The sequence below is a fragment of the Mauremys mutica genome, unplaced genomic scaffold (genome assembly GCF_020497125.1).
Source record: "Mauremys mutica isolate MM-2020 ecotype Southern unplaced genomic scaffold, ASM2049712v1 Super-Scaffold_100070, whole genome shotgun sequence".
NCBI lineage: Eukaryota > Metazoa > Chordata > Testudines > Geoemydidae > Mauremys > Mauremys mutica.
The window spans coordinates 1-130,802 of NW_025423259.1; the positions used below are offsets into that span (position 1 = coordinate 1).

At 51.9% G+C, this 130,802-nt stretch overlaps 3 non-coding genes and 1 pseudogene across 3 annotated transcripts; 2 read left to right on the forward strand and 2 right to left on the reverse strand.

The window, feature by feature from the left end:
• Positions 1 to 29,285: 29,285 nt before the first annotated feature.
• Positions 29,286 to 29,367, forward strand: TRNAS-GCU. The gene has a single exon. It is a non-coding gene; the product is annotated as a tRNA-Ser (tRNA).
• A 13,554-nt stretch (positions 29,368 to 42,921) lies between these two features.
• LOC123358481 lies at positions 42,922 to 87,054 on the reverse strand (annotated as a pseudogene).
• Positions 87,055 to 101,674: 14,620 nt separating this feature from the next.
• TRNAC-GCA lies at positions 101,675 to 101,746 on the reverse strand. Its single transcript has one exon. It is a non-coding gene; the product is annotated as a tRNA-Cys (tRNA).
• Positions 101,747 to 103,697: 1,951 nt separating this feature from the next.
• On the forward strand, positions 103,698 to 103,779 carry TRNAS-AGA. The gene has a single exon. It is a non-coding gene; the product is annotated as a tRNA-Ser (tRNA).
• The last annotated feature ends 27,023 nt before the right edge of the window (positions 103,780 to 130,802 follow it).

Genomic DNA, 130,802 nt, shown 5'->3' on the forward strand with positions numbered 1-130,802 from the left:
GATATAAAATCCCTTTGATTTTCCACTTTCCTCTCTATTATTTGCAAAAATAGAGCCAAAATCTCTCAGATTTCCCCCCTTTCTCTTTCACTTCTACTTTGATTATCAAATATCAATTAAAAATCCCATCATGTTGGGGGCTGTTCCCCCTGTCTCTCAATCCCAGCAACTTCTCCTTTCTTGGAGGAAACCTGTTGCCCAATCCCGAATCATTCTCACATCCTGGAGGTTGTCAGGGGGTTACAATTTCTCAGTGTTTATCTTTCCCCTCTCCTTTGAGTAGCCATTTCTTCCCCCCTTTATCTGTGTTAAAATGTTTGCTGATGAAAGAGACCAGCCACATCTTTAATACACATCAAAAGCCAGAGGCCTCCCCCTGTTTGGTGATCAGTGGTTCCCAGCTGGTAACGGGAGAGTTGGCTGGACCCTTTTTTCTTTTCTCCAGCTGGCATGGGATGAGGATGGCACTCTGAGTGCAGTGTGGGTCCAGTAAGTATCCCAAACCCCTCACATAAGCAAATGGCCTCTGTGAGGGGTTGATTCCCCCTGTGCTAAGATGCAGCCACTTCTGGGGTGGATCCATGGTGGCCAATAATTGCTAGTGCCAGGCCATGGACAGTTCCTTAGTCCCTTTCTTGCGCCTCCAGGCCTTCCATTCTCCAGTTCAAGATCATCCCCCAGGGCTCCCCTCTGCCTTTGTGACTGGCAAGAAGGGGGCGGTGGTGACACATCGCTATCCACTTAGCAGGACACCTCTGAGGTAGACAGTGTTGTGCGGGGTGGGTGGAGGTGTCTGTGGGGGGAGATTGCAGGGGGTACCCTAGTGAGGTTGGTGGGTTCTGTGAGATTTGGGGTTTCAGGGGGGTGTTGTGATGTGCCCAGCCCTGAGGCTGTGGGTCCTGTGGTGGGTATCGCTGGGACCCTGTTGGCTGCAGAACCAGCCGGGGTGGGCGTCTCTTGGGAGGGGCAGGACAAGGGGGTTAGAGGGAGCCTTGTGCAGTGCCAGGGGCTCTGTCTGGGAATTACCCGGCTGGCACCTGGCATCGCTGCCGCTGCCCAGTGGACACCAACTGGGGGAGGGGGTCCCAGGCACTAGGATCAGGGGATGCCAGGGAAGCAGAGTGAGGGGTCCTCGACTGGAAACAAGCATCATGGGTGTCCCGCTGGGTGGAGGAGGGGGTCCCAGGCAAAAGGCAGCAGGGCAGATCCTGCCTGGTGGTGGTGTGCGGGGCGGGTCCCCTAGCAGCAGTGAGGAACTGAGTTCCCAGTAGGTCGAGTCTCTGGCTGCTGGGGGCTCTTGTGGGGGGAACCCCATGGGAATTTCCCAAACCTGACAAGTCAATGGGTCTGGTGGGGATTCCCTGGCCGGTGGGGCTTTGAGGTGGTTATCTGGGGTCCCTGGCTGGGGACTCTGGGGGCTGCGTCCCAGGGAATATCTGGTGGGACCCTGGCTAAGGGGTGTCTGTTGCCCCCCCTGGCTGTGGGGTCTGGGCTCTGGGTACTCGGGGTAGTGTCTGGGGGCTAGCTACTTAACCATGATCCTTCTCTCTGATCAACTCGTGCCCGAGTCCTGGCTCCAAGCACTGCCCGCCCGGCCATTCCCCAGTCAACCGGCCCTGTCACTGTGATAACTTTCTGTCCACATATATCAGTCACTGTGGAGAGTGTGAAATCACAGATTTTGCTTTTCCTTCCTCTTTTGAAAACTGCAAGGAACATTTGGTTCAGTTTAGAAAATTTGTGCCACCCCCAGTCCTGAAGGAAACAGCTAGAGGGCATCACGGTGAGAGAACAAAGAGGGACCTCCTTGATCTCTCCCAGCAGAACCCATCACACACACTACTAGCCAGAGGCATGATACAGCCCCATGGAGTGGGAACCCAACACACCTCTCCCACTGCCTAGCAGTCTGATGTGAGGGGCTGGGACAATCTATCCCTACACCTCCCCCTGCTGGGTGCCCCCTTTCTCATGTCAACAACACCAGCCCCTGGATTCAGCACTGGGAGTCCTGGTCAGTTTTCCCCGCCACTGGCCCAGGGGGTTGGTTTTTCATCTATTATCCGTGTTTCACAAATTAGGGAATTTTCTCCCTACCAATCACCCAAGTGTGTGTTACAAGGATCTAGGCCCATGTTGAGACAAGTCCCAGCAGGTTTGTTCACAGCTCTTGTCCCCTCTCGCCTTTATCCTCACCCCAGGTATTCCCTGCCCCCCTCCAGCCCCTAACCTCCCCAGAAGATTGCCACCTTCTTCAGTATTATCCTGCCCCTCCCCCTCCAGCAGAAACCCACCTGCCAACCCCCCAATAAACCCCTAACCTGAGCTGGGCTTCCACTTCCAGCCGGAGAAGCCCTCTCCCCGGCCGGAGCACAGAGGGGTTAATTGCCTTCCTGTGCCCATGCAATCCTCCCCCGCTCCCAGCCACAGCCCCCCTTCTCCTGTGCCCTGCAGTCCGCTACACACCACCCACCACCCCGCTCCCAGCCCGCTCCAAGACCCTCCTCTGTGCCCCGCAACAACCCCCACCCCCCCCGGGCTGCAAGCGCTCCGCCAAGGCGGCTGCAGCCAGCTGGGATCCAGCCCTGGGACACCCAATGCAGGGGGCTGGGGAGGGGGAGCCTGCTAACACTAGCCCCATGCACCCCGCTTTTCCTCCTGGGACCCCGGTCCCCTCTCCTGCCACCCCCATCGCGCTGGTCTGTATGGCGGGTTCCCCCACGTGTCCCAACCCCCCTGCGTGGGGCCCGGGGGCGGGGCCAGAGCCTGGGGAGGAGCCGCCCCTTCCCATCCCCGCCACCCCCACCCGGCCCCCTGCCCCCGCCCCCTTGTGTGGCAGCGGGGCCATGGCTGGGGGGAGAAGCGCAGCACGGGGGCTCCTGCAGCGCGGTGGGGCCGGGGGCAGCGTGGGGCGGAACACGCTCCTGCCGGGGGCGGGGTCAGGGCTGGGGGTTGGGCGGGGTGTGCGGTTATTACCTGGGTCACAAGCCCCCCCCCCCCTCTGCCGCTCCCCGGGAAAAGGCGGGGGGGGGGTCTGAGAGGCACCGGCTGGAGAGGGGGCGGGGCCGGGGGAAAGGATGAGCGGTGGGGGGAGGGTCAGGCTGGCCCCGGGGACCTCCCTTCCCGGGGCTGGAGAGGGCGGAAGCGCCCCGGGGCAGGCTGGGAGATGTAGTTCCTGACTCTCCCGGAACGGAAGTGACATTGGGTGGAGAGACCAAGCCGAGCTGCAAACGCGCGCAGGGCCCCTGCGGCTCTGCCTGGCTCGCGCGGGGCCGTTGAGCCTCTCCCGGCCGGAGAAGGGTTGGTGCCGTTGGAGCTCTGTACATGCGCAGATCGCGGTGGGAGAGCCCTTCATTAACCCCCCCCCGTGCCCGGCCCGGGCCCTGCCCCGCTGGAGCCGCCCTGGGGCCGCCCCGGGCTCCGCCCGCCCCGCTGCGAGCTGCAGCCTCCAGGTCCCGGAGCGAGCCCCGGGGGCGGGGCCGGGCGGTGACTCTGCCCCAGTGCCCGGGGGGGACCCGGCATCTCGCAGCGCCGGGATCTGCTCCCGGGGGGGGGGGCAGCGCCCACGGAGGGCTCGGAGCTGCTGCCCACGCAGGAGCCCAGCGCCCCCCCGGGCCCGGCCAGGCTCTGCCCTGGGGCTCCGCGGGGGGTGCCGGGGGGAGGGGCCTGGCCCCACTGGGCTCCCTGCGTGGGGCGGTGGGGGGGTGAGACCGGGCTGGGGGGGGAGGGGCAGGGGGGAAATGTCTGTGCAGCCCGGACATGGCCGGGGGGGGGCAGGTGACCCCCCGAGGAGCGGGGAGAGAAAGGGGGGGGCTGAGATCCCCTCGGATTTACCGCTGCCCCCTCCCGTGGGGACCCCCCTCCTCCCCCGTCCTGCCCCCTTTCTCCCCAGAGAGCCACGAGCAGCGCCCAGGGTGACCCCCCTCCCCCCACCCCTGAGAAGTTCCCTGTCCCCCCCCCCCGATTGTGCCCCATTTTCTCTCCCCTTCGCCAGTGTCCAGTTCAGGTCTCAGGTTTGGGGGGTTTCCCCCATTTCCACCTGCAGAGATTTGTCCTTGTGCGGGTGGGAAATGGTTCCCCCGAGTGATTCCTGAGCTGGGCAGAGGGGTGAATGGGCAGAGGCTGGGGGGGCCCTGAGACAGGGACACCGCTGGGCTGGGCTGGGGGGGCCACTCTCTGCTGGTAACGGGGCCTGGGAAGGGCCAGGAAGGGGAGGGAGGAGCAAGTGGTCCCCCATGGAGACGGCCCAGCCCCGAGGTTTCCCAGTCCCAGCTACTTCCCCCTCCCCCACCCTGCCCAACCCAGCAGCCCCCCGTCAACCCACCAACTGCTAGTCCAGGGGTAGCCAACCTATGGCGCACGAGCTGATTTTCAGTGGCACTCACACTGCCTGGTCCTGGCCACTCGGTCCGAGGGAGGATCTGCATTTTAATTTAATTTTAAATGAAGTTTCCTTAAACATTTAAAAAAAACCTTATTTACTTTACATGCAACAGTAATTTAGTTCTATAATTATAGACTTACACAAAGAGACAGTCTAAAAACATTAAAATGTATTTCTGGTACACAAAACCTTAAATTAGAGTGAATAAATGAAGATTTGGCACAGCACTTCTGAAAGGTTGCTGACCCCTGTACTAGTCACATTCCCAGACCCCACTGCCAGCCCCTCCACATAGCCAGTGACCTCACTCCAGCCCCACTCCACTTCCTTGTGAAAGCCACATCACCCAGGATCCCTGCCGGCCATGTGAATGTGAGGCGAGAAGAATCCATCCCATTCTGTTGTTGATTTAATATCGCTGTATAATCCCTTCAAATTTCCCCTCTTTCCTCTTGAGTGGTTGAATGGTGACATAAAATCTCCCCACATGATGCTTGTCCCTTATATTGGCAAATATTTAGTTTGTGCCCCATTTTCTCCTCAGTTCTGAAATACTGATATCTAATCCTCAAAAATCTTCCCACTTTTCTCTCCAGGTGTGTGACTGAGATCAGGGCTCTTATCGTACTGAGCGTGGGCCTGTTCTGACAGCTGCTGCAGAGACCCCAACTGAGATCTGGGCCCTGTTCTGCCAGGCGCTGAAGAGACCCCAGGTGAGATCAGACTCCACTGTTGTGCCAGGTAAAACTGAGACCTGGACCGAGATCATGGCCCCCCCCTTGTGCCAGGCAGCGCATGACTGTGACCCAAACCGCTGCCTCCATTGTGCTGGGCATTTCAGAGACCTCGACTGAGATCTGTGTCCCCGTTGTGTCTGGCCCTGCACTGACCCCGACCCAGATCATGCCCCACCACTGTACTGGGCACTGCACAGACCCTGACAGAGATCCTGCCCCCACAATTTGCCAGATGCTGCAGGGACCCCAAACAAAATCATAGTTCCTGCAATGCTGGGAGTTGCAGAGTCCCCGACTGAGATCAGGCCCCTGTTCTGCAGGGCTTTGCATAGACACTGAGCAAGATCAGGGTCCCCATTGTGACAGGTGCTGAACAGACACCAAGGGTATCTCTACCCTGCCACTAAAACCCCCCATCTGGCCCAGGCTCACGGGCTCAGGTGAAGGCGCTGTTTAATTGCAATGTAGATGTCTGGGCTCGGCCTGGAGCCAGGCTGTAGGACCCTGCGAGGTGGGAGGGTGCCAGACCTTGGGCTGCAGCCCCAGTCAGAACATCGACAACCACAATTAAACAGCCCCACAGCCTGAGCCGTGTGAGCCCAAGTCAGCGGGCACGGGCCAGCCGCCGGTGTCTGACTGCAGTGTGGACATGCCCACAGGGACAGAGAGGCCTTGCCACAAAAAGCTGAAAGGCTAAATAGGCCAATGGTGGGAGGCGACTCTCCATTTTACAGGTGGGGAAACAGAAGCTCAGAGAGCTGAAGTAATTTGCTCAAGTTTGCATGGAGAATTTGGGTCAAAACTGGATCTGAACCCAGATTGTTTGAATTCTTGCCTCTCCCCTTAACCCCAAGCCCAGCATGTGTGTGTACAGCGTTGTTTTGGTCAGTGTTTGCCTTGCATTGGCTTCCAAGGGAGGCTGTGGAATTTCCTTCATTGGAGGTCTTTAAGATGTGTTAGTTTGCATCGTGTTTTCTTTTCCTCTGTATTGTCATTTTATGCTGTGGCTTTTGTTGTTTCTTTTTTCCTTTTTTTTTTGAGTTTCCAGACATTATGTTGTGGTGGGTTTTACTCTGGATGTTGTGTTTTATACGTATATATTTCATGGCATCCTAGAAACGTAGGGCTAGATAGGACCTCAAGATGTCATCAAGTCCAGCTCTTCTGCTGAGGCAGGACCAAGTATATGTAGATTATCTCCGACAGAGCTTTGTCCTACTTGTTCTTAAAAACTTCCAGGGAAAGAGATTCCCCAGCCCCCCTTATAAGACTATTCCAGAGCTGAAACTGCCTTAGCTCTGGGGACACCCACACAGATTGTAGTGGTGAGCAGCTCTGGAGAGAGAGGAGAACCCCAGTGAGTGGCAGCTGGGTAAAGAGACTGAAGTTGGGAGGAGAAACATTGACGTGTGCAAGGTCACCCAGGCTGTCTGTGACCGAGCTAGAACTAGATCCCAGTGCTAGTGCGACCGTACTGCTGTTTTGGGCACTGAAGGTCTCTGCCACCCTGGTGTTTTAGGCGCTGGTGCAAACCCTTAGTACAGACAGAATTTACACTAGTGCACTCTGATTGGTACTGGTGCACCATGTCCCTGTTTGAAGGCTTGCAGGGGATGGGGGCGGGTGGGGCAGTGACCTAACTGAGGCCTGGGGCTGGCTGAACAGTACAGCTGGTAAGTGGGGGAAGCAGCAGTGAGTGCTGGAGGTATGAGCCAGGAACACAGCCCCACAGGACTGGACACTGACTTCTCCTGACCCATGACCCACACACCCAGCCGTGTGCAGGGACTGCAGCTGAGCTGCCTGCCAAGACAGCCTGTGCATCCATGGACAAACCACCTCTTCCTGCAGCCTAATACAGTGGGATCTTTCCAAGCTGCGGGTGACGGGGCTCTGGCGTTAACGGGGTCTGTTCCTGACTCTGTCCCTGACCTGCTTGGTGACCTTGGAGAAGTCACAACCCCTCTCTGTTTTCCTCCTACCCATTGTCTACTTGGATTGTGATCTCTTTGGGGCAAGGACTGTCCCTCTCTGTCTGTGCAGAGCCCAGCAGAATGAGGGTGCTGATCTCAGTCAGGTTCTCTGCCATGTGCTGCACGATGGGGCCCTGATCTCCATCAGTTGTCTGTGCAACACAAGGCACAGCTTATAGACTCACAGACTTTAAGGGCAGAAGGTAGAGGTGTATTTCAGATGAGGTCTCATCGGTGCCTTTTATAACAGTACTAACCCTTTCATGTATAGCTCAGTGGTTTGAGCATTGGCCTGCTAAACCCAGGGTTGTGAGTTCAATCCTTGAGGGGGCCATTTAGGGATCTGGGGCAAAAATCTGTCAGGGGATTGGTCCTGCTTTGAGCAGGGGGTTGGACTAGATGATCTACTGAGGTCCCTTCCAACCCTAATAATCTATGATTCTATGTGTCTGCTGGAAATACCTCACCTGATGTATCCTAGGACTGCATTAACCTATTTCACGGCTGCATCACATTGGCAGCTCATAATTATCCTGTGATCAACCAGTCTCCTCCTCTGTCACTTCCAATTGACAAACCCCCAGCTTATCGCAAAATTATGCACTTGGGGACTAACAAGTCAAATTTGTGCACTATTGATTTTCATCCCATTTCAATTACTCCAGCTTTCAAGGACATGCAGCTTTTCTTGTATGATGTTCCTGTCCTCCTCCGTATTGGCAATCCCTCCCGGCTCTGTGTCCCACTCCCACTTCTTGTGCCAAGATCACTAATAAAGGTGTTGAGTAAGATTGGTCCCAAGACTGATCTGAGGAACTGCACTAGTAACTCCCTCCAGCCTGACAACTCACCCTTCAATATGACCCCCTTGTAGACTCCCCTTTAACCAATTCTTTATTGACCTTTGGGTTCTCATATTAATCCCCATCATCTCCAATTTAACGAATAGTTTCCCATGTGGAACTGTATCAAAAGCCTTACTGACATCCAGATCAGGTTTCTGTGGCACGATCTACCTTTTGTAACACCATGTTTTATTTATTTATAGTGCTGAAGGCTGGGAGGAAGTGTTAGCAGTAGGCTGAGGGTACGTCTACACTACGGGACTATTCCGAATTTGCATAAACCGGTTTTGTAAAACAGATTTTATAAAATCGAGTGCGCGCGGCCACACTAAGCACATTAATTCGGTGGTGTGCGTCCGCGGTCCGAGGCTAGCGTCGGTTTCTGGAGCGTTGCACTGTGGGTAGCTATTCCCTAGCTATCCCATAGTTCCCGCAGCCTCCCCCGCCCCTTGGAACTTCCGGGTTGAGATCCCAGTGCCTGATGGGGCAGAAATCATTGTCGCGGGTGGTTCTGGGTAAATGTCGTCAGTCACTCCTTCCTCTGGGAAAGCAACGGCAGACAAGCATTTTGCGCCTTTTTCCCCTGGATTGCCCTGGCAGATGCCATAGCATGGCAATCATGGAGATTGTTTTGCCTTTTGTGACTCTCACCATATGTGTACTAGATGCCGCTCACAGAGGCGATTCAGCAGCGCTACACAGAAGCATGCTTTTGCTTTTGCATGACAGCAGAGATGGTTACTAGCCATATTGTACCATCTACCATACCATAAATTGGTACTAAGATGATCATGGATACCAGTCCTTTTGTACCATTTGCTGCTGTCATAAGTGCCCCTGGCCAATCAGCCAGGGGTGCAAAAGCCAAAATTGGGAATGACTCCCTGAGTCAATTTCTCCTTTTTGGTATCTAAACATTGAATCAGTCCTGCCTAGAATATAGGCAAGTGTACTAGAGAACCACTGTATCATAGAACCAGAGAGCACAGCTGCTCTGTGTCAGATCCTGCAGAAATTATGATCTGTATGCTATTCACAGGGGGTGCTCCTGCAACAACCCCACCTGTTGATTCCATTCTTCCCCCAGCCTTTCTGGGCTACCGTAGCATTGTCCCCCCACTTGTGTGATGAAGTAATAAAGAATGCAGGAATAAGACATGGTGACCTGTTAGTGAGAAATAAGTGGAAGGCAGCCTCCAGCTGCTATGATAGTCCAGACAGGACATTAAGCAGGGTGTAGGAGAGAAGCCCAGCATCCCACTGCTAGTCCAGGGGCAACTGAATCTTTTCTTTACACATGAAGGGTGGGGGCTAATGGAGCTCAGCCCCCTGTTGCTATGATGAAGATGGTTACCAGCCATATTGCACCATCTACCAGAAAAAATTAGGGCCAGGCGCCCTTGATCGACCTGACCGATGCTAGTCAGCATGGTTACTGCCTCATGTGCCAATAGGCTGATGACGAGGACGGTTACTAGTCCTTTTGTACCATCAGTCACCCATAGCAGGGGGAGTGCCAATAGGCTGATGATGAGGACGGTTACCAGTCCTTTTGCACCATCAACCCCCCATGGCAGGGGGAGTGCCAATAGGCTGATGATGAGGACGGGTACCACTCCTTTTGCACCATCAGCCACCCATGGCGGCGGGGGAGTGAGGATGTTGGTGTTGACGGCTGCAGCATCGCATCTATCTGCAGCATTCAGTAAAGATAGGGTGACATGTAAAAGAGTCAGAGGATTGTTTTCCCTTTCGCTGGTGGGGGGGGGTGAGTAGATTGCCAAGCTATGCCCTGACCCACCGCGGACACTGTGTTTGACCCTAGAAGCATTTGGAGCTCAGCCAAGAATGCAAATACTTTTCGGAGGCTGCAGGAACTGTGGGATAGCTTGAGTCCTCCAGTCCATGAGCGTCCATTTGATTCTTTGGCTTTCCGTTACGCTTGTCACGCAGCAGTGCGCTGAGTCCCTGCTATGGCGTCTGTCTGGAGAATTTTTAAAAATGATTCTGAATTTCATCTTCTATAACGGAGCGCTGATAGAACGGATTTGCCTGCCCTTACAGCGATCACGTCCGCATGGTCCATGCTGGAGCTCTTTTTTTATTTTGATTTCGGACTGCATCGCCACCCGTGCTGATCGGAGCTCCACGCTAGGCAAACAGGAAATATTCAAAAGTTCGCAGGGCTTTTCCTGTCTACCTGACCACTGCATCTGAGTTCAGATTGCGGTCCAGAGCGGTCAGTGGTGCACTGTGGGATAGCTCCCGGAGGCCAATACCGTCGATCAGCGGCCACACTAACCCTAATCCGATATGTTAATACCGATATTGGCGCTACTCTTCTCGTTAGGGAGGAGTACAGAAACCGGTTTAAAGAGCCCTTTATATCGATATTAAGGGCCTCTTGGTGTGGACGGGTTGGGCGTTAAATCGGTTTTACGCTCCTAAAACCGATTTAAATGCCTAGTGTAGACCAGGCCTGAGAATGGCCATGTGGAGGTGGGGGAGGGGATGGCAGACAGTGGGGAGGCAGGAGGATGCGGCATTGGAGGTGTATCTGGGATTGTGTTTTGTAGGAGTCCATGTCTCTGCTCCCTGTGGCCGTGGCACGTTCCGTACCAAAGCAGCATGTCAGCAGAGCAGACGCACACACCGTAGCTCTGCCTGGAACACGCAGCGTTCACTGCCAGACGGGCTGGGTGATTTTTCAGGGACCCAGCTTGATATGCCTGGCTGGGGTGGGTTCAGTTGGGTGGGGGTCTGGGGCTCTGATAGTTTGCGATGTTCCTTTTTGCATAGTCAGTTCTTTCCATTTATTGTTTTACCCCCACCGATGCCAGATGCCGCTCCCTTCTTAACTTGCTTTGGTTATTTCACTTCCAGTTTTTAAATGGGATCTAAGAATTGCAAAGCTGAATGAAAGATAAACAAACAGAACCATTTGAATGTTGGCCCAGAGCTGGTAGAACGGTACCTAGTGCGGTCGGCTGTAATGACCGGGTTTCCTACAGCGTTTTCTGGTGGGGCGGATAAAGCAACGTCAAAGAGCCAAATGCGCGTTTGAGGGCGAAAGGGCTTGTCAGGTGTTTGCTCTCTAAGGAACATGTCACTGGCCAAGGCCTGCAGTCTGTCAGGAGAGGTGCGCTGGGGTGTATTTAGGAATCTGAAAATAAAAGGTGAAGACGGCTGGGTCACAATATCCAATGAAATCTTGCAAACAATTATACAAATGGACCCTACTGCTGTTAAAACAACATGGTATTAATACTGATTCAAACCTGAAATTAAAATTAGGAGAGAAACGCATGAGAAAGGAACTGACACCTACTTACCATTTCTTACTGCCTAAAATTTTGACACTCCCTCACAGCATCTTTTTTTAAAAGCGATGCACAGCACACAGTCAAGTTAATGAATGAAAGCACACCCATTATTGACTGCTTTGTGCTGCATGAGCATCTGATTAAGCACCTAATTACAACTGTACCACTGTAAGTGGAAATGTATCAACCCAACTTAGCTCCAAGGTGTTTAGATGTGAATGAAAAGTTTCTAAATTAAATACATACACTGAAATGCCTCTACCCAGTCCTGTTGACTTCTTCTCCGAAACCCCCCATGAGTTCTGGCCTCTTGGTCAACTCAGCTCCCAGACCCCCATCAGCTGTGCCCTCTCCCAACTTAACCCATTTCTACTGCAATTCTTCACCCTCCTCATTCAGGCAGGGGGCTGGCGCTGCAGCCCCTAAGGTACCTGCGTTAATCACTGTCTCTCATACTAGGGCTATTTAGATTTCAGGGAACGATTCAGAATTACTGACTCTGGGAGGTGGGAGAGAGGAGAGGCTGAGAGAGCGTTTGCTCTTACGGCCACGTTCAACTCTGGTAGCCTCCATGTTACCTCACCCTCCACCCTCCCCCATGTGTCTCTGCTCATGTCAGTGTCACCTGATCATAATGCCACTGGCTTCAGCAGAGCTCCCAGACAGGAGCTACATCACGAGAGGGTTACAGTACTGAGAGTAAAATACATCACAGGGAGGGTGTAATTATCCTGAAGTGAAACATTCCAGTCTAGGAAGTGAAAGACTTCAAGTACTTCATTACTCAAAATTATGCTTGAAAAGGATTGGATTTTTATGAATAAATTGCAGTAAATGTTAATTTCACTGTACACACACACACAGAGATGAAAAAATATGTATATAGGTAATATACAGAAATGCTTCTGGAGAAAGGAGTTTGATTTAAGGCTATTTACACTGTATATTTTGCCTGTGACATTGACAATTTCTCTTTGAACAGTTATATGATTTGGCTTTTGGAATCTCAACAGTTACTGTTATTAAATAATTGTTGTCTGACGACCCCCGTAACTTCCCACAGCTCTGAACATTGAAATTGTAAACATTGAAAAAAGGGCTTAAAAATAAATATCGCTCTCTATTGAAATTAAAAGAAAGAAATAGACACAATGAATTTTGTCAAACCCACTTAACAGCAATTGCAATATGCTAGGGGATGGAAATTCACAACTAAGGCACCAACCTTAATTCTGCCCTGTAGTGACACCAGGCTATTGCCGTAGGGCTACGAATTAGGCATTTTAGTGTATATCGTTCCAGCTTACAAATCGGTATGATCTAAAGACACATGAGATCTTTTCCTCAGGATATCACCGTCACTGGGTTGTTTCTCTTAGTGATAATTCCCAGAAGTGAACAGATTAATAACATTTTATCAGCTATGAAGTGGCCATTTCAGATTTTTGGGGAGTGTCTGTTATTTTGCACTAGGGGCCAGGTCCTTGGAGAGACGGAACCTTGGTTTCATTTTAACTTCTCCATGCTCAGCAGCTTCTGGAATTTGGTTCAAAGTATTTACATGTTTCCCTGCCCTGTTCTTAAAAGTGCTGCTTTAGAAAGTGGGGACGGGCTGGAACTGACTGCAGGATCAGTAGCTGAGTCCCTTTAGATATTTATAGCTCATCGGAAGGAGGACGGGGTTTGGTGGGTGTCTGGGGATTTAATAATAAACACACAAATATCATTGTTCTTAGTGAATTTTCATCTTCTAATTCCCATAACCCACTAATTATCCCTAGCTGCCCCCGGCAGTGTGGGGAGGGAGAACTAGTCGACTCCTGTGGCCAGTGTGGAACCTAGACAAATTAGAGGATTGGGCCAAAAGAAATATGATGAGGTTCAACAAGGACAAGTGCAGAGTCCTGCATTTAGGACGGAAGAATCCCATGCACTGCTATAGACTAGGGACCGAATGGCTGGGCAGCAGTTCTGCAGAAAAGGACCTAGGGGTTACGGTGGACGAAAAGCTGAATATGAGTCAACAGTGTGCCCTTGTTGTCAAGAAGGCTAATGGCATTTTGGGTTGTATAAGTAGGGGCATTTCCAGCAGATCGAGGGATGTGATCATTCCCCTCTACTCAGCACTGGTGAGGCCTCATTTGGAGTACTGTGTCCAGTTTTGGGCCCCACACTACAAGAAGGATGTGGAGAAATTGGAGAGAGTCCAGCGGAGGGCAACAAAAATGATTAGGGGGCTGGAGCACATGACTTATGAGGAGAGGCTGAGGGAACTGAGATTGTTTAGCCTGCAGAAGAGAAGAATGAGGGGGGATTTGATAGCTGCTTTCAACTACCTGAAAGGGGGTTCCAAAGAGGATGGATCTAGACTGTTCTCAGTGGTTGAAGATGACAGAACAAGGAGTAATGGTCTCAAGTTGCAGAGGTGGAGGTTTAGGTTGGACGTTAGGAAAAACTTTTTCACTAGTAGGGTGGTGAAGAACTGGAATGGGTTACCTAGGGAGGTGGTGGAATTTCCTTCCTTAGAGGTTTTTAAGGTCAGGCTTGACAAAGCCCTGGCTGGGATGATTTAGTTGGGTTTGGTCCTGCTTTGAGCAGGGGGTTGGACTAGATCCCTCCTGAGGTCCCTTCCAACCCTGAGATTCTATGATTCTATGAACTGAAGGCACAAGGATCTTTCAGTGACTGACTCAAAGTCACCCAGAGTGAAATTCACTTCACTGGATAAATCCCTAGTTGCTGAGCTCTGCAGAGGGGTGGGGAGGTGAATTTCCATCCCCCATTCTTGGGCATAGAGCCCCCTCCAATTCTCACCCTGATCTCAGACACTACCTCACCTTCCCCTGCAGTGATGGACCCACTTGATGCTGCCAGAGCCATCTGCCATGGGACCTGGAGAGGACAGAGGCCCAGCTCCAGAACTGCTCCCCTGTTGCAGCGCAGGCGTGCGTGGACAAAGCTCAACAATCAATTTGATTTGAAGCAGAGTCATTTATTTCTCTCCAGCATACATCTTTATACTCTTAAAGCAGGCAAGCAAGCAATTGCTAATTGGTTAACAAAATACACACAAGCACTGCTATAACTTCATAGGGTAACATCATCCTAGACAGCCTTCTAATTTATTATCCTATTATTGCCTGCTAGAGAGAAGTTAGCCAAGGCCAACTTCTCATAACAAAACTCACAGCCTAATTAACCCAACCTAAAAACCTAAACATCTCAAACTTCCCACACTCTCATGCACAACAATCCCACACCTCCCCACTTTTCTCATAATAAAAAAGGGAAGGCACAGCAAAACATTCCCAGCTCATAGCATCACATTACTACAATCTATTACACAGCAAAACTAAAAGCAAATTTAAACACCAGCTGCCTAACTAAACCGTAACAATATCTTCCGCAGTGCCCTGCTCTCACCTATCACATCCCCCCTCCAGGTGATGCAAGTGGCCCAAGGGGCCAGGAGGGTTCTGCCAATGTGCAAACAGCCACAAAGCAGATTTCCAATAAGGGCTTCCACTGCAGCAACATGGGGCAAGCAAAAGGCCGTAGTATTTATGGCACTCTGTGCCAAAATCAGCCAAGGCCGGACCCACTACGCCGGAATCCACCTTGCTTACTAAATTCCCATTTCCCATGCAACTTATCTGATCCCAGTTAGGCCACCTGGCATTTGCCTCGCTCTGGCAGTTCCCTACTTTCTCATAACAACTTTATCTCATCCCTCTGTTCTTGTGACCACGCTGCTGTAATTTTCCACCAAGGCAGCATAGGGAAGATGCAACCGGACATCTCCCCCCTATTCTTAAACACAAAAAAATTAAAAACATCCAATAAACTACACCAAACTTATAACAAAAGGCATACAAACAAAACAAAAAAATTAATATATCTTATGCTACAAGGCTCACCTATAACCATGCAATTCATAACATACAACACCAACAACATCAAACAAAACAAAACATAAAACATCAAAATACAACAACAACAAAAAATAATATAAATTCTGCAGGATTCCCCCATACTCTATTGCACACCAAATTGTGACAAATTTCTATTACCAATTCATCCCTCATATGTCAGGTGATCAAACTGACACTGAGGGAGGGGGGGTCCTAAAAAAAAAAACACAACATAAACCACATAAAAATCTTAACAACACAACAATAATTCTGGCCAGAAACAAACATAAAACATAAAACATAAATTTAAACTCCATAATAAATGCATGGTCCTTATTAAATACTATGCAGCTAACACCAATTTTCTTTAATATCTAAAAAACAAAAACAAAACTACCCCTACTGGGCAAGCAATCATTACATACAATATACAAATACCCTTATTACTATCAGGCAAAAAAAAAAATTACATCATCCATTAAATCATTTACAATAATACAATTGCATCCTGATTTACTTCTAAATTCAAAGCTATTCACAGCTTAAGGGTTCTCACTATTAACTTCTACTTTTTAACACTAAAAAAAAAAACATCACCACTTATATGCCCTTAGCCTAATACAATTACAATTACATAGCACAATATACAATCTTCAACTAATGCAACAAAATATTTATGGCCAAACAATTGCAAACTAATTTCTTTGCCTAAATTTATTTACAAACATTTCAAAAATACCAAAAACTTTACTCTTTAGCATCTTTACAAAATTCAACTGCTATTCCCTCCAGCAACCACAGAGTTAACTTTTTACTCTGCCTAACATTACTCACTTGTAGTTAATTACCTTTTCTATCAACTACACCCTCAAGGTTATCAACCAATTTTCCAAGCTTGTTGTCTGTTGCCCGCCGCCTGGGCCCGATCCTTTTTTCCTCTTCAGCTTCTCTGTCTGTTGCCCGCCGCCTGGCCGCTTGGGCCCGATCCTTTTTTCCTTTTGCTAAACCGTTCCTATCATAAACACTAACTTATCCCACTATCAATTTAGCTAGGAGGGTGTACTTCTTAACTAGCCCCCACCCTTCTAGTCTCTACAACAAGCAATTATCTATACTTTCCCACCGTGGGGGCTACATTTTCATGCATAACTTTAAGTACAAACATCTGCAATCAGCCTATCTATTTTAAATATAGGCTACATCTAGTATCAAGCAATCTACAACAACCAATAATCAGCACATAACACAAAATTAACAAAAATCTAACAAGGCTAACAAAAGCACTTTACATAAAGGTACTTTGGATCACATAAATTCAAAGCCATTCTCCCAAATTACCTAAATTTATGCCTAAATAACCCACAATTCCCCCCTTGAGAATACTCAACAAACCCTTTGGCTGAGTTTTCCCAAACTTAAAAAACAACAAACAAGTAAACTCTAAAAAGCTGGGGTAATTAGTTCCACAATCATCCTCCCCATGAACCCGGCAGGGGTTCGGTATGTGAGAGCCCTCCCCCCAACCCAACCGGTCCACATGCCAGGGATAGTAATGGGGGGGGGGGGTAATATCATTTACAATCCAATCGGGGGGGGCAATACATGCTAAAATTTTTATCCAAAACACAGGGCGCAGCCTGTAGAATAAATCCCAAAATCCAATTAATACCACATTTTTCAGCAGGAGTCCCAAATTTCTTCCTGCCTGTGTACAATTCTTCGTTTCTTCACCAGGGTCAGTTCTCAATGTCCTTGACCGGGGCCAGAAAAGAATGAGCTGTCTCCAATCAGCTCATTCTGGTTCCTTTTCTTTCCCTGCTTGGCTTCTTTTAATCTGTAAATCCTGTGTCAGAACACCCAGCTGTTGCTGCTCATACCGGAGAAGCACAACGGTTTTCCCGGCACTGTCCCAGGCTCAGACCTCCCGTCCAGGGCTCGCTTGCAGCGGAGCACCTCCTCACGTGCCTCTGCCTGCTCACGAGCCTCTGCCTGTGCCATGCACTCCAAAGCTTTCTCGTCCAGGGCTCGCTTCCAGCGGAGCACCTCCTCACGAGCCTCTGCCTGCTCCCCCTCTTTCCACAATGATCCAGCTGGAAAACCTTGCATTTGATTTAACTTATTATAAATGGCCTGCAGCTGTTGACCCTGGCGCTCCATTTTCTTATAAAAGACATTAAACTGGGTAAACTGAATAGGCGTAGTCAAATTGGGATAGACCTGTGATGGCACGTGTCTCACCCGAGCCTCCTTTATTTCCCCACATTCGTGACACCCCCAGGTCCCGTGGACACGGCATGGCTCGGGAGGGGGTGCATACGGCAAAGCTGTTTTCATAGGCTCGGGCGTGCTGGAGGGTAGTGGAACCATAACAGGGGCAACATTATCCAGGTCAGAAGTCAAAGGTATCACCGTGTCCTTGCCACCGAAAAACTCCCTGGCTCCAACCGACAACACAGAAGGCATTTCGGGCGTTGGGCGGAAAAGCTTAAAAAGGGCCGCCTGCACTCCTGCCTCGGCCACGAGAGTTTTTACTATCTTCTTTGTCTTATTCCATACTGGACTCAGGGAAAAGGCTTCCTTATCGCCCTGAGCCACCGACTTCCAAAGCTTGGAGCCTAGCCGCTCCCACACAGTTTTATTAAAAATTGTACTCGGCTTAACAAAAGGTTCCCTTCTCTGTCCCCACTGCAGCAGGCGGGATAACATATCAAAGGGGAGCCTTTCTCCCTGCCGCTTCATAATGTGCAATAAAGGCTTCTGTGTTAACTTTTCTTCAGCTGATACACCGGTACTCACGTTAGCTGCTCTGCCGTTCTCCACCACGGCTTATAGCCGCTCTCCTCAGGGCTCAGGTGCGCCTCTCTTTTCGGACGCCCGGGGGCTTCTCCAGCACTCCCCGTCGCGGCTCCCAGCCGCCCGCCTCTGGGCTCAGGCTCCTGGCCGTTCGCCTCTGGGCTCAGGCTTCCGACACTATCATCATTCGATACGAATCACGTCGGAATCCGGGGGCTTCTCAAGCACTCCCCGCCGCGGCTCCCAGCCGCCCGCCTCTGGGCTCAGGCTCCTGGCCGTTCGCCTCTGGGCTCAAGCTCCCGACACTATCATCAATCGATATGAATCACGTCGGAATCCGGGGCTTCTCAAGCACTCCCCGCCGCGGCTCCCAGCCGCCCGCCTCTGGGCTCAGGCTCCTGGCCGTTCGCCTCTGGGCTCAAGCTCCCGACACTATCATCATTCGATACGAATCACGTCGGAATCCGGGGGCTTCTCAAGCACTCCCCGCCGCGGCTCCCAGCCGCCCGCCTCTGGGCTCAGGCTCCTGGCCGTTCGCCTCTGGGCTCAGGCTCCCGACACTATCATCACTCGATACGAGTCACGTCGGATAAGCACTCCCCGCCTCTGGGCTCAGGCTCCTGGCCGTTCGCCTCTGGGCTCAGGGCTTCTCCGCCTGGGTCAGGCCACCGACACTTTCATTCAATACGAATCACGTCGGGGTCACCATTTGTTGCAGCGCAGGCGTGCGTGGACAAAGCTCAACAATCAATTTGATTTGAAGCAGAGTCATTTATTTCTCTCCAGCATACATCTTTATACTCTTAAAGCAGGCAAGCAAGCAATTGCTAATTGGTTAACAAAATACACACAAGCACTGCTATAACTTCATAGGGTAACATCATCCTAGACAGCCTTCTAATTTATTATCCTATTATTGCCTGCTAGAGAGAAGTTAGCCAAGGCCAACTTCTCATAACAAAACTCACAGCCTAATTAACCCAACCTAAAAACCTAAACATCTCAAACTTCCCACACTCTCATGCACAACAATCCCACACTCCCCCTGCCCACAGCCCCCAAGCTGTGCTAGAGTTGCCCTGACTTTCCAATCTACAGATCAGTCCGGGTGTCCCCAGCCCGTGCACCCACCACACACAATCTTTGTGACAACAAACATCCCAGGATTGGGAAAGACCATCTGGGGCTGGCTGCAGTCTCCCGTTGCTGCTGTGAGGGTAATGGGGTGGTCCCTCATAGAGGATACAAACATACCCAGGGGCAGAAGGGAAATGTAGTTTCTTCCAGGGGGTTGAAATGTTTGGTTTAGAGTCCTGAGCTCTGTCTTCCTGTTTGTCTCCTCCTGCCACTTTCAGATCTCTTGGAGAGACAAGGTGGGTGAGGTAATTTTTTTTAGAACCAATTAAAAATAGAATCATAGAATCTCAGGGTTGGAAGGGACTAAGGACCGGAAACAATCCCCACAGTCGCAGGAGTCTCTGTTGGCCAACCGCCTCTCCCTGGTCGTGTAGATGGCCATTTTAGCCAGGGCGAGGAGGAGGTTGACCAGGAGGTCCCGCGACTTTTTGGGGCCACGGATAGGGAGTGCATGGAGAAGGGGGTAGGGGGAAAAGTGCAGCCAGAAATGCAATAGGATATTGGTGAGGAGCCGGTATAAGGGCTGCAGCCTGGCGCACTCTAAATAAACGTGCGCCAGGGTCTCCACTTTGTTGGGTGTAGTGGGCGGTCCCCTGCTCCTGCCCTGCGGGGCTTGAAGCAGCCCAGGAGAGGGCTGGGGCTGGGGCAAGGAGCCTGGGCTGATTGGGGGAAGCAGGCTCAGCTGTGGCCATGCCCCAGTCAGGCCCAGCTGGCCCCTAGAAGAGGCTGTGAGCCAGGAGCCCAGTCAGTCTCCCTCTGTTTGTAGCGAGAGAAAGGCCTGGCTGCAGAGACCTAAGCAAGACACCTAGATTGGGAGCAGGGCTGGGGAAGGGCCAGAAGAGCTGGGAGCTCTGGCCTGGAAAGCCCCAGGCTGCAGGCCTGACTATAGGCTGAATAGGTGCAGGGCTGCAATGGGGGCAGCCCAGGGGAAGCAGAGGCGGCAGGTCCAAACCCCTTTGCCTGTGATGAGTGGCTCATACTGCAGTCTGCCCCAGTGAACGGGGGCTGGATGGAGACTGGGCAGTAGCCAAGACTGACGTGAAGTGGGGATAGTGGGTCCGGTTCCCCTGGGAGGGGGAGACCCAGAACTGTGGGGGTACTGCCAGGGTAAAAGGGGCACTGGGGTCCTGGGAGGGACAGGGGCCCAGCTGCGGTAAGGCAGATCACCGGCCTGCAGAGTGTGCTCTGACGGCTGGAGAGCTAATTCCCAAGACGACCAGCAGGAGGTGCCGCTGGGTGAGTCTGCCCCTGCTTACATTGGGGAAGAATGAACATGTTTTTTGTAAAGGAAAATCATGCCTCACGAATCTACTATAATTCTTTGAGGGAGTCAACAAGCATGTGGATAAAGGTGATCCCGTGGATATAGTATACTTAGATTTTCAGAAAACCTTTGACAAGGTCTCTCCCCAAAGGCTCTGAAGCAAAATGGGATAAGATGGAAGGTCCTCTCTGGGTTAGGTAACTGGTTCAAAGACAAGAACGAAAGGGTCTGATTTTCAGAATGGAGAGAGGTAAATAGTGGTGTCCCCCTGGGGTCTGTACTGGGACCAGCACTGTTCAACATAGTCCTAAGTGATCTGGAAAAAGGGGTAAACAGTGAGGTGGCAACATTTGCAGATGATACAAACCAACTCAAGTTAGTTACGTCCAAAAGAGAGTGCAAAGTGTGACAAAGGGATCTCACCAAACGGAGTGACTGGGCAGCAAAAAGGCAGATGAAATTCAATGTGGATCAATGCAAAGTAATGCACATGGGAAAACATGATCCCAATTCTACATCTAAACTGATGGGGTCTAAATTAGCTCTTACAACTTAAGAAAGAGATCTTGGAGTCGCTGTGGATACTTCTCTGAAAACATCTACTCAATGTGCATTGGCAGTCAAAAAAGCCAACACAATGTTGGGAAGTCCTTAGGAAAGGGATGGCTAGTGAGACAGAAATATAATATTGCCTGTCTATGAATCTGTGGTCTGCCCACATCTTGAATACTGGAGCTGGTCCCCCATCTCAAAAAGATATATCGGAATTGGGAAAGGCACAGAAAAGGGCAACCAAAATGATTGGGGTATGGAACAGCTTCCATGTGAGGTGAGATTAGTAAGACTGAGGGGAGTTTTCAGCTTGGAAAAGAGATAACTAAGGGGGGGCTAGGATAGAGGTCTATAAAATGATGATGGGTTTGGAGAAAGTAAATAAGGAAGTATCAGAGGGGTAGCTGTGTTAGTCTGGATCTGTAAGGAAGTGCTATTTACTCCTCATAACCCAAGAACTGGGGTCACCCGATGAAATGAATAGGCAGCAGGTTTAAAATAAACCAAAGGAAGTATTTCTTCACCCAACACACAGTCAACCTGGGGAAACATTGCCAGAGGATGCTGTGAGGGCCAAGACTAACAGGGTCCACCAAAGAACTAGATAAGTTGATGGAGGATGGGCCCATCATTGGCTATTAGCCAGGATGGGCAGGGATACAAAACCATGCTCTTGAGGTGTCCCCAGCCTCTGTTTGCCAGAAGCTGGGAATGGGCGACAGGGGATGGGTTGCTTGATGATTCCCTGTTCTGTCTATTCCCTCGCGGGCACCTGGCATTGGCCACTGTGGGAGGACAGGATTCTGGGCTGGCTGGACCATTGGTCTGATCCAGTATGGCCGTTCTTATGACCAATAGAGGCCAGTCCCCACCAGCAATATTTATATTTGGTGCACTGAAAGGGCCAACTTTCCAAAGCTGACCCAAATGATTAGTGAAAGTGTTTTGGAGAAAAACACTAAACAGAAGAATGTAAATGAAAATTGGGAGCTATTGTTTAAGGAGCTTGTTAGATGGGGCATAAGCCACGTTGCCTAATTAGCTGAGCTTGCAATGGCCTTCCACTCAACTCGCTGACATTTCTCCGTCTGCAAATGTGGTAACTTTTTAAAAACCTAGATCCAATCAATTACAACATGTCAGGGAAGATTCTAGGCATCAATGATCTGATCATTGGGTTGATGGCGGTAAACAAGAGATTCCCATAAGACTCCCTCCCTCCCTCTTCCCAAGAGCCACCCTCATCCTCTCTCCCCTTTCTGCTCCCGCATCCTCTGCAAATTTTCGAAGACAGATGCCTCGTGATGGCCTTCGCTCTTGGGGAAATTGCCTAGTGGTCAGGATTTCGGTCCTTCGGGGTGGAAGGACGCAGCAGATGGCGGGGGAGCCCAGGGCCACTCTGAGGACCACACTTCCTGATGCCTCACTATTGTCCAAAGTTTGCAGTTTATCACTGGAAGCTCTGAACGGTGTCAGCTCACTGCTTGGCACCTCTTTGCAGCCAGGTATGGCAAGGCAACTCTCTCCTTCTTGGGATGGCAGCTGTGTCTGTTACGCTGACAGATCCGGGTCAGTGACTTGTCGGTGGGTGGGATCGAACTGGGAACTCAGGAGCTTAGTGCGTGGGCCTCCACAGCATGAACTAAAAGCCACCTGGCTGCTGGCTAAGACTGTAGAAAAGACTCATTTTATCTCTCCCTCTAAGTGATCCCGGTGCCACTAGCTGGGACGCTCCACCACACCCTGGAGGTGTGTGGGTTACATACTTCCCCTAGCTGAGGAAGCGCATCCTGAGCTTCGGAGAGTTCCCTGCTGTAATTCCAGATGACCCCTGTAACAATACAGCCTCTGGCGGGACACTGCTGAGAGTATCAATTCAGGACAAATTGCTTGGAGCAGGGCAGTCACAGCCCAAGGCTGGGTGCCCTTTACTATTAAAGCACGTCACAGCAGCCATGCAGAGAGGACTTTGGTTTTACCCCACTGGCTAATTGGACATCATAGAATCAATTCCCTCAGCTATTCCAGTTCCCTTCTATCACCACCAGCCCCGCTCCTTATGGGGATGAATGGTTATGAAAACCAATACCCCAGAAAAAGAAAATGGGTTCTCTCAAAGGACCCCAAAGGACCAAGCCCCAGATGCAGGTGAATAGATGAGTCAGATCTTACCCACAAATCACGCTCTTGCAAATCCTTCAGCATGTAAAATCTAAAGGTTTATTCATAAAAAGTAAGAAATATGGCTGAGAGTTAAAATTGTTAAAGGAATCAGTTACATGCAGTAATGTCAAAGTTCTTGTTCAGGCTTGTAGCAGTGATGGAATAAACTGCAGGTTCAAATCAAGTCTCTGGAGTCCATCCACAGCTGGGATGGGTCATTCAGTCCTTTGTATAGAGCTTCAGTTTGTAGCAAAGTCCTCCAGTGGTAGAAGCAGGACTGGAGATGAGGCATCAGCCTTTTATAGTCTCTTGCCATGTGGTCTTTGCTTTCTTTGTCCCAAGGACACTCTATCCAGCACGTGGCACAGAAAAACCTTCGAGTTCTGTCCATAGGCAGGTCCCTGCAGACCTTGCTGAGTCACAGAGTGTATCTGCCTTCTCTCAGTGGGTCGATTGTAGATGGTCCTTAGTGGGCCATCAAGGAGGCGAGGCAGAACTGACACCAACTTGTCTGGGGAGTTTCCCGGAAGCAGAGCACAAGTTTGAAATATGGGCAGCATACAGCCAATATTCATAACGTCAACTACAAAAAATGATAGACATCTAGAGATAGCATAATTATAATCAGTCAATCAGAACCTCCACATAGACCCCTTACACAACAACCTTTCTATAATATTGGCTGCAAATAGAGAACAGTGGTCACAACGGTGATCTGTACAGTTACAAATTATGTCAGTAACATCACAAGAGGTGATACTGCATCAGTGAGACTGGGGATTTGGCTACTCTTTCAGGTGTACAGCGCTGGGAGTTAAAGCTGTCTTCGTATAGCTGTGTAGGGAAAGCGCTGCAGTGTGGCCACATTTGCAGCATTTGCAGTGGTGTTGGGAGTGGTGAATTATGGGCAGCTATCCCACAGAGCACCTCTTCCCATTCTGGTGCCGTGGGTTGTGGGAAGGGTACGGAGGGTGTGGATCATTCTGGTTCCTCTCCCAATGCCCTGTGATGCATCGCTTCACATCCGAGCAATCCCTGTTTTTCCGTCCATGTTTGGCACCATCTTGCATCTTTCAACGTTTTCTGTGCAGCGCAATTCTGTGTTCCGTTTCGGTCTGCGGAAAGTGGAGCCCGAACTGCTGAGGAGTATGCTGACGAGTCTCGCCAGCACATCACGTTTGGCAGTTGAGCTATTCCTTAAGATCCAAAGTGACAGTGAGGAGTCCAACAATGATAGCGAGTCGCATAACGCGTACGACACGAAATTGCTTGTGACATTCACAGACGTGCTTAGCACCTTGGAACGCTGCTTTTGGGCTCGGGAAACAAGCACTGAGTGGTGGGATCACATTGTCATGGAAGTCTGGGATGACGAGCAGTGGCTGCAGAACTTTCTGATGAGAAAAGCCACTTTCATGGGACTGTGTGCTGAGCTTGCCCCCACCCTGCGTCTCAAGGACATGAGATTGAGATCTGCCCTGCCGGTGGAGAAGCGGGTGGCTACTGCAATTTGGAAGCTGGCAACTCCAGACAGCTACCAATCGGTCGCAAACCAGTCTGAAGTGGGAAAGTCGACCGTTGGAATCGTGTTGATGCAAGTTTGCAGGGCCATTAATCGCATCCTACTAAGAAGAACTGTGACTCTAGGGAAATGTGCAAGACATTGTGGATGGCTTTGCACAAATGGGCTTCCCTAACTGTGGAGGGGCGATAGATGGGACCCATATTCCTATTTTGGCACCACCCCACCTAGCATCCGGGTACGTTAATCAGAAGGGGTATTTCTCTATGGTTCTCCAGGCGCTTGTGGATCACCATGGGCATTTCTTTGACATTAATGCAGGCTGGCCCGTAAAGGTGCATGATGCACGCATCTTTCGGAACACTGGCCTGTTCAGTAAGCTGCAGGCCGGGACTTTTTTCCCGGACCGGAGGATCACAGTAGGGGACGTCAAAATGCCCATTGTGATCCTTGGAGACCCCGCTTACCCGTTAATGCCGTGGCTCATGAAACCGAACACAGGGTGCCTTGACAGTAGCAAGGAAGAGTTCAACTACAAGCTGAGCCAGTGCCGAATGACTGTGGAGTATGCTTTTGGCCATTTAAAGGGGCACTGGCGATCTCTGTATGGGAATCTGGACTTGGGGGAAAGCAGCATCCCTGCGGTTATATCCGTGTGCTGTACCCTTCATAATATTTGTGAAGGGAAGGGTGAAAGATTCAGTCAGGCATGGACCTCCGAGGTTCAAGTCCTGGAGACTGAATTTGCACAGCCAGAGAGCAGGGCTACTAGAGAGGCCCAGCACAGGGCTGCAAGGATTAGGGATGCCTTGAGGGAGGAATTTGAGGCTGAAAACCAACAGTAATGTTTGGTGCCTTGCACGGGAGTGAAGTGCAGTGGTTACAATGTTAGTGGGAATCTATGTTTGCTAAGCTGATTTGCAGTGCCTGTGTCTTTCCTGGGCTAAGGTATCTTTGACTTTATGCAATAATAAAGACTGTTTTCAAAGCCAAGAATTCATTTATTGAAAAGAAAATTACTTTATTGAAAGACACACAACTTTTTGAAAATCTCAAAAGGCAGGGGGGTGGGGTGGGGAACTGTGCAGTCACAGGTTTGAATATGTCCTGTCTGGAGTGCTGTGCAATGACTGCTGCACTTCAAGATGGCTATACTGCATGGTGATGAGGGTTGAGTGCAGAGGGTAAGGGTCGTAGTTCTCAGGGCTGGTTGGTGAACGTACATTGGTGGTGATCCACAGGGAGTAGCTCAAACCTGCAAAGTGCCTGGCCAGGGGCAGGACATTAGCCCAGCAAGGGAGGGGTGTGGCAGTGACATCACAAAGGCCTTTTGCAGGACCTCAGACTATTGGTCAAAGGCGGTGGGGAGGTGGTGACCTCACAGAGAGATGCTGACATCAGCCAGGCAGGACAGGGGGAAGGGGCCAGGGAAACCTCAGAGACCCCTGTGGCTTTGCTTCAGCAAGTCTCCTTCTCCAGGTCTCTCTTTGAGGACTGAGAGAGTATTTGGGTTCACGGACGTGAGCGTCAGGAGGAACCTCTTTCGAGTTTTCTCCTTCCCTTTTAGTGATTTTTACTAGAAAACAGCCGTCCCAGTTTAGAAGGTAAGAGCCTCCTGGAGGTTTGAAACCTGTTCAGTCTGATCCATCTGTTGCAGGGGAGTGCTCTGCAGTTCCCACTCTGGGAGGTCCACCCAAAAATGTGGAGCTAAAATAGTGCTCGGGCAGTGATCCCCACCAGTGACCTGGGCCATCCTTTCGGTTCTCTGGTCAGAACCCTCAGCCTCCCATCCTCAGTCTCTACCCTGATTGGCTGAGCAGGGGGTTATTGACAGGGAGGAGACTCAGATCCTTGTTGGTCTCTTTTAAGACCAAGGAAATAAGTCAGAACCAGTTCTATGTTTGATGAATTTTGCTGTTCTCTGCATTAATTGTCTCTGAGCAGTTCATGATTCTCTCTAACATTGCAGTTCTCCTCAAATACTTGCTGAATAATTACTGTCACTGTTGTTGGTCTGGAGCTCATCACAGAGCACTTTATTCAGGTCATTCAGTGTCTGAAATTCAAGATCTGATGGTTAGTTTGTAAAAGCAGCAAAGAGTCCTGTGGCACCTTATAGACTAGCAGATGTTTTGGAGCATGAGCTTTCGTGGGTGAATACCCACTTCGTCGGATGCATGCAGTGGAAATTTCCAGGGGCAGGTATATTGAAAATCAGGGCTCTTGGGTCCTATTCCCAACTCTGCCAGTGACTGGCTGTGTGACCTCAGACAAGTCAATTCTCCTTTCTCAGCCTTAGCTTCTCCCTCTTTCGAGTAGGGATAATAATGATCCGCTCTTGCCTACCTCACGGTGGGTGGAGGCAGGGCTGGCTCTAGGTTTTTTGCTGCCCCAAGGAAAAAAAAATTTGGCTGCCCCCACCCCAGCCCTGGGCTCCCCTCCATAACTCTTGCTGCCCGAGCCCTGGACTCCGCCCCCCCCTGCCGCCCCAGGTCTGGGCCCCTCCCCACCCGCACCCCCTGCCGCCCAAGCCCTGGGCTCTGCCCCCCCCCGACCTGCACCCCCCTGCCGCCCCAGCCCTGGGCTCTCCTCCATACACACCCCATGCTGCCCCAGCTCTGGGCTCCCCCTTCCCCACCAGTGATCCCCCACCCACACACCCTCTGCTGTCCCAGCCCTGGGCTCCCCCCCACACCTGCACCCTCCTTCTGCCCCAGCCCTGGGTCACTGGTAACTTGCTCCCAGGGCGGGTCATTCAGCAGGAATTTTGGATGTGCACAGAACACAGACAGCACTGGTTCCCGCATGGTTACAGAACTGCAGTAAAGTGGAACAATTTTCAGCTTGTGTGACTGGAGGAGATCTGGATGCATATTATCAGACTGTCCTCCATAAATGAGGAAAAGTTGAGGTGCCTTTATTATTCTTTGTTTCTATGGGGAATTTGCCAGTGCAATATCACTGTCTTCCTTTTAAACAAACAAAACTAGGAAAAAAATGGCAATGGCTGTTGAAAATAGCAATTCCAGTCCTAAAAACCACGGGGAAGCATTTCTTGCTCAATTTTATCTAGTAGGATGCCCCTGGAACAATGGGAGAGAGAAACCTGCATCGCTGAAAGTGCAGCCATGGAGACACCACACAGCAGCCTTCCCTAGCAGGGGCAGGGGGGCGAGAAGGGACATCATCCGAGCTCCCTGCATCCAGGTCACTTTCCTCAGCCGGGCTGCGTCAGGGGAGAGCAGAGAGCAGCAGCTTCTGATGCTCCCCTCACAGCCCAGCCCAGGTGGGGAAAGTGACCAGGACGCATGGAGCACATAGCGTTGCTCCTCGCTCCCCCCAGCCTCTATGGGGCCACGGAGGAGCACTGGGGCAGGGGAGAGCAGTGAGCGCCTTTGCACGGCCACACGGTGCCCTTTGACCCCCTGGAGCCCTGGGCGGCTGCCAGGGGCCCCACCCCTAAGGCCAGCCGGGCTCCCCAGCACGAACAGCAGAGACACAGGGAGACTGGCCACCCACTGAGCAGAGGTAGCCTGGGCGGCTCGTAATGGAGGCTCGGGGGGGCTCAGCCTCCCCAAACCTTGCGTTGCCAAGGGGACAGTGGGGCCCATGACTAGGGGCCCAGGCCAAATTAGGCCCCCCTGGAAAAATCTCCCCCATGTCAGCCCCAGGGCTGGAGGGGCTCCCACTCCCTGCTACGGGCCGGGGGCTGCAGCAGGGGCACAGAGCTTCTCTGGTCTCGGGGCCACAGCGGGGCAGGGGTAAAGGAGTGACAGGGTGGGACCAGTGGGGGAAGGGGTGGAACAGAGGTGACAGTGGTTGGGGCCGTGGGTGGAAGGTGTGGAAGGGGGCGGAGCCACACTCAGAAGTGGGGGGGGCATGGTTCCAGTGCTGGGGCCCCCGCACTTGTTCTCCCTTTCCCTGGGCTTTGGCATCACTAGCCCCTGCTTAGCGAGTAGGGGTCAGTGGTCCCCAAAATGTGGGGCACGACTCCTAGGGGGACACAGAGGAAGATTGATGGGGGCACCTCAGGGCCTGAGCCAGCCCCCATGGAGGGCAGGGAGGGAGCCCCACTCAGCCCCACTCTGTCCCAGCTCTTCCCCAACCCCACCCTCAGCCTGGGCCCTTGGCTCCCAGCCCGGCCTCGACCCCCTGACCCCTGTCCGCACCCCTCTCCCCAGCAAGCAACGGCCCCACTCCCAGCCCCGGTTCTCGACCGCGGCTTCCGAGGGGCCACAGCCATGGATACGAGGGCGCAGTGTGAAATGTTTGGGGACCACTGGGTTAGGGTGACGTCCTCAATCACTTCTCTGCAGTCCACTGAAAGCGATTCCTCACCCACCCACCCCTCCGTCAGGACGGCCTAGGTACGTTCTGCTGCCCTTCACTCGTACAGGAAGGAGAATAACATTTCATTCCACTCAATGCTAAAGTGATTTGCAACCCACCACCATCCCAAACTGGTCATTTTGGGGAAGTGGCCCCATCATGCTGCATAGCTAGGCAAAGTAGGGGTGTCTGTGCAAACACGGCCTGTTCCTGAAGTCTTCCCCCAGCTCCTCACTAGATGTGAGGGGGGAGCTCATTCAGCCCCTGCTTACGCTTAGTATTGGGAAACTCCTTAGTGGCCCTATCTCTGCCGGCCTTAGATTTCTCCTCCTGTCCGCTTCTTGATAGGTCAGATGAGGTGGCCGAGTGGTTAAGGTGCTGGACTGCTAATCCACTGTGCTCAGCATGCATGGGTTTGAATCCCATCCTCATCGGATGCATTTAGTCTTCACCCTCCTTTATAGACAACCATCTCCCCCTTTGGTACGATGACAGACCCAGCAACGTTGCTTCTGTTACCCAAAATAGGGCCAGCTAGTAAGTGTAAGGAGGACTAATGACCCCCCAGAGTTTGGCAGAAAGCAGCATGTTTATTATACTGACAGCTAAGCTCAAAAGAAGGGATGGGGGGGTGTCATACTCACGCTCCCAGGATAGACCTGGCACTGGAGATGTCAGGATCCTTTAAGGTAAGTGTCCCCCAGCGCCGCGATGGATGGTGCGATGAAGTTAAGTCTTCCTGAGGCACGATGAACTGCAATGCAGTGAACCACTGGCCAGGCGGTCGGGGCGAAGGGCATTCACTGGAGGTACAAGCTTGTGAATGACTCCTGAGCACAGGGCCCCTTCCCCTTTTAAGGACCTGCTTCTCATGGCCTGCAACTGGAGATGACTTGGCTGCATCTGGTGGGTCACACTCCACCTCAGCCAGTGTCCATGCAGGGTCCATGCTCTGGGTGTGTGAGTGCTGCCTAATGAGAGTCCCAGACACCTTGTCTGCCTGGGAGCTCTTCTGCTCTTCCAGCTGTTCAACCAGCCCATTCATCCCACAAGCATTGCAGGAGGGGGGGAGGGGGAAAGCCACTTCACAGGCATCCAGAGAGGGAGAGGAGACAAGCGGGGGATCGGGGGGGGGGAGTGTAACAGACCTTTTGGGCATACAGGTGATACGCAGCACACAGATCACTGCTGCTCCTACAACAGGGTAAGTTCTCAAGCAGCATGTTTCTTACTTTGCCCATCTGCCAATTTTGATGATTATTAATGGAAATATTTTGCCATTGGGTTCTGCGTTTACACAGAAATTTATATTTACCAACAAATACGTAATTCTTCCAGTCCTGCCTAGTCTGCAGTGGGTGGGTTTAGAGGGACACATTCACTCTCCCCAGTCCCCATGCCAGGCCTGTGCTCTCAACTTCCCACACTGCTGGGATCCTTCCCTGGTCTCCCTTCAGACCTCTGCCCCCCACCCCCACTTCTGGGATCCCCTCCCCACACTGTCTAACCCCCCTGCTGGCAGGATCCCTTCCTGTTCCTTTTATTTCCTGTCTCCACTCTGGGCGAAAGCTCTGCACTGTTCCCACACCAGAAGTTGAACCCAGGCCCCCTCGGTGAAAACCAGGAATCCTGACCACTAGCCCATATGGGACTATTGATGTATCTGACGAAGTGGGGATTTACCCACGAACGCTCCTGCTCCAATACGTCTGTTAGTCTATAAAGTGCCACAGGACTCTTTGCTGCTGTTATTACTACAACTCTCTAAGACAACCCCTCGTGAGCGCAGCAGGGACTAGCGTGACTGGATGTCCTGATTTTGGGGTCTTTTTCTTATCTAGGCTCCTATTACCCCCACTCCCTGTCCCGATTGTTCACATTTGCTGTCAGGTCACCCTAGCAGGGGTTGCACACAGGGCTGCATTAACCCTTCAGGTGCTGAGGTTTCCCTTTCTCCATCCCCAGTGCCTGTGATCAGGAAACAGACATCAGGGCTCCCAGGTGCTGCACAGACCATGACTGAGATTGGGACCCCATATTGCGCTAGGTGCTGTACAATCCCTGGCCAACACTGGCAGGGCCGGCCTTAAGCCGATTTGCCCGATTCCCCCGAATTGGGCCCCGCCCCTGAGAGGGCCCCGCGGTGCAGCGTCTCTCCCGGAAGCAAAGCTCTGCGTCTCCCGGAAGCAGCAGCTGTTGCTAGGCAACTAGAGACGCTGGCCGGCTGAGGCAGAGGCGGCCCCTGGCTGTACTTGCAGGTCGGGAGGGGGGAGAAGGCACATGTGCTTTTCAGCCTTACTTCCCCTCCCCCTCCCTCCCCCACCCCCAGCACTCACCTGGAGGAGACCAGGAGGGAGCTTCTGGCCCGGTGGGAGACAGGAAACTCTGCAGTGCACCTCACTCACCTGAGCAGCTGCTGGGGCTTCCAGCGGTGAGTGTTTGCCCTGTGATTCCCCGGAGGTTTGTAATATTGGGTTGGTTTTGTGGTTTATGTGGTGTTGCTGTTTGAGGGTGAGCTTGTGCCTGCCTGTGTCTGTTTCAAAACTAAAGTTGGGATCATGTAACCCAGGAAAAAAGCCCCGAGCCGGTACTTAGTGCTGTGAACTCCAGGTGAGAGAGAGGGAGGTTTGGAGGAGGAAATCAAATACATCAAGAGGGGAGAATGCAAAAGGTCTGCAACACGGCAGGCTGAGACTTTTAACTCCCTTTCCCCCCTTCCCCCGCAGGAGGGGAAACTGAGGCACTGAGTGATCAGATTCCCCTCTCCAAATTATTTGCAAAGGAGGAGGACGGGGGCTCCTATCCAAACCAGTTCCCTTCCCATCAACTCTGCTTTCCCTGCTGCAAGACCGCTGTAGGGGCTGAATATTTCCATTAAACCATGGCTCCTTCATTTGCCCTGCAACAATGAAATAGATCAGCTTGGGGTGGAATAGCCCCCCCCCCAAAGCTTTGTGGATATTAAGGTTTGGGGGGGGGGCATGATAATATTCTAGATCAATCAAATGCCCAGCTCAGCTTTCTAGCCATCCAGCAGCTTTAGGGCAGGGAAGGTAGGTGCTCTTGGTGCAGAGTGGTCGCAAAACAGGGGTGAATTTAGCAGGGGGTTGAGGGGTCTGCTTGAAATCCCACCCGATGCAGCCACACAGAATCATTGGCAGCGCTGGGAGAGGCCAGGAGTGGAAGCAGGTGGCCTGGGGGTGAGGGGACATTTGCCCTCAGTCCTGGGCTCTGGGATGGACTAGGCTGGGTGGTGGGTTCAGTCTAGTCTTCCAGCCTGTTGCTCTCACTGGGGTTTGTGGTTTTCATCTAGCTCCACCGAAAAGATCAAACAAGCCCAGTAGAAAAGGGGAGTGAGAGAGGTGGGAAGGAGTTTGTAAGGGGTTTAAGTGACCCATCGGTGAAAGAGTAAAACCAGAGTTTGACTGGGTTTCCCCCCAGCCACTACTCCTGCAAACACTGGGAAAGGGGCAGCTCCATCCCCCACTGAGGCTATGGTGAGGGACAACAGGGGAGGAAGGAAGCTACATGGCAGTCCGCTCCCCCGAACACCACCCTCCAGCCCCCAAACTCTGTCCCAAAGCCTGCACCCACCCCTCCGCATGCCCTCCCAGAGCCTGCACCCCTCCACCCTTCCTGCACCCCAGTCCGGAGCCTGCACCCAGCACCCAAACTCCGTCCCACTCAGCCCTGGGCAAAGCTCCTTGGTCTGGCTCCCAGCCCCTCTCCAAGGATTGCAGCTGTCTGGAGGTGCTGCCTTCCTCAGTCCCACCTCATTCACTCCACAGGGCGACTGATTACCAAGGGGGGAGGAAGATCTTATTCTACTTCTAGCAAAAAGACATTTTTCTTTTACCTTAATTATACTACCTTAGGGTCCTGCTATAACATATTACTAAGGTTCAATACAAAGTCATGTAAAAGTTATACAAAAATGCATAATGCAGAGATTTATCTACAACTGCATTGATTGACTGCTGTGTGCGGTAATATAGTGACCCCTGGGTCTGTGAATAAGGCTATATACTGGGGGGGGTGCAGCGGCGAGTCGGGGGTGAGTGGGTGGGCAAGTGGCAGGTGGGCACAGAGGTGAGCAGTGAGCCAGCAGAGGGTTTAGGGGCGGGTATGGAGGTTTCTGGCAGGGGAGGAAGAAAGTGAAAGGAGGCGATTGGTGGGTGGGGGACGGACTAGGAGGGACGCAGCAAGTCAGTGGGGGACTAAGGGGTGAGGAGGGGTGTGATGGTGGGGCCGAGCTGGGAGGGGGCGGGTCCTATTTTACTGCTGTGATCTGGTCACCCTATGTGTGCCAGGTTTCAGAGTAGCAGCCGTGTTAGTCTGTATCCGCAAAAAGAACAGGAGTAATTGTGGCACCTTTCACCTGAAAAATTTATTTCAGCATGAGCTTTCATGGGCTACAGCCTACTTCTTCGGATGCATAGAATGGAATACTTCTTTTTGCCTATGTGTGCCGTTTCTCCCACCTCCCCCTCAAACCTTCCTCTTTGGCCCACAGCTGTTTTGATGGGGTGGCGCTGAGGAAGGAGGGTTTTTTCTGCGAGGTGAGCGGCGCTGGTGGGGGCAGTGTTTCCATGGGGCCGGGCGGTGCTGGGGGGAAGAAGGGGGCATAAAATAAACATTATTGAAGAAAATCAGTTGTACAACTATCAAAACATAAATTATTTTCCTAATATGAAAGTGAAAATCTATAATTAATATTCTTTTAGAATGTGGTGACTTCTATCAATATGGGCAAGAGATCAAGAGATATTTGTAGAAAGTACCCAAGTGGGAGTAAGAAAAGAGCCATATACAATATTATGTAATGTATGTAATATATAATTTTGTTATTATGTATCTAGTCATGGAAAGTAAATAATACATGTAAATAATACATGTAAGAAATGAAAGGTGGTTTTTTTTAAGGTTTTTTTTTTTTTTTAAGTCATCCCTGCCGGGGCCCCGTCAAAACTGTTCGAATTGGGCCTCGCACTTCCTAAAGCCGGCCCTGCCCTCAGAGCCTCACCAGCCAGAGAACCCCCACCAGACCGTCACTGCCAGGTTGGGAATCCCAAAGGATTTTCCCCCTCACCCCAAGAGACACAAAAAGCCAGAGACCCCCCAAAAGGGACCCCCACTGGGAACTCAGTCCCTCACTGCCTGCCTAGGATCCCCCCCACCGCCCGCCCTCCAGCAGGATATGCCCTGCCCTTTGCCTGGCACCCCCTCCTCCCCCCTGCAGGATCCCCTGGTGCTTTACAGGGGCACCCCCTGGCCTAGCGCCGGGGATTCTCCCACAGACACTCTGTGCACTGGGCAGGGCAGCGATCCCAGGAGTCTGCGGGAGAAGCCCAGACAGAGCCCCTGGCACAGCACCAGGCTCCCTCTAACCCCCTGTCCTGCCTCCCCAAGAGACGCCCACCCCGGCTGTTCTGCAGCCACCAGGCCCCCAGCGATACCCACCTCCAGGACCCACAGCCTCAGGGCTGAGCACATCACAACCACCCCCTGAAACCCCAAATCTCCAGAACCCACCAACCTCACTAGGGTACCCCCTGCCCAGCCACCCAGAGGCCTCCCCCTACCACAATCCCCCTTCAGCTGCTATCTCCCCACCCAGCCCCACCCCCACCCAGCAACACTGTTACCTCACAGTGCCTGAGAAGTGGATAGAAAGTGACCACCGCCCCCTGCTGGCCAGTCACACAGGCAGAGGGAGCCCTGGGGGATGCCTCTTGAACTGGAGTATGGAAGGCCTGGAGGGACAAAATAGATAAGAAATGTCCATGGCCTGTCACTACCAAATAATGGCCACCATGGATCCACCCCATAGGTGGCTGCATCTTAGCACTGCGGGAAGCAACCCCTCACCAAGGCCATTTGCCATGGGGTTTGGGATACTTCTCAACTCACACTGCACTCAGAGTGACCTCATCATCCCGTGCCAGCTGGAGAAAAGGGTCCAGCCAACTCTTCTGTAACTGGTTGGGAACCACTGACCCCCCAAACAGGGGGAGGCCTCTGGCTTTGATGTGTATTAAATATCTGGCTGGTCTCTTTCTTTGGCAAACATTTTAACAGAGGTAAAGGAGGGACCAAATGATTCACAAAGGAGACAGGAAAGATGATCTCTGGGCAATTTAACCCCCTACAACATCCAGGATGGAGAAGAACTCAGGGCAACAGGTTCCCTCGAAGGAAGAAGTTGCTGGGATTTAGAAACACGGGGAACAACCCCAAACCCGAGAGGATTTTTAATTGACGTTTGATAATGACATAGAAAGAGGCAAAACCTGAGCTTTGAGAGCAACGTTCAGAAATGAAAGAGAAAGGGTGGAAATCTGAGAGATTTTGGATCCATTTTGCAAATTATAGAGAGACAAGTGGAAAATCAGAGGGATTTTATATCAGTTGTTGATAGGAGGTAAAATCTGAGTGTTTCACATCAATATTTGATAAATGAATAAAGAGGAAAAGGGCAACATTTGCAAACATTTTATATCCATGTTCAAGAATCTGAGAAAAGGTGTAAATCTGAGATTTTCTTAGTATTTTATAATTAGAGAGACAGGGAAAAAATCTCAGGGCATATTCAATTAGAAATAGACAACTAGAGAGCAGTGGGGCAAATGTTTAGGGTATTTTATATGAATCTTTGAGATTTGCAAAGAAAATGTGTCACAAACTGTGTATTTGATAACATGAGAGAAAAACACCAAGATTTGAGGGGATTTTATATTGCTGTTAATGAACTAGTGGAAAAGGGGGACTGTTGGACTGGATTTTATACGACTGTCCAATACATAAACACAAAGTAATGGTTCCCCCACCCCCACCATTCCCATGGGCAGTAGGGAGCCCTTTGAGGAGCTGATTAAAAGGGCAAGGGAGGGGGAGGGGGAGCTGAAAAGTCCCTGGATAAAGGAAGGGGGCAGCAGTGGGGGACGGACAGGTGACTGGCAACTGATGGTTGGGGGTAACTGTGTTGGTAGTTAGGGGGCAGCAACTGGGATTGGGAAACGGGGGTCTGGGCAGCCCCCATGGGGGACACGTGCGCCTCCCTTCCCTGCCCTGGCAGAGACCCGGCATCTCATAGAATATCAGGGCTGGAAGGGACCTCAGGAGGTGTCTAGTCCAACCCCCTGCTCAAAGCAGGACCAATCCCCAACAAAATCCCCAAATGGCCCCCGCAAGGAGTCAGCTCCCAGCCCTGGGTTTAGCAGGCCAGTGCTCCAACCACTGAGCCATCCCACCCCCACTCCAGGGGCAGCCATGTGCTGGGGAATGACTCAGGGCGACAATTTCCCACCTAAACAAGGACAAATCGCTGCAGATTAAATTGGGTGGGAAAATGCCCCTCACTAGAGAAGATTTTAAACTGACGTTTGAGACTCATGGGGAGAACGGGGGAAATCGGGGGGGGATGGGAGAGCTGATCATTGGAGGGGAAAGGGGGGAAATCGCCCCAGATTTTATAGCCCCGTGTGAGATACTGAGAGAGAAAAGGGGCAGAACTAGAGAGAATTTGTATGGGGGGTGAGAGGCAAGTGGCACAAACAGGGACAGGATGCAATTAACCCCCCTCCCCCCTTCCCTCGCCCGCCACTCTCCCCCCCGCCAGGAATTTCCTGGCTGCCCAGAGACAGTTCAACACCCCCCCCCCGCGTCCCACTGACCTCCCCCTCCCTACAACTCCAGCTTCTCCCCTCCCTGCCTGACACCCCCCATCTCCTCCCACACCACAGGGGATCCCCCCGCCAGGCCCCAGTCTCTGCCCCCCAAATCCCACTGGGGCTGAGGCAGCTCTGAGGCTTCTCCCAGGTTCCCTGGGGCAGAGTCACTTTCCTGCCCAGCCCTAGTGCCCCCCCCTGGGGTCTCTCACTCCCCGGGGGGGGGGCTCCGTGGGAGGCTGGACACCAGGGATGCAGGACGGCAGGAATGGGGGTGACAGGCCTCCTGTGCCTCAGTCTCACGGCGGGACCGAGGGGGCTCGTCACTCTCCGGCTCGGGAGCGCTGGGAAGACCCGACCGTGGAGGGGCCGTCGCTGGGGGGGGACGGCCCCGCGCAGGCGCTGAGCACGTCCTTATATCACTTCTGTGGCGGGAAAAGTGCTGAGGAGATGGAACGCTGAGGGCTGGTTTTGGCGGGAAAAACCGGTTTGGACTGGTTTGAGCCTGTCCCCTGATGGTAAACAAGTCCCCTCTCAGAGATGGAGTCCAGGGGTCAATAGTTCATATGCTCCAGATTGGATCTTATTTTAAAGCCAGTGATTTACTTCATAAACATCTTATTAACCAACTAATTGAACATATTGAACAGTTTATACTTCTTACACCTAACAATGAGATAAAAAAAAAACAACACAGACAAACCTTATCGGTAACAGCTAATGTCCTAACTGGGAAATCAGCAGCAGTTTGTAGCGGGGGGAGCGCACAGTCTGAATGTGTATGACCCGACCCCAGCCTCCAGCCCCACATAGCAGTGGGGTTTGGCACTCTCTGTGCATTGGTGTGGTGGCTGAGTGGTTAACCAAGCAGTGACAATCCAAGGAGGTTCCCTGAGTCAGTCTCACTCCTGAGGAGATTCTGCACCAAAAAAATTCTGTGCACAATATTTTAAAATTCTGCAAATTTTATTTGTCAATAAATAAATGTGGAGGCTCCAGCATTGCAGGGGGGAGCACAGGCTGCTGGATGCACAGAGTTGGGAGATCACCCTGCAGCCCCCACTCTCCTCCAGTGAAACAGACTTGGTGGTGGGGCTGCACCTCTCTGCTGCCTACTTCAGGAGCCCCAAAAAGACTCCCCAGAACTGCTCATGAGGAGCACATGTGCCTTCCCTTTGCTTCCCCATCAGGAAGTCAGAAAGCCTGAGCAGCTGGCCCCGTGCGATATGAAAACGCCTGGGGGCTCCTGCCACCACTACCGGCAGCACAGCGGGACTAAAGTGGATTCCTGCCCACCCTGGCTCCGCACGGCGCACCACTCCCAGAAGCATCTGGCACATCCCTGTGGCCCCCGTAGGGTGTGTCTCTCGCACGCTGCCCCCACCCCAAGTGCCCACTCTGCCATTGGAACTGCGGCAATGGGAGCTGCAGGGGTGGTGCCAGCGGGCAGTGGTGCCAGGAGACCCACGCCCCCCCTGGACTCCTCCATATAGGAGTTGCTGCCAGATGGGGGTGTGGGTCACTTTCGGGAGCTGCCCAAGATAGGTGCCACACCCCAACCCTCTGCCACAGCCCAGATCCCACACCCCGCCCACACCCAAACTCCCTCCCACAGCCCACCACTACCCCCCAACTCCCTGCCCCAGCCCAGAGCCCACATCCGAACTCCCTCCCAGGGTCCACCCCCCGCCTCCCCTGCACCCCAACCCCCTGCCCAGCCCAGAGCCTGCACCTCATGTACCCAAACTCCCTCCCACAGCGCTTTGGGGGCGGGGGGGAAGGACGGACAAGACTTGGACCGTTCTGGGCATCACCAAAAGTTATATAAACCTGGTGACGCTGAGCTGGAGCCCTAATCACTGCACATCTCTCTCCTTACACAGGGGGACTCCGTGAGGCAGGGCGCTGCTGGGGGTTTATTCCTTCCTTTAATGGCTGTGGAAGGGGGAACAGGGAGAGAATTTGCTCCTCTGTTCTCTGCGGAACACTTGCAGGCAGCGGGATTATCTCCAGGGCTGTAACAAAACACAAGCTAGCAGAGGCGGGGAAGGGATTTCCTGCAGGATCTATTCCCAGTGCAGCTCCCAAGCTGTGCCCTGGCGAGCTGTGCCCAGGGGATTTAGATGCTTTATGTAAGGGGACTGTTGCCCCCTTACTAACATTCAGTGGGGGTGTTTGGTTGCTAGCTCCCAGCACTAAAAAGGGAGGGGTCGATGGGAAATCAGGAGCCTGAGACTGACAGTCCCCAGGAACAATGTGGAGAGACCAATGCTCCAGGTCAGCCTGATTGACAGGGCGGGCAGGCTATTCAAGGAGTCAGGAGGCCAGGGGGGTCCCGTCCTCCCTGTGAGCTGGAATTGTCTGAGTCACATGGAGTGGGGCCGAGCTAAGGAGAGAGCAGGGGGCCCAAGCTTTGCTGATGGTAGCAGAGCTGCAGCCCCAGAGCCAGAGCACAGCCCAGAGAGAACAGACCTGCCCTGGGAGCAGAGCTGTAACAACTGGAGCCAGAGAGGCCAGACAAGCAGCACAGGGAGCTGAAGGCAGAGCAGCAGCAGCAGCCGTGCTGAGGCAGAGCGGAGCTGGAGCAGTCCGGAGCTGGGTGCGGTGAGCAGCTGGGGAGAGCGAGGGGGACCCTGGGCAGTGGGCCCAGCACAGGGAGACGGCTCAGCCGAGAGGCCCTGCAGGCCAGACTTGGAGGGGGATCGTAACCCTGACAGGGCGGGGGTGATGCTGGGGAGAAGGGTCCTGCCACCCAGAGCCTGAGAGTATGTGGCCACCGCCAGAGCAAGTGTCCAACCTCCAGCGTCCCTGCAGCACAGCCAGGGCCTGAGGAGGCGGCCTGGGACCAACAAGGAACAGACTGTGAAGTGCCCTGATGTCCAGAGACACTTTTTGTGATGGTCCCTGCCACAGAGCGGGGTGATGTGTTTTCCTTTAACCTTTCCCATTTTTTCTTATTTTTTAAATTTTACTGTTAATTAAATAACTTGTATTTGCTTTAAATTGTATGATGTGATCAGTGGGTCAGGGAGGTGCGCAGTGCAAAGAGAGGGACACCCTAGCCCCTGCCCTGGGTGATCACAGCAGGGTTGGGGGTTGAGCCCCCCAGGAATCCTGGGCCCAGCCTTGTTGGGGTTATGAGGACTCTGCCAGACAGGAGAGTGGAAGGGGAGTCCTCAAGGGCAGGGAGGCCTCTGGGTAAAGGAAGTGGGAGCGAGGACTCAGTTCCTTTTGCCAGCCCACTTCACCGGGGTAGTGCAGAAGCCAGGAAAGTTCCCCACAATAGCAGGACCATTCCCCCACTTACATCTAGATACAGTACCAGGCACGTAGGAGGATTTCCCCTTCTGAGTCATGGAAGCAGAAATTGACTTTTCCTTTCCAAATTTAGCTAATGTTCAGAAAGAGAATCTAGCACCTGCCTTCCAGACTTGAACACCTCAAAATTCAGGAGTGCTCAAGCTCAGTTTGGGCAGCTGTTACTTCATTTCTCCCAAATCAAAAATACTGATCCACTGTCATTTGCTGTAGAAAAAGTAGGATAAAATTGAGCAAGAAATGCTTCCCAGGGGTTATTAGGACTGGAATTGCTATTTTCAACAGCCATTCCCATTTTTTCTAGTTTTGTTTGTTTGAAAGGAAAACAGTGATATTGGATTGGCAAATTCCCCATAGAAACAAAGAATAATAAAGGCACCTCAACTTTTCCTCATTTATGGAGGACAGTCTTATAATATGCATCCAGGTATCCTCCAATCACACAAGCTGAAAATTGTTCCATTTTACTGCAGTTCTGTAACCATATGGGAACCAATCCTGTCTGTGCTCTGTGCACATCCAAAATTCCTGCTAAATGACCCACCCTGGGAGCGAGTTACCAGTGACCCAGGGCTGGGGTGGAAGGAGGGTGCAGTTCGGGGGGAGCACCCAGGCCTGGGGCGGCAGGGGGTGTGTGGGTTGGGAAGCATTGGTGGGGGGGAAGGGGAGAGCCCAGATCTGGGGCAGCACAGGATGTGTGTGGGGGAGCCCAGGGCTGGAATGGCAGGGGGTGTGGGTTCGGGGGAGGGGGAAGAGCCCAGGGGTGGGGTGGCAGGGGGATGCAGGTGTGGGGAGGCCCAGAGCTGCGGCGGCAGCGGGTGCAGGTTGGGGGGAGTCCAGGGCTCGGGCAGCAGGAGGGTGTGAGGGGGAGCCCAGGGCTGGGATAGGGGCAGCCAAATTTTTTTTTGCTTAGGGCGGCAAAAAACCTAGAGCCGACCCTGCCTCCACGCACTGTGAAGTAGGTAGGAGCGGATCATTATTATCCCTACTTGAAAGAGGGAGAAGCTGAGGCTGAGAAAGGATAATTGAGTTGTCTGAGCTCACACAGCCAGTCAGTGGCAGAGTTGGGAATAGGACCCAAGAGCCCTGATTTTCAAACTAACCATCGGATCTTGAATTTCAGACACTGAATGACCTGAATAAAATGCTCTCAGATGAGCTCCAGACCAACACCAGTGCACATGAATTATTCAGCAAGTATTTGAGGAGAACTGCAAGGTTAGAGAGAATCATGAACTGCTCAGAGACAATTAATGTAGAGAAGCAGCAAAATTCATCAAACATAGAACTGGTTCTGACTTATTTCCTTGGTCTTAAAAGAGAACAACAAGGACCTGAGTCTCCTCCCTGTCAATAACCCCCTGCTGAGCCAATCAGGGTAGAGACTGAGGACGGGAGGCTGAGGGTTCTCACCAGAGAGCCCAAAGGATGGCCCAGGTCATTGGTGGGGATCACTGTCCGAGCTCTATTTCAGCCCCACATTTTTGGGTGGACCTCCCACAGTGGGAGCTGTGATATGCAGGGGGTCAGATTAGATGCTCTAATGGTCTCTTCTGGCCATAAAGTCGACTCATTTCTGAAAAACTGAGTGTAGCATTGGGAGCAGCGTCTGATGTTTTCCTGTCTAGCCGGCTTGCTGCCTAGAACGAACACTCCTTGAGTGGGGTGACCACAGGGAGTAGCTCAAACCTCCAAAGTGCCTAGGCAGGGGCAGGACATTGGCACAGCAAGGGAGGGGTGTGGCAGTGACATCACAAAGGCCTTTTGCAGGACCTCAGACTATTGGTCCAAGGTGGTGGGGAGGTGGTGACCTCACAGAGAGATGCTGACATCAGCCAGGCAGGACGGGGCGAGGGGCCAGGGAAACCTCAGAGACCCCTGTGGCTTTGCTTCAGCAAGTCTCCTTCTCCAGGTCTCTCTTTGAGGACTGAGAGAGTATTCGGGTTCACGGACGTGAGCGCCAGGAGGAACCTCTTTCGAGTTTTCTCCTTCCCTTTTAGTGATTTTACTAGAAAACAGCCGTCCCTGTTTAGAAAGTAAGAGTCTCCTGGAGGTTTGAAAGCTGTTCAGTCTGATCCATGTGGTGACAATTGAATTCTAGGCATGGAAGACACGAGCTTAAGGAGGCAGAACTTTATTCTGCACCTGTGATTTTGTCCTTTAGAATCACTGGGGACATTGGGGTTTGTTCTTTTTTGCTTCCCCTCTTCCTCCCTCCTCTTTTTCTCTTGCTTCCTTTGTCCTTTTACCTGTTCCCCTCCCAACACCAGGAGGGTGTGTGTGTGTGAGCGTTGCGGGGCAGTGCTCTGCAGCTCCCACTGTGGGAGCTCCACTCAAAAGTGTGGGGCTGAACTAGTGCTTGGGCAGTGATCCCATCAGTGACCTGGGCCATCCTTTGGGCTCGCTGGTGAGAACCCTCAGCCTCCCATCCTCAGTCTCTATCCCTGATTGGCTGAGCAGGTTAATGGTCTCTGAGCAGTTCACGATTCTCTCTAACGTTGCAGTTCTCCTCAAATACTTGCTGAATAATTACTATCACTGTTGTTGGTCTGGAGCTCATCAGAGCACTTTATTCAGGTCATTCACTGTCTGAAATTCAAGATCCGATGGTTAGTTTGAAAAATCAGGGTTCTTGGGTCCTATTCCCAACTCTGCCACTGACTGGCTGTGTGACCTAAGACAAGTCAATTCTCCTTTCTCAGCCTTAGCTTCTCACTCTTTAAAGTAGGGATAATAATGATCCGCTCATACCTACCTCACGGTGCGTGGAAGCAGGGCCGGCTCTAGGTTTTTTGCCGTTCCAAGCAAAAAATATTTTGGCTGCCCCCACCTCAGCCCTGGGGTCCCCCGCCAGAGGCGCCTGCTAACCGAGCCCTGGGCTTCCCCCCACCCCCACAGCCCCCTGCCACCCCAGCCCTGGGCTCTCCCACCCCCCACACCGACACCCTGTGCCAACAACATAGGTTTGTTCTCCCCAGTCCGCCCAGGCTGAGGTGCTCCCGTTTATACTCCGTCTCCAGTCGGAGCATGCCCAGAGAGGGTGAGGGGGTGTGGCCTCTTCAGCCCACATGGCGCAGTTAACCCTAGCAGTGCCAGTGCAGGGTGGATGCACCTCATCACAGACAGCATTTCCCAAATGTTGGGATTAGCTAGGACATCTCTTCAGGAGTAACCTCCTGTAGGGACTGGGTCACAAATACCTTGGGAACCAAATACCTGGGCGTTTTCCTAGTTCTGAATCACTTGCTGTGGAATTCTATCCCTGGATCATCTGAGACAATATTGACTTAAACAACTGAACTACCCTGTGACCATGTGCACTTACTTCGGTCAGTTGCATCCATTTGGGGTCTGCTGCTGTTCACCTTTTCAGAGTGGAGATTTAAACATACGACTGTTTCTTTGATAATATGTCCAACAGCTTGGAGTATTCTCTCCTGTTGACTGAACTGCATTTGAATTTTATCCATGTCATCATGCAAGAATAGGGGGGAAAACAAACCTGAAGTAAAAAAATGGTAATTTGTCTGAAATTTCCCAAAAAATCTGAGCTACATTCTGTCAAACAAAACTAACATGCAGTTATATGACCAAGGAGCCTTCATGAAAGATAGAGAACCCATATCACAGAGAGGTAGAAGACACTTTCATTTTAATTTAAAGTGAAATTCCAGACTAGGTTACATCTGATGTCTCAGAATCAGGATGAGAGATTCTCTCATGATCCACTGAAACCTGCTTCACCCAGCGCTTTCTCATGCATCCGATGAAGTGGGTATTCACCCACAAAAGCTCATGCTCCAAAAGTCTGATAGTCTATAAGGTGTCACAGGATTCTTTGCTGCTTTTACAGATCCAGACTAACACGGCTACCCCTCTGATACCTTTCTCATTAGTGTTATTTACAGGAGTTTTAGCACCTTCATAACGGGAGAAAAAACAGCCGACCTTCCCAGAAGCGGCTTTGCCATTGAGGGAAAAGGGGATTTGAACGGTGCTTGGGATCCATTTGAAATCCCCTTCCAAGTCTGACACTTTCATCGCCTGCCAGACTGACTCTGATTTAGGATCAAAGACGTACAAGCACCATTCCCAAGCATGGAAAGCCAAGAACATGACCCCACCAGACATGTTGGGAAGCGAAGGAATACGAAGGGGTGAACTGTGCATGGCTCAGGCACAAGGTAACAGTTCTGGGGTGATGGGGAAGGATGGAATGTCTGAGTCGCCCCATCTCCTTCCAGTGTCACAGAGCCTAAAATGACCCTTATTTCCCTGACACTGCTCCAGCTCTTCATCATATTTAAATATATTTTAAATGAGAAAAAAAAGTCAACAAAATAACTGCTGTTCTGCACAATCCAGGGTAATGTGAGAACAACTGGGAATGAGGAAATCTGTCCTCAAAGAGGAACTTGACGTCTCTAACAATAACTTTGCACTGGGAGGAGGAGTACAAATGTGAATCTCCAGGTTTGTTTAGACAAGGAAATGTGACGGTGATTAGGTCAGATCAGGAGGAAATATGCTAGATAACCCCACTGACTATCCATAGCCCATGTCTTTAGTGCAAGAATAGTTCTCTTTTTACATCAGGAAAGTGAACTCAAGCTAGCTAACTCCGCGGCAACCACAGTGATGAGACCCAGGTAGATTTTATCTCAACGTAGCTGGTTGAAGACACCCACCATCTCCCCCACCTGGGGTGATGACATTCCTGGTAGAAAGGACACAGGCTCCCATGACTTGCAGGACAATGGAGTTGATACAAAGGACCACAGGATCCACCCCAAAGACGGGCGAGCTTCAAAAGTGGGCAACTCATGTGTGGGAGCTGAGGGACTACAGTGTGCAAAAGATGCAAACAGCCTTAACACTCACTACCTGGGAACTGTCAAAAGAATTAAAGAAAAAAATCTTCTGACAGCTCTAGAGAGGGTTTTTATGAAGTTTATCTCCTTTACGGATTCTCTGATGTTTAGAAAGGCCTGAGCTATGAGTGAAGCTTTTCCCGCACTCACTGCATTCATAGGGTTTCTCTCCGGTGTGGACTCTGTAATGTGTGACAAGGGTTGAGCTCCGAGAGAAGCTTTTCCCGCACTCACTGCATTCATAGGGTTTCTCTCCCGTGTGGACTCTCTGGTGAGAGATAAGAGAGAAGAGGTGAGTGAAACTTTTCCCGCACTCACTGCATTCATAGGGTCTCTCTCCTGTGTGGATCCTCTGGTGCATAGTAAGGTTTGAGCTCCGAGAGAAGCTTTTTCCACACTCGCAACATTCGTAGGGTCTCTCTCCCGTGTGGACTCTCTGGTGAGAGATAAGGGAGGAGAAGTGACTGAAACTTTTCCCGCACTCACGGCATTCATAAGGTCTCTCTCCTGTGTGGATCCTCTGATGCCTAGTAAGGTTTGAGCTTCGGGTGAAGTTTTTCCCGCACTCATAGCATTCATTAGGTCGCTCTCCTGTGTGCGTTGTCTGATGAGAGATAAGGACTGATCTCTGAGTGAAGCTTTTCCCGCACTTGCAGCATTCGTAGGGTCGCTCTTCTGTGTGGATTCTCTGATAAGAGTTAAGGGTATATCTCTGAGTGAAGCTTTTCCCGCACTCACAGCATTCATAGGGTTTGTCTCCTCTGTGTATTCGCTGATGCCTACTAAGGGCTGAGGTACGACTGAAGCTTTTCCCACACTCACAACATTTGTAGGGTGTCTCTTTCGTGTGGATTATCTCATGTCGAATAAGGGCTGAGCGGTAATGGAAGTTTTTCCCACACTCACTACATGTATTCTCTCGCTTTTCCGTGAGGATTTTCTCCTGGGACGTAGTTTCCTTGAGGTCCCTGTGAGCTCCCTGACAATCAATGGGTTCATCCACTCTCTCCTCTGAGTGGTTTCCCTGCTCTCTCTCTGGTCTGGGGTAATTTTCACCAGCTTTTCCCTGCTCATGGGGGCTGGACACACTCCCTTTGGCTCTTCGCAGTAATTCCCCATGCGCTTCGGCGAGCTCAGCATCTTCCTGGTGAGGATTCTGCTCCTCGCTCTCCCTCACCACCCCATCACCTGCTAGAAGAGAGGAGAAATCTCAGAATTGGGGATGGAAAGGCAGAGAACAAACCCAAGTAAGTGCTGGAGAGGCAGAAAATAAAAATCGGGGACTGAATTCCCCCAAACTCTTCCCCACAGGGGACAGTGGAGGGGATCAATTCTGCTCCCCACCCAGAACTGGCCTTTAGGGGGGGCCGTACGGGTGCCCCACCCAAGGGGGTGCCGGGCGCAGGGTTTGGATTCCCACCTGACCTGCTGCCGAGAGGCTCGCTGGGCTGATGAAAGCAGCACAGGGAGGCAGATAAGCAGCTGCGTGGGGGAGTGGGATAGACCCGAGCTGCAGGGGTAAATTGGACGACCAGCCATCAGAGCCAGGTGACTGCTCCGGAGCAGAGGGGCCCCTCCACGGCCCTGCTCCACGTGTGCAGCTGCTGCTGTTCCTGTCCCTCCACCCCCCGTTCACCCCGGGAATCGCCCCGTCCACCCCCGACTGGGAGCATCCTCCTGACTGCTCTGCAGGGGGGAGGTGCTGATTGATGGCGGGGTGATCCCCTCCCCCCAACCCAGGTACCCGATTTCCACTGAGCTGGGGTGACGGGACAGGGGGAATCTGCGTGTGCTGCTGCCTCTCTGGGGCCGGAGCTGCCGGCAGCTGCTTCTGTCTGAACAAGCCTAGTTCAGGCTCCTGACCCTGAGAACTTTCTTAAAGAGACAGCGCGCTCACTCAGGCACATACTACCTTCACACACACACACACACACACACACACACACACACACACACACACACACACACACACACACACAGAGTCCTTCACACACTCCCTTCAACATACACACACTCTTTAATATCCTCCCCTCAACACACACACACACACACCAGGGCTCCCTGCATCCAGGTCACTTCCCCACCTGGGCGGTGCTGAGACATCAGGAGCAGCTGCTCTCCTGCCCTCCCCTTACACAGCCTGCAGGGAAAGTGACCTGGGTGCAGGAAGCCCTGACATTGCTCCTTGCTCCCCTCTCCCAGCCCCCCAGGGCTGTGTGGGGCGGGGGAGCAGCAGTCCAGTGGGGGAGCGAGCAGCAATGCCAGCTGCTTTGTGCATCCAGGTCAGGTTCCCCACTTGGGTGCAGGGGGGGATGCCGGGGTTAGAGGCAAAGGGGGCACAGTGCAGGGGTTGAGGGCACAGGAGAGTGGTGCAGGGGGTAGCAGTGAAGGGCTGCATAGAACCATAAAATATCAGGGTTGGAAGGGACCTCAGGATGTATCTAGTCCACCCTCCTGCTCAAAGTAGGACCAATTCCCAACTAAATCATCCCAGCCAGGACTTTGTCATGCCGGGCCTTAAAAACCTCTAAGGAAGGAGACTCCACCTCCCTAGGGAACCCATTCCAGTACTTCACCACCCTCCTAGTGAAATAGTTTTTCCTAGTATCCAACCTAGACCTCCCCCACTGCAACTTAAGGTCATTACTCCTTGTTCTGTCATCTGCTACCACTGAGAACAGTCTAGATCGATCCTCTTTGGAACCCTCCTTCAGGCAGTTGAAAGCAGCGATCAAATCCCCCCTCAGTCTTCTCTTCTGCAGACTAAACAATCCCAGTTCCCTCAGCCTCTCCTCATAAGTCATGTGCTCCAGCCCACTAATCATTTTTTGTTGCCCTCTGCTGGACTCTTTCCAATTTTTCTACATCCTTCTTGTAGTGTGGGGCCCAAAACTGGACACAGTACTCCAGATGAGGCCTCACCAATGTCGAATAGAGGGGAATGATCACGTCTCTCGATCTGCTGGCAATGCCCCTATTTATACAGCCCAAAATGCCGTTAGCCTTCTTGGCAACAAGGGCAACTGCTGACTCATATCCAGCTTCTCATCCACTGTAACCCCTAGGTCCTTTTCTGCAGAACTGCTTCCTAGCCATTCAGTCACTAGTCTGTAACAGTGAATGGGATTCTTCTGCCCTAAGTGCTGGACTCTGCACTTGTCCTTGTTGAACCTCATCAGGTTTCTTTTGGCCCAATCCTCTAATTTGTCTAGGTCCCTCTGTATCCTATCCCTACCCTCTAGCATATCAACCACTCCTCCCAGTTTAGTGTCATCTGCAAACTTGCTGAGAGTGCAGTCCACGCCATCCTCCAGATCATTAATGATTGCGGCACAGGAGTGGAGTGCAAGGGCTGGGGTGAAGGGGGCACAGTGCAGGGGTTAGGGGCTCAGGAGGGGGCAGGTGTTGGGGTGCACGCGGGGGGGCAGAGGTTAGGAATGAAGGGGTGTAGGGATTAGGGGTGCAGGAGGGGGAGCTGGCATTTGGGGCAAAGGGACACAGTGCAGAGGTTGGGGGGAAGGGAACGTGGGTTGCCTAGGGAGCCCATGGGAGCCAGGGGCACCAAAATGCAAGTTTGCCCAGGGTGCCACTTCCCCAAGGCCGGCCCTGCCCACATCCCATCCAAACACTCAGTAGGAAGGGAGGGAGCTCCAGCCAAGGTGTCAATCATCATCTGTAGGAAGCCAGGAGTGAGATCTGCTGGGGACTGTCCTGAGCTCACAGAGTCTGTGTGGGGAATCCCAGCAGGTTCTCTCAGGCACTTACAGTTTCTGGGTTGGTTTAATGTTTCCTCACCTGTGCAGGGACTTCCCAGGATCTCGCTTTCCACTGAACCAGGGAGATCCAGGACCCACGGCTCTTCCCCTCTTTCCAGCTGGAAGATCACAGAGGGTTGGGAAACTGGAAACCCTGCTCAAGGGAAAGAAAACAAAGGAGATCAGGGGAATTCATAGGCTATTTATCATCATAAAAAACATTCTATTAGTTTAACCCCAGTCCACTTTAAACAATAAAATCACAGGGCCACCTCCCCAGGTGCTCAAAGGTGCAGAACACTCTGCTTAGGAGGGATTTAACTATCCCCATCTTTGCTGGGAACACACACAGCCAGACACTCATTATCAAAGTGGCTCCTAAAAAAGAGACTGGAACTGCATTTCCCAGAAAGTGAAGACTCCAGACAGAGGGCAAGTGTCCCTGGCACTGCTTCTTGCTGACAGACAGGTCCAGAGCCAAAGAGAGAGTCCCGGGGAAGCTGGGAACAGGAAGCATGGGCTGGGGGGGTTCAGTGGAGTAAGGACCTGGAAGGGCAGGGATATCACTGAAGGCAGGATCTCAGCAGCATTAGATGTCAGGAAAGCACATCCTGCGGCATTAGGGAACCTAGCGAGTCAGGTATAAAGGGAGGGAGCATAAAAAACACTGTGTGTGGAGGAAGCTGGCAAATTAGATGGTGTAGTTCAAGAGCCACAGACCAATTCTTCTGCCAAAGGAGAATGTGAAAAATAAGAATCAGGCCATGTGACTTCAGGAGGGACAAATTCGAAGATCCAAAGAACATGCAGAGAAGAGAGACGGCGGCTCTTGCAGGTGGGGATGGAAAAGGAAGAGTCTCCGTGGCTCATGGAGCCAATTAGTTCGTTTTATCATTCATTGATCATTGTTATGGTGATCTCATATGTTATTTCAGATGTAGTCACTGTGTACGCAATAGATTTAAGTTGTAGGTATAGACAGAAGTAAGACAGGTAGAGCCCTGCATGGATACAAAATTTATATCCGCATCCGATCTGCGATCCGCAAAAAGGGTCCATGGAGATCTGCAGATTTTCAGGGCTCTAGGCACAAAGTTTGGACCTGCAGCCGATCCACAAAGGAGGTCCGAATTCTCCACCAGGAGACATGATCAAAGCAAAGGGCTAAGGCAATGAATCCTAAAATCTTCTAATATAGGCTGGAAGGGACCTCAAGAAGTCATCTACTCCATTCCCATCGCCCTGCGGCAGGAGCAGGTGTAAATATGCCAGAAATTTGCCTGACCTGTTCTTAAAACCCTCCTGGGACAAGAATTTCACAACCTCTCTTTGTAATCCATTCCAGCACTTCCCTATCCTTATCGCTGGAAAGGTTTTTGTATTACCCACCCTCAACCTCCCTTGCAGCAGATCAAGCCAATTACTTCTCCTCCTACCTTCAGCGGACGTGTGATGAACAATTAATCACTGCTCCCTTATAACAACCTTTGACATATTTGAAGACTGTTCTCAGTTCCCCACTCACTCTTTTCTCAAAATTAAACATGCCCAGTTCTTTCAACCTTCCCTCCTAAGTCATGTTCGAGGACCAGGAGGGCGCTTTTTCCTTCTGAATGGAGATGCGCAAGGTGAGGTCAGAGAAAAGGATGTTGGAGTAACCGAGACAGGAGAGGATGACTAAGAGCTCTAGCTGCGCGGATGGATAGGAAAGGCCAATTGTTAAGGATGTTACGCAAAAAGAAAATGCCAGGTGTAGGCACAGCCTGGATAGGAAGCCCCAGAGAGAGCTCCGTGACAAAGGTATTGCACAGTTATGGGCCTGAGTGACAGGCAGCACAATGGTGCTGTCTGCAGCGGTAGAGAAAGAAGGTGGGGGGAGGGCTTGGGGGAAATATTAAGAGCTTTGCTTCAGCTGTTGATCTTTAGCTGATGGCTGGACATCAGTGAGGAGATGAGAGAGAGGGGCTGAGATTTCAGTTGCGACAGAAGGAGACAGGCCAGGAGCAGAGAGGCAGAACTGGGAGTTAGGAGCACAGGGATGGTAGCTGAATGTGTGTGTTCAGATGAGATTCCCAGAAATAAGGTGCAGACGAAGAAAAGAAGAGGACCAAGGACAGAGCCCCGTGGAACCCAAACAGAAGGCTGGAACGGGGGTCAGCCGGCTCATTCTAAAGACACTCTAATGCAGTGACTGGAGGAGGAGAAGGATGTGACTCATCATGGACCTCTTGATGCCACCTGGCAGAGGGCACAGGGTGCCTAATATTTTACTGGGATCCCACAGACCAGGTACACGCATATTCGTTCACCCAAAGGTGGCGTGTCAGGTGTCTGCGAGGAACTAGTTAGGTAGGTCTTAGGTAGCTCTTAAAAGCTTTGCCAGTCCAGCTCTATTGTTTAAGGCTGGGAAAAAGTGCCCACACGCATGCGCACACACGCACCATCCAACATGGCTCTGCTGGCCAAAGCTCAATCACAGACACAGCTACAGCGGCAAAAGCATCCATTTTTTAAAACAGGAAACTAAATGCTCATAAGCTACATTAATGCAGAGTTAAGGTTGCCCAGTGCTGTCTCCTGCCTTGCACCATACGGACGGTGAGTAAACTTAAACCACTGCAGACCAGGAAATGAAAAGTTAATGTAAACTTTCCCCCAACCCTTAACCCTGTAGCTGGCCAGACCCAGTGAGAATGGTTCTGCGTGGGCCGTGCAAAGGTTAACCAACTGCCACAGGGACTCAGGTATTCAGCTCAATGCAGCAGTAACGGGATGAATTCTATGGTCTGTGGTATAAAGGACGTCAGAGTAGATGACCTAATAGTCACATCTGGCCTTCAAATCTATGAACCTATAATTGATCCGAGGAAAGACTGAGACTAAGACATTGTCTGTGCTGTGCTCACAGGTGGGAATCCCAGCACCTATCCGCATGCCTCCGGCTGTGTGCACTGGGCCAGCTGTAGCTGTGACTGGCTGATGGAGGGATGGGTTGCAGCAGCTGGGCAGAGCTGTGCCTGTGCTATGCAGAGAGGTGCATGTGAAACTTGGGGGGCAATTCTGCCTCATTTCCGTGCTGAGTGTTGTAGGCTTGGTCAGCAAAGGTGCCCAAGGGCGTGTTCTTGCCATGGGGGTTGTCAGCACCCTGGTGGCGTATGTTCGAGTGACCTGTGGGGCTTAGTGAGGGGTAAGTGAAGGCAGTGACTCACAAGGAAAACTCAGGTTGAGGGCAAGGGGGTAGTAACACTGTCTCCTGCTCGTTCTAATCACAGCAATACCAATCACAGAGGGAAACTGAGGTGTGTATTGACATCATACAAGTATCACCAAAAGTCCCACCTCTATCTCACACACACACACACTGCTCACAGCCCCCGGAGAGAAAGCAAAGCACAGGAACTGGACGTTAGTCCAGTGAACACAGTGGAGGACAAACTGCAATCCTCACACCCTGGTCAAAAAGGAGAGGCAGGTGGGTCCCTGCCCATAGAGAGGGGCTGGCTGGAGGCCTGATACCTGAGGGGCCATTCCTTGAGCAGACCATGGAGGCAGGTGAAAGGCTTCGCTACCCCAGATCTGTGACATCGCAAAAGCACATTTTGGGGAATTAGGAAATCTAGTGACTCAGGTGTAACGGGAGGGAAAATTAAACTCCCCCAGTGTGAGGAGAAGGCTGGGGAATTACACACTAACATTCAGGAGCAACAGCCTCTAATTCTTCCGGAAAAGGAGAAGGTCAGAAACAAGAACAGGGCCATGCAGCCTCAGGAGGGACCGGCTCAGAGATCCAAGGAGCCGGGAGGGAAGACAGCTTGTGGCTGCTGCAGATGGGGAGAGGGGGGGCAAGACTCTCTCCAAACTCTCACTCTTCTTGACCCCGACCTGATTTTACGATCTATGACCCAGTCTCACGTCTTGTGGGCAATTTCATACTCGCTAGAGGTAAGATGTCATTTTCAGAGAATTGCTTATTAGCTTGGACCATGTGTGGAGGGGCAAGGAGGTGAACATAAAGAAATGGGTTATTCAGCTTGCTACAGTTAAGGGCTTCTATTAGGTGGAGGCTTTGTGGGAGAAGTTCTGCTGAAGTCTGGGATTTACCTGACCAGGCCTAAGGAGAGAATCCCAGGTCAGATATTTTGCACCCTCATTTTTACAGACTAAGGAGTAACTACAAACAGGTGCAATACGCCACAGGATTCTGAAAGAAGGACGTTTGGGGTGGGCTTTAGCAATTAGGTTGCTATGCAGCATCTCAGCAGTTGGACACATTTATATATTGGGATTATTAATAACTAAGTGATGTAAATCATGAGTATTAAGGATTGATGCTAAATTATGGACTTCCCAAAGGTCACATATGGGTTGGGGCAGCTATTGACATTGTAATCAGAGCAAAGCAGCAGATGCAGTATATCGCCATCCTATTACCATAAGGAAGTGGATAAATTACCTCCCCTAGTGACCAGTTTTTCATTTTGTCAGGTCCCCGAGACAGTGTAAACTGAAGCAGGGCCTCCCTTCTGATGGGTCCCTTGCCCCTCGATCTTTGTTTCCATTGGTGTCAAAACTTGTACGTCCGCACAGTGCAAGCCCCTCTTTACTATACTGCTCTTAGTCTAACTGTTACGTGGATTGATCCTTGCCTGTGATTTCAGTTATAACTGTCTGTATTTAATCAAGTTTCTGTGTGTTTCACCAAATTCCATCTTCTCAATTAACTTTGAGTAGCCATGTACAAGGGCGAGCTGTGCCCCAACACGTCATCTTATCGGTGTAAACACTGTACAGGCTACACCACCACCCTGTGACATCATCAACAAAGTGCCCATTTGTGCCTGGGTAGGGGCCCTGCTCTGGGAGGGAGGATGCAGCGAGGACTCAGGGTCGGTGGCCGGGGTCGCTGTGCACAGAGATGGGGAGGTTATGTGAGGAGGGGGGTAATGAGAGGGAGGTCAAGAGTTAAAATAATATTTGGGGGAGGAAATGTATAATGAAGTGAAACTGAACAGAAATAAAACTGGAGTGTGGGCTCTAGAACAACAAGGCTTGGGCAGGGATTTGGGGTTAAAGGTCTGGGATCCCCCACAGCTCCAGATCCCCAAACCTCTCCTCCCTCCCACTGACCCACCCAGCCCACTTCCTGGGTGCCCTTCCCCCACACTCCCCTCTCCTTCTTCCCATTACTCTCAGCCAGCACCACCTCCCGGCGCCTTGGGAGATTCTTGTGTTCCCTCCTCGTCTCTCACAACCTCCTCCCTCCCTGCTGCTTCTTAGCTCTAACCCTGCACACACCCTCCCCATGTCCTGGCACCCCAGAATTATCTACTCCCCCCTTCTCCTCCCCTCCCACGGCTCTGTTCTCCCTTCACCCATGGGGTCCTGAATGGCAACATTATTCGCTCTCCTATCAAAAGATGAGCTCATCTGACTGTCACACAAGCCAGGCATCAGTCACACACCTATTTTTATTAATTAAATTATTTATTTTTTAATAATTTTTAAAATATTTTTATTTTTTTATAATTTTATTAATTAATTTTTAAAAACAGTTGCTAATGTAGCCAATAAGGACACATTAAATGCAATTTCAAAATGACTGATGACAAATGTCTAAAAATTATTCTAGTGGGTGGGAGATAAGGCAAAAAAGGGGGGCAAGGAAACTTGTCAAAACTTGTATGATGAATAAAGGTATCAAGTTATTACTACTCAGGTTCTTTAGAGACCCCACAGCTTCTAATAACCCAGGGGACAGGACTCCTTACCCAGCGAGGTCACCGTCTCATAGTTCTCCTGCATGACATCCCTGCAGAGGGCTCTCTGAGCGGGGTCCAGCAGAGCCCCCTCTCCCCTGGTGAAATACACAGCCACCTCCTCGAAGGTCACCGGCCCCTGAAAGAGCAAGAGTCCAACACTCAGGACCTGCTGCCCCACTCACACTTTCAATCAAATGTAAGCTCTGGTGGATAATAGTCAACAGAGTCCCACCCCACCCCGCTCAGAGCAGCCAGGAAACGCCAGGGGGAGGGGACAAAGCGAGAGCCCCTTGTCTCTCCCAGCAGATCCATCCCCCCCCACTAGCCACAGACGGACACAGGAGATGGAGGCCCTGGCAGGTGCAGGGAGAGCTCGCTGGCAGGGAGCCCAGCGCTGTTCTCATTGTGAAGAGCTGGACGGGGCCAGACTTAGTGGGGGGCAGATGACATGACGGTCCAGGGGGGCCTTGCTGAGGGGGTTCCTCCAGCCGGGGTGTCCTGTCTCTCCTCCCCCCACTTCTCTTCAGCTGTCTGCCCCTGCAGCTGTTCCTGCAGCCCTGCCCCCTCCCCCCACTTGGAGCTGCCTCCGGCCAAGCTGCTCCCAGGAGCCTCCTGTTCTGTGCGGGGGGGGGGGGGTGGCCCCACCCTCCTGCCTCTGTGCCCAGTCTCTGCTGAGCTGAGGTGGGGGGACAAGATTCTGTGCTGCTGCCTCTGGGTCAGGAGTGGGGGCTGCTGGCCCCTGCTGCCGTGTGAACGAGCCTTCGGACTAGTGAGTGCCGCTGGGCCGGAAGTGACAGCGGGTGTGTCTCACCCTCCCCCACCACACAGACACACACACCCCACCACAGACACGTCAGTTACTGTTGTTACTTCCTGTCAAAATGCACAAAGTACATGTAGTCTCTGTAATTTTATTCTCTCACATTCGGTCAGGATGACAGTGCTGGTAGTTTAGTTTTTTAACTGGTCTGTGCATTTCATCATTTTATTTCTGTCTTATGCTTAAAGACAGTTCTCTGAGTAACGAGTTCTAAAACACCTCACCTGGCCTGGCTGGCGTAATTATCATTATTACCGTTAGTAACATATTGTGCTTTATTGTGTGGTGTTATAAATAACTAACACGTTATGTCATATAGAATCACTGTGTGCTAAATAGAGAATCGATTGATCGGTCTGTAGCGAGAATAATCATGTATTAAGTATCTACGTAAATAGGGTTGAAACACAAGGCCTGTAGGCTGAGACCTGCAAGATTTTAGCTTCGCTATTTTAGGCCTTGGAGCTAAGAAATCCTGACAGAAGTAAATGGCCGAGGAATAACCCGATGCCCTAAGATGAGGTAAAGAGGTACCAAGTGGGAACAGGGTGGAAAAATTAGCCAGAAGATTAATTTTAAATAAAAAAATTCTGGAAAGGCACCTCTGTTTCCAAATGTGCCTTAACCACACGATACAGGTTGTGTGTCAATGCTAATGAGGTATAATCAGATTCACGTTATATAAAGGGGGTGCCCAGAGCAGGAAAATTGAGCTCCTTATGGGAAATTCCAGCAGGAACCATCCCTCTACTGATGATCAATCCATGAAAGACACATCAGACCCTAATACTATTGTCAGGATGTGAGTAGAACTAGAGTTGTAACTTTTGCACAGGTCTTTATAGAATGTCTGTGCGCTTGGGTCGTCATAACCTTAACTGTAACTTTAATAAAACTTGTAAAACCGACTAGAACTTGTGCTTGTGAGTGTCTGTGTGGTCACTTCCCTTGGTCATTGTGTGTTCTTAGAGACTGTACATTTGAAGCAAGTAGCAGAGGCGACTTTCACTCTGTTAAGCTTGAAACTGTCGCCACCAGAGCTGACCCCGCGGTGGTGTAATGCCACATAAACTGCACTTTACATAAAATAAAAGGCGGCACAATACACCACACACCAGGCCACCCTCACTTCTGCGCTGCTGCTGGCGGTGGCATGGCCTTCAGAGCCGGGCGCTCGGCCAGCAGCCACTGCTGTGAGGCCGCCCTGCCAGTGCTGAATTTGTGCCAGGGCTGAGCACTGGCGCCTCTTTCAATACAAACTAAGCCCTAGAGGGAGGCATCAGGGTCTGGACATGATGGTGGGGAGCCTGTGAGGGCCAGGGGGGTGGGGAACACCAAAATACAAGTTCACCAAAGGTGCCATTTTCTCTAAGGCCAGCCCTGGAGCTGGGTATGGGGGAGGGGCACATCCCCTAAGGCTGTGGTTCTCAGCTAGGGGTCCCTGGACCTCTGGGGGGCTGCGAGCAGGTTTCAGGGGGTCCAGGGCAGAAAGCGCAAATCTCACTGCCTGGGGCCATGAGCCCTGCCACCAGGGGGTGAAGCCAAAGCTTGAGCAATTAGCTTTGCGGGGGGGCCTGTCACATGGGGCCCCAGGCAATTGCCCTGGTTGCCGCCCCCTAACGCCAGCCCTGGCTTTTATATGCAGAGAACCAGGCACATGCAGGGCCGTGGAATTTTTATAGCATGTTGGGGGCCTTAGAAAGAAAAAGGTTAAGAACCCCCCCTAAGCCTCCCTGGTGGGTGCCCCTCACATCTCACAGCAGCTGCTGGTTAATCAGGTCGGGCTCCAGCCCAGGGAGTCTGGCCCATTTTCCTAGCCCCACCTAGGGGGGTTGTTTCCTGTTCCACAAATTAGAGCATTTCCACCTTCCAACCCCGTGGGTCTGTTCCTAGAATGGAAGCCGCATATTGAACAAGTCCCAACAGGTTTGCTACACCCTGGCCTCCTCCCATTCTCCCCCCTGGGAATTTTCTGCCCCGCTCCAACCTCCAAACCAGACTGCCCAAGCCTCCCACCTCCAGTGTATTTGCTGTCCCTCCCCTCCAGCAGGAACCCACCAGGACACCCCCCCCCATAACCCCTACCTGAACTGGCTCCTCTGCAGCCATTTCCCTTCCCTGTCCCATGGGAGGATGGGATGAGCTGGAGCGAAACATGGACGACATCCTGCAGCCTGGCAGGGCAAGAAGGGCAGTTGCGGAGGTTTCAGAACAGGCTTTAGTTCATGTCACATCACAATTCCCCCAGGATCTTTCCCTGCAGAGACACAGCCTAGGCTCTGCCATGCTGGGAACATGCTCCAGCTCTTTATTGCAGGGGAGACCTGGCCCCTCCTGCCAGGCTAAGCCCACAGGGAGATTTTTCAGCCTTCCCAGTAATAAAGTCTCAGAACAAAATGCTGGAAAGGAGCAGAACCAAAGGGGCTGGGCCGGCTCCATAGGGACACTGGCTCCTCCCTTCCCCTCCTGTGCGGCCATGTCCTGTCGCTGGCAGAGATCGGCCCCCCCCATCTCCCCCCCAGAGGCAGCCGTGTCTGCGGGCTCCCCCAGCCAGCACCTACTAACCACCACCCACGGTGGGGGAGTGACACAGGACAGCAAATTCCCACCTACCCAAGGACAAATTGCTGCAGATCAAACGGGCTGGGTTCACATCCCAAAGCTGAGGAGAATTTAAGAATTATGGAGAAAATAGGGAAAATGAGAGACTAGAGGGTCAATAATTTTAGGGAAAACGAGGGAATCTCCTTGGGTTTTCTAGCCACATGTGGGGAGGGGAGAGAGAAGGGGAAGAACCAGGGAGAATTGTTATCAGGTTTTGAGATGGAAAAAAAAGACACAAACAGGAAAAGGATGCGAGTAGCTCACCCCTGTGACCATAGGCGTGTGTGGCACATTTCATTAGGGTGTGCACCCAGGGAGCCCCGCCCTAGCCCCACCCCATCCACTGCCTCCCACTTCCTGCCCCCCTCAGAATCCCCAACCCCCCCTGCTCCTTGTCCCCTGACTGCCCTCTCCTGAGACCCCCCCACTGTAACTGCCTCCCTAGGACCCTACCCGTCCCCCTGACCCTTTATCCACACCCCCGCCCCCAGACAGACCCCTGGGACTCCCACGCCCCATCCAACTGCTCCCCACCCCCTGACAGGACCCCCAGAACTCCCGACCCATCCAACTCCCTCTGCTCCCTGCCTGCCCCGACCCCCCACCACCCTCCACTAGGCACCCCCCGAACCCTCAACCCATCCAACCCCCCCCGTTCCTTCTCCCCTGACCACTCCCTCCAGAGACCCCCCCAACCCCTAATCACCCCCAACCCCCCTCCCCACCTCCTGGCAGCTCTGTCTAGTGCCTGCTCCCACCCACACACTCAAAGTGGCAGAGAAGGTTCCCTCTCCTTCGGTGGGAAGGTGGCCTAGTGGTTAAGGCACAGGGCTCAGGCTCAGGTGTTCTGGGTTTGAGTCTCTGCTCTGCCACAGACTCCCTGCTTAGCCTTGGGAAAGTCACTTCACCACGTTGTGCCCTAGATCCCACCTGCCCAAGGGGCCAACACTGACCCTGCCTCCTGGGCTAAATCCATTCATGGCTGGGTGATGGGGGGGGGGCGGGGAATGGAGATACCAACATGGGGAGATTTGGGCTGAATTTCTCCACAGCCGGAGAGTGAGAGCCAGCTCCACAGGGGGGATGGGAGAGAGAGGGGCTCAGGCCAGCTCCACACAGAGAGGGGTCAGGGCTTCAGCCCTGCAACTTCTGCCACTAAGGTGGCTGGTGCTCCCGAGCCGGGGACTTCAGCCCCACGTCTTCTGCCACGGTCCGGGGTTCTCCTGCCTGCCCCAGGGTGGCTCCTTGCCCCCTCCATCGCCCCCCCCACTGCAGCTCCTGCAGGGGCCCGGGGCTTCTCCTCCCCCCCCGCCAGCTCGGCTCCTCTCCCCCCCGCGGCTTCTGCCGGCATCTGGAGCTTCTCCTCCCCCCAACCTCCCCCAGCCCCAGCCCAGCTGGGCTCCCCGGGGCACCCGCCGCTGCTGTGGCCGGAGCCGAGCCTGGCGGGCAGGGAGCAGCGACTCACGCGGGGGCCCTGGCAGAGCCCCCAGCCCGAGCGGGACGGGGCAGCCCCAGGGGAGCGGGGGGGCTCTGCTGTTGCTGGCCCCGCCCCCCCCACCGACCCCTGGGGCTGTTTGGGGGGGGCTCACTCAGCCCCCCAGGAGCGGGGGGGGGAGCAGCGGAGCCTCCCCCGCCCCCGGAGCCCCCACGGGAGGGGGGGAGCAGCCTCCCCAGCCGGGGCTCAGGGCATTGGGGTGCCAGGGCTCCCCCCATGCGCACGCCTGGGCCCGGGACACTCACACACACACTCTGCCCCGGGGCTCCCCTGGTGCCCAGAGACCGATCAACCCCCCGCCTGCCCCCCCGCCCTTCCCCGCCTGCAGCTCCGGCCTCTCCCGCCCCGCCAGCCGCACCCAGGGGAACCCCGAGCCCCAGGCTCTGTCCCCACCTGGAGCCCAGCGGGGCCGGGGGCAGCTCCTGCTGCAGCTGAGAACAGCGGCTCTGCTCTGGCCCGGGCGGCTCCAGCGCCCCGCCCCCAGGAGCTGCCCCGCCCCCGGCCTGTGCCAGAGCCCCGCCCCCAGGAGCGGCCCCGCCCCCGGGCTGTGCCAGAGCCCCGCCCCCAGGAGCTGCCCCACCCCCGCTCTGCGCCAGAGCCCCGCCCCTGGGCTGTGCCAGAGCCCCGCCCACAGGAGCCGCCCCGCCCCGAGACTGTGCCAGAGCCCCGCCCCCAGGAGCCGCCCCGCCCCCGGGCTGTGCCAGAGCCCCGCCCCCAGGAGCCACCCCGCCCCCAGGCTGTGCCAGAGTCCCGCCCCCAGGAGCTGCCCCGCCTCCGGGCTGTGCCTGTGCCCCGCCCCCCAGGAGCTGCCCCACCCCCGGGCTGTCCCAGAGCCCCGCCCCCAGGAGCTGCCCCGCCCCCGGGCTGTGCCAGAGCCCCGCCTCCAGGACCTGCCCCCCACCGCTGGGATTTGTTCTCCTGCCTCCTTCTTCCCAGCACCCACCGCTCCCAGCTGCTCCCTTCCTGTGTCTGCAAACACCCCCCGGGCGGGCTGCAGCGCTCGCTGGGGCTGGCTCCAGTGGCTGAAGTTGCCTCCATCTCTGCTCACCTGGGGGTGGGGGAAGGACGAAGAGAGGAGATGTGCCCAGGGTGTGAAAGCGGAATTAGGGGGCAGGGAAAGAAGGACTGTTTGGACAGGTGGGTTTTTTGCAGGGGGGGGGTGATCCAGATGGAGTCAGAAGCAGTTGGGCAGCAGAGGCTGAGGGAAATTGAGGGGAACCCCCTGGGTGTCCCAGTCTTGGCCAGGGATTGTACAGCACCTAGCGCAATTTGGGGTCCCAGAGCCGTAACTAGCTATTTTTGCACCCAATGCAAAAATATAAAATTGCGCCCCCCATAGGGTACAGGTGGGGGAGGGGGAGCCCAGAGCTGGGGCAGCAGAGGGTGTGTGGGTGGGGGAGCACTGGTGGGGAGGGGGGAGCACAGAGCTGGGGCAACGTGGGGTGTGGGGGGGGGGAGAGCCCATGGCAGGAGGGTGCAGGTCAGGGGGGCAGAGCCCAGGACTGGGGCGGCAGGGGGCTGTGGGTGGGGGGAGGCCCAGAGCGGGGACAGCAGAGGGTTCAAATGGGGGGGGGGGGAGCCCAGGGGTTGGGCAGCAGGAGGGTGTGGGTGGGAGCAGCTAAATTTTTTTTTCCTTTGGGTGGCAAAAAAACTAGAGCCAGCCCTGCCTCCACGCACGGTGAGGTAGGTAGGAGCGGATCATTATTATCCCTACTTGAAAGAGGGAGCAGCTAAGTCTGAGAAAGGAGAATTGACTTGTCTGAGGTCACACAGCCAGTCAGGGGCAGAGTTGGGAATAGGACCCAAGAGCCCTGATTTTCAAACTAACCATCAGATCTTGAATTTCAGACATTGAATGACCTGAATAAAGTGCTCTCAGATGAGCTCCAGACCAACAACAGTGCACAGGAATTATTCAGCAAGTATTTGAGGAGAACTGCAACGTTAGAGAGAATCATGAACTGCTCAGAGACCATTAATGCAGAGAAGCAGCAAAATTCATCAAACACAGAACTGGTTCTGACTTATTTCCTTGGTCTTAAAAGAGACCAACAAGGACCTGAGTCTCCTCCCTGTCAATAACCCCCTGCTCAGCCAATCAGGGTAGAGACTGAGGGCGGGAGGCTGAGGGTTCTCACCAGCGAGCCCAAAGGATGGCCCAGGTCACTGGTGGGGATCACTGCCCGAGCTCTATTTCAGCCCCACATTTTTGTGTGGACCTCCCACAGTGGGAGCTGCAGAGCCCTCCCCCGCAACACACACACACACACACACACACACACACACACACACACACACACACCCCTCCTGATGTTGGGAGGTGAACAGGAAAAAGGACAAAAGAAGCAAGAGACAAAGAGAAGGGAGGGAGGGAGGGAGGGATGGAGGGAGGAAAAGGGGAAACAAAAAGGACAAACCCCAATGACCCCAGTGATTCTAAGGGACAAAATCCCAGGTGCAGAATAACATTCTGCCTCCTTAAGCTCGTGTTTTCCATGCCTAGAATTCAACTCTCACCAGATGGATCAGACTGAACAGGTTTCAAAGCTCCAGGAGGCTCTTACCTTCTAAACAGGGACGTCTGTTTTCTAGTAAAATCACTGAAAGGGAAGGAGAAAACTCGAAAGAGGTTCCTCCTGGCGCTCACGTCCGTGAACCCGAATACTCTCTCAGTCCTCAGAGAGAGACCTGGAGAAGGAGACTTGCTGGAGCAAAGTCACAGGGGTCTCTGAGGTTTCCCTGGCCCCTCGCCCCTGTCCTGCCTGGCTGATGTCAGCATCTCTCTGTGAGGTCACCACCTCCCCACCACCTTGGACCAATAGGCTGAGGTCCTGCCAAAGGCCTTTGTGATGTCACTGCCACACCCCTCCCTTGCTGGGCTAATGTCCTGCCCCTGGCCAGGCACTTTGCAGGTTTGAGCTACTCCCTGTGGATCACCCCACTCAAGGAGCGTTCGTTCTAGGCAGCAAGCCGGCTAGACAGGGAAACATCAGACGCTGCTCCCAATGCTACACTCAGATTTTCAGAAATGAGTCGACTTTTTGGCCAGAAGAGACCATTAGAGCATCTAATCTGACCCCCTGCATATCACAGGCCTCCTGTAGGACACAATAGCAGGTGAGGGTGGGGGGCTGAGGAAGCGACCGGGCAGGCAGTGGCCGGGGGGCAGGCAGGTGAGCCAGCGGCAGGGTAGGGGGGCTGAGGAAGCGAGCGGGCAGGCAGTGGCGGGGGGGCAGGTGAGTCGGCGTCTGGCCCCAGCTCACCTCCACTCCGCCTCCTCCCCTGAATGCCCCGCCTCGCTTTCCCCCTCCCCCTGCTAATCAGCTGTTCGCGCAGGAAGCCTTGGAGGGAAGAGAAGCCGTGTGGCGGCTTCGCACTCAGGCCCAGCAAGGTGGAGACGGAGACGAGGTGAGCTGGGGCAGAGGGGCCGCCCGCACCGCAGCAGGTAACCCGGGGGGGGGCACTGGGGAACCGCTCCCCACCCCAGCTCACCTACCTCCCCTCTGCCTCCCTGGACCTGAGCACGAAGCCGCCATTTGCTTCTCAGCCCTCCCAGGCTTCCCGCGCGAACCGTCAGGGGCAGGGGTGCCAGGGGCTGTCAGGGGACAGGAAGAAGGGGTGGTTGGATGGGGCAAGGGTCCCAGGGAGGCCATCAGGAATGAGAGAAGGGGTTGGATGGGGTGTCAGGGGGCAGTCAGGGGACAGGGAAAGAGGGTAGATGGGGTAGGAGTCCCAGGGGGGGTGTCAAGGAACGTGGGGGGTTGGATGGGGCAGGTGTCCCAGGGGGCAGGAGTGGGCCACAACCCCCATGTGGGGTGAGGAGGGAACTGGTTGTTAAGATTTCGGCAGCTCATCACTGGCTAGGGGGGTGGGAGGCTGAGGAGGCGAGCGGGCGGGCAGTGGCGGGGGGTGAATATGCGAGTCAGGGAGGGGGGAACGGAGGTGAGCGGGGGGGGCAGGTGAGCCGGGAGAGTGGGGGTCTGAGGAGGCGAGCGGGCGGGCAGTGGTGGGGGGTGAGTATGCGAGCCAGGGAGGGGGGAACGGAGGTGAGCAGGGGGGGCAGGTGAGCCGGGGGGAGTGGGGGTCTGAGGAGGCAAGCGGGTGGGCATTGGCGGGGGGGCAGGTGAGCTGGCGGTGGGGGAGGAGAGGTGAGGAGCCGAGTGGGCGGGCAGGCAGGTGAGCTGTGGGCGGGTGGAGGGCCGAGGCGAGTGGGCAGGTGAGCCGGCGGCAGGGGAGGGGGGTTGAGGAGGTGAGCAGGGAGTGGGGGGGTGTGAGGAGGCGAGCGAGGAGTCAGTGGCTGACCTGTTCTGCTGATCTGGTCTGGCTCCCAGCCCCTCTCCAAGGGTTGCAGCTGTCTGGAGGTGCTGCCTTCCACGCCTTCCTCAGTCCCACCTCATTCACTCCACAGGGCGACTGATTACCAAGTGGGGGGAAGATCTTATTCTACTTCTAACAAAAAGACATTTTCCTTTTACCTTAATTATACTACCTTAGGGGCCCCCTATAACATATTAACAAGGTTAATTACCGCTGTTTTGGCAGGGCGATGCTGGGGAAGGAGGGTTTGTTTCCACGGGACGGGCGGCACTTGAGGGGGGGGATTGTTTCAGGGGTCCTGGGCGGCGGTGGGGGCATTGTTTTTGCAGGGTGGGCTGGGGGAGTTGTGTTTCGGAGGGGCTGGGCAGTGCTGGGGGGGGTTTGGAGGGATTTTCAGCCCTCAGGTGTTTTCTTTGGAGTAATATTGCCCTTGCCGCTTTACGAGTTGTGCAGGCCTGGACTAAACCACAGCCTCGGGACTCATCATTCAAGTATCCTGCAGTCTGAGCTTCGCATCTGATACATTCCCTCATTGGCTACCACTGTTTGCCCAGCATGGAAGTGGTTCTTGTCCAACAAGGCAGCCAAATTGGGACCCGTAGGCGCGGAATGGCTCTGAAGGAATCAGCTGTTTCTCTCTGTGCTTCATGAGACTTTGGATCCAAATGGTAAAAGACAGTTGTGCCCAATTTAATCATGGCGTTCTTCAGGAGTGTGATCAATGCCACTTAACTAGGGAGCAGGGTTCTAAAAATAGTTTACCTGGGCCACAGCTTCCATCTCGGGGGTGACAATCAACCACTAGTACCTGCAATTTCTACCTGAACTCTTGTGAAATCTTTGACCTTCCTTGGAGTAATTTTATACTTCTCTGGTGTAGAATTCTTCACCAACCGCACAACAGATCAGTAGCGACAGTGATGTACAACTCCCCCTACTATGCCTTTTTATTTCTTTAATCTGCTGGCAGATTTAAATTAGGGACTAAATTCAGGTGCGGCTTAGAATCCCTGTAAGACAACAAATGTCAGGTCTCTATTAAAAAGAGGTATCTTTCTGCAGCTATATCACATTCAACATGGATTTCATTTTCTACACATTTGCAGCATCTCCCAGGGGTGAGCTGAACAGAAATGTCACTTCCATTTTTCCCATCTCTACCTAGATAGGGATTGCATTTCCCAAATAATAGGCAACATGCAGCTGATTAGGAAGGAGATCTCTTCAGGAGCGACCTCCTGCAGGGCCTGGGCCACAATGGCTTTGGTAGCCAAATGCATGGGTACTTTGCTTAGTTATAAGTTATTTACGAGTGAATCCTCTTCCCAGCCCTTTAGAAAAAATATAGGCCTAAGAAGCTGAACAAAAGGGGGATTGGGATGGTGATGAAGAATCAGGGTAAATCAGAGGGATTCCCTATGTTCTTCTGCTGTTATAGAGGAGAAATAACATTTTCCCCTATCCCTGCCTTGTTCCTGCCCTTTGTTATAGTTCAATATATTTTTAGTGAGAAAAATGGTAGTAAAAATATCTGCTCCCCAGCACAACCTGAACCAACATCAGAGCAACTGGGAATGAAACAATTGGTTCCTAAAGGGGGAACTCGATGACTAACAATTGCTGTGAAATGGGGGAACAGTATAACTGTGATGCTCAGGGTTTGTTTAGACCAGGGAAAGTGATGGAGTTTAGGTGAGGTCACGGGGGAAGCTAATGCCAACCCCTGCACCTGGGCTGCATCTGCTCTACAACTATAATTGTCTTTTTACACCAAGATGACTAACTTGAGCAGCCAACGCCATGTACAGAACCTAGTGGATGGAAGGCACAGGTAGTTTTTGCCTCAGTGTAGCTTGTTGGGTGTGATGATGCGGTCTTGGTGGGACCCAACTGAGAGTGTCAGTTCAGGACCAATTGCTTAAACAGGACAGTTACAGCCCTGGGCTGGGGTTTTTCCACCTGTAAGGCAAAGCAAACCAGCCAGCCAAAGAGGACTTTGGTTTCACACCACTGGCTAACCACGAGTCACACAAGCAATTCCCTTAGACACTCCAGTCTCCCGGTATCACCACCACTGCCACTCGTCCTGGGGATGAATGGTTATGAAAACCAACACCCCAATAAAAGAAAAAGGTTCTCTCGATCCCAAAGAATCAAGCCCCAGACCCAGGTCAATATACAAATCAGATCTTACCCACAAATCACGCTGTTGCCAGTCCTTTAGAATCTAATATCTAAAGGTTTATTCATAAAAGGAAAAAGATAGAGCTGAGAGTTAGAATTGATTAAATGGAATCAATTACATGCAGTAATGGCAAAGTTCTTAGTTCAGGCTTGTAGCAGTGACGGAGTAAACTGCAGGTTCAAATCAAGTCTCTGGAGTACATCCCCAGCTGGGATGGGTCATCAGTCCCTTGTGTAGAGCTTCAGTTTGTAGCAAAGTCCCTCCAGAGGTAAGAAGCAGGATTGAAGACAAGATGGAGATGAGGCATCAGCCTTTTATAGTCTCTTTTCCAGGTGTAAGAACACTTCTTTGTTCTTACTGTGGAAAATTACAGCAAAATGGAGTCTGGAGTCACATGGGCCAGTCCCTGCATACTTTGCTGAGTTACAAGGCATATCTGCCTTCTCTCCATGGGTCAGTTGTGTAGCTGATGGTCCTTAATGGGACATCAAGCAGGCTAGGCAGAGCTAACACCAACTTTTCTGGGGTATCACCCAGAAGCATAGCACAAGTTTGAAATACAGGCAGGATAGAGCCAATATTCATAACTTCAACTAAAAAATGACACATGTATACAGACAGCATAATCATAACCAGCAACCCATAACCTGGTCTTAGACACCTTATATGACCCCCTTTACATAAGATTTGGTGCCACTACAGGACCTTGGTTACAACCATGTTCTATATGGTCCCAGATTATATCAATAACGTCACCTGGAGCTGATGAACATTCCTGGCTGGAGGGACACACACTCCTTCAATTCAAAGGGAAAGGAGTTGATAGAGAAGATCACAGGACTGACCCCAAAGAAGGGTGAGCTACACAAGGCAGAAGCAGGCAACTCATCTGGGGGAGCCGAGACACCACGGTGAAGATGGTGCAAAGATCACTATGACAGAATTAACAAATGTGATTAAAAAAAAAATCTTTGGTCAGTCCTAGTCAAGGCGTTTTTGGATTTTCAGATGTCTAATAAGGACTGAGCTGTAACCGAAGCTTTTACCGCACTCAGAGCATGTGTAGGGCACCTCGCCTGTGTGGATTCTCCGATGTCTGCTAAGGACAGAGCTCTGATTGAAGCTTTTCCCACACTCAGAGCACGTGTAGGGCGTCTCCCCTGTGTGGATTCTCCGATGTCTGATAAGGTGTGAACTCTGCTTGAAGCGTTTCCCGCACTCAGAGCATCCATAAGGTTTCTCACCAGTGTGGATTCTCTGATGTGCTACAAGGTTTGAGCTTCGATGGAAGCATTTCCCGCACTCAGAGCAGGAGTAGGGTTTCTCTCCTGTGTGGATTCTACCATGTGCGAGAAGGGTTGAGCTCAGATGGAAGTTTTTCCCACAGTCAGAGCATGTGTAGTGCGTTTCTCCTGTATGGATTTTCTTATGTCTAATAAGGTTTGAGCGCAGATTGAAGCTTTTCTCGCACTCAGAGCATGTGTACGGTTTCTCTCCAGTGTGGATTCTCTGATGTGTGATAAGGATTGAGCTTCGATTGAAGCTTTTCCCACACTCATGGCATGTGTAGCGTGTCTCTTCCAAGTTGTTTCTCTCACGTGTAATAAGGTCTGAGTGGTTACTGAAGTTCTCCTCTGGCCTGTGCAGAGTCTCACAGGCTTTTGCTTTTTCTGGGAGTGCACAACTCCTGGAATCGTTCCCTTTGGATCTTCCTGATAACATCCTATGTGGTTCTACTTTCTCAGCATCTTCCTGCTGGAGTTTCTCCTCCTCATTCTCACTCACCTTGCCATCACCTGAGACAGAGAGAATCCAGACACAGGTCACTCTCTGCACCTGAGAGAAAGGAAATATCAGTGAGAGGAATGGAAAAAGGAGGGAACAAACCAAAATATGTGCAGGAGAGATCAATCCTATCAGGAGCTGATTTTCCCCAAACCCTTCCCCAGAGGAGAGAGGAAGGGATCAGTTTTGATCCACATCTCACCAGAACACTCGGGGGAAGGCGAGATTGGGGAGGGACCTGGTGCTAGTTGTCAGTCAGAATTGGTGGGAAGCCATGAGTGACATCTGCCATAATGATTCCACATCTGCAGGGAACAATCCTGAACTTGGAGAGCTCACAGGGTCTTTGTAGGGCATCCCGAATGTTTCCTGCATTCACAGACAGTTGTTGAGTTGCTTTAACCAAGTCCTCACCTGCGAAGGCAGCTCTCGGGACCACTTCTTTCTCAGAGCCCTGGAGGTCTGGGACCCACGGCTCTTCCCCTCGTTCCAGCTGCGAGATCACATCAGGTCTGGAAACTGGAAACCCTACTGCAGGCAAAGAAAACAAGGGTGATCAGTGGAATTTGTGGGATACTTGTCACAAGGAATATTGTATGGTTTTAACCCCAGCTCATTTTTATGCAGTAACGTCCCAAGGCCAGCTTCCTTGGCTCCAAGTGGCAGGAGAGTTATTATGATTATAAATCATAAGAATTACCTTAGTGCCTAAGGACCAACTAACAGTGGGTCTCCATTGTGCTAGGCACAGTACAAACCCAGAATAGTAGCTGGGCCATGCCCTGAAGAATTTACAATCTGAATAAACAAGCCAGACACAGAATGGGGGAAGGGATAGAACCCACTGTTTATAGGCTTTACAGGCCTGTTCTGTTTAAGAACTTAGGGGTATTTTTACAACTTAGCTAGTTACAGGGGTATAAAACAAAGAATCAAAATCTCAGTCCACCTGTGTCTGGGCCTTCTCTCACTAGGATACTCTGAGGCCTTGTTCTTAGGCTAAGGAGTTTGGCTAAGCAGCAAGAGAAGCCATTAGCTGGGAAGCAAAGAGTCACATCCTCACATCCCAAACCAGTCACACTGAAATAAGGTGCTATTGGGCTGTTAGGAAGATGATCCTGTCCTGATAGTGCCCATCACCACCAGATAAAGAAACAGATCTTAAAATGGTTAAAGAAAACTTAGTTTGACAGCAGCCTGTCTGGCAACAAATCACTTATCAATGGTTGTGAAACCCTCATTTCTGTATTGTTCTATCTTTATGGCCCCCACTTTTCTATTGTTAATCTGTCTGGTTCTCTAATTGTTTCTGTCTGTTGTATAATTAATTTTGCTAGATGTAAGTTAATTAGGGTTCGTTAAATTTCAGTAAAATGATTGGTTAACGAATAGCTGAGAATATTACTGTATAAACGGGGTCAAAGAGGAGGGGGAAGGGAAATTGGAATCATGTTTGTTAAGGTGTGTGTGGGGGGGAAACGGGAACACACGCAAGGCTCAGCTGCATCAGAGCTGGGAAGGGGGACACGGGATAAATGCTCTGCGCCATCAGAGCTGGGGAGGGAACACTGGGGAACAGACTGTATCAGTAGATCGAGATCAGCCCGACGGGTGTGAAGGGCTTCAGAATATGCTTCCTTGGAAACTAACCCCAATAAACATGGCATTGTCTGCACTTTGGACTTCTGGTCTTTTGCTGCTTCCTGTCTGCGTGACAAGAACCAGGGAAGTGGGAGGGTGAAGGGAAAACCCTCTAACAAAACTGACATGACCTGATACCCAAGAGGTGAGCCTTAGAGGAAGGTTTTAATACACTTTGGAACACATCAGGGATTCCCATATGGACTGGTGAGGGGTGACGGTAAATATGCTTTTAGATCCTTTTCTTGTTTTATATCTTTTTCCCATAAGGCTGAACCTCTGGCACTGTCATGGATCCATAGGATCTGTGCAATGCCCTGGCTTTTGAACAGTCCTTGGGAGGTGCCCCATGAGTGCACTAGACCCCCAAGGGCTCCCACTCTTCCACAAGGACAGGCCACTTAGCTTCAGCACCTGAGACTGAGCCTCTGGCTTCAACACTCCTACTTCAACCTGTGAGCACTGCCAGCAGGTCCAGCTGAACGACACTCCTGTTCAGAGACTGTTCCTCAGTCAATGCACCTCAGTAAGTTTTTGCTGTGACACTGGGCAGACTTTTAAAACATTGCAGGGTTTATTAGTCAACCGAAACACAGCATTGGAAAGTCTTTTCATTAGCACAGAGAAGCAATGAAGACAATATAGTCCACACTGGCCAATGCCCTTGAGCCATGCTGCTGTAGAAAACAGTTTGGTTTCTTTTCACTGTGTCTGTCCATTTCTCTTCACACTGGCAAAGCTCCCTGTGTCTGCGAGCCCAGTTCTTCCTGCTCCCAAAAACATAACGAGTCCATGTGTGCTTCACTCAGCCAAGCTGAGATCCTCCCATGGACAGGTGACAATTATTCCCTTGTCTCTGTCGGGTATTCCATTGATCTAAGTTGGCTCCAGCCAGTCCTTATTGACCCATTCGTATCACCCCATGACAGCTACATGACAAAACACCTCATGTCTCCTGCTCTTTAGAATCACAGCAATACCAATCACAGCAGGAAACTGAGGTGTGCATTGGCATCATACAAGTATCACCAAAAGTCCCACCTCTCTCACACACACACACTGCTCACAGCCCCTGGAGAGAAAGCAAAGCACAGGAACTGGACGTTAGTCCAGTGAACACAGTGGAGGACAAGCTGCAATCCTCACACCCTGGTCAAAAAGGAGAGGCAGGTGGGTCCCTGCCCATAGAGAGGGGCTGGCTGGAGGCCTGATACCTGAGGGGCCATTCCGTGAGCAGACCATGGAGGCAGGTCAAAGGCTTCGCTACCCCAGAACTGTGACAGCGCAAAAGCACATTTTGGGGAATTAGGAAATCTAGTGACTCAGGGGTAATGGGAGGGAGAATTAAACTCCCCCAGTGGGAGGAGAAGGCTGGGGAATTACACACTAACATTCAGGAGCAACAGCCTCTCATTCTTCCGGAAAAGGAGAAGGTCAGAAACAAGAACTGGGCCAGGCAGCCTCAGGAGGGACAGGCTCAGAGATCCAAGGAGCCGGGAGGGAAGACAGCTTGTGGCTGCTGCAGATGGGGAGAGGGGGGACAAGACTCTCTCCAAACTCTCACTCTTCTTGACCCCGACCTGATTTTACGATCTATGACCCAGTCTCACGTCTTGTGGGCAATTTCATACTCGCTAGAGGTAAGATGTCATGATCAGATAATTGCTTATGAGCTTGGACCATGCGTGGAGGGACAAGGAGGTGAACATAGATAAATGGGTTATTCAGCTTGCTACAGTTAAGGGCCTTATATGAGGCGGAGGCTTTGTGGGAGAAGTTCTGCTGAAGTCTGGGATTTACCTGCCCAGGCCTAAGGAGAGAATCCCAGGCCAGATATTTTGCACCCACATTTTTACAGACTAAGGAGTAACTACAAACAGGTGGAATACGTCACAGGATTCTGAAAGAAGGACGTTTGGGGTGGGCTTTAGCAATTAGGTTGCTATGCAGGATCTCAGCAGTTGGACACATTTATATATTGGGATTATTAATAACTAAGTGATGTAAATCATGAGTATTAAGGCTTGATGCTAAATTATGGACTTCCCAAAGGTCACATATGGGTTGGGGCAGCTATTGACATTATTGTAATCAGAGCAAAGCAGCAGATGCGGTATATTGCCATCCTATTACCATAAGGAAGTGGATAAATTACCTCTCCTAGTGACCATTTTTTCATTTTGTCAGGTCCCCGAGACAGTGTAAACTGAAGCAGGGCCTCCCTTCTGACGGGCTGCCTTGCCCCTCGATCTTTGTTTCCATTGGTGTCATAACTTGTACGTCTGCACAGTGCAAGCCCCTCTTTACTATACTGATCTTAGTCTAACTGTTACGTGGATTGATCCTTGCCTGTGATTTCAGTTATAACTGTCTGTATTTAATCAAGTTTCTGTGTGTTTCACCAAATTCCATCTTCTCAATTAACTTTGAGTAGCCATGTACAAGGGCGAGCTGTACCCCAACACGTCATCTTATCGGTGTAAACACTGTACAGGCTACACCACCACCCTGTGACATCATCAACAAAGTGCCCATTTGTGCCTGGGAAGGGGCCCTGCTACGGGAGGGAGGATGCAGCGAGGACTCAGGGTCGGTGGCCGGGGTCTCTGTGCTCGGAGATGGGGAGGTTATACGGGGAGGGGGGTAATGAGAGGGAGGTCAAGAGTTAAAATAATAATATTTGGGGGAGGAAATGTATAATGAAGTGAAACTGAACAGAAATAAAACTGGAGCGTGGGCTCTAGAACAACAAGGCTTGGGCAGGGATTTGGGGTTAAAGGTCTGGGATCCCCCACAGCTCTAGATCCCCAAACCTCTCCTCCCTCCCACTGACCCACCCAGCCCACTTCCTGGGTGCCCTTCCTCCACACTCCCCTCCCCTTCATCCCATTACTCTCAGCCAGCACCACCTCCTGGCACCTTGGGAGCTTCTTGTATTTTCTCCTCGTCTCTCACAGCCTCCTACCTCCCTGCTGCTTCTTAGCTCTAATCCTGCACACATCCGCCCCATGTCCTGGCACCCCAGAATTAGCTACTCCCCCCTTCTGCTCCCCTCCCACAGCTCTGTTCTCCCTTCACCCGTGGGGTCCTGAATGGCAACATTATACTCACTTCTATCAAAAGAGGAGCTCATCTGACTGTCACACAAGCCCTGCATCAGTCACACACCTATTTTATTAATTAAATTATTTATTTTTAAATAATTTTTAAAATATTTTTATTTTTTTATTTATTTATAATTTTATTAATTAATTTTAAAAACCAGTTATTAATGTAGTTGCTAATGTAGCCAATAAGGACACAGTAAATGCAATTTCAAAATGACTGATGACATGTCTAAAAATTATTCTAGTGGGTGGGAGATGAGGCAAAAAGGGGGGGCAAGGAAACTTGTCAAAACTTGTATGATGAATAAAGGTATCAAGTTATTACTACTCAGGTTCTTCAGAGACCCCACAGCTTCTAATAACCCAGGAGACAGGACTCCTTACCCAGCGAGGTCACCGTCTCATAGTTCTCCTGCATGACACCCCTGTAGAGGGCTCTCTGAACAGGGTCCAGTAGTGCCCATTCCCCCTTGGTGAAATACACAGCCACCTCCTCGAAGGTCACCGGCCCCTGAAAGAGCAAGAGTCCAACACTCAGGACCTGATGCCCCACTCACACTTTCAATCAAATGGAAGCTCTGGTGGATGATAGTCAATAGAGTCCCATCCTCACCCCGCTCAGAGCAGCCAGGAAACGCCAGGGGGAGGGGACGAAGCGAGAGCCCCTTGTCTCTCCCAGCAGATCCATCCCCCCCCACTAGCCACAGCCGGACACAGGAGATGGAGGCCCTGGCAGGTGCAGGGAGAGCTCGCTGGCAGGGAGCCCAGCGCTGTTCTCATGGTGAAGAGCTGGACGGGGCCAGACTTAGTGGGGGGCAGACGACATGACGGTCCAGGGGGGCCTTGCTGAGGGGGTTCCTCCAGCAGGGGTGTCCTGTCTCTCCTCCCCCCACTTCTCTTCACCTGCCTCCCCTGCAGCTGTTCCTGCAGCCCTGCCCCCACCCCCCAACTTGGAGCTGCCCCCGGCCAAGCTGCTCCCAGGAGCCTCCTGTGCTGTGCGGGGGGGGGTGGGGTGGCCCCACCCTCCTGCCTCTGTGCCCAGTCTCTGCTGAGCTGAGCTGGGGGGACAAGATTCTGTGCTGCTGCCTCTGGGTCAGGAGTGGGAGCTGCTGGCCCCTGCTGCCGTGTGAACGAGCCTTCGGACTAGCGAGTGCCGCTGGGCTGGAAGTGACAGCGGGTGTGTCTCACACTCCCCCCACTCCCACACACCCCCCACCACAGACACATCAGTTACTGTTGTTACTTCCTGTCAAAATGCGCAAAGTACATATAGTCTCCATAATTTTATTCTTTCACATTCGGTCAGGATGACAGTGCTGGTAGTTTAGCTTTTTAACTGATCTCTGAATTTCATCATTTTATTTCTGTCTTATGCTTAAATTCAGTTCTCTGAGTAACGAGTTCTAAAACGCCTCACCTGGCCTGGCTGGAGTAATTATCATTATTACTGTTATTGCCGTATTGTGCTTTGTCATTCGTTATTTACAATGGTACAATCAAATAACAGACTGTACATTTTGCTTGTACTTACCTTAGCAGGGCTCGTTTGAAAAAAAATAGCTAAACTCAAAACTTTAGACACTGTGCAGATGAAGATCATTTATCTTCAGACTGTATTTTTAAATCTGTCTGTAAAGTAACTTAAAATATCTATGAAAATAAAAGCAGCTCCAAGTATAATACTAATAGCAATGATGGAGTCAAATCTTACTGAGTCACATACATGATAGTGATATGCAGAGAACCAGGCACATGCAGGGCCGTGGAGTTTTTATAGCACGTTGGGGGGCCTTAGAAAGAAAAAGGTTAAGAACCTCCCTCCACCCCAGCCTCCACCACTTTCCTTGGTAGCTTGTTCCTGTGGTGAATCATCCTCGCTGGTGAATATTTGTGCCTTTGTTGTAATATGAATTTGTCTCTTTTCATCTTCCAGCAATTGGGTCTTGTTAGGCCTTTCTCTGCTCGATTAAAGAGTCCTTTAATACCCAATCTTTTCTCTCCATTAAGGGTACGTCTACACTACGGGACTATTCCGAATTTGCATAAACCGGTTTTGTAAAACAGATTTTATAAAATCGAGTGCGCGCGGCCACACTAAACACATTAAATCGGTGGTGTGCGTCCATGGTCCGAGGCTAGCGTCGATTTCTGGAGCGTTGCACTGTGGGTAGCTATCCCGTAGCTATCCCATAGTTCCCGCAGCCTCCCCCGCCCCTTGGCATTTCCGGGTTGAGATCCCAGTGCTTGATGGGGCAAAAATCATTGTCGCGTGTGGTTCTGGGTACAGCCTCACCCCTCCCTCCCTGAGCAGCAGACAACCGTTTCGCGCCTTTTTTGCTTGGTGAACTGTGCAGACGCCATAGCACAGCAAGCATGGACCCTGCTCAGCTCCATACCGCAATCGTGAATGTTTTAAACACCTCGCGCACTCTAGTGCAGTCTATGGTGAACCAGGACCTTCAATCCGAGGCGAGGAGGAGGCGGATACGGCAGCGCGGCGATGACAGTGATGAGGACGTAGACACAGAATTCTCTCAAACGGCGGGCCCCTGCGCTTTGGAGATCCTGATGGTAATGGGGCAGATTCTATCCATTGAACGCCGATTTTGGGCCCGGGAAACAAGCACTGACTGGTGGGACCGCATTGTGTTGCAGGTGTGGGACGATTCCCAGTGGCTGCGAAACTTTCGCATGCGTAAGGGCACTTTCATGGAACTTTGTGACTTGCTTGCCCCTGCCCTGAAACGCCATAATACCAAGAAGAGCAGCCCTCACAGTAGAGAAGCGAGTGGCGATAGCCCTGTGGAAGCTTGCAACGCCAGACAGCTACCGGTCAGTCGGGAATCAATTTGGAGTTGGAAAATCTACTGTGGGGGCTGCTGTGATGCAAGTAGCCAAAGCAATCATTAAGCTGCTGCTACGAAAGGTTGTGACTCTGGGAAACGTGCAGGCCATAGTGGATGGCTTTGCTGCAATGGGATTCCCTAACTGTGGGGGGGCGATAGATGGAACCCATATCCCTATCTTGGCACCGCAGCGCCAGGGCACCCAGTACGTAAACCGCAAGGGGTACTTTTCAATGGTGCTGCAAGCACTGGTAGATCACAAGGGACGTTTCACAAACATCCACGTGGGATGGCCAGGGAGGGTTCATGACGCTCGCGTCTTCAGAAGCACTACTCTGTTTAAACGGCTGCAGCAAGGGGATTACTTCCCAGACCAGAAAATAACAGTTGGGGATGTTGAAATGCCTGTCGTTATCCTGGGGGACCCAGCCTACCCCTTGATGCCATGGCTCATGAAGCCATACACAGGCAGCCTGGACAGTGGTCAGGATCTGTTCAATTACAGGCTGAGCAAGTGCAGAATGGTGGTGGAATGTGCATTTGGCCGTTTAAAGGCGCGCTGGCGGACATTACTCACTCGCTCAGACCTCAGCCAAACCAATGTCCCCTATGTTATTACTGCTTGCTGTATTCTCCACAATCTCTGTGAGAGTAAGGGGGAGACCTTTATGGCGGGGTGGGAGGCTGAGGCAAATCACCTGGCCGCTGATTACGCGCAGCCAGACACCAGGGAGATTAGAAGAGCACACCAGGAAGCGGTGCGCATCAGAGAAGCTTTGAAAACGAGCTTCATCAATGGCCAGGGTACAGTGTGACTGCTGTGTTTGTTGATGAACACCCAACCCCCTTGATTGACTCAGTCCCTGTAAGCAACTCCCCACCCCCTTCGAGTACAGCTTACTTATGCAAATAAAGTCACTCTCATTTAAAAAGCATGAATTCTTTATTGATTCCTTATAAAAAGAGGGAGAGAAGTAAGGGTGTGGTTTGGGAGGAGGATAGGAGGGATGGAGAAGGCCATTAAAAAAAAAATTCACAGTAACGACAGCCTTCTGGTTGGGCTGTCCACGGGGGTGGAGTGGGCGGGTGCACGGAGCCTCCCCCCATGCGTTCTTACACGTCTGGGTGAGGAGGATGTGGAACAAGGTGAGGGTTGAGGGTGGTTATACAGGGGCTGCAGCGGCACTCTGTGATCATGCTGCCTTTCCTGAAGCTCCACAAGACGCCGGAGCATGTCAGTTTGATCACGCAGCAGCCCCAGAGTTGCATCCCGCCACCGCTGATCTTCCTGCCGCCACCGCTGATTTTCCTGCCGGTCTTCCTGCCGCCACCTCTCATCTCGGTTGTCCCTCCTGTCCTCACGTTCATCCCTCCTGTCCTCACGTTCACTGGCCTCTTTCCTGTAATTTGAAACCACGTCCTTCCACTCATTCAGATGAGCTCTTTCATTGCGTGTAACTTCCATAATATCCGAGAACATCTCATCTCGCGTCTTCTTTTTCCTCCGCCTTATCTGTGCTAGCCTTTGGGATGGAGGAGGGATGGTTGAAAAATTTGCAGCTGCATGAGGGAGATAAATATTTAGAAAGATACATTTTACAGAACAATGATTATACTCTTTCACAGTGAAAAGAAGTATTCACCTAGCACATGTGATTTCCCTACAAGGTCGCATTTTTAATCTTAATAGTGAGTGCCTGCAGCTCTGGAGTTACAGATCTCACAGACACAGGTCCAGGCATCAGAATTCAGCTTGCATGCGGCCATGGTAAGCCACTGTCTTTCTGCTTCTGTAGTGATGTACCCCTCCCCCCCAACGCATGGCTAATACCACGCTAGCTCCCTGCTAATCAACAACCTTCCCCCCCCCTACCCACTGCGTGTCTGGTACCTTGGGGAAGATCGCCGGTGACCAAACACAGAAAAGATCATCGGCATTTCACTCCTCCCCTCCCCCCGCTTCGCTACGTGCAGGAAAGTTTTTTTTTTAAGCTGATGCAGTCCACGAACCCAGTAGAAAAATGGCCACCCCCCTTACTTAAATTCCTGATTTTTAACCAGGTTATCCTGAACGATATCACTTTGCTGAGGATAACAGAACAAGATAAAGAACGGATGCTTCTTGAATGCCAGCAGTCACCGGGACCATACGCTGCTATGCTTTGCCACGCAATGATACCTGATTACTTGCTACATGCATGGCGTGGTAAAGTGTCCTACCACGGTGGGCGGAACAAGGCTGCCTTGCCCAGAAACCTTCTGCAAAGGCTTCTGGAGTACCTACAGGAGCGCTTCATCGAGATGTCCCTGGAGGATTTCCTCTCAATCCCCGGACATGTTAACAAACTTTTCTAAGTAACTATACTGTCTGCGAATGCATCCCAAGTCCTCAGGGCAAATCAATCATTAAAAAAGGCTTGCTTAAAAAACAATGTTTGCTATTTGCAAAGGTACACTCACCAGAGCTCCCTTCCATGGCGTCATTGTCTGGGATAGTGGCTTGTGAGGGCTGGGAGGACGGTAATTCCGTCAGGGTGATAAAAAGCTCCTGGCTGCTGGGGCTCACGGAGTGCTGTGTGCTCTCTGCTATGTCTTCCTCCTCTTCTTCATCTTCATCTTCCCCGTCTGCATAATCCTCAGCCATGGCAGAGATTACAACCCCCACCTCGGAATCCACCATCAGGGGTGGGGTACTTGTGGCGCAGCCCCCTAAAATTGCATGCAGCTCAGCATAGAAGCGGCATGTTTTTCGACCTGCCCCGGACCTTCCGTTTGCTTCTTTGGTTTTCTGGTAGCCTTGTCTGAGCTCCTTAACTTTCACTCTGCACTGCACTGAGTCCCGGCTGTGGCCTTTATCCGTCATAGCCTTAGAAATTCTTTCAAATACTTTTTCATTTCGTCTTTTGGAACGCAGTTCTGTTAGCACTGAATCCTCTCCCCAGATAGCGATCAGATCCAGTACCTCCCGTGCAGTCCATGCTGGGGCTCTTTTACGATTCTCAGGAGACTGCATTGTTAACTGTGCTGATGAGCTGTGCGTGGTCACCTGTGCTGATGAGATGAGATCTCCACGCTGGGGAAGCAGGAAATGAATTAGAAAAGTTCGCGGGGCTTTTCCTGTCTACCTGGCCAGTGCATCTGAGTTCAGAATGCTGTCCAGAGCGGTCACTGGTGCACTGTGGGATAGCTCCCGGAGGCCAATGCCGTCGATCAGCGTCCACACTAACCCTAATCCGATATTTTAATACCGATACTAGCGTTACTCCTCTCGTTAGGGAGGAGTACAGAAACCGGTTTAAAGAGCCATTAAAATCGATATATGGTGCCTCCTAGTGTGGACGGTTGTGGCGTTAAATCGGTTTTACGCTCCTAAAACCGGTTTAAACGCGTAGTGTAGACCAGGCTTAAGGCACTTCAACACTTCAGTGAAGTCACCTTTCAATCTTCTTTTGATCAGCTAAACCGGTCGAGCTCTTTCAATAGCTCACTAGAAGGCATTTTTCTCCAGCCTTCAGAACATTTGGTGGCTCTCTGCTGCCCCAGCTCCAATTTCACAACATCTTTTTCAAATGAAGACACCAAAACTGGAGGCAGTATTCCAGTATCAGTCTCACTGATGCCGTGTCACTTCTTGTAATGTTATTGACATAATCTGTAACTGTATAGATCACTGCTGCGACTACGGTTCTATATTTGCAGCCAATATTGTCGAAAGGTTGTCGTGTAAGGGGTCTATGGAGAGGTTCTGATTGGCTGATTATAATGATGCTATCTCTAGATGTGTATCATTTTTGTAGTTGACGTTATGAATATAGGCTCTATGCTGCCCGTATTTCAAACTTGTGCTCTGCTTCCAGGGAACACCCCAGCCAGACAAGTTGGTGTCAGTTCTGCCTAGAACGAATGCTCCTTGAGTGGGGTGATCCACAGGGAGCAGCTCAAACCTGCAAAGTGCCTGGCCAGGGGCAGGACATTGGCACAGCAAGGGAGGGGTGTGGCAGTGACATCACAAAGGTCTTTTGCAGGACCTCAGCCTATTGGTCCAAGGTGGTGGGGAGGTGGTGACCTCACAGAGAGATGCTGACATCAGCCAGGCAGGACAGGGGCGAGGGGCCAGGGAAACCTCAGAGACCCCTGTGGCTTTGCTCCAGCAAGTCTCCTTCTCCAGGTCTCTCTTTGAGGACTGAGAGAGTATTCGGGTTCACGGACGTGAGCGCCACGAGGAACCTCTTTCGAGTTTTCTCCTTCCCTTTTAGTGATTTTACTAGAAAACAGCCGTCCCTGTTTAGAAGGTAAGAGCCTCCTGGAGGTTTGAAACCTGTTCAGTCTGATCCATCTGGTGAGAGTTGAATTCTAGGCATGGAAAACACAAGCTTAAGGAGGCCGAATTTTATTTGATCCCCACCAGTGACCTGGGCCATCCTTTGGGCTCTCTGGTGAGAACCCTCAGCCTCCCTTCCTCAGTCTCTACCCTGATTGGCTGAGCAGGGGGTTATTGACAGGGAGGAGACTCAGGTCCTTGTTGGTCTCTTTTAAGACCAAGGAAATAAGTCAGAACCAGTTCTATGTTTGATGAATTTTGCTGCTTCTCTATATTAATGGTCTCTGAGCAGTTCATGATTCTCTCTAACATTGCAGTTCTCCTCAAATACTTGTTGAATAATTCCTGTGCACTGTTGTTGGTCTGGAGCTCATCTGAGAGCACTTTATTCAGGTCATTCAATGTCTAAAATTCAAGATCCGATGGTTAGTTTGAAAATCAGGGCTCCTGGGTCCTATTCCCAACTCTGCCACTGATTGGCCGTGTGACCTCAGACAAGTCAATTCTTCTTTCTCACATGTAGCTTCTCCCTCTTTCAAGGAGGGATAATAATGATCCACTCCTACCTACCTCACGGTGGGTGGAGGATGGGGATCCATTGGAGAGTGTCACTAGGAGTAGTGCATAATATGAGGTGTCCTATCACATTTACTCAGAGCAGATTATGACATAATAGAATAGCTGAAATACTCTATTTGATTTGGTTTTTTTTATTTTGAAATTGTTAAGAGCAGCAATGACTTAGCTCAGACTGAAGCATCTTATCTAATGTTTGAGATCGAAGTGTCTCCTCTTTGTGTGTGACGAGACAATTTAATGCACTGTGACAAACAGGAGATGCTTTTGTTTTGCAACAAAATATTTTTGCAAAGAACTTTCATCCCACTTGTTATGATTTCGAGAAACAAACTGGTTTAGTCTGAATGGGATTTTCTGACAAACGGTTTCAATGAAATTTCCCCACCATCTCGATTCCTGGGCTCCATCCCTGCCTCTGGGGGTTTGCTATTTGTTAGAACAGGAGTAAGGACTGGTGGCTTCTCTTTCTGGCTCTGCCACTGCCTTGCTGGCCCTTGGGTAGGTCACTTCCCTTCTCTGTGCCTCAGGCTCCTCCCCATCTGTCCAATGGGAACAGGGACAATTCTCGAGCTCTGGGCAGTCGTGAGCCTGAGTGAGAGAAGGGGCGTTAAAGCCCTCTGTGAAGGAGAAAGGGGAGTTTCTTGGTGTTTGCACCAAGGAATTCTAAAGTTTGCTAAAATGTCTAGTCTATGGAAACAAGAAATGGTTGGGGCCAAACTTTTTAACCACTGCTTTTTTTTTAAAGCCCATTCAGGGATGTGAGTCCCTGTCTTTTAGGTACCTGGGGTTCTTTGCCAGCAGGAGAGAAGAGGTTCCTGCCTCCATTTTTGTGGCCTTAACAAACCATGTGTTGTGCCCCAGTTCTTGTCTGAGATCCCTGAAAAAGAACATCTTCCCATCCATGAACAAGACAGGACCTATCTTTCAAAGGGGAACAAAGAGACCCCTGGGACTTACAGACTAGCCAGCCTCACTTCCATAGCTAGAGAGATACTGGAATCTATTCTTAAACAATCAGTTTTCCAGCAGCACCTACAGGATAATTTGGTTCTTAGGACGAGGGAGCATGGATTTGTCAAGAACAAATCATCCCAAACCCAGCCTCTTTCCTTCTTTGGCAGGGTTCCGGGCCTAGTGGAGGTGGGTAAACAGTAGATGGGATCTATCTCGGGGTTACTAAGGCTTTTGGCACAGTCCCGCAGGACATTCTCACTAGCAAATGAGGGAAATGCGGTCTAGAAGCAATCAGTGTCATGTGGGTGCAGAGCTGGTTGAAAGCCCAGACTCCAAGGGCCCTTCTCCAGGTTTGGCTGTCCAACGGAGAGGGGGCACCCCCACTCCCTGTCCCGATTTTTCACACTTGCTGTCTGGTCACCTTAGGGTGTAACCATGTGTGGTCCCAGCTGCTCCCGGCCCCCCTCATTGAAGCAGGTGTGCAGGGTTATTGCCCTGGGAACTGCAGGCACCAGTGGACATGGGACTGGCCGAAGGTAGGGTCTGGCTGCAGGCAGGGCAAGGGGTGCAGGGCTGGCTGGAGACAGGGGTGTGTGGGGCTGGCTGGCTTCAGGCAGGGACGCAGTGGGGGTGCATCAGGGGTTGGCAGGACTGGAGACAGAGGAGTGCGGGACTGGCTGGCTTCAGGCAGGGGTGAGTGGCAGGGGGTGTGGCAGGAGTTGGCTGGAGACAGGGCAGGGGGTGTGGAAGGGGCTGGCTGTGGGCAGGGGGTGTAGAGCTGGCTGCAGGCAGGGCAGGGAGGATGTGGCTGGTGCGGGCAGGGCAGAGGGTGCAGGGCTGCAGGCAGGGCGTGGGGTGTGGGGCTGGCCGGAGGCAGGGGCTGGCTGCGGGCAGGGCAGGGGGTGCGGGGCTGGCTGCAGACGGTCTGGCTGCAGGCAGGGCAGGGGGTACGGGGCTGGCTGCAGACAGGGGCTGGCTGCGGGCATGGCAGGGGGTGCGGGGCTGGCTGCAGACAGGGACTGGCTGCGGGCAGGGCAGGGGGTGCGGGGCTGGCCGCAGACAGGGCAGGGGGGTGCAGCAGGGGTTGGCTGGAGCCAGGGCATGCGCGGCTGGCTGGAGACAGGGGCTGGCTGCAGGCAGAGCATGGGGTGCAGGGCTGGCTGGAGGCAGGGCAGGGGGTGCGGGGCTGGCTGGAGGCAGGGCAGGGGGTGCGGGGCTGGCTGGAGGCAGGGCAGGGGGGTGCAGCAGCGGTTGGCTGGAGGCAGGGCAGGGGGGTGCAGCAGGGGTTGGCTGGAGCCAGGGCGTGCGGGGCTGGCTGGAGACAGGGGCTGGCTGCAGGGAGGGCAGGGGGTGGAGGTCACGCAGAAAATGTACTGAGAGGTATTTTAAGGTGAAGATAACGCCATGGTTACCAGGTGACTGGCACATCCTGGGTTAAAGAAAGGAAGGGACCTGGAGTTAATAGTCTGAAGTATTTGTGTTACCAACCCTGTCGCTGTCTGACCCCCCCTTCAGTGCGGAGCAGGTGTGTACGTTGCTGTGTGGAACGCACAGACTCCTGCAGAGCAGGGGCAGCTGTTTCCATGGCAGAGAGCCTGGCACTTAGGAGACTTTCTTGACTTGCTGTTTTGAAGCAATTCAGTAAAATAACGGTGGAGCTACAATGTCTGGTCCAAAATTTCAGCCGCCCCTGGTGCAAAAACGCTATTTTAGGATCTAAATTGGAGGCTCCCGGCACTAGGACACCTGACCAGAGAGCTCAGTGGGGGCATAACAGCTGCTGACTCTGAGGGTCCTGGGCTAAATCCACTTGCAGGTGGAGGCGTTTCGATTTATTTGATCGATAATGAGGAAGGCGAAGATTTAATCACAGGTATTTTTAGTAAAAGCAGCAAAGAATCCTGTGGCACCTTATAGACTAACTGACGTTTTGCAGCATGAGCTTTCGTGGGTGAATACCCACTTCTTCAGGTGCAAGTAGTGGAAATTTCCAGGGGCAGGTTTATATATGCAAGCAAGAAGCAAACTAGAGATAAGCGTGCGCGTGGGGCGGCATTTTGCCGGGAGGGCGGCAGGCGGCTCCGGCGGACCTTCCGCAGTCATGCCTGCGGATGCTCCACCGGAGCTGCGGGACCAGCGGACCCTCTGCAGGCACATGCTTGGGGCGGCCAAATTCCTAGAGCCGCCCCTGGCCACTCCAGATGCTGCCAGGTGAGGGGAGCCCCAGAGGCCAGCCCTGCTCCGGCCACCTCGGGACAGGTGCCAGGAGCCACTGAGCTGTGGCTGCTGCTGCCACCCTTGGAACCACTGCTCAAGCTGTCCCCAGGCCAGCTGCTGGGGCAGCCACGGAGTCAGCCGCAGTGGCCACTGCAGAAGTCACAGAATCTATGACATTTGCAGCCTCCGTGACACAGAGGGATCCCTAATAAAGAGACAAACCCCTCCCTGCTGTGACTGCAGTTCCTGGAAGGAAAGAGAAGAACAGAAAGTGAAGAGAGAAGGAAAGAGAGAGACTCCCTGTCACCTCTCTCCCTGCTGCCTCCCCCCCTTGTATTCTGTAACCCCATCTCACTGGGTTCCCTGTGCTGGTGCCATGGGGGTGACACTAGAGTTCTGGGGATTTGGGGAGCTCTTAATTTCTCAACATTTCACACAAATTTGTCTTTGGGCTGAAATTTCTCCTGTGAGGCCTCTCAGTCAGAGCTGTACCCCACCCTGTTTGCGGGGGGGCGGGGGAAGAAGGGAGATGTAAATTGCAGAGCAGGCAGAGAAGTCGCCCATAAAGAGTAATATTGATCTGGTGACTGGTTCTGACCGGGGTCCCACGTCCTCTGACACAGGCTCATCACAGGTGTTCAGAGAGACAGGTAGTTGCGGGTTTTCCAGTGTCAAGTCTGAACTTTGATTCTAACAATGTGCGTTGAAATATCAAGGGGATCTCCACATACCTGATCTCTTCCCCCCTCCCCTTTTTTAGTATTAATTTTTATTTTGACGTGTTTGGCTTAACCGTGATCGTCTCTTTCCCCACCTGTATTGCAACTTGGGGTTTATGTTTATTGTGCCTCCCTTTTGTTCATGTCATTATAATTGTAACAGCAAAGGAATCTGCAGGAGCAAAATCTGACTCAAAACTTCATTTCCCCATCATGCCGGAACATCCTACAAACAGCTCACGCAGCTGGAATCATAACACGCAAGGCCAGGGGCTGGGAGATGCAGGTTTCCAAGTGTTCTGTCCTTCTCAGATGACACATTCCAGCCCCTTGTGTGCCTCCATCCTGTATGACCTGCTGGACTTTGACACATTTATTGTCTCATTCTATAGATAATGTGATTGTAACACAATGTGACTGAAATTAAACCACTTCCAGATGAGGAAACAACAGAAGAGAAAAGCCATTATTGCATTGGCTGGGAATCAAACCCAGATCAATTGCTTGGAAAGCACCTATGCACACCACTATACCACCAATGCATCTGGCAAGAGTAGCTTTCCTGCACACTCTGTGTGCTGGCAGAGGGAGTGACACATGACCTCAGAGTTAGTGAGCAGGGTGGATGGGCTGGAAGCTGCCTGACAGCTGGGAGCAGAGTTACCATCTGAGAGTGACTGAAAGGGAGCAATGGTGAAAACAGATCTCACTGGGAGCTGGCCCCACCCCCGCCCCACCCCTAGGAGAGGGGAACTGAAGCTCAACTTCAATCACAGAAAAATCTTCCCTGAGAAGGAAGGGGACAGCTTGTTTTAAAGACCAGGTTTGTGTTTGTTCCTGCTACATACGGAGGGGCTGGGTAGTGCTGATTCCAGCCCCCAGACTCTGGGAGGATAAGGAACAAATTCAGGCTGCCAGTGACCTGCAGGAGGGAGATGATCTTTTGACAGTGACGGACGCCTCGTCCTAAAGGCCTTTGTCTACCCCCTTCCAGTGACTGTTTGGCACAGAAATGCAGCCCCCACTCCTGGGTCTCTCCTGGGGAAATAATGTTTCTGTGCAAAACACCAAAGCTTTTAACAGAAAGGAAGAAAAGTAAATGGCCACATGATGGGACTAGGACATAAGAAATGAAACATAAGATCCTTCTCCCCTGTGCATTGACTTTTAACCTTGTTTGTGGTGGTGTTGTATCCATGTTGGTCCCAGGGGTCCTCTGGGGCGCCGGGCATTGGCCACTTTCGGGAGAGTGGGCTAGATGAACTGGTCTGACTCAGTGTGGCTGTTCTTATGTTCTAACTGCTCGTTATGGAAGAGACGACCTTCCAGGCTACACAGAACTGAAGAAGTGTGTGGGGTTAGCTTCAAAGCTTGTCTCTTTCACCAACAGAGGTTGGTCCTCTTACCCTCACCACCTTGTCTCTCTTGGATTCTGAAAAGTGTTTTCTCTCCACTCCCCTTGCAGAGAAGTTAAGTTTCCCTTTGGGAAACTATCAGGCTGAAGCAATTGTATTGACTGTGACACTAGAATTGAAGATTTAATATTATAAATAAATGAGTCTAAACCTGAGGTTCTGGTTTTCACATTGGTTTTTCTAACTCCGTTCCCAATTCTCTTCTAGAAAGGCCTCCAGGCTGCCTGCCCAGTCCAGCAAAAGTGGCCAGGAGGAAGCCCACACTGCTGCTCTTTCAGGTAGTTGAAGGCTGCTATCAAACTCCCTCTCACTCAGTCAGTCCCCAGTCTGTGGCAGTGCATAGGATTCTTCCGTACTAAGTGCAGAACTCTGCACTTCTCCTTGTTGAACCTCCTCAGATTTCTTTTGGCCCAATCCTCCAATTTGTCTAGGTCACTCTGGACCCAAACCCTGTCCTCCAGCACTTGGATTCTTTACATGCTTTCACAGAGCAAAGAGCACATGTTCCATGATTTCATAGGGCAGAGTTTTGTGCTATCGGGAGCTTTCCCTGTGTGAATTTGACAGGTGGATCAACATAGAGACACATTGTGACCCTTCTCAGGGTGCTGAGGACTGTGAGTCTCCTTGTTGCCACCTGCCACAAGGAAGAGGGAGTTTTGCATTTGGCAGCTGGATGTTAGTGACCAAACTCACCAGCCTGCTGGAACTCAAGGATCCTCCTCTGAGCTACAGCAGCCACCTTAACCCTTGTGTTCCTTCAATGTGTCCCCCTCTGGGGTCCAGCCCAGATCACCAGATACTCGGTGAAATCCCAGATCCTCTCTTCCCCAAGTATCCCAGGTTACTAGTTTTACTGTGGACCATTGCTACTGTATCTCACACAGCACCTGAGTACAGTTATGGAACAAGCAAAACATTTATTTAACAATGGATAGAGATTTAAACAAACAAACGTGAGTGATGGAAACCAACTGTGACCAACTAAACAAAGGCAGAAAATGATAGAATAGAAAGGCCAGCACAAAAAACAGAGAGAGGAACAATAAGATACTAAAAGGACAATGGTTGGAACTCTCCATTTCTCTCAGTCTTTGGATTGAGGGGTACTAGAGCTGTAGCAACAGTTGAGGAACCAGGGTAAATTAAATCTAAGGTTTGAGCTGCTAGTGAAGCATTTCCCACACTCACGGCATTCATAGGGCCTCTCTCCTCGTGGATTGTTTGATGCCTAATAAGGTGCGAACTGCGATTGAAGGTTTTCCCGCACTCAGTGCATTCATAGGGCCTGTCCCCTGTGTGGATTCTCTGATGTCTAGAAAGGTTTGAGCTGCTAGTGAAGCATTTCCCACACTCACGGCATTCAAAGGGCCTCTCCCCTGTGTGGATTCTCTGATGTTGAGAAAGGTCTGAGCTGCTAGTGAAGCTTTTCCCACACTCACTGCATTCGTAGGGCCTGTCCCCAGTGTGGATCATCTGATGTCTAGAAAGGGTTGATCTTTGAGTGAAGCATTTCCCACACTCACAGCATTCAAAGGGCCTCTCCCCTGTGTGGATTCTCTGATGTTGAGAAAGGTTTGAGCTCCTAGTGAAGCATTTCCCACACTCACGGCATTCATAGGGCCTCTCTCCTCTGTGGATTGTTTGATGACTAATAACGTGCGAACTGCGATTGAAGGTTTTCCCACACTCAGTGCATTCATAGGGCCTGTCCCCTGTGTGGATTCTCTGATGTACAGAAAGGGTTGAGCTGTGAGAGAAGGTTTTTCCACACTCCCTGCATGTATTTTTTCTCTTTGGCCTGAGGATATCCTGCTGTGTTGTGGTTTCCATGAGGACCTTCTGAGTTCCCCAACAGGAAATAAATTTATCCACTTTCTTCCCTGGCTGGTTTCCTTGATCTGTTTTTGGTCTGTGCTGAATCTCCCAGGAGTTTCCCTGCTCAGGACTCCTGGACACATTCCTTTTCGACCTTTGAGATAATGTTCTGTTTTTACCCACTGGCTCAACATTTTCAGGCTGAGAATTCTGCTCCTCTTTCTCACATGCCATTGCATCACCTGCTGTGATAGAGACAGAAACCTCAAACAGGGATGGAAAGGAGAAGACCAAACAAAAACAAGTGCTGAAGACAGGTCAAATAAAAATCAGGAGCTGAACTCCTCCAAACTCTTCCCCCAAATAGGAGAGAGGAGTGGGATGAATTCAGCCTTCACATCCCATCCAAATACGCAGGGGGAAGGGAGGAAGCTACTGCCTGGTGTCTGCTAAGATCTATAGGAAGCCATGAACTATATTTACCCTGAGGATATGACCCCTGTAAGGGACAATAATGAACTGAGAGACCTCCCCAAGGGCTTTGTAGGGCATTCCAGATGTTTCCTTCAGGCACTTACAGATTCTGAGGTGGTTTAATGTTTCCTCACCTGTGCAGGGAGATCTCAGGATCTCTCTTTCCTCTGACCGCTGGAGGTCTGGAACCCATGGCTCTTCCCCTTGTTCCAGCTGGGAGATCACATCAAGTTGGAAAACTAGAAACCCTGCTCAGATGAAAGAAAACAAAGGAGTTCAGTTGATTTCATAAGACTTGGTCATAAAAAAACATTCTATTAATTTAACTTCAGTGCTTAGTGACCTGGTGGGCCAGGGGCAATTCTCACTGAAAATGCCAAAGTTAGGGCAGGCTGAAAAAGGGAGAGCAGATGCTCCCAAAACTGCAGGTTAACACTGAAGTTAAATTCACCGACTAGTCACCAACTGTGCTTCTGATCCCCCACACGGGTAATCAAGAAGCTGAAAAAAGAAATCACACGGCCCCCTTTATTCCATCCCAGTTCTCTGGCTCCTAATCAGCAGCTAGGTCCAGTACAGTGAGAGGTTATTTAAAAACTCTGCTCACATAAACAAAGTGTTCCTCTGACCCCAAAGGGTCAGCCACATCACCAGGTCAGTATAGGTTTGGATATTACCCAAAATTCCATCCTTCCAGCCAATCCTTTAGCGTCTAAACAAAAGGTTTAAAGAAAAGAAAGACAGAAAGAAGTTAAATGGGAACGCAGTCAGATACATTCCAAAATGGATATATCAGGTTCTTAGCAGTATTGGTGAGTTGCTGGCTTGAAAGTCTGTCTGGAACACATCCACAGATTGGATGGGTCATTCAGTCCTTTGTTCAAGGCTTCAGTTTGTAGAGAAGTTGCTCCAGAGGTAGGAAGGGGGATTGAAGACAAAATGGAGATGATGCAGCTACCCTTTATATTCCTTTTGCCATGTGGCCTGTACTTCCTGTGTCCCAAACACAAGCTTCACAGCACATGGCATGGAAAAGCCTTGGAGTTCTCAGTAGACAGGCATACCCCAGCATGTCTTGCTGACTCAATAGGTGTATCCCCTTGGTCCTTTCCATGGGCTCATTGTACAGCTGATGATCGTCAATGGGCCATCAAACAGGCTAGGCAGTGTTGATCCCAATATGTCTGGGGGTGTCACCCAGAAACACTGCACAAGTCTAGAAATACAGATATACCCCACATATCTATAACTCACAATACAAAGGTGATACAAACATAGAAATAATATTATCTTACTTCGCAAATCATAACATTTTTACTGACACCTTACATGGCATATCTAGCATGATTCATTGCAATTTTATCAGATTATATTATTATTTTATTATTAATACCAAAGTGTCTCACAATTCCATACAGTGTCACACTTGGTAAACCAGTGAATTCCCAGGACTAGTTCCCCAGGGCCTTGAAGATGCCGAACACTATGCTTATAAGGGATTGAAATACCCACATATCTGCTGGGAACACACACACAGACACTGTGTCAGTCTATACCCCTGTGTTCACTCTTCTAGAAAATTATGATCAATTTTATACACAGTATGGCTTGTGAGGTATCATTTGAAAACGCATAATCTACTGAATATTATCCTCCTGTTAAAATGTGTAGTAACACTGTATGTAAAGTTATGAGATTTTACAGTATGAGATTACTGAAAATGTTACAATTCTGGGGAACACCCACAGACCAGTTCCTCAGAGACAGCAAGGCAAACAGCTGGTCAAACAGCCATTCTCCTGCAGGGGGAAGGTGTGAAGAAGACATTTACATTCCATCACAGGGACCTCTTGAAGCTGTTGTGGAAAACAACCACACGACTGATTTTGAATCAGCTCAGCCTGAGGTTCTTTTCTTGGTTAAAAGTGCGCAGGGGGCGACAGCTATTGGAATACTGTCCCCTGAGCTAAAAACCACACAAGCCTTTTAAAGCTTAAAACCCCAAACAACGACACATATGTTGCACGTTAATTACCTTATTTGGAATATATTGCAAAATATGATGCAAGCAATGTTGGAAATAATTAAGAAAGGGATAGATACGACAGAATATATCATATATCACAATTGTAAAAACAGCAAATAAATCCATGATAGACCCACATCTTGAATACTGCATGAAGATGTTGTCGCCCCATCTCAAAAAAAGATATATTGGAATTGGAAAAGGTTCAGAAAAGGGCAACAAAAATGGTTAGGGGTATGGAACAGTTATGCCAGACCTAACCCCCAATTTCACTTGAGCAAACAGGAGCTATTTGACACTGTGTGATACGGCTCCTGTGCTCTGTTCCCAAAGTGTTCTGCAGCAGGGGAGGGTCTCTGGTAGTGTGTGCGTGTCACTGGCATATTGGGGTGATGCTGAAACAGGAGAGAGTAGAGGTGGCATTGGAGGGCTGGCATGAACCTTTTCTCTTCATTTCCCCTTCCAAGAACCGATGGGACAGGACTCCTTACCCAGCAAGGTCACAGTCTCATAGTTCTGCTGCATGACATCCCAGTAGAGGGCTCTCTGAGCGGGGTCCAGCAGAGCCCACTCTTCCCTGGTGAAATACACAGCCACCTCCTCGAAGGTCACCGGCCCCTGAAAGAGCAAGAATCCAACACTCAGGACCTCTTTCCCCACTCACAGCCCCACTATTTGTGGCAGAGAGGAGTGAATCAAATGGAAGCTCTGGGTGGATCCCACTCAACAGAGTCCCACCCTGACCCCGCTCAGAGTATCTAGCAAATACCAGGGTGAGGGGATGAAGAGAGAGCCCCTTGTCTCTCCCAGCAGATCCATCACACACCTACTAGCCACTGACCGATACAGGAGATGGAGCCCCTAGCAGGGTCCAGGGAGAGCTCCCTGGTAGGAAGCCCAATAGCCTCCTCCTTGTGAGAAGCGGGATATGAAGGGAGAGGCAGCTCCAATAAGCCTGACTCATGGGTGCCCCCTTCATATCTCACAGCAGCCGCTGGTTAGTGAGGTCAGGCTCCAGCACTGGGAGTCTGGTCAGTTTGACTAGCTCCATGTAGGTGGGCTATTTTCTTTCTTCACAAATTAGGGCATTTCCACCTCCGAACCTCCTGGGTCTGTTCCTAGAATCTAGGCCACTTATTAAATAACTCCCAGCAGGTTTGCCACACCCTGGCCTCCTCCTTTCCCCACCCTGTGCATTTCCTGCCCCGCTCCAACCTCCAAACCAGACTGTGCAAACCTTCCCATCTCCGGCGTATTTGCTGTCCCTCTCCTCCAGCAGGAACCCACCAGCAACCCCCCGACAATCTCTACCTGAGTTGGCTCCACTGCAGCCATTTCTCTTCCCTGTCCCACGCCAGGCTGGGATGAGCTGGAGCAAAACATGGACGTCATTCTGCAGCCTGTCTGGGGGAGAAGGGCAGTTGTGGGTGTTTCAGAACCAGTTTTAGTTAATTTCACATCAGAATTCCCCCAGGCCCTTTCCCTGCAGAAAGACACCGTAGATTCTGCCATGCTGGGAAATGCTCAATCTGTTTATTACAATGTAGACCTGGCCCCTGCTGCCAGGCTAAGCCCACAGAGACATTTTTAATCTCCCTTCTCCCTCCCCTCACCCCATAACAAAGTCTGTGAACACAAGGCTAGAAAAGAGCAGAACCAAAGGAGTCACTGTGGGGGATTCCCTCAGACACTGACCCCACGGCAGCCACACCCCAGCAGGGGGAATATGGAGTCAGGAACTGGCTTTTCCTCTGTCTGATCCTTGTTTTGTTCACTGGAAAGTGGTTCTGCCCAGGGATGCAGCAATACATGTGTCTGGGTGGAAATCTCTCCCCCCTCATTTCTCCCACTGCCCCTTTCAGTCTCTCCTTCCCCTGTCCTCTCTCCCTGCCCCTCTGGCTGGGAAAGTCCCATTCCTGGGGGCTTTTTTCTCCCAGGGCTGGATTTTCTCCTGGCAATTGCTAATGGGAGGAGAAATAGGGAGGGGCTGTTTGTGCAGAGTCACTTTCTTGCCAGACCCGAAGACTTTCCCTGAGGTCTGTCAGTTACCTGGAGACTCTGGCTCAGAATTTAGTATTAACAGGGCCCAGGGCTGCCCTAGGGGGCTAGGACCAGCTGGAGAAAGTCATCCCCTGGGCTGGGCAGAGAAGCAGCTTTAATTCAGGTCACTTCCCAGCACAGAACCCTGCTGGGGGAGCAGCAGCTGCTAAGCCTGGTCTCCCAGATCACAATGGAGACTGCAGCGTCTGACCCAGGAAGCTGAACCCCAGTATCCTGAGCAGAGAGGGACAGAGCGTTTGAGCAGCTTCCCTCCTTTAGCTCTCAAGGGAGAGCAGCTAATGAGAGCCCCTCCTCACAGGGAGAATTGCTGATCTCATTTGCCCCACTGTCCATCCGGAGTCACTCCTTGTCTTTCCATACAGTGACTCTGGATTAACAATGGTCTCAATGAAACCAGAGTTCAGAAAGAATGAGTCCAGAATGCTGTGGAAGGGACCATTGTGTGGCAGTGCTGACCCCTCTCCCACCTTCCTCACCCCCCAGATCTAGGATAAGGACTGGACAATCTAGGACAATGGAACTGGAAGTTCCTGCAGTTTTCAAGAGGGGAAAAAAGCAAAAATCTGTCATTTTACCTCACAGTGTTTGATAAGTGGCTAGAAAGTTATCACAGTGACTGGGCCCGGCCGGGGAATGTCGGGCAGTGCTTGGAGCCAGGATTCTGGCATAAGCTAATCAGGGAGAAGCAGCAAGGTCAGGAGCAGCCCCCAGAGCCCCTCCACCCCCAGATATTCCCTGGGACCCAGCCCCCAGAGTCCCTGGCCAGGGACCTCAGATACCCCTCAGAGCCCCACCGGCCAGACAACCCCCACCAGATCTTCATTGCCAGGTTGGGAATCCCAAAAGGTTCCCCCCACCAAGAGACCCCAACAGCCAGAGACCCCACAAAAGGGACCCCCACTGGGAACTCAGTCCCTCACTGCCTGCCTAGGATCCCCTCCCCCCCTGCCCTCCAGCAGGATCTGCCCTGCCCTTTGCCTGGCACCCCCTCCTCCCCCCTGCGGGATCCCCTGGTGCTTTACAGGGGCACCCCCTGGCCTAGCGCCGGGGATTCTCCCACACACACTCTGTGCACTGGGCAGGGCAGCGATCCCAGGAGTCTGCGGGGGAAGCCCAGATGGAGCCCCTGGCACAGCACCAGGCTCCCTCTAACCCCCTGTCCCACCTCCCCAAGAGACGCCCACCCCGGCTGTTCTGCAGCCACCAGGCCCCCAGCGATACCCACCTCCAGGACCCACAGCCTCAGGGCTGGGCACATCACAACCACCCCCTGAAACCCCAAATCTCCAGAACCCACCAACCTCACTAGGGTACCCCCTGCCCAGCCACCCAGAGGCCTCCCCCCACCACAATCCCCCTTCAGCTGCTATCTCCCCCCACAGCCCCACCCCCACCCAGCAACACGGTTACCTCACAGTGCCTGAGAAGTGGCTAGAAAGTGACCACCGTCCCCTGCTGGCCAGTCACACAGGCAGAGGGAGCCCTGGGGGATGTCTCTTGAACTGGAGTATGGAAGGCCTGGAGGGACAAAATAGGTAAGAAATGTCCATGCCTGTCACTAGCAAATAATGGCCACCATGGATCCACCCCAGAGGTGGCTGCATCTTAGCACCGCGAGAAGCAACCCCTCACAGAGGCCATTTGCCATGGGGGTTTAGGATACTTCTGGACCCACACTGCACTCAGAGTGACCTCCTCATCCCATGCCAGCTGGAGAAAAGAAAAGGGTCCAGCAAACTCTCTTGTTACCACTTGGAACCACTGATCCCCCAAACATGGAGAGGACTCTGGCTTTGATGTGTATTAAAGATGTGGCTGGTCTCTTTCTTTGGCAAACATTTTAACAGAGGTAAAGGAGGGACCAAATGATTCGCAAAGGAGACAGGAAAGATGATCTCTGGGCAATTTAACCCCTTGCGACCTCCAGGATGGAGAAGAACTCAGGGCAACAGGTTCCCTCTGAGGAAGAAGTTGCTGGGATTTAGGAACACGGGGAACAGCCCCAAACCCAAGAGGATTTTTAACTGACATTTGATAATGACATAGAAAGAGGCAAAACCTGAGCTTTGAGAGCAACATTCAGAAATGAAAGAGAAAGGGTGGAAATCTGAGAGATTTTGGATCCATTTTACAAATTATAGAGAGGAAAGTAGAAAATCAGAGGGATTTTATATCAGTTGTTGATAGGAGGCAAAATCTGAGTGTTTCACGTGAATATTTGATAAATGAATAAAGAAGAAATGGGAAACATTTACAAACATTTTATATCTAGGTTCAAGAATCTGAGAAAAGGTGTAAATCTGAGATTTTCTTGGTATTTTATAATTAGAGAGACGGGGAAATCTCAGGGCATATTCAATTAGAAATAGACAACTAGAGAGCAGTGGGGCAAACGTTTAGGTTATTTTATATGAATCTTGGAGATTTGCAAAGAAAATGTGTCACAAACTGCGTATTTGGTAACATGAGAGAAAAACACCAAGATCTGAGGGGATTTTATATTGTTGTTAACAAACTAGTGGAAAAGGGGGACTGTTGGACTGGATTTTATACGACTGTCCAATACATAAACACAAAGTGATGGTTCCCCCACCCCCACCATTCCCATGGGCAGCAGGGAGCCCTTTGAGGTGCTGATTAAAAGGGCAAGGGAGGGGGAGGGGGAGCTGAAAGGTTCCTGGATGAGGGAAGGGGGCAGCAGTGGGGGATGGGTGGGTGACTGGCAACTGATGGTTGGGGCAACTGTGTTGGTAGTTAGGGGGCAACAACTGGGAGTGGGAAAGGGGGGTCTGGGCAGTCCCCATGGGGGACACGTGCGCCTCCCTTCCCTGCCCTGGCAGAGACCCGGCATCTCCTAGAATATCAGGGCTGGAAGGGACCTCAGGAGGTGTCAAGTCCAACCCCTTGCTCAAAGCAGGGCCAATCCCCAACTAAATCCCCAAATGGCCCCCGCAAGGAGTCAGCTCCCAGCCCTGGGTTTAGCAGGCCAGTGCTCAAACCACTGAGCCATCCCAGCCCCACTCCAGGGGCAGCCATGTGCTGGGGAATGACTCAGGGCGACAATTTCCCACCTGAACAAGGACAAATCGCTGCAGATAAAACGGGTGGGAAAATGCCCCTCACTAGAGAAGATTTTAAACTGACGCTTGAGACTCATGGGGAGAACGGGGGATATCGGGGGGGATGGGAGAGCTGATCATTGGAGGGGAAAGGGGGAAATCGCCCCAGATTTTATAGCCCCATGTGAGACACTGAGCGAGAAAAGGGGCAGAACTAGAGAGAATTTGTATCGGGGGCGAGAGGCAAGTGGCACAAACAGGGGAAGGATCCAATTAACTCACCTCCCCCCTTCGCCCGCCCGCCACTCCCCCCCCCGGGAATTTCCTGGCTGCCCAGAGACAGTTCAACGCCCCCCCCCCGCGTCCCACTGACCTTCCCCTCCCTACAACTCCAGCTTCTCCCCTCCCTGCCTGACACCCCCCATCTTCCCCCACACCACAGCGGATCCCCCCGCCAGGCCCCAGTCTCTGCCCCCCAAATCCCACTGGGGCTGAGGCAGCTCTGAGGCTTCTCCCAGGTTCCCGGGGGCAGAGTCACTTTCCTGCCCAGCCCCAGTGCCCCCCCCCGGGGTCTCTCACTCCCCGGGGGGCTCCGTGGGAGGCTGGACACCAGGGATGCAGGACGGCAGGAATGGGGGTGACAGGCCTCCTGTTCCTCAGTCTCACGGCGGGACCGAGGGGGTTCGTCGCTCTCCGGCTCGGGAGCGCTGGGAAGACCCGACCGTGGAGGGGCCGTCGCTGGGGGGGACGGCCCCGCGCAGGCGCTGAGCACGTCCTTATATCACTTCTGTGGCGGGAAAAGTGCTGAGGAGATGGAACGCTGAGGGCTGGTTTTGGCGGGAAAAACCGGTTTGGACTGGTTTGCGCCTGTCCCCTGATGGTAAACAAGTCCCCTCTCAGAGATGGAGTCCAGGGGTCAATAGTTCATATGCTCCAGATTGGATCTTATTTTAAAGCCAGTGATTTACTTCATAAACATCTTATTAACCAACTAATTGAATATATTAAACAATTTATACTTCTTACACCTAACAATGAGATTAAAAAAAAAACAACACAGACAAACCTTATCGGTAACAGCTAATGTCCTAACTGGGAAATCAGTAGCGGTTTGTAGCGGGGGGAGCGCACAGTCTGAATGTGTATGACCCGACCCCAGCCCCCAGCCCCACATAGCAGTGGGGCTTGGCACTCTCTGTGCGTTGGTGTGGTGGCTGAGTGGTTAACCAAGCAGTGACAATCCAAGGAGGTTCCCTGAGTCAGTCTCACTCCTGAGGAGATTCTGCATCAAAAAAATTCTGTGCACAATATTTTAAAATTCTGCAAATTTTATTTGTCAATAAATAAATGTGGAGGCTCCAGCATGGCAGGGGGGAGCACAGGCTGCTGGATGCACGGAGGTGGGAGATCACCCTGCAGCCCCCACTCTCCTCCAGTGAAACAGACTTGGTGGTGAGGCTGCACCTCTCTGCTGCCTACTTTAGGAGCCCCAAAAAACTCCCCAGAACTGCTATTGAGGGGCACATGTGCCTTCCCTTTGCTTCCCCATCAGGAAGTCAGAAAACCTGAGCAACTGGCCCCGGGTGATTTGAAAGGGCCCGGGGCCTCCTGCCATCACAGCGGGACTAAAGTGGATTCCTGCCCACCCTCGCGCCGCACGGCGCACCACTCCCAGAAGCATCTGGCACATCCCTGCAGCCCCCGTGGGGTGTGTCTCTCACACGCTGCCCCCACCCCAAGTGCCAACTCTGCCATTGGAACTGCAGCAATGGGAACTGCAGGGGTGGTGCCAGCGGGCAGTGGTGCCAGGAGACCCACGCCCCCCAGGCCTCCTCCATGTAGGAGTTGCTGCCAGATGGGGGTGTGGGTCACTTTCGGGAGCTGCCCAAGATAGGTGCCACACCCCAACCCTCTGACACAGCCCAGATCCCACACCCTGCCCACACCCAAAGTCCCTCCCAGAGCCCACCACTGCCCCCCAACTCCCTGTCCCAGCCCAGAGCCCACATCCAAACTCCCTCCCAGGGTCCGCCCCCCGCCTCCCCTGCACCCCAACCCCCTGCCCAGCCCAGAGCCTGCACCTCATGTACCCAAACTCCCTCCCACAGCTTTGGGAGGGGGGCGAGGAAGGACGGGAAGGACTTGGACCGTTCTGGGCATCACCAAAAGTTATATAAACCTGGTGACGCTGAGCTGGAGCCCTAGTCACTGCACATCTCTCTCCTTACACAGGGGGACTCCGTGGGGCAGGGCGCTGCTGGGGGTTTATTCCTTCCTTTAATGGCTGTGGAAGGGGGAACAGGGAGAGAATTTGCTCCTCTGTTCTCTGCGGAACACGTGCAGGCAGCGGGATTATTTCCAGGGCTGTAACAAAACACAAGCTAGCAGAGAGGGGGAAGGGATTTCCTGCAGGATGGATTCCCAGTGCAGCTCCCAAGCTGTGCCCTGGCGAGCTGTGCCCAGGGGATTTAGATGCTTTATGTAAGGGGACTGTTGCCCCCTTACTAACATTCAGCGGGGGTATTTGGTTGCTAGCTCCCAGCACTAAAAAGGGAGGGGTCGATGGGAAATCAGGAGCCTGAGACTGACAGTCCCCAGGAACAATGTGGAGAGACCAATGCTCCAGGTCAGCCTGATTGACAGGGCGGGCAGGCTATTCACGGAGTCAGGAGGCCAGGGGGGTCCCGTCCTCCCTGTGAGCTGGAATTGTCTGAGTCACATGGAGTGGGGCTGAGCTAAGGAGAGAGCAGGGGGCCCAAGCTGAGCTGATGGTAGCAGAGCTGCAGCCCCAAAGCCAGAGCACAGCCCAGAGAGAGCAGCCCTGCCCTGGGAGCAGAGCTGTAACAACTGGAGCCAGAGAGGCCAGACAAGCAGCCCAGGGAGCTGAAGGCAAAGCAGCAGCAGCCGTGCTGAGGCAGAGCGGAGCTGGAGCAGGCCGGAGCTGGGTGCGGTGAGCAGCTGGGGAGAGTGAGGGGGACCCTGGGCAGTGGGCCCAGCACAGGGAGACGCCTCAGCCAAGAGGCCCTGCAGGCCAGACTTGGAGGGGGATCGTAACCCTGACAGGGCGGGGGTGATGCTGGGGAGAAGGGTCCTGCCACCCAGAGCCTGAGAGTGTGTGGCCACCGCCAGAGCAAGTGTCCAACCTGCAGCGTCCCTGCAGCACAGCCAGGGCCTGACGAGGCGGCCTGGGACCTACAAGGAACAGACTGTGAAGTGCCCTGATGTCCAGAGACACTTTTTGTGATGGTCCCTGCCACAGAGCGGGGTGATGTGTTTTCCTTTAACCTTTCCCATTTTTTCTTATTTTTTAAATTTTATTAATTAAATAACTTGTATTTGCTTTAAATTGTATGATGTGATCAGTGGGTCAGGGAGGTGCGCAGTGCAGAGAGAGGGACACCCTAGCCCCTGTCCTAGGTGACCACAGCAGGGTTGGGGGTCGAGCCCCCCCAGGAATCTTGGGCCCAGCCTTGTTGGGGTTACGAGGACTCTGCCAGACAGGAGAGTGGAAGGGGAGTCCTCAAGGGCAGGGAGGCCTCTGGGTAAAGGAAGTGGGAGCGAGGACTCAGATCCTTTTGCCAGCCCACTTCACCGGGGTAGTGCAGAAGCCAGGAAAGTTCCCCACAATAGCAGGACCATTCCCCCACTTACATCTAGATACAGTACCAGGCACGTAGGAGGATTTCCCCTTCTGAGTCATGGAAGCAGAAATTGACTTTTCCTTTCCAGATTTAGCTAATGTTCAGAAAGGGAATCTAGCACCTGCCTTCCAGATCTGAACACTTCAACATTCAGGAGTGCTCAGGCTCAATTTGGGCAGCTGTTACTTCATTTCTCCCAAATCAAATATACTGATCCACTGTTATTTGCTGTGCAAAAAGTAGGATAAAATTGAGCAAGAAATACTTCCCAGGGGTTATTAGGACTGGAATTGCTATTTTAAACAGCCATTGCCATTTTTTTCTAGTTTTGTTTGTTTGAAAGGAAGACAGTGATATTGCACTGGCAAATTCCCCATAGAAACAAAGAATAATAAAGGCACCTCAACGTTTCCTCATTTATGGAGGACAGTCTTATAATATGCATCCAGGTATCCTCCAATCACACAAGCTGAAAATTGTTCCATTTTACTGCAGTTCTGTAACCATATGGGAACCAATCCCGTCTGTGTTCTGTGCACATCCAAAATTCCTGCTGAATGACCCATCCTGGGAGCGAGTTACCAGTGACCCAGGGCTGGGGTGGAAGGAGGGTGCAGGTGGGGGGGAGCACCCAGGCCTGGGGCGGCAGGGGGTGTGTGGGTTGCGGAGCATTGGTGGGGGGGAAGGGGAGAGTCCAGATCTGGGGCAGCACAGAATGTGGGGGGGAGCCCAGGGCTGGAATGGCAGGGGGGTGTGGGTTGGGGGGGGGAAGAGCCCAGGGGTGGGGTGGCAGGGGGGTGCAGGTGTGGGGAGGCCCAGAGCTGCGGTGGCAGCAGGTGCAGGTTGGGGGGAGCCCAGGGCTCGGGCAGCAGGAGGGTGTGAGGGGGAGCCCAGGGCTGGGATGGGGGCAGCCAAAATTTTTTTTCCTTAGGGAGGCAAAAAACCTAGAGCCGACCCTGCCTCCCTGGCCCCTCGCCCCTGTCCTGCCTGGCTGATGTCACATCTCTCTGTGAGGTCACCACCTCCCCACTACCTTGGACCAATAGTCTGAGGTCCTGCAAAAGGCCTTTGTGATGTCACTGCCACACCCCTCCCTTGCTGGGCTAATGTCCTGCCCCTGGCCAGGCACTTTGCAGGTTTGAGCTACTCCCTGGGGATCACCCCACTCAAGGAGAGTTCGTTCTAGGCAGCAAGCCGGCTAGACAGGGAAACATCAGGCGCTGCTCCCAATGCTACACTCAGTTTTTCAGAAATTATGGCCAGAAGAGACCATTAGAGCATCTAATCATATAATCATAGAATATCAGGGTTGGAAGGGACTTCAGGAGGTCATCTACTCCAATCTACTGCTCAAAGCAGGACCAATCCCCAACTAAATCATACCAGCCACGGCTTTGTCAAGCCTGAGCTTAAAAACCTCTAAGGAAGGAGATTCCACCACCTCCCTAGGTAACCCATTCCAGTGCTTCACCACTCTCTGAATGAAAAAGTTTTTCCTAATATCCAACCTAAACCTCCCCCACTGCAACTTGAGACCATTACTCCTTGTTCTGTCATCTTCTACCACTGAGAACAGTCTAGATCCATCCTCTTTGGAACCTCCTGTCAGGTAGTTGAAAGCAGGTATCAAACCCCCCCTCAGTCTTCTCTTCTGCAGACTAAACAAGCCCAGTTTCCTCAGCCTCTCCTCATAAGTCATGTGCTTCAACCCCCTAATCATTTTTTGTTGCCCTCTGCTGGACTCTTTCCAATTTTTCCACATCCTTCTTGTAGTGTGGGGCCCAAAACTGGACTCAGTACTCCAAATGAGGCTTCACCAATGTCTAATAGAGGGGAATGATCACACCCTCGATCTGCCGGCAATGCCCCTAATTATACAGCCCAAAATGCCGTTAGTCTTCTTGGCAACAAGGGCACACTGTTGACTCATAGCCAGCTTCTCGTCTACTGTAACCTCTTGGTCCTTTTCTGCAGAACTGCTTCCTAGCCATTCGGTCCCTAGTCTGTAGCAGTGAATGGGATTCTTCCGTCCTAAGTGCAGGACTCTGCATTTGTCCTTGTTGAACCTCATCAGGTTTCTTTTGGCCCAATCCTCTAATTTGTCTAGGTCCCTCTGTATCCTAGCCCTACCCTCCAGCGTATCTATCACTCCTCCCAGTTTAGTGTCATTTGCAAACTTGCTGAGGGTGCAGTCCACACCATCCTCCAGATCGTTAATGAAGATATTGAACAAAACCGGCCCCAGGACCGACCCTTGGGGCACTCCACTTGAAATTGGCTGCCAACTAGACATGGAGCCGTTGATCACTACCCATTGAGCCCGACGATCTAGCCAGGTTTCTATCCACCTTATAGTCCATTCATCCAGCCCATACTTCTTTAACTTGCTGGCAAGAATACTGTGGGAGACTGTATCAAAAGCTTTACTAAAATCAAGGGATAACACATCCACTGCTTTCCCCTCATCCACAGAGCCAGTTATCTCCTCATAGAAGGCAATTAGGTTAGTCAGGCATGACTTGTCCTTGGTGAATCCATGCTGACTGTTCCTGATCATGTTCCTCTCCTCTAAGTGCTTCAGAATTGATTCCTTGAGGACCTGCTTCATGATTTTTCCAGGGACTGAGGTGAGGCTGACTGACCTGTAGTTCCCCGGATCCTCCTTCTTCCCTTTTTTAAAGATGGGCACTACAGTAGCCTTTTTCCAGTCATCCAGGACCTCCCTCGATCGCCATGAGTTTTCAAAGATAATGGCCAATGGCTCTGCAATCACATCTGCCAACTCCTTTAGCACCCTCGGATGCAGCGCATCCGGCCCCATGGACTTGTGCTCGTCCAGTTTTTCTAAACAGTCCTGAACCACTTCTTTCTCCACAGAGGGCTGGTCACCTTCTCCCCATGCTGTGCTGCCCAGTGCAGCAGTCTGGGAGCTGACCTTGTTTTTGAAGACAGAGGCAAAAAAAAGCATTGAGTACATTAGCTTTTTCCACATCCTCTGTCCACTAAGTTACCTCCCTCGTTCAGCAAGGGACCCACACTTTCCTTGACTTTCTTCATGTTGCTAACATACCTGAAGAAACCCTTCTTGTTACTCTTAACATCTCTTGCTAGATGCAACTCCAAGTGTGATTTGGCCTTCCTGATTTCACTCCTTCATGCCGGAGCAATATTTTTATACTCCTCCCTGGTTATTTGTCCAGTTTTCCCCTTCTTGTAAGCTTCTTTTTTGTGTTTAAGATCAGCAAGGAAAGAAACGCCATTATTTTTGTTGAAGGAAGAGGCTTGTAAGGGGGCACTTGGATTTGAACTAAGGACCACTTAAACTGCAGTCAAACACTCTACCACTGAGCTATACCCCCATAACTGCTGTGTTGGTAAGTCAGAGATCTTAAAGATTTTGAAGGACAGGCCCTGCCTCAGCCATCTCCTGTTCTGTTCCCAGACCATAGTGCTTTTAAAAATGGGGTTTGATTAAACTTATAGATCCATGTAAACACCACAGCTTGCACCCCCACCCCCATAGCTTCCCCCAGCGACATAGCTACCACCTCTCGGGGAGATGGGTTAACTACACAGATGGGACAGCTCTCTCCCCTCCGCTTAGAGCATCTTCATTATTTGTGAATAGGTGGGAAATAACCTCCTGAATGGACAGTAACCAATTTATCAAATATTGCTGGGTCTGCATTCAATATGGGTACCTGGTCCTATTGGCTGGATTAGTAGGAGCATTGCCGGCAGACCGAGGGAAGTGATTATTCCCTTCTATTCGGCACTAGTGAGGCCACATCTGGAGCATTGCGTCCAGCTTTCGCCCCCCCCCCCCACTACAGAAACAAATTGGAAAGAGTCTAGGGGAGGGCAACAAAAATGATTAGGGGGCAGGGGACTGACGAGGGGAGGCTGAGGGCAGGGCTGCCCGGGGGGGGGGGCAGGTGGGGCAATTTGCCCCAGGCCCTGCAGGGCCCCCATGTGAATACAGGATTCTAGAGTATTGCAACTTTTTTTTATGGAAGGGGCCCCCGAAATTGTTTTGCCCCAGGCCCCCTGAATCCTCTGGGCGGCCCTGCCCCCTCCACCCCCTTCCCTCGTTCTCCTCCCTCCGAGGCCCCACCTGTGCTCCGCCCTCACTCCCATTGGCCACTTCCCACCCCCGCTCTTCCACTGTGGCTGAGGCCTGCTGGTCCACCTTCCGCTCGCTCCTCTCCTCCCTGAAGGCCTCCTGGTGCCTCTCCACCCCCTACCCCAAGGCCTGCCTGCTGCCCCCACCTCTCTGCCCCCACCTCTCTGCCCCTCCCCTGAGACCAGCCCCGCCCACCGCCCCCACCTCTCCACCCCTCCCCTGAGACCCGCCCTGCCCACCGCCCCCACCTCTCTGCCCCTCCCCTGAGACCCTCACTGCCCCCCACCCCCACCCCCACCTCTCTGCCCCTCCCTTGACCCCCCTCCCTGCCCACCGCCCCCACCTCTCTGCCCCCTCCCCTGAGACCCGCCCTGCCCACCGCCCCCACCTCTCTGCCCCTCCCCTGAGACCCGCCCTGCCCACCGCCCCCACCTCTCTGCCCCTCCCCTGAGACCCGCCCTGCCCACCGCCCCCACCTCTCTGCCCCCTCCCCTGACACCCGCCCTGCCCACCACCCCCACCTCTCTGCCCCTCCCCTGAGACCCGCCCTGCCCACCGCCCCCATCTCTCTGCTCCTCCCCTGACACCTGCCCTGCCCACCGCCCCCACCTCTGCCCCTCCCCTGAGACCCGCCCTGCCCACCGCCCCCAGCTCTCTGCCTCCCACCCCCACCTCTCTGCCCCTCCCGTGAGACCTGCCCTGTCCACCGCCCTCACCTCTCTGCCCCCCACCCCCACCTCTCTGCCCCTCCCCTGAGACCCGCCCTGTCCACCTCTTTCCTCAGTCGTCTGTTGTTATTCCATGAAACATCAAGGATGAAATAAAAAGCTGAGTTTACTCCAGGGTGAGGAAAGAAAGGAGCCACCAACCCCCTGACAAATCTCAGTGCCCCAGAGAAAACCTGCCCCCTGCTATTGCAATCACTGATGTGCTGGGGATATGGCAGGAAAGGGACTGTCTGAATGATCAAGGCAGGAAATGGACAACAATCTACAGCAACGTCATTGACCACAAACACACTCCAGCCAGAAGGGAAATGAGCAGGAATTAATGCAGTTCAGCCATGGACACACTTACACAAGGGCACAGCAGTGTGTGTGCTGGGGGAGCTGGTCTGAGGAAACAACTGGAATTGATCACTCAGTGAGAACAGAACTAGAGTGCAGTGAGAGACACCTCTCAACCAAGTAGTTGTGGCTGAGTGGTTAAGGCGGTGGACTAGAAATCCATTGGGGTCTTCCTGCGCAGGTTTGAATCCTGCCAACTGCAGAGAAAGTTGTGGTTCTTTAGTTTCAAGGGAGCTGGGTCTTGTCTCTCTCTCAAGCTGTGTCTACACTATTGGGTAATTTGGCTTTAAAGTGTTTTAATTAAACAGCTGTTGCATGTCCACACTATGCCCCTTGTGTCACCAGAGCACATCCACGCTAGAATCTTGGATGGCCACAGAGAGCCGTGCACAGTGGGTAGCTGTGCAACTGGCTGCAGGGTGCTTTGGGAAGGGTTTGCAATGCCTCACGGGCCGGTACAGCATCACATGATGCAGGTTTCTCTATCCCACCATTCCATGGGCATCTTACTAGATTGCCAGCTGCTTTTCAACTGCAGTGTGCGTGGCGGGGTAGAGACTGTGTGTGTGTGGGGAGAGGGAGTGTGTGTGTGGGGAGAGGGAGTGTGTCGCACACTGTCTCTATGTTCAGACAGCTGCTGCAAGCAACCAGGCCTGAGGCAGGGGGAGGGGGCAGCCCCAACATCAGCCCCCGCTTCCCTCACTGGCTCAGCTCAGCACAGCAGCCTCTGTCTCTCTCACACACACACACACACACACACCCCGCTGCTGCTGAGCTCTGTGTCAGGGGTGCTGGAACAGGGGGTTTAGAGGGCCGTGGCCCCACCACTCTTAACTGGCTGTTAGGACAAATGATGGAGGGGGGAAAGGGGGAGTCTTGGGGGGGGAGAGGCATTCTGTGGGTTTGGCCTCGGGGGGAGAGGTGGTGTGAGTGTGGGTCCTTGGGGAAGGGTTGATCAATGCAAAGTGATGCACATTGGCAAACATAATCCCAGCTCTACATAGAAAACGATGGGATGTAAAATAGCTGTTCCAACTCAAGTGAGAGATCTCGGAGTCACTGTGGATAGTTCTCTGCAAACATCCACTCAATGGGCAGCGGCAGGCAAAAAGCGAACAGAATGTTGGGAATCATGAAGAAAGGGATAGAGAATAAGAGAGAAAATCGTATTGCCACTGTATAAATCCATGGTACGCCCATATCTTGAATACTGCATGCAGATATGGTCGCTCCATCTTTAAAAAGATGTATTGGAATTGGAAAAGGTTCAGAAACGGGTATGGAGTGTCTGCCATATGAGGAGAGAATAATAAGACTGGGACTTTTCAGCTTGGAGAAAAGCTGACTAAGGGGAAATATGCTAGAGGTCTATAAAATATGCTAGAGGTCTATAAAATCATGACTGGTGTGGGGAAAGAAAATAAGGAGTGTTACTTATTCCTTCTCATAACACAAGAACTAGGTAGGGGTCACCAAATGAAATTAATAGGCAGCCCATTTAAAACAAACAAAAGGAAGTATTTTTTCACACAACACACAGTCAACCTGCGGAACTCCTTGCCAGAGGAGGTTGTGAAGGCCAAGACTATAACAGGGTTCAAAAAATGAGCTAAATCAATTCATGGAGGACATGCTCTGAGCCAGGATGGGCAGGGATGGTGTCCCTAGTCTCTGTTTGCCAGGAGCTGGGAATAGGCGACAGGGGATGGATCACTTGGTGATTCCCTGTTCTGTTCATTCCCTCTGGGGCACCTGGCTTTGGCCGCTATGGGAAGACAGGATACTAGGCTAGTTGGACCCAGTCTGACCCAATCTGGCCATTCGTATGTCCTTACGTCCTTATGCTCCTTTCATAAGATGCCTGGGATTCTGCCTCACAATGTGTCCCTGAGGTCTCAGCCAAAATGCCCCAGACAGACACACACTCTGGGCTCCTGAAGCCTTGGCCACCCACCTAGTGCCCTATGGCTCATCCCTGACCCTTGCTGCTGCTCCTTGCTATAGACTGTGAGAGGAGCGGAGGCAGCGCAGGAGCCTTCTGGGGACGCAGATCTCAGGCTTTGGGAGAGACACATTGTCTGAGACATCAGAGCGCTGCAAACCCTGCAGCCACCCCCTCAATCCGGGGCCTGTTCCAGCCCTGAGTCTGGGCTGCCACGATCCCTCCCCCAGAGCAGGGCTCCCACAGATTACAGCCTGAAAATAGGCGTGTGACACTAACTCCTGTTCTCCCTGACAGCGCCTCCCCTAGACTAAGTGCCTCTCCCAGGCAAGAAGTGTCTTCGGTGCCCCCCCAACATATGTTAAAATTTTGAATCTCTTATTTTTCATTGCATTTGTAGCTCAGCTCATGATTTTGACGCACAATTTCGATGCATGATTTTCTCTGTTATATAAGATGATAAATTTGCAGGCTAGGTTCTGTAAACCTGTATTTATTCATGCCATATATAAGCAAATAAAACAAATGCATTTTCTTTAAGCATATAGAAACTTTTTAATTTTGACAGTAACTGAAATGTACTAACATCTAGAAATGGAACTATCACCAGCACAGGGTGGGCCGATATTAAATAGTGTTACAGTCGGAGACAGACAGCGTTAGGATGTTAACCCCAGGCCCTTTGTTCAAAGGTCGCTTCTCACGCCTTTCCCCCATGAACTGAAGCGCAGCATTACAGAGCTCCAAAGATTGGCCAATGCCATTTCCAAGTGCTAAAATAGCAAGCGATGTCGGTCTCTCATTGGCCAGCATCGATTGAAGATGTGGTTTAATGAGCTGGAGCTTCAAGGCGAGGGTGGCTCTGTCCACTGCCTTCCGTTGCGCTGCTGGGCCCCAAGTCCCTAGTGGCCAATATGTGACACTGGGAGAAGACAGTGGGGTGGCAAGTGGCGGCAGGACTTTTGCCACCAGGGTCTAGCTGCCCAACTTCCTCCTGGTACTGCTGGCCCCCCGTCGCCTTCAGGTAACCCAGGAACTAAGGCAGGAATAGGGTGAGGAAACAAGTAAAGCCGAGCAAGGAAGGCAAAAGTGAATCTTGTCTTCATGGGCCGCTCGCAATGACGTCCTTTTTCTGTGCCACAGCTGACAACAACATCCCAGACAGAAAAGCAGGAGGCCAAAAAGAAACCGAGCAGCTGCTGAAGTAGTTCAGTTGGGAGCGTGCTAGACTAACAGGCTCTTCTGTCCCCCTTTGTGCACGGGTGGGATGTTTTCTGAAAGTGCAGCAGTTCCTTTAACTGCCACGAGTCCCTCATTTCAGGCTATGCAGCAGGAAAAGGCAGCATGGGCTTCTGCACCGAGTTGGCCCACCTGACTTTCATTCTTCTCTTGCTCTTTGTCAGCAAGGGGAAGAAAAAGAAGCTCTCCCTCAAGCTTGAGTCACAAGGGCGACGTAAGGATGACTTCCTGAGTGCCCGCTCCAGTCCTCTGCTCTGCCAGCTGACCCATCGAAGGGCTGCCACCACTTTCTCCAGGTTTGTCCATCGGTCTGTGCCAGGGTGAGCAACAACCAAGCAGATGGAGTTTCTGTAGTGCAGTGGTTATCGCATTTGACTACCCCGCAAAATGTCCCTGGTTCAAAACCAGGCAGAAACATGCTGGCTTCCTTTTGCCAGATCCCCTTGCTGTTCAGGAAGGCCTCCTCCTTCTCCTATTGGCCTGTCCCTGGGATAACTCCAACCCCCGCATGACAGAGGGTGCTGACAGCAGTGGAGAAAGCACCTTGGCATCAGGCTGGAGAACCTAGAGGAGTGCAGCGTGTTACCTTTTGGAGGCTTGTGGCTTGGCCTCCTCTGCTGTTGGAGGTTGGCCGGTGGAGGCCGGCTCTTCCTGCTGGCCTCCTCTGCGTGACTTGCCAAAGGAGGAAGTGAGGCCGGAATGGGGCAAAAGAGGAAAGTCAAGCTGAGAAAGGCAGGGCAGAAAGTAAGCACATCATTGCATCTAAGTGGGGTGAGTAGAGCATCACCATTCGTTCTGCAAAGCCGGGGAAGGTGCGGTTGGCTGCTGGGAGGCAGAATCCTGTGCCTGCCTGTTGGCTTCCCAGGGATGGCTCCTTGCAGCCCAGGAGAAGCGGGGTTCTGGGGGGACGGAAAAGCAGCAATGGCGAGGCTGAGTGGGCTCCTTTCTGGCCGAGATGCTGGGTCTGGGAGTTGCCTGTAAGCCATAAGTGGACTTGGTGCAGTGAAAACCGCTGCTTCATTCTGGCTGACCTGAGGGAGCCATTAAAGACTTGGGAGTGGGGGCAGGGCGCTGCCTGTGAGCAAATGGGATCCAGGAAGCCCCAGCCTGCCCCTCCAGGGGCCAAGTCGTCTTCTCTCCTGCCATGGGGAGCCCGGCCTTAAGCCTGCCCAGCATGTGCTGCAGCTCGAGCATTAAGCCGTCCTGTGGCATAACCTAACTACGGCCTAGTGTAATAAGGTGTAAAGTTTAGATTGTGAATTTATCTTTAATTTCCATGGTAACTTACTTTGCTCTTTTATGCCTACCACTTATAATCCTTAAAACTCCATCTTTCCATAGTTAATAAATCTGTTTTATGAAACTGGTGTATTTTGCTTGAAGTTCTTGGGAAATCTCAGCTCCATTACAAGGCTGGTTCATGTACTATTCACAGTGAGGGAGGGGTGGACCCTGCGTAATAAACTCACTATTGTGTCCTACAGGAGGCCTGTGATATGCAGGGGGTCAGATTAGATGCTCTAATGGTCTCTTCTGGCCATAAAGTCGACTAATTTCTGAAAAACCGAGTGTAGCATTGGGAGCAGCGTCTGATGTTTTCCTGTCTAGCCGGCTTGCTGCCTAGAACGAACGCTCCTTGGGTGGGGTGATCCCCAGGGAGTAGCTCAAACCTGCAAAGTGCCTGGCCAGGGGCAGGACATTGGCACAGCAAGGGAGGGGTGTGGCAGTGACATCACAAAGGCCTTTTGCAGGACCTCAGACTATTGGTCAAAGGCGGTGGGGAGGTGGTGACCTCACAGAGAGATGCTGACATCAGCCAGGCAGGACCGGGGTCAGAGGGGCCAGGGAGACCTCAGAGACCCCTGTGGCTTTGCTCCAGCAAGTCTCCTTCTCCAGGTCTCTCTTTGAGGACTGAGGGAGTATTCGGGTTCACGGATGTGAGCGCCAGGAGGAACCTCTTTCGAGTTTTCTCCTTCCCTTTTCGTGATTTTACTAGAAAACAGCCGTCCCTGTTTAGAAGGTAAGAGCCTCCTGGAGGTTTGAAACCTGTTCAGTCTGATCCATCTGGTGACAGTTGAATTCTGGGCATGGAAAACACGAGCTTAAGGAGGCAGAATTTTATTGCGCACCTGGGATTCTGTCCCTTAGAATCACTGGGGACATTGGGGTTTGTCCTTTTTGTTTCCGCTTTTCCTCCATCCATCCCTCCCTCCTTTCTCTTTGTCTTTTGCTTCTTTTGTCCTTTCTCCTGTTCCCCTCCCAACAGCAGGAGAGGGGTGTGGGTGTGTGTGTGTTGCGGGGGAGTGCTCTGCAGCTCCCACTGTGCGAGGTCCACCCAAAAATGTGGGGCTGAAATAGTGCTCGGGCAGTGATCCCCACCAATGACCTGGGCCATCCTTTGGGCTCTGTGGTGAGAACCCTCAGCCTCCCGTCCTCAGTCTCTACCCTGATTGGCTCAGCAGGGGGTTATTGACAGGGAGGAGACTCAGGTCTTGTTGTTCTCTTTTAAGACCAAGGAAATAAGTCAGAACCAGTTCTATGTTTGATGAATTTTGCTGCTTCTCTGCATTAATGGTCTCTGAGCAGTTCATGATTCTCTCTAACCTTGCAGTTCTCCTCAAATACTTGCTGAATAATTACTGTCACTGTTGTTGGTCTGGAGCTCATCTGAGAGCATTTTATTCAGGTTATTCAATGTCTGAAATTCAAGATCCGATGGTTAGTTTGAAAATCAGGGCTCTTGGGTCCTATTCCCAACTCTGCCACTGACTGGCCGTGTGACCTCAGACAAGTCAATTCTCCTTTCTCACATGTAGCTTCTCCCTCTTTCAAGTAGGGATAATAATGATCTGCTCCTACCTAGCTCAACACACTCACTCTTCCCCAACACACACACTGTCTCCACACTGCAGTTGAAAAGCAGCTGGCAATCTAGTAGGATGCCCATGGAACAATGGGAGAGAGAAACCTGCATCGCTGAAAGTGCAGCCATGGAGACACCACACACCAGCCTTCCCTGGCAGGGGCAGGGGGGCGAGAAGGGACATCATCCGAGCTCCCTGCATCCAGGTCACTTTCCTCAGCCGGGCTGCGTCAGGGGAGGGCAGAGAGCAGCAGCTTCTGATGCTCCCCTCACAGCCCAGCCCAGGTGGGGAAAGTGACCAGGACGCAGGGAGCACATAGTGTTGCTCCTCGCTCCCCCCACCCTCTGTGGGGCCACGGAGGAGCATTGGGGCAGGGGAGAGCAGTGAGCACCTTTGCACGGCCACACGGTGCCCTTTGACCCCCTGGAGCCCTGGGCGGCTGCCGGGGGCCCCACCCCTAAGGCCGGCCAGGCTCCCCAGCATGAACAGCAGAGACACAGAGAGACTGGCCACCCACTGAGCAGAGGTAGCCTGGGCGGCTCGTAATGGAGGCTCGGGGGGGCTCAGCCTCCCCAAACCTTGCATCGCAAAGGGGACAGTGGGGCCCATGACTAGGGGCCTTGGCCAAATTAGATCCCCCTGGGAAAGTCTCCCCCACGGTGGCCCCAGGGCTGGAGGAGCTCCCACTCCCTGCTACGGCCCGGGGGCTGCAGCAGGGGCACAGAGCTTCTCTGGTCTCGGGGCCGCAGCGGGGCCGGGGTAAAGGAGTGACCGGGTGGGGCCAGTGGGGGAAGGGGTGGAACAGAGGTGACAGTGGGTGGGGCCGTGGGTGGAAGGTGTGGAAGGGGGCGGAGTCACACACAGAAGTGGGGGGGTCATGGTTCCGGTGCTGGGGCCCCCGCACTTGTTCTCCCTTTCCCTGGGCTTTGGCATCACTAGCCCCTGCTTAGCGAGTAGGGGTCAGTGGGCCCCAAAATGTGGGGCATGACTCCTAGGGGGACACAGAGGAAGATTGATGGGGGCACCTCAGGGCCTGAGCCAGCCCCCATGGAGGGCAGGGAGGGAGCCCCACTCAGCCCCACTCTGTCCCAGCTCTTCCCCAACCCCACCCTCAGCCTGGGCCCCTGGCTCCCAGCCCGGCCTCGACCCCCTTACCCCTGTCTGCACCCTCTCCCCAGCAAGCAACGGCCCCACTCCCAGCCCCGGTTCTCGACCGCGGCTTCTGAGGGGCCACAGCCATGGACACGAGGGCGCAGTGTGAAATGTTTGGGGACCACTGGGTTAGGGTGACGTCCTCAATGACTTCTCTGCAGTCCAATGAAAGCGATTCCTCACCCACCCACCCCTCCGTCAGGACGGCCTAGGTACGTTCTGCTGCCCTTCACTCGTACAGGAAGGAGAATAACATTTCATTGCACTCAATCCTAAAGTGATTTGCAACCCACCACCATCCCAAACTGGTCATTTTGGGGAAGCGGCCCCCTCATGCTGCATAGCTAGGCAGAGCAGGGGTGTCTGTGCAAACACGGCCTGTTCCTGAAGTCTTCCCACAGCTCCTCACTAGATGTGAGGGGAGAGCTCATTCAGCCCCTGCTTACGCTTAGTATTGGGAAACTCCTTAGTGTCCCTATCTCTGCCGGCCTTAGATTTCTCCTCCTGTCCCTATTTTAGCAACACAGATGAGGTGGCTGAGTGGTTAAGGTGCTAGACTGCTAATCCGTTGTGCTTTGCACGCATGGGTTCAAATTCCATCCTCCTTGGATGCATTTAGTCTTCACTCTCCTTTATAGACAACCATCTCCCCCCTTGGTACAATGACAGATCAGACAATGTTGCTTCTTGCAAACAAAAACCTTCTCAGAATCTCAGCCCCCCCGCCTCCTTGCTTCAAATAAAATGTCTAAATCCCAGATTTCTAAAAAAATTCTCTAGTCCTGCATTTCTTAGTTTTTATCTCAAAAGGGAACAGCCTCATAATCTCCCCCAAACACCCTGGGACCTCCCCAAATAATTAAAATACCCCCAACCTGAGCAAGGCCACAACAGTGAACCAGAGCTAGTGCCTAGGCCAAGCTGTTCCGAAGGAGACAACTCAACCATTTTCTCTCTGCTTCCCTTGGCAAAGTCTGACTGAGAAAACAAAATTCACCAAACTGAAAATTTTCTGCTGAAAAACCACTACTAGTCTGTTTGGGGACTTTGGTTTGAATGTACTATTATTATTCTCTTCTGATTTCTGAATCAGTTTTGTCATCCAGGTGTGTTTCCAGCTGTTGAGTTGTGGGGGAGAGAGGCCAACTCATGATGTCTCTACCCTCCCTTTCATAGTTTCTTCCAACTGGCTAGGAAGTACCTTTGCTACGCTGTGAGTCAAGCAGTGTCCATTGTCGCTGTGCTATCTCGGAGAAGTCTGCATTGTACACGGTTCCTGGGATAGTCCTTGGGAGTGTGGATCCCTTTAATGGGCCAGCAGCAGGTCTGGCTCCTCCATTGTCACACCTGAAAGGCTGGTGGTGGGCATTTCCCAACCTCATCTCAGTCACACACACAGAGCAAAACTTCCCAGCCAATGCTACACACACAATCCAACACAATAGTAATGTTCAACAGATCAAGACTTTTGAAATGATACCTCACCAGGCAGACTTTGTACAAACCGTATCATCATTGTATGAGAGTGGTGAATATGGGGCTTCCAGGGTGCTGCTTTGAGCACAGCGTGCCACCCCTGGGCTGACATTGCAATGGAGACGTACCCTTAGAGTCCATCTCTCCTGGGATAAAGATGGCAGCGTGGCTGGCCTGGACCATCTGACATGGGCTCAGGAAACTAAAGCTGAGAGGCTAAAAACTGTGGTGCAGATATTTGTGTTCACACTGAAGCCTGGGTTCGGAAACCCTCACCCCTCGTGGGGTCTCAGAGGTTGGGCTCAAGCCCATCTGTCTGCACTGTAATTTTATAGTCTTGCAGCCCAAGCCCCATAACCCTGAGTCAGCTGACCCGGGCTTTGCGACAGTGCCCTGGGTGTGTTAATCGCAGTGCAGACATAACATTAGGCTACGTCTCCAGTGCAATGAAACACACACGACTGGCCCGTGTCACATTAATCAGGGTCATGCGGCTTGGGCTGTAAAGTTGCAGTGTCCGTGTCTCGGCTCAGGCTCAGTCCCCTGCTCCAGGAGCCCAGAAGGTTGGGAAGGAGTTTAGCAAGTGGAAATGGTAAAACCGCAGGGGAGTATTACCCTGGACTCATGGCATTTCTCCATCGGTCTGTCTGCTCTGGGGCAGGGACAGAAACACGTCCTGCTGCTTTTGTTATTTCAAAGGGCGGGTTAGGATTTTCATTCTCAGACACAGTTCACTAAGCAGGACTCAATCCTCAGTGTAAATAAACAAGCCACCAACACATCAGGGATTCCAGTAACGGGCAGGTTTTCTCTGGGCACTGAGATTTTTCAAGGAGTTGGTGGCTCCTTTCTTTCCTCACCCTGGAGTAAACTCAGCTTTTTATTCCATCCTTGATAATTCATGGAATAACAGCAGCAGCCTGAAGAAAGAGGACAGTGAATATCTCACTGCCAGGGGTCAAGGTGGCCACGTCCCCTCTGTTTGACCATTGCCATGGCAGGAGAGAAGGTGTCAATGGAATCGAATGCCCTGGCTCAAACAAGCGACACAGGAAGATTTTGCTGTTCATGGATCCATGCAAAGGAAATTGTGTCTCTGTGTGAAAATAGGGAGGGAAATGAAACACCCACATGGTGGCATCTAAGGCAGAAGGGACCCCCAATAGGATTAGAACAGGATAAATTCTCAAGCAGCATGTTTCTTACTTTGCCCAGCTGTCAATTTTGATTATTATCAATGGAAATATTTTGCCACTGGGTTGTGCGTTTACACTGAAATTGACATTTACCAACAAATACGTAATTCTTCCAGTCCTGCCTAGTCTGCAGTTGGTGAGTTTAGAAGGACAGAGTCACTCTTCCCCGTCCCCATGCCAGGCCTGGGCTCTCCATGCTGCCCACTTCCCACAATGCTGGGATCCTTCCCTGACCTCCCCTCAGACCTCTGCCCCCCACCCCCACTTCTGGGACCCCCTCCCCACACTGTCCAAATGCCCTGCTTCCAGGATCCCTCCCCATTCCCTTCCTCCCCTCTGAGCAAAAGCTCTGCACTATTCCCACACTGGGAATTGAACCCAGGCTACTGAAGTGAAAACCAGGAATCCAGATCACTAGATCACATGGGAGAGAGATTGTGCTGTTTGTCTACTAAGCCAACCCCTCCTGAGAGCAGCAGTGCCACCCAGCAGGGGTTGCAAACAGGGCTACATTAACCCTTCAGGTGCTGAAGTTTCCCCTCTATCCGTTCCCAGTGCCTGTGATCAGGAAACAGACATCAGGGCTCCCAGGTGCTGCACAGACCATGACTGAGATCAGGACCCCTTATTGCGCTAGGTGCTGTACAATCCCTGGCCAACACTGGGCTACCCAGGGGGTTCCCCTCAATTTCCCTGAGCCTCTGCTGCCCAACTGCTTCTGACTCCATCTGGATCACCCCCCCCCCCGCAAAAACCCACCTTTCCAAACAGTCCTTCTTTCCCTGCCCCCTAATTCTGCTTTCACACCCTGGGCCCATCTCCTCTCTTCATCCCTCCCCCACAGGTGATCAGAGATGGAGGCAACTTCAGCCACTGGAGCCAGCCCCAGCGAGCGCTGCAGCCCGCCCGGGGGGTGTTTGCAGACACAGGAAGGAGCAGCTGGGAGCCCGGAGGTGCTGGGAAGAAGGAGGCAGGACCAGGAAAAGAAAGCCCAGAGTCGGGGGCAGGGCAGCTCCTGGGGGCGGGGCTTGTGGCACAGCCCGGGGGCAGGGCAGCTCCTGGGTGCGGGGCTCTGGCACAGCCCGGGGGCGGGGCAGCTCCTGGGGGCGGGGCTCTGGCACAGCCCGGGGGCGGGGCAGCTCCTGGGGGCGGGGCTCTGGCACATTGTGACGCAGGAGCCCGGGCTCAGCAGCTGCTCCCTGGTGGCCACGTGCTGCCAGCAGCGCTGGAGCCGCCCGGGCCGGAGCGGAGCCGCTGTTCTCAGCTGCAGCAGGAGCTGCCCCCGGCCCCGCTGGGCTCCAGGTGGGGACAGAGCCTGGGGCCCGGGGTTCCCCTGGGTGCAGCTGGCGGGAGGGGAGGGGAGGGGAGAGGCCGGAGCTGCAGGGTGGGGGGCAGGCGGGGGGTTGATCGGTCTCTGGGCACCAGGGGAGCCCCGGGGCAGAGTGTGTGTGTGAGTGTCCCGGGCCCAGGCGTGCGCATGGGGGGAGCCCCGGCACCCCAATGCCCTGATCCCCGGCTGGGGAGGCTGCTCCCCCCCCTCCAGTGGGGGCTCGGGGGGGGGAGGAGGCTGCGGCGGCTGCAGGCGGGTGCTCGGCCCCCCCGGGAATGACCCGCTGCCGGCAGCTTGTGGCGCCTCCTCCGCTGAGCTTTTCCCCGGGGGCGGCCTGGGCGCGGCTGCGATCAGCTGTTTGCTGGGCAGGCTCAGCTCCGCTGCTCCCCCCCCCGCTCCTGGGGGGCTGAGTGAGCCCCCCCCAAACAGCCCCAGGGGTCGGTGTGGGGGCGGGGCCACCAGCAGCAGAGCCCCCCCCGCTCCCCTGGGGCTGCCCCGCCCCGCTCGGGCTGGGGGCTCTGCCAGGGCCCCCGCAGGAATTGCTGCTCCCTGCCCGCCAGGCTCGGCTCCGGCCACAGCAGCGGCGGGTGCCCCGGGGAGCCCAGCTGGGCTGGGGCTGGGGGAGGTTGGGGGGAGGAGACGCTCCAGATACCGGCAGGGGGCGGGGGGCGGGGGGGGAGCCGAGCTGGGGAGGGGGGAGGAGAAGCCCCGGACTGGCTTCCAGTCCAAAACCAAAACCAGAAGGGGGGGGGAGGAGAAGCCCTGGGCCCTGCAGGAGCTGCACTGGAGGGGGGGGGATGGAGGGGGCGAGGAGCCCCCCTGGGGCAGGGAGGAGAAGCCCGGACCCTGGCAGAAGATGTGGGGCTGAAGTCCCCGGCTCGGGAGTCCCAGCCACCTTAGTAGCAGAAGTTGCAGGGCTGAAGCCCTGACCCCCCCTCTGTGTGGAGCTGGCCTGAGCCCCTCTCGCTCCCATCCCCCCTGTGGAGCTGGCTCCCACTCTCCAGCGGTGGGGAAATTCAGCCCCAATCTCCCCATGTTGGTATCTCCATCCCCCCCACCCCCATCACCCAGCCATGGATGGATTTAGCCCAGGAGGCAGGGTCAGTGTTGGCCCCATTGGGCAGGTGGGATCTAGGGCATAACAAGGTCAAGTGAGTTTCCCAAGGCTAAGCAGGGAGTCTGTGGCAGAGCAGAGACTCAAACCCAGGACGCCTGAGTCCTGTGCCTTAAATCATAGAATCATAGAATCTCAGGGTTGGAAGGGACCTCAGGAGGTCATCTAGTCCAACCCCCTGCTCAAAGCAGGACCAAACCCAACTAAATCATCCCAGCCAGGGCTTTGTCAAGCCTGACCTTAAAAACCTCTAAGGAAGGAGATTCCACTACCTCCCTAGGTAACCCATTCCAGTGCTTCACCACCCTACTAGTGAAAAAGTTTTTCCTAATATCCAACCTAAACCTCCCCCTCTGCAACTTGAGACCATTACTCCTTGTTCTGTCATCTTCTACCACTGAGAACAGTCTAGATCCATCCTCTTTGGAACCCCCTTTCAGGTAGTTGAAAGCAGCTATCAAATCCCCCCTCATTCTTCTCTTCTGCAGACTAAACAATCCCAGTTCCCTCAGCCTCTCCTCATAAGTCATGTGCTCCAGCCCCCTAATCATTTTTGGTGCCCTCCGCTGGACTCTCTCCAATTTATCCACATCCTTCTTGTAGTGTGGGGCCCAAAACTGGACACAGTACTCCAAATGAGGCCTCACCAGTGCTGAGTAGAGGGGGATGATCACATCCCTTGATCTGCTGGAAATGCCCCTACTTATACAACCCAAAATGCCATTAGCCTTCTTGGCAACAAGGGCACACTGTTGACTCATATTCAGCTTTTCGTCCACCGTAACCCCTAGGTCCTTTTCTGCAGAACTGCTACCCAGCCATTCGGTCCCTAGTCTGTAGCAGTGCATGGGATTCTTCCGTCCTAAGTGCAGGACTCTGCACTTGTCCTTGTTGAACCTCATCATATTTCTTTTGGCCCAATCCTCTAATTTGTCTAGGTCCCTCTGTATCCTATCCCTACCCTCCAGCGTATCAACCACTCCTCCCAGTTTAGTGTCATCTGCAAACTTGCTATGGGTGCAGTCCACACCATCCTCCAGATCGTTAATGAAGATATTGAACAAAACCGGCCCCAGCACCGACCCTTGGGGCACTCCACTTGATACCGGCTGCCATCTAGACATGGAACCATTGATCACTACCCGTTGAGCCCGACCATCTAGCCAGTTTTCTATCCACCTTACCGTCCATTCATCCAGCCCAGACTTCTTTAACTTGCTGGCAAGAATACTGTGGGAGACTGTATCAAAAGCTTTGCTAAAATCCAGAAATAGTACATCCACTGCTTTCCCCTCATCCACAGAGCCGGTTATCTCGTCATAGAAGGCAATTAGGTTAGTCAGGCATGACTTGCCCTTGGTGAATCCATGCTGACTGTTCCTGATCACTTTCCCCTCCTTTAAGTGGTTCAGGATTGATTCCTTGAGGACCTGTTCCATGATTTTTCCAGGGACTGAGGTGAGACTGACTGGCCTGTAGTTCCCTGGATCTTCCTTCTTCCCTTTTTTAACCACTAGGCAACCTTCCCACCGAAGGAGAGGGAACCTCCTCCGCCACTTTGAGTGTGTGGGTGGGAGCAGGCACTAGACAGAGCTGCCAGGAGGTGGGGAGGGGGGTTGGATAGTTGTGGGGGTGATTAGTGGGTGGGGGGGTCTCTGGAGGGGGCGGTCAGGGGACAAGGAGCAGGGAGGCTCAGATAGGGGGTTGAGTCCTGGCGGGCAGTTAGGGGCAGGGTCCCAGGAGGGGGCAGTCAGGGGACAAGGAGCAGGGGGGGTTGGGGGTTCTGAGGGGGACAGCCAGGGGGCAGGAAGGGGGAGGCAGTGGATGGGGTGGGGCTAGGGGGGGCTCCCTGGGTGCACACCCTAATGAAATGTGCTGCATGTGCCTGTGGTCACGGGGGTGAGCTACTTGCATCCTTTTCCTGTTTGTGCCATTTCTTTCTGTCTCAAAACCAGATAACAATTCTCTCTAGTTCTTCCCCTTCTCTCTCCCCTCCCCACATGTGGCTAGAAAACCCAAGGAGATTCCCTCATTTTCCCTAAAATTATTGACTCTCTAGTCTCTCATTTTCCCTATTTTCTCCATAATTCTTAAATTCTCCTCAGCTTTGGGATGTGAACCCAGCCCGTTTATCTGCAGCAATTTGTCCTTGGGTAGGTGGAATTTGCTGTCCTGTGTCACTCCCCCAGCGTGGGTGGGGGTTAGTAGGTGCTGGCTGGGGGAGCCCGCAGACACGGCTGCCTCTGGGGGGGAAGATGGGGGGGGGGCGATCTCTGCCAGCGACAGGACATGGCCGCACAGGAGGGGAAGGGAGGAGCCAGTGTCCCTATGGAGCCGGCCCAGCCCCTTTGGTTCTGCTCCTTTCCAGCATTTTGTTCAGAGACTTTATTACTGGGGAGGCTGAAAAATCTCCCTGTGGCCTTAGCCTGGCAGGAGGGGCCAGGTTTCCCCTGCAATAAAGAGCTGGAGCATGTTCCCAGCATGGCAGAGCCTAGGCTGTGTCTCTGCAGGGAAAGATCCTGGGGGAATCGTGATGTGACATGAACTAAAGCCTGTTCTGAAACCTCCACAACTGCCCTTCTCGCCCTGCCAGGCTGCAGGATGTCGTCCGTGTTTCGCTCCAGCTCATCCCATCCTCCCATGGGACAGGGAAGGGAAATGGCTGCAGAGGATCCCGTCCAGGTAGGGGTTATTGGGGAGTTGCTGGTGGGTTCCTGCTGGAGGGAGAGGGACACCAAATGCACCGGAGGAGGGAGGCTTGGGCAGTCTGGCTTGGGGGTTGGAGTTTGCCAAAAAATTCCCAGGGTGGAGAATGGGAGGAGGCCAGGGTGTAGCAAACCTGTTGGGACTTGTTCAATATGCGGCTTCCATTCTAGGAACAGACCCACGAGGTAAGAGGGTGGAAATGCTCTAATTTGTGGGACAGGAAACAACCCCCCTAGGTGGGGCTAGGAAAATGGGCCAGAATCCCAGGGCTGGAGCCCGAACTGATTAACCAGCGGCTGCTGTGAGATGCAGAGGGGGCACCCACCAGGGAGGCTGGGGGGGGGGTTCTTAACCTTTTTCTTTCTAAGGCCCCCAACGTGCTATAAAAACTCCACGGCCCTGCATGTGCCTGGTTCTCTGCATATCACTATCATGTATGTGACTCAGTAAGATTTGACTCTATCACTGCTATTAGTATCATACTTGGAGCTGCGTTTATTTTCATAGAAATTTTAAGTTACTTTACAGACAGATTTAAAAATACAGTTTGAAGATAAATGATCTTCATCTGCACAGTGTCTAAAGTTTTGAGTTTAGCTATTTTTTTTTCAAACGAGCCCTGCGAAGGTAAGTACAAGCAAAATGTACAGTCTGTTATTTGATTGTAAATATTGTAAATAGCAAATGACAAAGCACAATACGGCAATAACAGTAATAATGATAATTACTCCAGCCAGGCCAGGTGAGGCATTTTAGAACTTGTTACTCAAAGAACTGAATTTAAGCATAAGACAGAAATAAAATGATGAAATTCAGAGATCAGTTAAAAAGCTAAACTACCAGCACTGTCATCCTGACCGAATGTGAAAGAATAAAATTACAGAGACTACATGTACTTTGTGCATTTTGACAGGAGGTAAAAGGAAGTAACAACAGTAACTGAAGTGTGTGTGGTGGGGTGAGTGTGTGTGTGGGGAGTGTGAGACACACCCGCTGTCACTTCCAGCCCAGCGGCACTCACTAGACCGAGGGCTCGTTCACACGGCAGCAGGGGCCAGCAGCCCCCACTCCTGACCCAGAGGCAGCAGCACAGAATCTTGTCCCCCCAGCTCAGCTCAGCAGAGACTGGGCACAGAGGCAGGAGGGTGGGGCCACCCCCCCCCCCCGCACAGCACAGGAGGCTCCTGGGAGCAGCTTGGCCGGGGGCAGCTCCAAGTGGGGAGGGGGCAGGGCTGCAGGAAGAGCTGCAGGGGCAGACAGCTGAAGAGAAGTGGGGGGAGGAGAGACAGGACACCCCTGCTGGAGGAACCCCCTCAGCAAGGCCCCCCTGGACCGTCATGTCGTCTGCCCCCCACTGAGTCTGGCCCCGTCCAGCTCTTCCCAATGAGAACAGCGCTGGGCTCCCTGCCAGCGAGCTCTCCCTGCACCTGCCAGGGCCTCCATCTCCTGTGTCCGTCTGTGGCTAGTGCGGGGGGGGGGGGGGGATGGATCTGCTGGGAGAGACAAGGGGCTCTCGCTTCGTCCCTCCCCCTGGCGTTTCCTGGCTGCTCTGAGCGGGGTGGGGGTGGGACTCTGTTGACTGTCATCCACCAGAGCTTCCATTTGATTGAAAGTGTGAGTGGGGCAGCAGGTACCGAGTGTTGGACTCTTGCTCTTTCAGGGGCCGGTGACCTTCGAGGAGGTGGCTGTGTATTTCACCAGGGGAGAGGGGGCTCTGCTGGACCCCGCTCAGAGAGCCCTCTACTGGGATGTCATGCAGGAGAACTATGAGACGGTGACCTCGCTGGGTAAGGAGTCCTGTCCCCTGGGTTATTAGAAGCTATGGGGTCTCTAAAGAACCTGAGTAGTAATAACTTGATACCTTTATTCATCATACAAGTTTTGACAAGTTTCCTTGCCCCCCCCTTTTTGCCTCATCTTCCACCCACTAGAATAATTTTTAGACATTTGTCATCAGTCATTTTGAAATTGCATTTAATGTGTCCTTATTGGCTACATTAGCAACTGTTTTTTTAAATTAATTAATAAAATTATAAAAAAATAAATAATTTAATTAATAAAAATAGGTGTGTGACTCATGCCTGGCTTGTGTGACAGTCAGATGAGCTCCTCTTTTGATAGGAGAGCGTATAATGTTGCCATTCAGGACCCCACGGGTGAAGGGAGAACAGAGCCGTGGGAGGGGAGGAGAAGGGGGGAGTAGCTAATTCTGGGGTGCCAGGACATGGGGCGGGTGTGTGCAGGGTTAGAGCTAAGAAGCAGCAGGGAGGGAGGAGGTTGTGAGAGACAAGGAGGGAACAGAAGAAGCTCCCAAGGTGCCAGGAGGTGGTGCCGGCTGAGAGTAATGGGAAGAAGGGGAGGGGAGTGTGGGGGAAGGGCACCCAGGAAGTCGGCTGGGTGGGTCAGTGGGAGGGAGGAGAGGGTTAGGGATCTAGAGCTGTGGGAGATCCCAGACCTTTAACCCTGAATCCCTACCCAAGCCTTGTTGTTCTAGAGCCCACGCTCCAGTTTTCTTTCTGTTCTGTTTCACTTCATTATACATTTCCTCCCCCAAATATTATTATTTTAATTCTTGACCTCCCTCTGCCGCTCATTACCCCCCTCCCCGTATAACCTCCCCATCTCCATGCACAGCGACCCCGGCCACCGATCCTGAGTCCTTGCTGCATCCTCCCTCCCGTAGCAGGGCCCCTACCCAGGCACAAATGGGCACTTTGTTGATGATGTCACAGGGTGGTGTTGTAGCCTGTACAGTTTTTACACCTATAAGATGACGTATTGGGGCACAACTTGCCCTTGTACATGGCTACTCACAGTTAATTGAGAAGATGGAATTTGGTGAAACACACAGAAACTTGATTAAATACAGACAGTTATAACTGAAATCACAGGCAAGGATCAATCCACGTAACAGTTAGACTAAGATCAGTATAGTAAAGAGGGGCTTGCACTGTGCGGATGTACAAGTTATGACACCAATGGAAACAAAGATCGAGGGGCAAGGCAGCCCGTCAGAAGGGAGGCCCTGCTTCAGTTTACACTGTCTCGGGGACCTGACCAAATGAAAAACTGGTCACTAGGAGAGGTAATTTATCCACTTCCTTATGGTAATAGGATGGCGATATACCGCATCTGCTGCTTTGCTCTGATTACAATAATGTCAATAGCTGCCCCAACCCATATGTGGCCTTTGGGAAGTCCATAATTTAGCATCAAGCCTTAATACTCATGATTTACATCACTTAGTTATTAATAATCCCAATATATAAATGTGTCCAACTGCTGAGATCCTACATAGCAACCTAATTGCTAAAGCCCACCCCAAACGTCCTTCTTTCAGAATCCTGTGGCGTATTCCACCTGTTTGTAGTTACTCCTTAGTCTCTAAAAATGAGGGTGCAAAATATCTGACCTGGGATTCTCTCCTTAGGCCTGGTCAGGTAAATCCCAGACTTCAGCAGAACTTCTCCCACAAAGCCTTCACCTAATAGAAGCCCTTAACTGTAGCAAGCTGAATAACCCATTTATCTATGTTCACCTCCTTGCCCCTCCACGCATGGTCCAAGCTCATAAGCAATTCTCTGATCATGACATGTTACCTCTAGCGAGTATGAAATTGCCCACAAGACGTGAGACTGGGTCATAGATCGTAAAATCAGGTCGGGGTCAAGAAGAGTGAGAGTTTGGAGAGAGTCTTGTCCCCCCTCTCCCCATCTGCAGCAGCCACAAGCTGTCTTCCCTCCCGGCTCCTTGGATCTCTGAGCCTGTCCCTCCTGAGGCTGCGTGGCCCAGTTCTTGTTTCTGACCTTCTCCTTTTCCGGAAGAATTAGAGGCTGTTGTTCCTGAATGTTAGTGTGTAATTCCCCAGCCTTCTCCTCACACTGGGGGAGTTTAATTCTCCCTCCCATTACACCTGAGTCACTAGATTTCCTAATTCCCCAAAATGTGCTTTTGCGATGTCACAGTTCTGGGGTAGCGAAGCCTTTGACCTGCCTCCATGGTCTGCTCACGGAATGGCCCCCTCAGGTATCAGGCCTCTAGCCAGCCCCTCTCTATGGGCAGGGACCCACCTGCCTCTCCTTTTTGACCAGGGTGTGAGGACTGCAGCTTGTCCTCCACTGTGTTCACTGGACTAACATCCAGTTCCTGTGCTTTGCTTTCTCTCCAGGGGCTGTGAGCAGTGTGTCTGTCTGAGACAGAGGTGGGACTTTTGGTAATACTTGTATGATGCCAATACACACCTCAGTTTCCCGCTGTGATTGGTATTGCTGTGATTCTAAAGAGCAGGAGACGTGAGGTGTTTTCTCACGTAGCTGTCATGGGGTGATATGAATGGGTCATTAAGGATTGACTGGGGCCAACTTAGATCAATGGAATACCTGACAGAGACAAGGGAATAATTGTCACCTGTCCATGGGAGGATCTCAGCTTGGCTGAGTGAAGCACACATGGACTCGTTATGTTTTTGGGAGCAGGAAGAACTGGGCTCGCAGACACAGGGAGCTTTGCCGGAGTGAAGACAAATGGACAGATGCAGTGAAAAGAAACCAAACTGTTTTCTACAGCAGCCTGGCTCAAGGGCATTGGCCAGTATGAACTATATTGTCTTCATTGCTTCTCTGTGCTAATGAAAAGACTTTCCAGTGCTGTGTTTCGGTTGACTAATAAACCCTGCAATGTTTTAAAAGTCTGCCTAGTGTCACAGCAAAAACTTGCTGAGGTGCATTGAAGCATAAATGAGGAACAGTCTCTGAACAGGAGTGTCGTTTAGCTGGACCTGCTGGCAGAGCTCACAGGTTGAAATAGGAGTGTTGAAGCCAGAGGCTCAGTCTCAGGTGTTGAAGCTACATGGCCTGTCCTTGTGGAAGAGTGGGACCCCTTGGGGGTCTAGTGCACTCAAGGGGCACCTCCCAAGGACTGTTTAAAAGCCAGGGCATTGCACAGATCCTATGGATCCATGACAGTGCCAGAGGTTCAGCCTTATGGGGAAAAGTTATAAAATAAGAAAAGGATCTAAATTTACCATCGCCCCCTCACCAGTCCTCGTGGGAATCCCTGATCAGTTCCAAAGTATATTAAAACCTCCCTTAAAGGCTTACCTCTTGGTTATCAGTTTTGTTCGAGTGTTTTCCCTTCACCCTCCCACTTCCCCAGTTCTCGTCATGCAGACAGCAAGCAACAAACAACCAGAAGTCTAAAGCGCAGATAATGCCATGTTTATTGGGGTTAGTTTCCAAGCAAGCATATTCCGAAGCCCTTCACACCAGCTGGGCTTATCTCTATATGCCGAGAGAGACAGTTCCCCAGTGTTCCCTTCCGAGCTCTGACGCCGCAGAGCGTTTACCCTGTGTCCCCTGTGACGTTGCACTCCATATGATTTTATGAAAATATGCTAATGAGTGTGATTATAAAATAACTGGAATGTTTCATGCAAAATGTCTCTTGCAAAGTATCATTACAAAGCTTATAATCTACTGAGCGTGTTCATCCTAGCTGTATGAATGTATCATTCTTATAGCTGAAACTAGGACTAGAAAATGTAACTCTGAACTCCTGTTGTAGTTATGCAAAGTGTGGGCCTTTAATGTTAGTTTAGAATCTTGATGGCTCCCATCAATTAGGACAATTGCTCTGTTTACTTCAAGCCTGCCTGTGAGTCAGGCCGGGAAGAAGGGGTCTCTCAGGACATGTGACCATGTCGCCTGGTACTGGAATCCATCTTAAACCTGGGGCTCTTCCATTTAGAAGGAGGGGGGACCAAAGGGAAAAAAGATTCACGCCTTGTGCCAAAGGTATATAAAGGGGTGGAACAGAACAAAGGGGGCTGCAGTCAGGAGAAACCCGCTAGCTACCACCTGAGCTGGGACAAGGACTGTACCGGGGAAAGGATTGGGCCCAGACTAGAAAGGTGTCTAGTCTGTGAAAGAAGCTTATTGGAACATCTCTGAGGGTGAGATTATCATCCGTATTCAGTTGCCTACTGTATTAGGTTTAGCTTTGTGTGTTTTTGCTTTATTTTCCTTGGTAATTTACTTTGTTCTGTCTGTTGTTACTTGGAACCACTTGAATTCTACTTTCTATATTTAATAAAATCGCTTTTGCTTATTAATTAACCCAGAACAAGTAATTGGTACCTGGGGGAGCAAACAGCTGTGCATATCTCCCTGTCAGTGTGTTAGAGGGTGGATACTTTATGAATTTACCCTGTATAAGCTTTATACAGAGTAAAACGGATTTGTTTGGGGTTTGGATCCCATTGAGAACTGGGTATCTGGGTGCTGGAGATAGGAGCACCCCTTAAAGTGTTTTCAGATAAGTCTTCAGCTTCTGGGGGCTGTGGTTCAGACCTGGGTCTGTGTTGCAGCAGGCTGGCATGTCTGGCTCAACAAGACAGTACTGAAGTCCCAAGCTGGCAGGGAAAATGGACTCAGAGGTCATCTCAGCACATCAAGTGGCAGTTCCAAGGGGTTTCTGTGACCCAACCCGTCACATCCCCCTTCCCAGCTCTGACACCACAGACCATTTACCTTGTGTCTCCCTGACCATCTGTGATGCCAAAGAGCATTTACCCCGTGTGCCCCTTCCCAGCTCTGACACCGCAGAACCTTGCCTGTGTCCCTGTTCCTGTTCCCTCCACTTAGCAAACATGATTCCAATTTCCCTTCCCCCTCCTGTTTGACCCCAGTTTATATAGTAATATTCTCAGCTACACCTAGCACAATTAATTGTACAGAAGAGAGAAACAATTAGAAAACCAGACACATAAACAACAGGAAAGTGGGGGCCATAAAGCTAGAACAATACAGAAATGAGGGTTTCACAGCGGGAGCCACTGATAAGTGATTTCTTGCCAGACCGGATGCTGTCAAACTAGGTTTTCTTTAACCATCTTAAGATCTGTATCTTTATCTGGTGGTGATGGGCGCTATCAGGACAGGATCATCTTCCTAACAGCCCAGTAGCACCTTATTTCAGTGTGACTGGTTTGGGATGTGAGGATGTGACCCTTCGCTTCCCAGCTTATGGCTGCCCCTGCTGCTTAGCCAAAGGCCTTAGCCCAGGGGTCCCCAACACGGTGTTTGTGGGTGCCATGGTGACCGCCAGGGCATCTGTGTGCGCCCGCGTAGTGGCCGATGGGCAAGCATCTGCCGAAATGCCACTGAGAAGCAGCGTCATCAAGAGGCGTCACCGCCAAAATGCCACTGATTTTCGGCTTTATTTCAGCGGTGATGCCTCTTGATGCTGCTGCTTCTCGGCGGCATTTCAGCAGATGCTTGTCCACCGGCCACAGTCCTTGGTGGTTCATCATCCGGTGCCTGCCAGACGAAAAAGCTTGGGGACCACTGCCTTAGCCTAAGAACAAGTCCTCAGACTAGCCTAGTGAGAGAAGGCCCAGACACAGGTGGACTGAGATTTTGATTCTTTGTTTTCATACTCCTGTAACTAGCGAATTGATAAAAATACTTGTAAGTTCTTAAAGCATCGGCTTTACAGGCAGGCCTGAATATCTCTATTCTAACAGTGGGTTCTATCCCTTCCCCCCTTCTGTGTCTGTCTTGTCTATTTAGACTGTAAATTCTTCAGGGCATGGCCCAGCTACTATTCTGTGTTTGTACTTTGCCTGGCACAATGGGGACCCACTGTTAGTTGGCCCTTAGGCACTAAGGTAATGAAGATGATTTTATAATAATAACTTTCCTGTCACTTTGAGCCAAGGAAGCTGGCCTTGGGATGTTACTGCTTAAAAATGTGCTGGGCTTAAAACGATGGAATATTTTCTGTGACAAGTATCCCACAGATTCTACTGACCTCCCTTCTTTTCTTTGCCCTGAATAGAGTTTCCAGTTTCCAAACCTAATGTCATTTTGCAGCTGGAACGAGGGGAAGAGCCGTGGGTCCCAGATCTCCAAGTCTCTGAGACAGAAGTGCTCCCGAGAGCTGCCTGCACATGTGAGTAAGTGGTTAAACCAACTCAAGAACTGTCTGTGAATACAGGAAATATTTGGGATGCCCTACAAAGACTTTGTGAGCTCTCCCAAGTTCAGGATTGTTCCCTGCAAAAATGGAATCATTATGTAGATGTCACTCGGGCTTCCCACGTATCCTGACTAACAACTGGCAGCAGGTCCCTCCCCAATCTCGCTTTCCCCTTAGAGTTCTGGTGAGATGCAGACCAAAACTGATCCGTTCCTTTCTCCTCTGGGGAGGGGCTTTGGGAAAATCAGCTCCAGATAGGTTTGATCTCTCCCACACACATTTTGGTTTGTTCATCCTTTTCCATTCCTCTCTCTGAGATTTCCTTTCTCTCAGGTGCAGGGAGTGACCTATGTCTCATTCTCTCTGTCTCCATCAGGTGTTGGGATGGTGAGTGATAATGAGGAGGAGAAACCCCATCAGGAAGATGCTGAGCAAGTAGAACCACATGGGACATTATCAGGAAGATCCAAAGGGAATGTTTCCGGGATTTGTGCACTCCCAGAAAAAGCAAAAGCCTGTGAGACTCAGCAGAGGCCAGAGGAAAACTTCAGTAGCTTCTCAGACCTTATTACAAGTGAGAGAATCAACTTGGAAGACACACGCTACACATGCCATGAGTGCGGGAAACGGTTCAATTGGAGCTCACACCTTATCACACATTGTAGAATCCACACTGGGGAGATGAACTACACGTGCTCTGAGTGTGGGAAATGCTTCACTCATAGTTCAACCCTCATTTCACATCAGAAAATCCACACTGGGGAGATGCCCTACACGTGCTCTGAGTGTGGGAAAAACTTCAATCAGAGCTCAAACCTTATCAGACATCAGAGAATCCACATAGGTGAGACACCTTATGGATGCTCTGAGTCAGGCCTGCACAACTTGTAAAGCAGCGACGGCCATATTACTCCAAAGAAAACAGCTGAGGGCCAAAACCCCACAGCCCTGCAGAAACAACCCCACCCCCAGTGCCACCTGGCCCCGTGGAAACAACTCCTCCTTCCCCAGTGCTGAAACAGCTGTGGGCCAAAAAGGAAGGGGGGGATACTTTAAAAAATTTTCAATTAAACAATTTTTTTATGAATCATGGAAAAATGAAAAACATCTTTTCCGTTGAAAGAAAACATTTGTACTTTTCATAATTACCTTGCAAATTGAATGAGAGATATTACATCTCTTTTCGGCAACAAGCTTGTCGTATTCAGGGGTAATATTTGACGTGGATATTTTCATGTTTTCCAAATGGTCGTCAGTCAGAGAAGAACTTTGTTTTTATTCATGTTGGAAAATGTTCACGTATGTGCATGCTTCCAAAAATGCTGAACGTTTTCAGTGCAACTTCAATAAGATTCTTATATTTTTCATTGTCCAGACTTTTGTAGAAGTCCCGCAGGCTGCTTTCTCTGTGCTTATTTCGGTAAACTGCCCAACATTGAAGTTCACTAACCTCCAACTGCAAATCTAGTGGCACTTCCTCTGGATCCACAGAAAAAGGATCTTCAATCCCCTTCAATTGGATGTCTTCTTCTTTGGATAAAGTAAGTCTTCTGTCAAATTCTTTAATCAAAAGATGAATGTGCTTTGCATATTTTTCTCCTAATTTGGCATGGTTGTGCTGATGGATACACTGTGCACAAGTGACACATTTCACCTTTTGACAGCTGACTTCTGAAAAGTTTCAATTTCATTTTGAAAGCTTTCACTGCTGCACACAGTTGAAATAGAAGTTGATTTTTCCCCTGAAGTTGTATGCTGAGATCATTCAGGTGGCTGTAATAGCACAAAAGAAAAAGAGATCTTGAATCCAGGACTCATTCTCAAGCTCTGGGAGTTTTATTGGCCCACTTTCTAGGAATTTTGCTACCTCCTCTTTCAAAGCAACGAAACACTGGAGCACTCTTCCTCGACTCAGCCACCTCACTTCTGTATGGTAGATCAAGTCGCTGCACTCAGTGGCTACCCCTTCAAGAAAGGCTCGAAATGTCCTATGTTTTAGTCCTCTAGAACAGATGTCGTTTACAATGGAAACTACCACTGACATTACAGGCTCAAATTTTAACACTTTGCCACACAAAACCTGCTGGTGTAAATGCAGTGATGTTTGGTTATTTGTCTCCCGATAAATTCTTCAAGAAGACTAACTGCTCCAACATTTTTTCTGCACATTACTGGAGCACCATTAGTACAAATGGCCACCAAGCTTGTGAAATCTAATCCCGACTTATCATTCATGCACTTTATCATTTCCCTGGAGATTTCTTTTCCGGTTATGCGACCTGTCATGAAGCACATGCAAGCAGGTTCTTCTGTAATTTCAAAGTTTTTATCAGTACCTCTAATAAAAATAAGAAGTTGGGCGGTGTCTTTTAAATCGGTGCTTTCATCCATAGCTAGGGAGTAAAAGTAGAATTCACTGACTCTCTGCTTTAACTGATCACTTAGATTGGTAGAAATGTCAGCTATTCTTCTCTGTACAGTCATGCGTGATAGACTGACATTCTCAAATATTCCCCACTTTTCTGGACATAACTCAGATACAGCAATCAAGATACACTTTTTTAAAAACTCGCCTTCTGTGAAGCATTTCCCAGTAGCAGCAATTTCCTTAGAAATTTGAAAGCTTCCTTTAGTAATTGTATCATTCTCAGTATGTAAGTATTTATTCATCCATTCAGTGTTGAAAATGCTGAGCTCTGATTCTCTTTTTCTTTTCATTCATGGTAGCCCTTACAAAGCTCAAGATTTTGTTGAATAAATTCACACACAAGGGAAACACAGTCACACACAAAGAGAAGAGATCTCTCACGGTGCATGGCACACTAGCAAGGCACTGATGGTATCTGAAAGCCTGTAGAGGGGGAAAGAAACGACGCACATAGGGTGACCATTTCACAGCAGTAAAATAGGACTCGCCCCCTCCCTGCTCTGCCCCACCATCACACCCCTCTTCACCCCCTAGCCCCCCGCTGGCTTGCTGCGTCCTCTCAGTCCCCCACCCACCACTCGCCTCTTTTCACCTCCTCCCTCCCCTGCCAGAAACCCCCATCCCTGCTCCTAGAATCTCTGCTAGCTCACTGCTCACCTCTGTGCCCACCCGCTCCGAAGTATAAACCCTCATTCGAAGACCCAGGGGTCACTATATTACTGCACACAGCAGTCACTCAGTGCAGTTTTAGATAAATCTCTGCATTATGCATTTTTGTATAACTTGTATATGACTTTGTATTGAACCTTGGTAATATGTTATAGCGAGCCCCTAAGGTAAAAGAAAAATGTCGTCTTGCTAGAAGTAAAATAAGATCTTCCCCCCAACTTTGTAATCAATTGCCCTGTTGAATGAATGAGGTGTGAATGAGGAAGGCAGCACCTCCAGACAGCTGCAACCCTTGGAGAGGGGCTGGGAGCCAGACCAAAGATTCATATTACAACTAAGGCACAAATAGTCAACGAGGATGATTCACCACAGGAACAAGTTACCAAGGAAAGTGGTGTATTCTCCATCTCTTGATGTTATTCAGTGAAGACTAGATGCCTTTCTGGAATGGGTTTGCCCCAAAAGTAGCTCTTGTGTCCTACAGGAGGCCTGTGACATACAGGGGGTCAGATTAGATGCTCTAATGGTCTCTTCTGGCCATAAAGTCGACTAATTTCTGAAAAACTGAGTGTAGCATTGGGAGCAGCGTCTGATGTTTCCCTGTCTAGCCGGCTTGCTGCCTAGAACGAACGCTCCTTGAGTGGGGTGATCCCCAGGGAGTAGCTCAAACCTGCAAAGTGCCTGGCCAGGGGCAGGACATTAGCCCAGCAAGGGAGGGGTGCGGCAGTGACATCACAAAGGCCTTTTGCAGGACCTCAGCCTATTGGTCAGAGGTGGTGGGGAGGTGGTGACCTCACAGAGAGATGCTGACATCAGCCAGGCAGGACAGGGGCGAGGGGCCAGGGAAACCTCAGAGACCCCTGTGGCTTTGCTTCAGCAAGTCTCTTTCTCCAGGTCTCTCTTTGAGGACTGAGAGACTATTCGGGTTCATGGACGTGAGCGCCAGGAGGAACCTCTTTCGAGTTTTCTCCTTCCCTTTTAGTGATTTTACTAGAAAACAGCCGTCCCTGTTTAGAAGGTAAGAGCCTCCTGGAGGTTTGAAACCTGTTCAGTCTGATCCATCTGGTGACAGTTGAATTCTAGGCAGGAAAACACGAGCTTAAGAAGGCAGAATTTTATTGCGCACCTGGGA